This window comes from Hakea prostrata, chromosome 3 (assembly GCF_041222555.1).
Source record: "Hakea prostrata isolate BN-2017 chromosome 3, UWA_Hpros_2, whole genome shotgun sequence".
Lineage (NCBI taxonomy): Eukaryota > Viridiplantae > Streptophyta > Magnoliopsida > Proteales > Proteaceae > Hakea > Hakea prostrata.
Genome location: NC_142602.1, coordinates 19,228,069 through 19,338,973, shown reverse-complemented (window position 1 = coordinate 19,338,973; position 110,905 = coordinate 19,228,069). Strand labels below are relative to the sequence as shown.

Below are 110,905 nucleotides of genomic sequence, written 5' to 3'. Positions count from 1 at the left end.
CTAATTTCACTCGCTAAGTTTTAATCCAAAATACTAGCTCGATTAGAGTGTCATTTGTTGAGCAAATGATATACTTACCTTAACTAATAGTCCATTTATTAGACCCTCTCTAATCTTGCCAAAGGTGTCTAGGTGGTGGAAGATGATGAGAAGCTCTTCAAGGATTTTCTAGCATCTCTATCCGTCAATGCGCCTAAGGTGTTGAACTCTGTCGTTTACTTATTTTTTTTTGTAAGAAGTTAGAAATCTTCATTCATGAACTCCAAAGGAAATGCAGATACATCAAAGAAAAGAAATAAATACAAAAGATAAATGCATGAAAACACAAGCTTCGATCCGAATCATAGAGTAGAAATTGACCAAATGTCGTACATGCAATAGACAAGGTCATCCAAGCTAAGGAATGGGTTAAGTCTAATAAATCCTTAGAATAAAAGCTGTAACAACCACAATTACGCACAACTGATACGACAATCGTATTCACCAATACAAACGCCATTTTCGGGGACATGCCACAAAGGCAGAAATGGACACGCCACAAGGGCAAAAAGATAACACGTCACAAGGGCGAAAAGATAACAAGCCATAAGGGCGGAAAATCACGCCACGAGGGCGGAAAGATAACACATCACAAGGGTGGAAAGATAACACGCCACAAAGGCGAAAAGACCAATAGCAGGAGAGACTCGCAGCAGCACATTTTCCAGATCCACGGGTTGAACTCTGTCGTTTACACTCAAGCCCAAATTGCATTATCTGTGGCACTCTTTAGCTTCTTTCCTCTCTGTGGCTTAGTGATGCGTGTATTAATAAAGAAATGCTCAAACTAGACAATTATTAAAAATGATTATCGCATGAGATAGTTTAATAGTTACCTATTTTTTCATGGTAAATTAAAATTACTTTATTTATTAGCACATAATACATGATTAAGGACAACAATACGAAAATTCTTATGGACATTGGAATAGTCTTTGGCTATTGTCATTGTCTCTAATAATGAGTTTCTGTCCATCTTTCTTCAATAATTAAGCTCAAGATATTGGAGCAAATTGAAATATTACTATATTTGAGGAAAATTTTAGGTAAATTTTGTTGTACTGTAAGTGTGAAAACATAGAAATGCTCAAAGTGTGTGATATTTATTTAAAATGCTCATCACGTTTATAAATGCTTATCATGCAAGATATTTTGATATTGCTTTTTTATAATAAATTAAATTAAATTTCTTTATTAACCCATTATGCATGATTATAGACAATAAAATAACCATACAAAAATCCTTATGGACAACGGGATTATCTTGGACTATTTTCTCTCTGATTTTCAAAAATTAAGTTTGAGATATTGGAGCTAATTGACAGAAATGCTATTATCTTTGGAAAAAAAATTTAGGTAAATTTTATTTTATTGTTATAAAAATATTAATTAAGTTAGCCTATTTATTTTTCATGAACTAAAGGTTATTAGATCCTGTAATTACAAAATTTTATACATTTAGATACCTTCATTTGAACAGGTGCTTTGGGTGGAAGAAATTTGGTAAAATTCAGAAGAAGGTAATGACATCTTGCAAGATGATGGACGCGTCTTCTTCTTCTTCCACTTTTCTTTTTTACCAAAATTTCTATAACCAACATCCATTGGTTTTAATTATTTATGAAAATCTAACAATAAGGGAGGTCAAAAACTATGGGAAAAAGTAAGAAGAAGGATAGTCAAAAACTGTCGAAAAAAGCGTAGCGTGAAGAGAGAATAAAGAGCACAGTAAAGATGGAATTTAGCTTCTTGAGAGAGGAATACCTAACAGTTATACCTGTAAAATTCCTTATAGGACGAAGTTAGTTATATCTGTAAAATTCCCTAATGGGACGAAGTTAGATTTTTTGTTTCTCCTCTTTTTTAGTTACTATTGTCACTATGAAACTGCTTCATATACATAAAAATTACAGAATTTAAAATCCCTTCTCTTATGGGTCAGAGTTTGGATAAGATAATATTTTGTAGGAATTTAAACTTTTTCTTTTTTCATCATCAAACCAATATGTGGGGTTCACAATCTCGAGGAAAGGTATAGAGGATAGAGTTTCAAATCCATAATCTCCTTGGACTTACGAGCATATGCACAATCACTTAAGTTGTTAATGAAATATTCCCTTGGTTTCGGTTCTGTTCAAAATATCAATTATTCCTCTTGCTTTTTGGAGATATGTACTCGATCTTTACAATAAATGACCTTTGTTTTTTCTTGTTATCATTATCAAATAATGAAGGGCTTTGGATGCATTTCTTTATGCGTTGATGTATGCATTTATTCTCTTTACTTGATTGCAAAACAACGAAAATATATCAAGACACTTCAAGACCAAACAAATTGTCATTTTTGTGCAAGATCATGATATTAATAGTTGCCCATGATCTATGGAAGATATTAAGAGTTTGCAAAGACCCCAAATGCTGAATCTTTTGAGTATTCACATGGTTTACTGTGAAATATTGTTGCATACTAATACATACCAAACTGCTTTTGCAAATATGGCTAGAGATGCCACCCAAGTGTTTGTTACTATGTTCTATATAGGGATTGTTTCATAAAACACTTTATAAGCATAGTATTTCCAAGAATACTGACTCCGAAAGAATACCTAAAGTTTGAGAAATTTGAGGTATGTTATTGTTTATTTAATTTAAGTTTAATCGAAATGATTTGCTGAATTTTCTTTGATGTATTCTCTTTTGGGACTTAACAGGACATTGAGATCCTATTGGGTGAAAAGAGAAATTCAAGGAGACAGACAACTACAAATGCATGTAAAAAGAAGAATGGGTTTCACAAATGCATGTCATACAACTATTTTGTATGTTTGTTATTCAAGAAATCACTTTATTTGGTTGTTGTATCTTGAATAAGATATTGATTCAATTTTATTTTTTTTTTGGTACAAAACGGGGTCAAAACACCCAGAAAACATAGCCAAACAAAATCAAACTAAAGCACAAGTCTTTAAAAACCAGATGCTCTCTTCCATTAAGCCCCTTCTTAGACAACTAATCAGCAACCATGTTATTTTGATACCTTACATGATCGAATCTGATATGGACTCGAGAAGCATATAGGCTACGAATTTCAGCAATAAATCTTCCCATCGATCCTTGCTCGTTAACTCCTAGGTCCAATAGCCTTATGGCCTTCAGTGAATCTGATTCTATTTGGAATGACCATGCTCCCATATCCAACGCTACCTTCACCCCTTCTTTGATTGGGTGCATTTCCGCCTCTACTAAATGGCATACAAGAATCTTGATAGCAAATCCTCCTCTTAGCAGCCCTGCTTGATCCCGAATCACCCTAGATAATTGAGCGTAACACTCCTTCACATTCACAGTAGCATCTGTGTAACACTTAAATCATCCTCTTCTAGAACATGTCCACCCTTAAACTTCCAATTATTTACCTGGTTCAAGAATAGGGCTTCGATATGTTGCCCAAGCTTCCTTAATGGCACAATAAATTTCTTCGATAGTGAACACACCATTCCCTAGTCTGGGGATATCTACCTCATGGGTATCCCGATTTCACCATCCCCACAGAAATTGTAGGGTATCGTTCAGGCCAATCTCTGCTCCATTTGGCAGCAATCCCACAGATATTGGCATAGATCCATTCCTTCTTTTTGCACCCAAAAAACCATAGTTGATTATGTGGTTTACCCATATGTTCTCAAATGCTTCTCTCAAAGCAACAATCCCTAAACACATGTAAAACAGATTTCACCTTTGTCATGCAAAGATTGCATTTATCATTATCCTGAAGATGTAAGTGGCGCTTTCTAGCATCAATCATCAACCGATTCTTTACAACTAGCCAGAACCAGCTTCAAAATCGGTTTGGGAGATGAAGTTTCCAAGATGTATTTCATAATTTTTCATCGAAGATGCCCATATCTATAGCTGGTTCATTATTTTTCAATGTCTTATATGCATAGCGTATCGAAAAAAATACCTTCAGTGGATGGGATCCAAGACATGACATCTGATCCATTGTTACTATAGGGGAGGGGGAAATCCTTCAGTTTGTTGCATATTTCTGCAGGGAGGTATCCCTTAATTTTTGTTGTCCATTCCATGCCATTACCTTCCAAGTATTGATTAACGACTTCCCACTGCCACTGACTGGGTACTGGAGATATCGCATGGATTTCCAAATTACCTTCTATGTCTAACCACGTGTCCCTCTAGAAATGAGTGTTCTTACCATCTCCAATGGTTATTTTGCAATGCTCTTTCATTTTATTTTCAACTCTGTAGACAGCTCGCCACAATGGAGAATCAGTAGGAGCAGCTTTAAAGGGATGTTTAAGCCTTTTCGATCCATATTTATCTTGCAAAAATGCTGACACACTGAGTTCTGCTTCTTAACCACCCAAATGAGTTTCATAATAAAGGCTTCATTCATCACCCGAAGCTTTTTAAAACCTAATCTGCCTTCCATCATCGGTCTACAAATCTTGTTCCAACTCACAAGATGTGCCTTTTTCTACTAATTGGACTTGCGCCATATAAAGGCTCGAGTTAACTTTTCAACTTCACCAAGGACCCCTTTTGGAATCAAAGTTGTCTGCATCGAGTAGTAATGTATAGTCATTACAACTGATTTTGCCAGGACAATTTGTCTCACAAGGGAAAGTGAAGAAGCTTTCCAACTGGAAAGTCGATCTGATACCTTGTTAATAATATATTGATAACTACTTTTCCTGTCTCTTTTATAGTGGATAGGGACCCCTAGATATTTGTCCAAGTGATTTGTCATGGTGAAGCCTCTCTATGCAATCTCCTTTGCCTTCTGGCTCCCTACATTTTTGGAGAAAAAAATATGGGTTTTCTCTATGCTCACTTTGCTACTCAATGCATTACAAAATTTATCCAAGCATTCTTTCACAATGGTAATTTGCTCTAGGAAAACTTCTACAAAAAGAACTACATCATCAACAAACATAAGATGGGAGATTCTCATACCCCCTTTAAGAATATGAACAGGGATCCACTTCCTTGCAACCAGTGCATCTTGGATACAATGGGTCAATCTCTCCCTGCAAATGACAAATAAATAGGGCGACAAAGGATCCCCCTGTCAAATTCCTCTGGAAGGTTTAAATTATTCCGTAATTCCCCATTCCAGAGAATTCTAAAGGTTAGACCTGTAATGCACATCATAATCACGTCGACCAAATTGGATGGCCCTCCTACTTTCAAAAGTGAATCCACAATAAATTCTAAACTTTTATTGCTAGAGCCTTACATGAATTAATTAATTTATTTCTCTCTTTCATGCAATTCAATCCTCTACTCTTTGCTTTCTTTAATTTTGTTCTTAGTGTTTGAATGTCTAATCAACATTTATGAATTCCATCATATGTTTTCGTACATGTAACAATGGAGAATGCACACTAAACCTAAGGTTGAAGAATGATAAATTACACCTAATACGTAACAGGTTAGACGGTTTATTCAACATTGTTTAGGGATTCAGTGTTTCATACCATGCATTAAATTGATCCTCTAAACGTAACTAGTTGGGGGGGGGGTGTTTAATGTGTTAGGACCTTCAAGCATAACACGTGGGGTAATCTAATTTTGTAATCCTATCGGCAAGGATAGAGAGTAAATTGATTGAATGAAGGGGAGGGATTGATAATTTATTACATGTTTGGTGAATGAAATACTAGAGATTCAATTAATTGATTTGCTTAGTATTTTCTTTTGTGGTTTTATTAATATAATTAGTAGTTAATTCTCAGTTTTGATTACTAAATAATTATTAGTGTTTTTGAAATTGGTATGTATTTGATTCTTTTCAACCTTCATGGGAACGATATCCCTCTTACTTCTTTATTACTTGGGGGATCTCGTGCACTTGCAAGTACGGACGCAACACCCTTTTGCAGGCCTTTGCCGATCAAACAAATTCGACACACATGAGTCGTCAATATCTAATTATGCTAATAAAACATACATTGCAAACTATTTTCTTTCCTCAAACTTCTACGATAACTATATTGAATCCAGATCAGGTACTTCAAAGAATACAAGCTGGAAAGTGATATTCATCTTTCAGGAAAGCAATGGAAGCCACATTTGAGATGCCAAATTTAACCCTGATAGATGGTCTAGATTTGTCCCAATACCCATGTGGGTAGAATTTGAAATCAATTGAACTTCGAGGGGTTGCTCCATTGATAAAAGATCAAAGTCTCATAGTATGAGGTTAAGAGTTTGAATGCCATCGAGACCGCGTGGAAGCATCGCTATATATTTAAATTATATATAAAAAGCTACCCCATGAGGATATAGTCAAAATGCATGTAAGTCAACCCTAGATAACCTCATTTTTATTTTTTAAATAAAGGGGGGAAAATCTGAAATCAATTGCATCACCCTCAATAATATGTGAATAAGTAGGCTAATAAAGTTTCAAATCTCTTTGATAATATATGAACAAGAGCTCATAATTGGAGACAAGTGGGGTCAAAGTTGTATTAAGATATGAACAAGTGCTCATATAAGGGAGGTAACAGTCATTTAAAAAAGACAAGTTGGGGTCAAAGTTATATTTATGTATCTTTTTTGGTAAACAAAATTTATATTTAGGTAAGAGCTCCAGAATATACGAGGATATAAACCTACTCCCACTTATAAAATAAAATAAAGTCAATGCGGGATAAACGATGTCATAATCAAATGCATAGATCGAGCTGATTCAATAATTTACAATTCCATTCTTTAATCCATTTAAGCTCGTCAGGGTCTTATATACGAGGACTAATCAAAACTGTTGTTAGCCAGTTTCTTTCTCTCATTATCACTTCTCTTTGTTAGAAGCTTTGAAAAGAAAAGAGGAGAAAGGTAGAGAGGGAAAACTGAGAAGACATGGGAGAATATGTGTTGGTTGCTTTGGCCACAGCTTCCATATTTGTTGTTTCATGCGTTTGGAGATTGCTGCTTTGGGGATGGTGGAGACCAAAGAAGCTGGAGAAGTACCTACGGGAGCAAGGCATCAATGGTCATTCTTACAAGTTTCTTTACGGCACTCTCAAAGAGGAGATGAGATTGCTGAAGAATGTTCAATCCAAACCCATGAGTCTCTCTCATGATATTTTACCTCGTGTTGCCCCATTCGTTCATCAATCCATGAATAACTATGGTAATACTTCAGTTACTTTTTCTTGTTCTTTCTTTTCCATGTTTTTCATTTTCTGTTTACTAGTTTCATACTTTCTCTGAGAGAGAGAAGATAGAAGTTCCAAGAGCATGAAATTGCTTCAGTCCTGTGTAATTAATGGCTGGACCGTCCTGCAGCCGTTGGATGCGTGGTCCCCACATGGCCACTCGTTGCTTAAAAACTACTTAAGTGAGAAGAAATGCTAGGAGTGGTCGGGTTTAAAGATGCAACGAGTAATTGGGATTTAAATCTAACCACATGGTGACCATCCAACAGTAGTAGAACAACGGTAATGTGCATTAATTACTCAGAACCAAAGAAAACCTTAACAAATTCTTATATGTAGTATATCAAATTTTTTTTTTTTTTGGGGGGGGGGTGGTTGAATAACCTTAAGACTTAATTAAAAATAAAAGTTGAATAATTTTGCAATGGTTTCCTCTACCTAGATCCCATCGACCTTTATCTTATCAACCAAGGCATGTAGAATGGTGAACATAGGCTTGAGAGTGTTCACAAAAATATCTTATGGGCACCACAGCCTGATGCACATTTTAGATGTATTGACTTGAGAAGATAAAAATTTTACTTACATTTCTTGGCTTATGATTATATACCTACACCGTTTCCATTGGGTATCTGATTTGGAATATCCGCCAGCTAGTATTTATAAATGATAGTAGGTTGTACGGTTAATTGGACTTTTTGACAAGATCCATTACACTGTTGGACCAATCCCTAAGTTGAGTATAACACAAATACCTAAATAGATTTAACTTGATTTTCTTGAAAAAAAAGGAAAGCAAGAAAGTGTTTTATGAACCACTCAAATTTCAAGATAGATTCTTAATTATGAAAATAGCTAGAATTGACACTAATTAAAATATGCAGGGAAGATGTTTCTTTCATGGTTTGGACCCATCCCTAGAGTGTATATCATTGATCCAGTAATATTGAGGGATGTTATGTCAAACAAGAATGGATTCCAGAAGCCAAAGACCAACCCATATGGCAAGTTCTTTGCAAATGGGGTTGCAACTCGTGAAGGTGAGGACTGGGCTAAAAGCAGAAGGATCATTAACCCAGCCTTCCACATTGAAAAGCTGAAGGTTTGTTTAATTTCCATGTAATCTTGAAAGACAATGAAAGAATAGAAAATGGATAATAATATCTTTTCCTTTTGTTTACTGATAACTTTTACTTCTTTGGTGTCTATTTAAAGCATATGCTTCCTGCGTTTTATGAGAGTTGCTCTGACCTGCTAAACAACTGGGAGCGGTTGGTTACATTAAGAGGTCAGTGTGAATTAGATATGTGGACAGAAATGAAATTTTTTACCGGAGATGCAATTTCTCGAGCAGCATTCGGCAGCAACTATAAAGAAGGAATGAAGATATTTCAACTCCAAACAGAACAAGCTGCTCTTATGACTCAAGCTTCTAGGTCCCTTTACATCCCAGGTTCCCGGTACAGTAAAGTTCTCACTGGTTTAACCTAAATTTTATTTGAGATGCCCTAATAACCCATATTTTGTAATTAGTTGTTTCTGTGTAATCAATCTAAGAGGGGACATCATATATATATGCAGTTCTAGCAAACTTAATACAAGTAAATCTTTGTGTGTCCTGTGTTATTATAGTCCGTTAAGTTGATTAAGATAGTTCCAGTGCAGGTTCATACCTACACAAAGGAATAGAAGAATGAAGGAAATAGATTCAGAAGTACGTGGAGTACTTCGAAGAATCATCAGCAAGAGAATGAAGGAAAGAGAAACATTGGAAGAGAGTAGCAAAGATGATTTGCTGGGAATTCTACTGGAGTCCAATGCTAAAGAAATTAAAGAATGTGGGAAATCTAAAAATGCTGGATTAAGTATGGAAGAAGTAATAGAAGAGTGCAGGCTATTTTACTTTGTTGGGCAAGAGCCTAATGCAGCTTTTCTCACTTGGACAATGGTTGTATTGAGTATGCATCAAGACTGGCAATCAAGGGCGAGAGAAGAGGTTTTGCAAATGTTTGGGGAAAATAAACCAAATTTCGATGAACTAAACCAGCTTAAAATTGTAAGAAACTGCTTATTTATTTTAACAGACTTGCATATTCTTTCCATTAATGTTTGTTAATGCTGAAAACAAAATTTATTTTCAGGTGACCATGGTTCTATATGAGGTCCTCAGGTTATACCCACCAGCAACTATGTTTAATCGCGTTACTTGTAAGGAAATGAATCTTGGAGACTTCACTTTCCCTGATGGAGTTTGGCTGACAATGCCAGGAATTGTACTTCATCGCGATCCTGAACTCTGGGGAGAAGATGCTGATGAGTTCAACCCAGAAAGATTTTCAGAAGGAATTTTGAAGGCCAGCAAGAATCAAATAAATTCATTCTTCCCATTTGGTTGGGGACCTCGGATATGCATGGGACAAAACTTTTCATTGTTGGAAGGAAAAATGGCAATAGCAATGATTCTACAGAAGTTCTGGTTTGAGCTATCACCTTCATATGCACATGCTCCTCGTATTGTGGTCACTCTTCAGCCTCAATATGGAGCTCCCATCATCTTACATAAATTATAATGTGTCACCTTAAGTACTACTTTTAGTTCTATGTTTTAGTTTGAATGTGATAAACTATGGATTATTGAAAAGTGAAGTAATATTTCATAGAGTTTCTGGAGCATCATGCCATAGTTCACCAAATTCTCATCCTTTTAGTTCCCCTCAAATCCTTTCTAGGTGTGAGATTATTTACTTTTATATAAATTATTCATGTTAATTTTTGTTTATTGTTTTAATATAGAATGATTGTTTGTATGAAATGGAAGAATATTCTTCCTAACATCCCCTTGAACACCCTCACGGAGCAGTAAAAGGGGGAAAGGGGTGGTGTGAGTGCTGCATCCAGAACTTCTTGGCGCTACCAAAGTAGTAGGATTACCTCTTCAGAGCTTATCAAATGATACTGAAATAGAAGGATGACCTGCTCTAAAATTAGAGTAGTTACTTCATACCTCCGAATCCTATGTAGAGGTTACCTCTAGGCGGTTACTCCATGATTCTCATCCACTTAGTGAATAGTGACATGGGTTTCCTTTGGGAGCGTGTTCCAATTCTCGATAGCTCCCATACTTAACTCTAATTGACCCGTTGCTCTAAAAGTCATTCCCCCATATCTCGCTATGAGCAATACAGAGTGCTTACTTCCTTAATTGGCCCCTTTTACTTGGTCTCTCTTCAAAGGCTCTTTGAACATGGTTTTCCAAATTCAGAGTACTTGTTCTCCTGACTTGTGTTCTTTCCGACGGGGGTTCTTCACATCCATCCCGATAGGGGTTCTTCACATCTACCCTGACAGGGGTTCTTCATGTTTATCCCAACTTGGTTGTGGCCTAGTCAACTCGGTTTCATTTGACATGTCACAAAGGCGGAGGGGAAGCACGCCACAAAGGTGGAGAAAATACATCGTGAGCATCCACTGGAATGAGCTGAAGGACCGAAATGCCGTGGAGTGCTGTCGCTGGAGTTCCAGCGATGACTTTCCCTGCTCTAGATTTTCGGCTGAAAATTAGAAGGACTTTGGTGGTGACCGGCAACATCTGGACGCTAGTAACGTGCAACGGTCGAACTTTTCTGCACATCAAGGACTCTAGATCCAAAGGAGGAACTTTCACATCTTGTAGCATCAAAAAAGAAAGAAAGAAAAAAAACCATAGAGAGAAAGGACGGGTAAAGAGTGGAGGAAGTCGAGAGAGAGAGAGAACAAGTGGAGAAGAAGAAGAAAAAGGAGAGAGACAGAGAGAGTATGAAGGGGTGAGCGGAGGAAGGAGAGAAAAGAAGAAGAGTAGGCAGTGAAATCGCCAAAACCTCTTCCCCTCAAGCGTTGTTGTGTGAAGGGTTTACTCGGCCGTGTTTAGGGGTTTTTCGCCTCTATTGCGCTCCAAATTTATCTCTCTCGTTTATATAATACCATTACTATAATTAGACCAATGAACAATTGCCCTCATGGGTACAGTGAATCAGCTAATTAAACAAAACTATTTTAATAATATTAGCGTTTTACCCAAAAAAGAAAATTAAATAAATAAATAAATTGTCATTTGTAGAATGATAGAGCTAAAATAGACAAGCTAAAAGTAGAGTTTGATACCATTTTTGTTTTCTTTAAAAAATACATCATCCAGAAATTATTACAGAATAAATATTAAAAAAAGAAAGACAAATACATGGACGAGGAAAGCGAAAGGAAAACAACAAGACATGTAGAATTGAAATGATTGGTTCGATCAAGAGCGAACCGCGATGCCGTGCATCATGTCTTTAAATTCATAGAAGTCAACGCGGCCGTCGTGATTTCGGTCAACGGAAAAGATCATGCGCTCAACTCTACCCATATCTCGGCCTTCAGGCATCCCTAGTTTTCTCAGCACCACCTGCAACTCCATGGCGGAGATGAAACCATCGCCGTCCTCATCAAACACCTTGAAAGCCTCTGTCAAATCTTCCTCTTCCTGCGACGAAGAAGACTCAGAACTACTGGAACCGTCATCGTCGCCATCGCCATCGCAGCCGTTCTCGATGGCTTTCCCAAAGAAGGTTTCGTTGAGCAACGTGTGAAAGGCCTGGAAGTCTTCGTAGGCAAGACCAGCTTCGCCAGGTCTTATATAAGAGACTACCATGGATTCAATCTCGGTAGCTTCGGCTTCTAACCCTAGCATTTCTAGGGCTAGGTTCAGTTCTTCCACCGTTATCATGCCATCACCGTTCTTGTCGAACATATCGAAGATGCGACGTAAACGAATGCTGTTGAGGCTTGGTGAGTGAAGCCGGAACGACGACGACACCCGCTTCATCGCCGCTGCTTTGCTGCTCGCTGGCTTTGTCTCTGCCATCTCTCTCTCTCGCTGATCTCCTCGGTTTGCAGATTTCTCTTTCTGGTTTCTACTCGTTGCATATCCTCACAAATCGACCACCATTCTCAGCACGGGTTAGTGTATATATATAGTGTTATTATATTATCCGAAAAAGAAAAAAAAATCAAATAATACCAAGTCGTTAATCAAAGCAGCGTGCAAGAAACTCTCAAAGACGATAATCCTACGCCATCGACTGGAGAATTTTCTTCTTTTGTACCTCACGGCTTTTTTTTTTTTTTTTTCAATGGTAAACCGAATATTGTTCAACAAAACATCGCTGTTACGTGGGTTCCATGAAATGGAAAATGAGAAAAAAAAAATGAAAAGTGAAATGGAATCTTTTTCGTTTTTGATTTTTTTGGTTAAAGTGATATTGAATCTTAATGGGAGGCTAAATAATAGTAGACTTCATAAACATATAAATTAATTGAATATTTATTTAAAATCCGAGTTCTTCCAATGGTATTTATCTTAAATATTATATAAAAAAATTCAGACTGTATTTATAGGCTTTGCTTGGGTGCAGCGGCTGCACTTGCTGCCAACGGCTAGATGGGCAATTGTACATCCATATAGCATTTGAGCCGTTAAATTAAATGGTTTGGATTAAAATGAGAGTATAGTTGTCCATCCAGCAGTTGGCTACAAGTGCAGCCGCTGCAGCATTGAAATAAAAGCGGTATTTATATATGAACAAAAGAAAATATAATTATTTGATTTAAGCAGTTCATTCATTGAATTAGCAAGGGGAGAGAAATATCATATTCTCAACATAAAAAAATCGACAGTGGAAAAAAAAAAGTATTACTTATTTAACCAAGATAAATTGTTAATTGTTTAATTACGTTGCTGAAACTTTTTCTTTTTTTTAAGCCGTGATTGGCTTGTAAAAATCTATAGATTTATGAATCTAGAGATTCACTTTTTTACACTAAAACGTGAATCGTAGATTTATGGGTAGGGGTGAATCCGGGATTTAAAACTTCTTTGCCTTTCAAAATCCGCGTCAATGTTTTTGGGATCGTTTCATTCCATAACCAAACATCTTTTTATAATTATCTCCGGTTTGAAATCTATAGATTTGAAATCTCTAGATATTTGAAATCTCCAGACTCATGTAACCAAATAGGCCCTAAGTTAATTTTGACATTACATCAAGAACAAGTAAGCATTGAATACGACTTAGAACAAACCTACCAAGTAAGACTATAAAATTCTAAATAGCTATGAACATCACAACATATTTTAAATATCTAAACGCGCTAATATCCCTATTCCTCAGCTTAATAAAGTCTCTTTGTACCAAAAAATAAAAAATAAAAATCTATAACGCGCTAAACCAGAAGTTTGGATAAGAAAAAAGAACATGTCTATTTTAAGGTCTATTTTATAGCTTCTTTGACATTTGAAACCACACCCCTCATAAAAAACCTACGCGTTCACCTGTTCAAACTCAACCTTTAAGCTAAGTCAATATCTAAAAAGAAAAAGCCATCGAATGAAGTAGATTATCCTCTTTTTTGGGTCTGAATCTAGCAATCTTTTTAATCAAAAAAGATGGAAGGTGAAAACACCCCTGCAGCACATATCGATGGATTCGTGTGATGAGTTATGTTCTCATATTATTTTCTTCCACCCTGACGTGGTGTAAAATAATTTTATATTATTTCTTCAGGATCTAGTTTTCTTTCAAGGGTTTAAGATGGACATGCAAGATTTTAATTAGTGTATAGTGTTGGAGATATACGAATGCACAACCACTTAGAAGAACATAAGTAAAACATACACGAAGAATTTAATGTAGTTTGACAAACTCGCCTACATCTACCAGAGCGAAAAAAACGACTTTGCTTGGGTCATGCGCATTAAATGCGCATAACCATCAAGCCAAACATTTCACGCGGTTAGATCGGAATTTGGCAACGGTCGAGATCAAAATTTTGACTGAAATTTCGGCTTGATGGTTTATGCGCATGACCCAAGCAAAATTAGAAAAATATATTCCAATAAAACCTCACCACTCTCATGCCTCACAAATTACTACCCCTTTGCTTACCTCCTATCCCCTCCAGGGATATATCTCCAGGATGGATTCCCCAATCCCGCAATTAATAGATCTAGGTTATACTAATGAGACTATTTATAGATAAACCTAAAACCCTAATCTTCATATAGTTACAAATTTACCCATGTACAAGTAATTGATCAAAAACTTTGTTCCAATTAAAAATACAACCAAACTATAATTATATGGAACTGTAGAATATATGTCATCCAAACCCTACAATCTCTACATTTCCTTGAATTCTAAACCACATTGAAGAAACCGTTGTTGATGTCTCTCTATAATCACTCATCTCTGTGTATCCACCACACTTTACCGCATGGCTTACATTCCCTCAAGAGATGCCTTTCCTAAACACCATCACCGAAACCAAAATAGCGCACACCCCCACATGGAGTACTGTCTCATACGGCTCATTGTCGCCATATGATGTGACATGGCTCCATGTAATTATTCATCAAACCATCCATATTATTTGAAAAAAAAAAACCCAAAAGCTTTAAACACAAAATTAGCCGAACTAAACCATGCGGAGCTTTTACCATATTCTTTTCATTCTAACGTTCTTCATGGATTGTCTCTCTCACGCTCTTAAACCAAGATCGTTCCCCCCCCCCCTTTTCTGAGTTTTCGCTCGCCGGTGTTTAAACTCGGTTATGAACAATCACAAGAAAAAGAAAAGGAAAAAAAACTTCCCGATTTTTAAATTAAAGAATTCTACCTTCAATTTGTAGAAGCCTTATTTGTTCTCCTGCACTGTTCCTCCTCTTACTTGGATATTCGCACAACTCCGGCAACGATCCATTAAACTTTGCCCCAATACCACTTATTGGGGATACGGATACACAAACAAAATACATAACGATGAATTTGATGCGGTTCAGCAAAGCTGCCTACATCTACCGAAGGAAAAAAGAAATTCCAATAATCTTGAAAGCTTCACCACTTTCACCCCTCACAAAGTGTTGTACATTTGTTTCCCCCCCCCCCCCCCCAAATGCCCTCAAGGGATAGATCCTAGGGATGGATTCCCTAGTCCCCTAATCGATGTAGATTACCCCACGGAGATATTTATGGGAAAACATAATATTCTAATTTCCATAAAATTATAATTTTACCCTTGCACCGCTAAAACCTTGTTCAAATTACAAGGAAAACCAAACTATAATTACATAGACCCGCTGAATATCAGACACTCACACCCATCATATAAGTGTTCAAAAGGTCTACTTGGTATTGAATTGCATTTACATCTAGAAAGATAATGATCATAAAAATAGTATTTTCCCCATATCTTTGACTGTTTTGTTTGATTCATTCCATGTTTTGAGATTGAACAAGGATACCTATTCGACAACTATATTTGGTATGTTTTATTGTTTTATGATCCAACTTGAGATTGTTTTATTAAAATAATCAATAGATATTTTTTGGTGAAAAAAAAATATTTCTCGGTGAAATTTGAAATGGTTCCATGTCATGCCTAATAAGATGACAATTTCAGTTTTTTCTTCTTTTAGTATAATGAAAAATCCAGTTGGTGGTTCAATTTTTAAGTTTAAATAATTTATCTTATTTTTCCTTTGTCAAAAGTGGCATTGATGGCTGCAAGTAGCAACAATGGGGGTGGTGTCATGTTATTAAAATGATAAAATTAGTGATGGGTGTCCGAGGGTGACATAGCAGGAGGTGATTAAGAGTGGGTAAGGATGGCAATGGTGGTAGTGGTTGAATTTTTCTTTTCTTCTATTCTATTTGTTTATTTTTTCGTTGAATAGTGATGATAGAGCTGAGATCCTCTCTTTACAACAAAGAAGTTAGCTCTCTATTACTTTAAGGCCTATTTGGTTACATGAATCCAGAGATTTCAAACCTCTAGATTCATAAATTTGAGATTTATACCTGTTTAGTTGTGAAAAATCTCTAAATTCATGAAATCTAGAGATTCATCTTTGTACACTAAAAACATAAATTTGTAGATTTATGGGTATGGGGTGAAATCCAGAGATTTCATTGCCACTATAAAAATACTACACATTTGCATGTGCATTCACAAAAATAACGTCGACCAAATATTTTTTTAGGATGAATCCACAAATTTTATTCCACAACCAAACAATTAATTTATGAATTATGACTCCATAGATTTGAAATTTCTAGATATTTGAAATTGCTAGACTCATGTAACCAAACAGGCCCTTATGCAATGGTTAAGTGAAAAGTTTGCCACAAAATAGGAGTATATGTGTTTATGATAATATATGTCTTTTCTTTGGTACATGATTACGAGGGGAACCTAAATCCCCTTTTTCGCCTCCATATGTGCAACAAAGCAAAATAAACAAAACCATGCACGAGTTCGTGGTTGCCAAATTGCCTACATCCACGGAATAATACCCAACCTAGGGTTTCGTATATTACTCAATACACTCTTAGATATTTTGACTGCTACAACAGTCCAAGAACACCAATCCCTGTTATAGTCTAAATGCAATTCAGACAAGGGCACCAACCCCAACCCCCTAGACAAGCTCCAACTTGCTAGGTCACAATGTAAACCAATAATTCAAGTTCCCCAAATTACATTCATGAGCTAGATTCTTCATCACTAAACATAACCTAGAAAATAATAGACAATCACTTGTGAATACGGGTTACCTCAACTTGTGTAAGATGCATGGTAACAATACTTGTTTCTCTTTTTCTCCAACTCTTTTTTTTTTTTTCTTTCAATCTTTTCAGTTTTCTCTCTTTAAAAAAGCCATACAACCATGTTCCTTCTTTCTTCCGCTTCTTTTTCTTATCTTTCACTTTCTTTCTTGTTCAGCAAAACAAAAGACTTCTTATTCCCAAGCTTTCGATCTCCATAGCCAACCAACGTCTTCTGGTTCGACCTCCACGCTATTCCCAAGCTCCTCAAAACGTCATCCTCTTTTGCTCTCCTTTTATAGATTAATTTAACTCAAAGTTTGAATCAAACTCAGAGTTTCTATCTGACTTAAACAATTAGTGTTTTAACGTACAAATCGGACTAACTTCAAGATCTCCAATGAACAATCCCACCGTTGGATTTGAAGATCAAGAAGTCTTGAAGCTCTCCTCCAAAAATCAGCTCAATCAGACACTGGATGACCATCCGATGAAGAGGTTGATCAAAACTGGACTCAGAGTTTGAATCAAACTCAGAGTTCCTATCTGACTTAAACAAGAAGTGTTTTGACGTACCAATCGGACTAACTTAGAGATCTCCAATGAACAATCCCACCGTTGGATTTGAAGATCAATAAGTCATGAAGCTCTCCTCCAAAAATCGGTTCAATCGGACACTGTATGACCATCCGATGAAAGGGTTGATCAACGCTGGACAGAGACCCTCAAAAACGGGATTCTTGAGTTTTCTTTATTTGAATTGGATTCTTTCTCTCAAATCTAATTTCCATATCAAAGCCCACTTAAGTTGCCAACAATGACAACACCTTCATTTTAGGCCAATGGAACAAAAGTATATAATAGTATATACATATAAAAAATATGTTTGCAAAAATAAAAATTCATTTTGAAGCAGAGAAGGAGAACAATTGAAAAAAATGAGTTTAGATTATCAAAGCAAAGTTACTCGGTTGGTAATGACCAACTCCTCTTTGTAAAGAGGTTGCCTCTTTGTAAAGAGGTTGTGGGTTTGACTCTCGCTAATTGTATATGTGATATTCCATCCCCTATATATAACGAGTCCGGATCATCTCCCCGGATGGCTACTGATCACAAATTTTAGGGGACCCACAGGATTAGGGTAATGGAGAGATGATCGGATCCACACTCATATATAACAAGCACCCTTTGTACGAAAAAAAAGAAAGAAGAGAGAGCTTGGATTAAATATTTTGAACCCAACCTTGAGGGATTGATAAGTTGATAAAACTAGACATCTCCTTGTAGAGGTTGTCAAGGTGCATGCAAGTTCGTCAGGGCGAACCCAAACATAATTTTACTAAACGCTATGAGTTACATACCGGATTCACATCCTCTGTAATTCATTTCCCTACAATTCCCTGTAATTCCCTCATAGGATTGTATCATGTGGCATTTAAGTAATCCAAAGGTTACCTAACAAACTAGAGTTTAAATAAAACTCAAATTTATAGATGGGTTTAAATAAATTTCAAATTTAATTTAAATTGAATAACCATTTAATTACTTAAATGCCACATGGCACAATCCTATGAGAGAATTACAGGAAATTGTAGGGAAATGAATTACAGAGGATGTGGATCCGTTACATACCCAGAGGCCAGGGGTAAACTTCCCAAAAGCCAAAGGTCAGAAGATGGCCAAACCAAGCAGCACCAGCTACCTTTATCCCAACATCACCTCAATGCATATTATGACAATTGACAATAGTAGAACCATGAAACTCAATATGAAGATGTTGATACGGTGTGGTAGAATTTGCTACTGACATCACCTGAAGCGCTGGGCAACTAGAATTAATATTCTGAAACTCCATCGCTACTCGTTTTGAAAGTTGAATTATCTCCTTTGGCGACAACTTTTTCTTCCTAAAAGAAAGTTGCCGTGGGCAACCCTCCGGAACCAGAGTAAGAAGCAGACTCAGGTAATCACACAGCAAGTACCGATGCTATATTTTATCATGACCCTGAAGAAGCGACCAACTTATTCTCTCATATTTTTTTTTCTTATTTATTATCTCTCAAGTCTCTTCTTTTATTCTTTATTTCTCTCTCTTCTTTTCTTACATTTATTCCAAATGAATTATGCAGTTAGGAAAAATTAAGAAAAACTAGCAAAAGCTAGTTATTTCCTAAACCATTTCCAGAATTATCAGATATTCACTTTATCTTCATCAAATTTCTCTCTCTCTCTCTCGATTTTCTTGGAATTCTTTTTTGAAAACCTTAGAAAACACAAATGCATGAACAAATTAATTTTTTTTTTCAATGTAATTGCTGAATTAATTTTCTAACATTATATTGAACTAATTATTTAAGTAAGCAGTATTCTCTTTTTCTTTTTCAATTTCTCTCTCCCTATTTTTGTTCTATTATTCTTTTTAGAAAACAAATACCTTATTGAATTAATTGTTTTTTCTAACATTGTACATTTGTATAGTCATATTGAACTAATTATTGAAGAAATTGTTCTATTAAAAATAAAAGAATTATTGAAATAATTGAACTAAAATATGATAAAATAATCTAACAGTGGATCCCACATGAGCCCACACAATATGTGTGGTGGCGTTAAGGTTGACCTGAGGGGAGGTGATTTGGACTTATTATCGCCTCCCTAATGTTTAATCCTAGCTCCGCCCGGCCTGTTAGCATGCCATATTGGCAACAAAGATAGAATAGAATCTTATTATATTGAAACTAATATGAGAATAAAGATAGTAAAACCCCATTGTAATCATATCCCTCACCTGATGGTTTCCAATTGTAATTCTACCCTTCACTAATTACATTCATCTATATTTAAAAGGGAACAAACTCTCCCCTATAAGCAATGTACAATAGGGGATTCATCTCCATGGACATAGGTCTTAATTCCTCCTTGGTTGACCGAACCTAGGGGTGTCAATGGTGCAGTTTAGAGCGGTTTTGGGCCGGGCCTAATGGTTTCAGTCTGAAAAACCCCCAGCCCAAACCAGCCCATTTAAAAAATGACGGTTTCGGTGCGGTTTCGGTTTGGATTCGGGTTGAATAACGGTTTGACCTAATGGTTTGGATTCAGTTTGGACTAAATTAAAAATCAATATTGAAATTTATTTTTATTTTTTCCTCAACTCCAAATCTTAGTTTCTCACACACAAAACTACAAAAGATAAAAGATGAAGACTTCAAGTAGATCCAACGATAAGTGATGGCATTAGCTTGATCCAAACCACCCTCCACCCTCAAAAAATAAAAAATTTAGATTTTTCTATCATGTGTAGACCAACCTCACAATTTTCACCCAATAAAATTGAAATATTGAATTTGTAAGAGTTAAGAGTTATAAATTAAGACTTTTAAATTTTAAAATAATAAAACTAAATGAAATTTGAAAATTAAAAAGTTAACGATTAAGATTAAGACTTAAGAGTTAAGAGTTATCAATTAAGACTTTTAAATTTTAAAATAATAAAACTAAATGAAATTTGAAAATTAAAAAGTTAAAACTTAAAACTTAAACAGTTAAACGTGTTAACACTCAACTCTCAACTACTCAAACTCAAGTCTTAACGTCTCAAACACCGAAATTCGTTAATTACATTTAAACAATACCAACAAAAAATTATATTTAATATTTTAAATTTATTTATGTAAAAGACTAACGGGCTGATAGCCCAATTACGGCCCATTAAGGATCGGTCTGGGCCGGTTTGGGCTATAACAGACCGGTTCGATCCGGTTTTAACGGTTCGGGTTGAAAATTGACAACCCTAACCGAATCACTTTATATCTTGTGCTTTTTTCTTTCATCTTTTTTTTTGAGTCATTTTCATTATGATATCATAACAGTCAAGAACTACTGGCTTTTCTGAAACTACAGTGGTAGTTTCCTAAGTTCAGTGATTTGATCCATTGTGATCTGCAAATTATTTCTATGTTTTGGATAAAAAGTGCCTTAAGACAAATTTATCTTGGAAAACTTTTGAGTTCTATGTTTTGCTTGGTTAGTTTTTCTTAATAGAATAATATTTGCTGAGATGATGTTGGGATATTCCCATTTCTGTGAAATGTTATTTGATCATTGACAATTTGAAGTAGCACCCAAAAAAGGAAATGATCTTGGATTCTTGTTTTTGAGGAAAAATTTATGGGAAGGGGTACAGAATTTGAGACCTTTTTTTGTGGAGTCTTTCTTTGTTCACATCAGACTTTCCTTTTTGTAGGAAAAAAGAAAATAAAAAAAGGAAGAAAAGTCTTTGCTAATGGGTTTGAACTTGGTCTTCTGGTTCTGAAGTGTTTTAAGGGGAAAATTAAATATTAGTTGGTGGGTTTGAACTTTGATTTTTTTGGTTTTAAAGTCTTTCAATGAAAATGCATAGACCATCTTCCCTAGTGGCTTCGGATTGCATTTTTATTGGGTAGAACCTCTTTGGACCCAATCCAAATATATTATTCTTTTTTTTTTTTTGGTAAACAGTACTTCATTCAGATAGCTAAAAAAAGTACAAACACATATGCATGAGTACACAAGGTTCGGACCGAACCAAGGAGCGGCAAATGACCAAACTGTCGTACATGCAATAGACAGGGCCAGCCAGGGTAAGGGTTGGGTCAAGCCCAAAATGGATCACGTCCACAAAACCCTTAAAACAAACATACACCCACATAGGGGACTTACATACACCCACATAGGGGGACATACAAAACGCCGCAAGGGCGGACAAAAAACTCCTACAGTTGTGGCAATGGTAGCAACGAAAGTGCGGAGAAGGTTTGAACCTCCCATCCGGCTCTGCCGCATAGGCGTACTGTCAAGCTCGACCGGAAGAACTTGTACCCGGGGGGGAGTTGTTCTGTGTGTGTACCAAAGAAATGCTGCAACCAAAGGAGTTGTTATGTGAAGTACTGCAACGAAAACTACAAAAACAAACAAACAGAACTAAGGGGAAACCCTAGATCTGGTTATTGAAGCCAGACAGGAAAGATAGAAACAGCAAGCAAAAGAAAAAGAAAAAAAAAGTGAGTAGTGGAGGTAGGGAACCAGAAAAATAAAAAAAGAAAGGAAAACACCAGATCTGTGGAGACCGAATCTGGTGTGCGTCGGCAGATCTGGTGGAGAGACAAAGATTAACGGGAGAGGAGAAGCAGGAGAGATGGAGAGTTTTTTTTTTCACATATATTATTATTCTTTTCACATACCATATTTTTGGCATTGGTGTTATATTTCTTCAGATATTCTATTAAAGGTTGAATTATACTTAAAACATTGTATAGAATGGTTGAATCTACATTGGTACTTTCAATTTTTTTTTCTTCTTTCCCATAGCATGTGACGTGTAATTTGTGCCTGCTTTATTATCCAACTTGTTGTCTATTAGCAAACTTTTAAGAGACATTAATTGTACCGTTGTTTTTTTCACCATCAATAAGGTTGTGATTAAGGACATCCACACAAGAAAAACACTTGGTGAAGGATGGTTTCAGCATGGGCTTTACGTCATTGACTTTCCTTTGGATGCTTTTGTTGCAAAAGGATGCACAAATGCCATATCTCATTTGTAGCGCAATCGTACGAGTCATGCTTCAGGTATTGTTTTGCGAAATTTAGACTTTAAGTTTTATGGTCACTCTAGTCATTGTGAGATTTGTCATTTTTCGAAACAGTTTAGATTGCCTTTTCTTTCTAATACAAGTGTGTTGGCTGAATTATTTGAATTAGTGCATTCTGATATTTGAAAATAAATTGTGGATTCTCGTGATGGCTTCATGTACTTTGTTGCTTCATTGATGACAAGTTTTCTGCTACGTGGCTATATTTGTTACGTATGAAAAGTGAAGTGTTGATAGTGTTTCAAGATTTTGTCAATATAATTCAAACTCAATATAAGACCAGTATCAAAGTATTGCACATTGACAATGCAACAAAATATGCTAACAATCCATTTAAGACCTTCATTCGAAGTCAATGTATATTGCATTAGACTTCATGTATTAAACGAAAAAATCAGCATCTTCTCGAGGTGACTTGTGCTCTTCTGTTCCATGTACATACATGTCCCTAAAACTTATTGTTTTATGCCGTTTCAATCAGCTGCTACTTAATGAACCATCTTCCCATCAAAATTCAAAAGTATAAGCCTCCAATGGAAATTCTTCTTAGATGCCCTATTAGTAGTGGTCATCTTCGGGTTTTTGGGTGTGTGTGTTTCGTCTACTCATTTGGTAGCAAATTAAACCGTCGGGCTTGAAAATGTATTTTCTTGGGCTATTCATCCGGGAAGAAGGGCCACATGCCTTGATCCTTTAACCAATAAGTTTCATCTCTCATGATGTTGTGTTTGATGAATCTCTCTCTCTCTCTCTCTCTCTCTCTCTCTCTCTCTCTCTCTCTCTCTCTCATCGGATGCCAGTCTAGTTCAACCATCACAAGGATGATAGTAATAATGTGTTGTTCCATTGGCCTAAAATGAAGGTGTTGTCATTGTTGGCAACTTAAGTGGGCTTTGATATAGTACAGCAACACACAAAAAGGTTCCGAGAGAAAGAATCCAATTCAAATAAAGAAAACTCAAGAATCCCGTTTTTGAGGGTCTCTGTCCAGTTTTGATCAACCTCTTCATCGGATGGTCATCCAGTGTCCGATTGAGCCGATTTTTGGAGGAGAGCTTCACGACTTCTTGATCTTCAAATCCAACGGTGGGATTGTTCATTGGAGATCTCGAAGTAAGTCCTATTTGTAAGTTAAAACACTCCTTGTTTAAGTCGATGGCTCCGAGTTTGATTCAAACTCGGTTAAATTAATCTATAAAGGAGAGCAAACTCCAGCGAAGAGAAGGACGTTTTGAGGAGTTTGGGAAGAGCGTGGAGGTCGAACCAGAAGATGTTGGATGGCTTTAGAGATCTGAAGCTTGGGAAGAAAAGTTGTTGTTGAAGGAAGTCTTTTGTTTTCCTGAACAAGAAAGAAAGTGAAAGAGAAGGAAGAAGAAGCAACAGAAGAAAAGAAGGGAACATGATTGTAGTTATTTGCTTTCAATAATGATAAAGGGTTGTTGTTAGCCTGTCTGAAAAGTGCAGCGGAAGCATGGTGGGCCCATAACCCAAGAGAAACAAGTATTGTTACCATGCATCTTACACAAGTTGAGGTAACCCGTATTCACAAGTGATTGTCTATTATTTTATAGGTTATGTTTAATGATGAAGAATCTAGCTCATGAATGTAATTTGGGGAACTTGAATTATTGGTTTACATTGTGACCTAGCAAGTTGGAGCTTGTCTAGGGGGTTGGGGTTGGTGCCCTTGTCTGAATTGCATTTTAGACTATAGCAGGGATTGGTGTTCCTGGACTGTTGTAGCAGTCAAAATATTTAAGAGTGTATTGAGTAATATACGAAACCCTAGGTAGGGTATTATTCCATGGATGTAAGCAATTTGGCCGAACCACGCAAATTCTGGTGCATTGCGTTTTTTGTTTATTTTATTTGTTGCACATATTGGAGTGCCTTGATTGCAGAGTGGTGGTACACTGTCTGGTAGACTCAGCCACATTGTGGTGAATTTCTGAAGACACTGATTCACCCCCCTCTCAGTGTCAATCTGGGAATAACATAATGACAATGTTCCCATTCATCTAGTTGAAGTTTTTGAAGATCAAGTCGAAAATCAATCAGGTGCAATTCTAGATACGACCCCATAAGTTGTAATTTTGGATATAAACCCAGACATTATTGTTACTCCTATCCATGTTCGTAGGTCTACTCGGGTCTCACATCCTTCATCCAAATACAAGGATTTCACCATGCATCATTCTGCATATATACTATTAAAGAATATGTATGTTATGACAAGATATCTTCAAGATATCTGATAAATCATGGAACAATTATGACTTCAAGAGACCACAATCGGTAGGTAATCCCAAATATTTACATGGGCTTGAATTATAATGGCATGCGTAAGACTCTAGAGAACAAGCGTTTAATCCTGTTGGGAGTATTAGTGGAGAAAGTGATAGAGGATTTCTGAAATATATTGGCTGGTTGACCAGAGGCTGAATATTATAGATTCAGTAGATCTCTGAGTTGAAAAAATTTCTTCCAAATCCACATTCACAAACAAGGAGTCATCAACGAAAAGGAGATATAAAACAGGTGGACTTCTCTAGCTTCCAGAAACATCAATCAAACTTGAGTCTTAGGCATGTAAGGGTGAGAATAAGAAATGGTGAATAATGCTGGGGATAAAGGATCCCCTTGGTGAATCCCACAATCAAATTTCTATGGAAACCCAGTAGAAGATGTAGTCGCTCCAACAAAATCCAGTTAACGTGATCTTTCTATGCCTTCATCATGTTTGGTTTAATGGCCATGCATCTCTATTTAGATCTTTTTTACAGCTTCAAATGTAGTGAAAAATTTCATGCACAATGAAGATATTGTCAGAGATGCTACAACCTGGAACAAACACTAACTAAAAGGGACTAATAATCTCTTCCAGAATATCGCGGATGTAGTTCACAATCATTTTAGTGATAACCTTGCTGCTGACATTGTAGTGAGCAATTGGACAGAGTTCATGATTGGTATATTAGGGTTACGCAACTTTTGGGATTAAAGTGTCTGATTCAGAGATGAAGAGATGTAGCCAGTTGAGAAGACAGACCACAACGCACAAAGTGTAGATCATGATGAATAAGATTCCAATAACAGTGAAAAAAATGTAGGAGGGAAACTGTCTGGGCTCTCGATTACTTCTATCCTCCACTTATGCTTCTTGCAATTTCTTTCATGTTTGTCGGGATGCCAATGGTTTGGTAGATTCCCTAGCTATGGCAGATTCCCTAGCTAGGAAGGCTTTGTCTATTCCGAGTAAGACGGTTTGACCGTTATTCGATCCCTGGTTGTGTAGTGTGTTGCCAACTGGGTGGTTTCTTGGTAGTTCTTTTGTTTTCTAAATTTAGGTTGAGATTTCGATCTCGACCATTGAATTTTGACTGTTGAAATCGAAATTTCGACCGAAATTCCGATCCTACCACCAAAAGTGAATAACTTGATGGTCTTGCGCAATAATTGTGTAGGACCGACCCAAGCGAAGTCCGTTTTATTCATTCTATTGTCGTTTAGAAGTCGTAACGAATAAAAGATATCGGATTCGAAAAAGCAATGAAAATAGCATTTCCCGCCTCTCAAGTCCCAACTAAAAGTCTAAAGCACTTATTAACTTTATAGGCTCTTTAGCCACATCAAACTCCCACTGAGACTGTGGTTTCGATCTCCGAAGCTCCACCATTTCTGACTCCGATTTCAAAAATTTCTCATATTCTTGAACTTAATCGTATGTTCTAGCTTTTTGGAGCTGGGAGAAACATCTTTTCCCTTCCTTCTACTACTTACAGGGTTTCAATCTTTGAATCCCATTTTTTAGGTTTCGCTTCCTTGAACTGCTCCTCACTGTCACTGACTTCTGTGGCTTTGTGCTCTGGGGAAAAAGAAAGCATGTACATCAAAGAGGTTTGCTTGGAGGGGTTCAAATCATACGCCACGAGGACAGTGGTTCCAGGTTTTGATCCCTACTTCAATGCCATCACCGGGCTCAATGGTTCGGGGAAATCGAACATTCTTGACTCGATATGCTTTGTATTGGGAATCACGAACCTGCAGCAGGTCCGGGCTTCAAATCTTCAGGAACTTGTCTACAAGCAGGGGCAGGCTGGAATTACCAAAGCCACAGTCTCGATTGTGTTCGACAATTCTGATCGGAGCCGAAGCCCTCTTGGATATGAAGATTGCCAAGAGATCACCGTCACTCGACAGGTAATGCGGGTTCTTCTGTTTTGCCTTGCCTTGCCTTGCCTTGCCCTATTCTAGCATATTTAAATTTTTTAAAGTTCATTGTTGACAATGCGGAAGCAAATGCAAATTCTGGCACATAAACCATAGTTCAAAAACCTTCAAGCTGGTAAATTTAGCTGTTATGATATCCAATATATTGTGAAGAACTCAGTTTTTCTAAACATTTTGTAGATTGTAGTGGGTGGAAGGAACAAGTATCTCATCAACGGACACTTAGCACAGCCATCTCGCGTCCAAAATCTATTCCATTCAGTGCAGCTGAATGTTAATAATCCACACTTCCTTATAATGCAAGGGCGCATAACAAAAGTTTTGAATATGAAACCCCCGGAGATCTTATCCATGCTTGAAGAGGCTGCTGGGACGAGGATGTATGAGACAAAGAAGGAGGCTGCTCTGAAGACACTGGAGAAGAAGCAAAGCAAGGTTGATGAGATTGACAAGCTTCTTGACCAGGAAATACTTCCTGCTTTGGAGAAACTGAGGAAAGAAAGGATGCAGTACATGCAGTGGGCCAATGGGAATGCAGAGCTAGATCGACTTAGAAGGTTCTGTACTGCCTATGAATTTGTTAATGCGGAGAAAATAAGAGATAGTGCAGTCAATGGAGTGCAACAGATGAAAGATAGTATCGTTGAGATAGATGGCCACACACAACATATGCAGCAGGAGATAAAAGAAATGGAGACAAAAATATCACAATTGACTGCTGAAAAAGAAGCAGCAATGGGTGGAGAAGTTAAGGCATTAACGGAAAAGGTAGATGCCCTTTCAAATGTACTTGTGAGGGAAACATCTATCCTGCACAACCAAGAGGAATCCCTCAGGGCTGAGAGAAATAATGCTGAAAAGGTAATTTTAGTTTTTCACTGGGCAACTGATGGGTTTTCCCCCATGTTCACAAACCTCATCCCCTTGTAGCTACATTGCTAACAGATGCAGTGGTTGCTCCTTACATTGGCTTCTTCCATTTTGTATTCCCTTATATTGGTGTTTACTATTAATCTTCTGCATTCAAGTTCGTAGTTTTGTGTAGTCAGTGATGCTCTCTTGCTTTTGTGCCAGATAGCTAAAAGTATTGAAGAACTTAAAAGATCTGTTGAAGAGAGGGAATCAGCTGTAAAACAAGCTGAAGATGGAGCAGCAGATCTGAAAAAGAGAGTTGATGATCTTTCTAAGAATTTGGAAGTATATGAAGGAGATTATCAGGTACTAGTGACTATATCTTTGTCTCGTCTATGGTCTCCAGGGACCATATTGGGACTTGTTTTCATATCATTATGACTGCATTCTTATAGAGATCGCACCATTTCTGCTGATAGGGTATCCTTGCTGGTAAAAGCAGTGGGAGTGATGAGAAGTGCCTTGAGGATCAATTAGGTGATGCCAAAGCTGCCGTTGGAAGTGCTGAAACAGAACTTAAACAGCTGAAAACAAAAATAAGCCATTGTGAGAAGGAGTTGAAGGAGAAAAAGCAGCAGTTGACGTCAAAACGTGAAGAAGCTGTTGCCACAGAAAATGAGCTCAATGTTAGAAAGAAAGATGTTGAAAACGTTAGAATGGCACTGGAATCTGTTAATTATAAGGAGGGTGAGATGGAAGATTTACAAAAGGTTTTTCTCATTCATTCGGAATTTTCTTTGTTTCTGAATTTTGGGTTCTGCATTTCTACATCTCGAAAGTAATTGTTTGAAATATACCATAGAGTCGATTGGATGAGTTAGAGAAGGTGCAGAAGTTGAAGGATGAAGTTCGCATTCTTTCAGCACAACTAGCAAATGTTGAGTTCTCGTACCGTGATCCTGAGAAAAATTTTGACCGGTCAAAGGTGAAAGGTGTCATTGCTAAGCTCATAAAAGTGAAGGACAGCTCTACAATGACTGCGTTGGAGGTTGGCTTTTGTTATATCATATGATTCATTAAGTTTGTTGTGGACATGATACTGTTTCATTTTCATTTTCATATTAAAGGCCCTTGAATACTGTTAACTTGAATTATCAACAGGTTGCTGCTGGTGGCAAGTTGTTTAATGTTGTTGTTGACACAGAAACTACTGGAAAGCAACTGCTCCAAAATGGTCGCCTTCAAAGAAGAGTAACGATTATACCTTTGAACAAAATCCAAGGCCACCCTGTTCCTCCTAGAGTTCTGCATGCTGCTGCCAGATTGGTTAGTCCTTGAACTCTACTTCCATTGCATTCTTCACGTTCTTTCAATATGTCTATTGCTCTAATATATTTACTGTTTTCAGGTTGGTGAAGAAAATGCTGAGCTGGCTCTTTCATTGGTTGGATATGATGAAGAGGTGAAGGTAAGCTGCATTGACCCTTTTAAAGGGTGCCCCTTTCTGTCTCATCTTGTGTATGCTGGCTAGTTTCTGGTAAACAACGACGTGGATGAGCCATATTATTTACCATCCCAGGATTGCTATATTGGCTTTTGTTATTGCTAATCGGCAAAGGTTTCCTTGAGATCCATTAACGCTTCCACTGGGGCCCAAAATTGTTTGACCTACGGTCCTTGTCATTATCTAAGGGATCCATTGTTTCCAATCTAATTTAACAATGCTGGGATATGGCTTTGAGCATTGGCTTAAAATTGAAATCTGGCAACTTTCAATGATAATTCAGTCTGGACTTTGTAAATTTAGTGTTAAGACGTCATTACATGGTTATGCATCAGGTGGAGATGGGGTCCTAGATCCAATAGGTGGCTAATCAAATGTAAGACTCTCCCATCTAGAAGTTGGTTTGACCTTTCAAGACAGTTATACGTAATTATGGAGGTTTTTATCATTGTTGTCAAGGCGTCGCCTAGGCATCCTGGCCCTTTTTCTGGTCTAGGTGACCTAGTGTCTCCTAGGCAACATCTTGGCACCTTGCTTGGTATCACCTTGGTTTTTGTCGTCCTCTATCACTTCGCCTCGCCTTATTGCCTTGATAACCATATTTATATTATATTGCGTGACAACTCTCAAGTAAGGGTGTCAAAACCTAACCCCAACCATAAAACCTGACTGAAATGAGTGAAAAAACCTATATTGAGGTAAACTGAAACCTTAGCATGTGGGATTTGGGCTTAGGCATTGGTTTCAGGTTGGTCCGGGTTTACTTGATGGGCCCGAAAAAAGACTGACAGTTTGAGCCCGAGTTTTAATAAAAGTCTACTTCTCCCTACTGGGCTACTACCACATTACTTCCATGTTCCTATTTAGGATGATTTTTTATATACTCATATGTATTCATATTACAATATGTATACTATTTCTAACATCTTTAACCTTTTAACCTCCAATGGATCTAATAGACTGAGAGTCAAATACTAGCTACTAAGTAACTGTCTCTCAACTCTCAACAAGTAAGGTAACTGACTTGTGAAGGCTGTCATGCATGGATAATTTTCATATTTTATGGGTTCTGGTTGTAAGAATGATATTGAAACGTGATTGAATACATTTATTATGGTTCAACAACAACAACAACAAGAAGAAGCCTTGACCCAACCTAATGGGTTCAGCTAATTTGTCATAGGTTTAACGGCTAAAAATAAAAGCATACAAGACTATGGATATTCTAACTTTTTAATTTCTGCAGCTTTCAGTTCATGAGAATCAAAGTGCTTACTGCTTAATGCATTCAATGGTTGAACCATAACAAGGTTTCAATTTTTTTTTTGGGAAGGGTTTTTTTTTCCTTCTAATTTTAACTGATAATGCTATCTTGGATGTTTGTTAACGGTAAATGCAAATACTACTTGTTAATGCTAGTGAAGTAAGAAATAGGAATAACTCCTACTTAAAATCCTAGAGTAGTAGGGATTTTTGTAAATTGAGCCGATTTGACCCAATAGAAGCCCAATTAGTAAAAGACCCGAAATTAGCCGAAATCAAACCACACTGAAACTGAAACCAACCGAAAATTCCTAAATATGGGGGACTTGGACTAACTGATGCCTAAGCTGAAACTGAACCCAACTGACTGTTTGATACCCCCAACTCTCAAGTTAGTAAATGTAGTGTAGAGAAATCCATCTCTTGCCAAGTGTGTTTTTTTTTTTTTTGGGGTGGGCGGGTGCAGACCTTTCTGTCCCTCTTCTTGTTTCCTTCCACTTTTCCCTTCTCTTATTCTCTATTATTGTATTGAATTCACACCATTCATGTCAAAGATTAAAGTGGAGTGAGGAAGTACATTGCTTCTGGAGTATTATATGTTTAGCATATAAATTTATATTAAAAGGGTACATTTAATTAGATAAAAGATGAGCTGGTCATTTAATGGATTACCAACACATAGATAAATGAGTAATAACGGAGACATGGTTGCTAAAGGAAAGTCCAATGGGGTACTTCATTGGTGTGTATGAAATACTATGACACTTTTTGATTTGAGCATATAGCTGGACTTACATCAAGATGATTTATGATGTATCTTATTTTTTGCAGTAAAATTTGTCTCACTAGCCATTTCAACAGTTCTTTGGTATCATAATTATCATAGTATCAAGGAGACAATGGGTATGGAGAGGGTTGAAAACAAAGGCAAAAGCAAGGCAGCAATGTACCCGCCTAGATGCCCAAGGTGATCAAGGCATTTGGCCAACATGCCAATGCCTTGATATTGGTAGACTATTTTTTTTGGGGTTGAACTGTTTCCATCTTTTGGGCTATTCCCTTGGTAACTAAGTTTGGTACACTGCACACTGTTTTGTTGGGTAGAACCATTCTCACCTACTGGGGTTTTTCCCTTTCCATTCTCTTAGCCCTGGCTGTTGGGCTAAATAGTTCATTGTTGTTATCCATTATTATTAGGGAAACTTGCCTTTATGACTTTACATGGCCTTGTTGAGAAAAAAGTGCTTCCTAAATGGCCCGATACTTTGTTATTACAAGAACAGATTGTGGGTGTAAAAGGTCTAATTCAACCTATTGGATTGAGGGAAAATGATTTGGTTTAGCCAGCTGTCAATTTTGCAGCGTAGTTCTATCAAATAGCTTCACATGTATATACTTGTATTGTTATGTATCCTATGGACATCCATGGTATCTTAACCAACACTATGCAGTTTTAGCCTTGATTTTCAAAACCGTTGTCTTTCACATGGGAAACTCAAGTTGGCCGAAACTTGACATCTAACTAGGTGACCTGTATTCTATCCATCCACAAAATTGGGCCTCCGTTAGCTGGCAGATTTTCAAGGCTTTTTAGGTATACTTACTACGTGGACACTGGACAGTGAAGGAAACCTTAATAAAACTCTCGGTCATTCTCTGTTGGAAGCATAGTTTGGACTGGCATTGCATTTTGCTTTGAGTTACTAGAATAATAATATCAAGAAGTTGGACTTATTGCATATCTCTCAAAGAGTTGATGAATACTGCAGGCTGCGATGTTGTATGTTTTTGGCTCAACCTTCATTTGTAGAAGTCTTGATGCTGCAAAAGAGGTAAGTTTGGTTTTGGAAACTTCATTGGTAATTTGATTTTTAATGTATTTGGACAGTCTGCCATTTGTTTGAACAGTTTTTATAATTGTTGTATGGATGATGAATACGGACAGCCTCAGTTTCTGGAATTCTCTTGGCAATGCAACTTGTTGTAGGAAAAGTATAGTAATAATCGGCCATTCAGCTGTGCTTTCGAGAAATGAAATTCTACAGAAACTAATAGCAATATGTTGGTGCATTCTTCTAAATTTGTAGTTTTCACTTGGATTGTATCCTTTGGTTGCCTGTCCCCTGGTGGGATTTTATGCAGCTCCATCTACCCTAAGTCTTGGTCCTCAGTAGGTTTTAAGCTTCTCACCTCCTCAATGAGCTGTAATACTATCACATCAAAACTTTTTATATCCTTTGGATCACGAAACCAACCTTCTAATAGATAGTTGCTCATCATCCAATTCTGTGATGTCCTATGTCAAAATCGTAGATTGCCTATATCAAGCTAATTTGCATATTTTAACACGGGGAATGCTGGCATCCTTTATTTGAAAGTTATCATTGTTCTCTATTTATTTATTTTTTTAAATCGTCATATTTTTGTCATATTCAAAATTTTGCTAGCTTCTTTCATTGAAGATTTTGATCACAAGTCTATGCTATGGTCCAAGCCTTCTTGCTCCAAAGGGGATCTGTGCATGGATACAGTGGAACTTTCAAATAAGTATTGAGGCCTCCTTTAGGGAAAAGGGAAATAAAGCATCATCTCTGTTTGTAAGGAAGAACGACCTTGCACTTAATTTATTGTTCAAATAACTGAGTTTGCCTCTACGAAACAATTTCATTTGTAGATCTCAAAATTGGTAATATTTATTTGACTTGAAACCCTTCCAAATAGGCTAGTTGTCATTTTTTATACAGAGACTTCATAGTAAATAATTGTTATTAACCCCCTATTTGGGGGGGGGGGTTTGAGGGGGCAGGGGACCCCCTTTTCAACCTAAGAACACTAGATCATTAGAGAAATGTTGTTAGATGGAAACTAACTTCCTGATTTCTGTGAAGAGGAGGCAATGTTGCAGGGATGCTGTGGATTGCTATGTAGGTATTAGTTTGAGATAGAGGGAATGACTTATATTTTGTATCTTTGTAGTTTGCATATATAAAAAAGGTTGCATCCATTGTGTGAGTCTCCTGCTGCTGCAGGGTCTAGGGAGGTCTAGGGAGGGCCCTAATGTATGCAGTCTTACCCATGCTTTGGAGAGAGTTGAATCCTTGATCATTTGGTCGTAGTGGAACAACCTTAATTGTTGCACCAAAGCTTGTCGTCTCCCCTTTGATATATAGAAGATTAAGAGACAAAAGACAAAAGACAAATAATGAGGTCAATAAATTTTAGCACTGAAGATATCTGCTTACTGTTCCTCTTTGAACTTGCTACTTTAGCAATGCTGCTAATTAATGCACATACATGTATATCTGGGTGTCTTGGTAATACCATAGCTTGGTGGCTTGTTTTATAGGTAGCTTTTAATAGGGAAACCTCCACCCCAAGTGTAACTCTTGAAGGTGATATATTTCAGCCAAGTGGTCTTTTGACTGGTGGTAGTCGCAAGTAAGTTCTCAACCTACTGTTCTTCATCTGCCTTATTTATGCGATGCTCTTCCTTGTATTTTCCCTCTTAATGGTAGCTTAAATATCACAGATGATTGTCTTTTAATTTTATTTTGATGAAGTAGTTGAAATGATCTTGTTGCTGCAGTCTTCCCTAAATGTCTGATTTTGGTATGGACGAATGCTATACTTGGTCAACAGATGTTTTTTTTCTAATTGTTACTATCTTATTTAACTTTAAATCAACAACTTTGTAGAGGTGGAGGTGAATTGTTGAGGCAACTACATGCATTGGCAGAGACCAAATCAAAGCTTTCCTTTCATCAGAACAGATTAACAGAAATTGAAGCCAAGGTTAATCCTCATTGTTTTCCTCTGTTTTTACAGATAGTATTTACATTCATAGTCTTAGAAACACATTATGTTTATCCTTGTCTTCCAAATATTTGCAAATTTAGCGTTACCATTTGTGATCCTACTTGTCCTTTGTAAATGAATTGTATACAATGTGCACCATTATCTTGGTTATCTTTTTCTTCTAATTTTATTCTTTGCTTGTTTTGCAAGTTGTTATTTTTTCTTTTTCCAGTTTCAAATACTAAACCTTTATCTAAATCCACTTTGGAAGTGTTTGTATACTGATATCTTGTGGTTTAGTTCATGACTGAACTTTTTTGCTGTTTTGTTCAATCAATTAGAAATATTTCAAAGATTCATACCTGCTTATTCCTTCTGAGTTTTTGCAATCGGGAGGTTCGTCCATCAAATTGATGGCCACACCTTTTGGGCTTATAACCATGATCTCTATGCTATTCATCTTCCTATGATTGAAACTTTGACTAATGTTTGCATACTTCTTAAGCTTTAGCTGCAATCATGATCTTCGTTTATGTAGATTCTCTTTTACACAGGCAACAATGAAGACTCTATTGATAAATTAGAAGTATGGAAATCCTGTGGCATATATCAATCCCCCCCCCCCCCCCCCCCCCCCCCCCCCCCCCCCCCCCCCCCCCCCCCCCCCCCCCCCCCCCCCCCCCCCCCCCCCCCCCCCCCCCCCCCTCCCCCCCCCTCCCCCCCCCCCCCCCCCCCCCCCCCCCCCCCCCCCCCCCCCCCCCCCCCCCCCCCCCCCCCGCCCCGTTCTTTTATATTATATATACGGGCAAACCTTTTGTTAAGCGATCCATTTTGGCGGTCCCCTCTGGTCCCCTGGTGCCACGGGAATTCCATTTTCACCTGGGTACTTATTACATCTCGGTGTGGGCCCCGCATAAGATATTACAGCGGGCCCACAAGCCCATAACAAAGCCCATTAGTCTATAATTAATTATACTATATTTTTTTTTTTTTTTTGTTTGATTCCACTTGGACCACTACTTGGGGGTGGTTGTTCGTGGGGGCAGGAAGGTGGATCAACCATTGATTCGAGAATTAATTTTAGATTTCCGTGTGGTTGGTGAGCTGCTGTGGTGAGGTCTTGAAAGGTGATTGGGAGGGTGGTTTCGTGGGTGTTGAACGGGAGCGTGGAGGAGAGAGGAAACCTAGAAGGGGGGAGGGACGGACCTGGGGAGGGGTGGAATTTGGAATCTCCTTGTTCCTCGCTTATGCCGTGTTCTCCGGCGTTATCGCTGGGTCAATCACACATCTGGAACCGCGGTGTAATATTGCCACCTTGTATGTAGTGGGTGTTTTCCTTTAATGATATGTAGCATGCACATGATAACATAAAAGCTATTTTATGTATTCATTGATGCAATTTATGGAAAGTGCATGATATATGTTTATGTGTATTGTGCGAAATGCATGGATTGGATGCCTCAATGACTTGATTGACTGCTTGAAATGATGTTGATAGCATTCTTGAACTGTTAATTATGCATTTGAAGAATGATTATGCATGTTAAATGTAAATTATCATGCTCTCATATTTAAATGATGGAACTCATGAACGTGTTCAGTGTTGAATGATATCATGCTCTCATGTTTAAATGATTATTGTATGGATTGTGTCCCTTTACTCATATGAGACTGAATGATTTGATGATGTATATTGAAATTGGCGGTTGGTTGCAATCTGATTGAAGATGGGTGGTTGTATGGCTTCCGTAGTCCGGTACTTATGTACCCAAATGGGGCTGAGCAAGCTGTGATTGAGTCGTGCCTGGCATCCACGGTGTCGGCCTGTGCCGCCCTCGGTGGTGGGCGGCCCTCGGTGGTGGGCCCCCTGGTGCCCCTTCGGTGGTGGGCCCTTCGGTGGTGGGCGCCCTCGGTGGTGGGCGCCCTTCGGTGGTGCGCCCTTCGGTGGTGGGCCCCCTTCGTGGTGGCGGCCACTTCGGTGGTGGGCGGCCCTTCGGTGGTGAAGGTTGTGCTCCTCCGGTTTGCCTGGCTCAGACTATATGTCGATAACCTGATGCAAGTAAGGGGGGGGGTGGCGGGATATGGGGCGGGTTGGATGTATGATGTTATAGATTATTGATGCATGATGAACTGCCGACTTACTTACATGGTTGTCTATATTGCTTATTGGGCCGCAAAGCTCATTTTGAAAATGTTGACGGGTCCTCGGACACGCGATAAGGGCAAGGGTGCTGCTACTGACAGTACCTTTAAAGTTGAGATGGGAACATTTCTTTTGTTGCAACTAATGTTAGTTTGCATGAACTTTGAGTGTATATATTTCTTTGAGACTGTATGTCTTTACTAAACACTGTTGTAAGGTCAAATGTAAGTATAACAGACTTTAGACTGTGTACATATGTGTATGAGTCAAATTATCGGCGGTTGTTTGTTTGTTCTAGTGTTTGTCTGGTTTTAGTAGTTAACAACGGGTTTATTTTCCGGATGAACTGTCACGTGCCCTAGTTATGTCCATAATGCCCCCCCCCCCCCCGGGGTCGGGGGGGGGGGTGTTGTTGTGTGTTGTTTTTTTTTTTTTTTTTTTTTTTTTTTTTTTTTCCCCCCCCCCCCTTTTTTTTTTTTTTTTTTTTTTTTTTTTTTTTTTTTTTTTTTTTTCGGGCCCCCGCTGGGGTTACCTCCCGGGGGGTGCTCGCCCGGGGGCCCCCCCTGCTATTTTATATGTTGTCGACCAAGTGGTCTGTAGCTAGGGGGAATCCTATGTCCAGTTCTGAGTATATTGAGTGCTGGCTGTGAGTTGTCTTTGTTAGTCGTCTTATTTGTTTTGTTGTCTTTGGAATTTATGGCAGGTAGGGTTGCATAGATATGTCATTCACCAGATTTTAACATGACACTAGAAGTTGTGTGATCAAGTCTTTGGCCTTGCAAATTGCACATTATTGTATATATTTTTCAGCAAATGAGATATTAAATCTTATGGAACCAAGTTGGGTTCTCAGAAATAGTGCAGAATTTGTTTGCTAACTTTCCCCCCAAAAAAAAAAATTTTTTTTTTTTTTTTTAATTTAAATTTAATAACAAAAAAAAAAAACCCCCCCCCCAAAAAAAAAAACCCCCCGTAAAAAAAAATATTTTTTTATAGGGGGTTATAAATATTTGTGTTTTTGAAAATTTTTACCCTTATTGCCCCAAAAAACATAATATTTTTGTTTTTTTTTGTTAACCCCATTGCCCCGGGGCCCCCCCCGAAAACAATTTTTCATGGGCCCTTGCTGGAGGGTAATACCATATGATTGTCTTTTGGCCATCATCTTTTGGTCTCAAATAGAGGTGACAGGACCATAGGTGGATTCTTGAAGACACTCTGCCACAATTATTTTAGTTTTCCGACTTTCTTTGTCGCTTTTGGTCAACTTGAAGAAGAATTGGTATTGCTTGGTTATGCAGCTCTGAGATTCCGTTGATGTTTTTAAGCATTTCATTAAAAACCAATGGTGTTAGTGGGGTCACATTGTTGGTTTTATTTGGAATATGATGAGTAAGAGTGTTGTGGTGTAGATTACCTCTTCAATGGCGTTGTTGTATTCTGATGCCATACATCCTGTTAGGGTTTAGACACCCTTGAATAGAGTGATTGTCATTGTGCTTGTTGAGTCTGACACTTAGAGTTGAACGGTGCACCTGACATGAGTAGTTGATTGGGCAATGGTTTTAATAGAAGCCGAGGCAAAGAATTCAACATGAATTTTCGGAGGTAGGAGGGATGTCACAAACTTCTACTTGAATTTGGCGTCGATGTTATTACATTTGTAATGAGGGACAAGATAGAGAAGAAAGTAGTATAAACAAGATAGGGGGAAAAAGGGGAAATCTTAGAAGAATCAATCTTGAAGAAGGGGAAGAGGGAGAAGAACACTCATAATAATAAGAAGAGAAGAGGAGAGGAAGGGAGTGCAAACGCACATAGCTTAAGCCTTAGTTTATTTTTTTAATTCCAAAAGTCTGCTTTTCTATTGCAATGTAAGGACCTATTTTTAGCTTGACTAAAGCTTTGCAAGAAATAGAAACTTAATAGACTTAAAATGGAAATTAATATTCTAGTAGTAGTGAAATAGAATCTTATGGAAGTAGAAACTAAGTAAAATTAGAAAATACTAGGCTTTATATTTTGGCTACATGCATAAATAACTAAAATAGAAACTAAACTAAGGTCTTAAATCTCCCAAGAATAAAATCTTTAACAAGAAAGATTTAGGACCCTAGGGATGAGGCCATGTGGAATGAGGGTTAGTTAGGGTTAGTTGAGGTAATAAATTGAGGTAGAAGAGAGGGAGAGGGCATCAAATGTTTTATGAAAGCTCTTGGGCAGCCGTAGGCTGAGGGACACCACTGTGAGGTGTGGGGGTGACTGGCACCATAGAAACCAGAGTCTATCTTGTTAATTCTTGAAATTCTTGTGTTGATTTTTGGGAAGTATTAGTAGGGTTTTAACAATTGGCATCAGAGCTGTAACGATCCTGGGAGGTGAAATGGCTTTGTCATTGTTTTCTGGTGATGGAAAGGCGCATGAGTAGTTAATAGAAGTCGAGCAATTTTGTCAGCAACACCAAATTGAGCATGAATATTGGCTCGGAATAACTCTTGAGCATTTGGTTGGAGAAGAGTTAGAATGGGTTTACCGGAGAAATTGGCCGGTGTTTGATTGGAAGGGTTTCGGAGAAGCCCTGCTAACTGATTTCGTAAAGAACCAGGCGGTAGACCAAGGAGAAATTAACGATGCTAATGGAGTAATAGATTTGGAAGCCCAGGCCAAACCGATGGGAAAAGAACCAAGTGGAAACACCAGCAGAGATTGATGGCATGTTATGGAGGTCTCACGCCAAACTTGCAGTAAACGGCACAAGAAGGGCTTGCTTGCTTGAACCCACATCCCAAAGTTCATCACAAGGCTCGATGCACATCTAAGAGTCCGAAACCATGTTCTGTGGTTACTGTCGGCGATGGGGCAGGGTGCGATCGAAAAGCAAGCATCAACGAAGGTGCAGAGGACTGTGTTACTAGCAAAGAAAGGGGTGGCATCACTTAAGAGGCAGAGTTGATTGGGTGATGCGAGCACCAGAGAAACCCCCTTGGATGAGGGCAAACGCGAGGAAGAATGGCCGAAATTTGCAGACGGTGTCTAGGGTTGCTGCTCGCCACAAATGGAGAAGACGATGCTGGAGGAAGTTCCGGGCTGGTTTGGTTTACACTAAACCAGTTAATGGGTTTGGGTCCTACGCTACAGACCAAAGATTCCTTTATTTGGGCCCAACTCAGGACCGCAATGTCTCAATAGGGGCCAAGCGAACACCCCCTTGTTCCCAATCCATTCTATTAACCCGAGGCCTAGCCCATTTCGTTAACCCATTACCCATCCTATCTTTTTCTCTTTGGGGGATTAAGTGGGTAAACCCCACCAATTCAAAATACCGACTATGGGCTTGGCCCATTTCATCACAACAAAACCCAATATATTTCGGTTATAACTTGAACCCAATTATTTCAGTTGGACCAAAACCCAAGCAGGAGACCACTTTGAATCATGGAGTCACCAAACCAACGGTTCGACCAAGCCAACATGGTAAACCATCGTCTTCAACCTCACACAGTCAAGACGGTGCAAGAAGAGGCGAGGTTGTAGCATCGGTCGTTGAGCATAGTATTGTTCTTGTTGCCGGTGCCAAAAGTAAAGATATCACATGCATCGCTCCTGGATTTGATGCTATTTCCATAGACATTCCTTCGAATTCGTTCCGTCTCTAGTGCGAAAGAACGCATGCAAATTGTGTGCAGAAATAGCATAGGGATCTCTCACGGTCGAGGCAACGAAGGATTCGATGCCTCTCACTCAATCGATTCTTTTCTCAGCAGACCAACATGTTGTGAGTTTTCAAAATGATTTAGCACATTGCCCTGTGCAGGACAATCGTTCCACCCTTACAGTTCAGGCAGTGTATGCTTCAAGCCCAAGTACAACTAATTGGAGTGGATAGACACCATCATTTGAAGTTGAGGATGTTGATTCTGGGGATGATCTGCAATTTTTTTTCTTTTGTTGAAGCCTTCTCCTATTCTGGACCTCAGAATGTTTCTTTGAACACATATGAAGATCAAGTTTCAAATTTTCCATCACCTTGAGGACAAGGTGATTTTCGAGAGGTCGGTAGTTGTTAGGACTCTAGGGATGAGGCCATGTGGAATGAGGGTTAGTTAGGGTTAGTTGAGGTAATAAATAGAGGTAGAAGAGAGGGAGAGGGCATCGAATGTTTTATGAGAGTTCTTGGGCAGCCGTAGGCTGAGGGACACCACTGTGAGGTGTGGGGGTGACTGGCACCATAAAAACCAGAGTCTATCTTGTTAATTCTTGAAATTCTTGTATTGATTTTTGGGAAGTATTAGTAGGGTTTTATCATATTGCAATGTAAGGACCTATTTTTAGCTTGACTAAAGCTTTGCAAGAAATATAAACTTAATAAACTTAAAATGGAAACTAATATTCTAGTAGTAGTGAAATAGAATCTTATGGAAGTAGAAACTAACTAAAATTAGAAAATACTAGGCTTTATATTTCAGCTACCTGCATAAATAACTAAAATAGAAACTAAACTAAGGTCTTAAATCTCCCAAGAATAAAATCTTTATGCAATTTGATTTTGGGCCCCACAAATCCTCTATAAAATATTCCCAATAGGCCAAATAATGGGCCGTGACACTGTTCACGTGAACATCATTTTGGCCTCTCCAAAAAAAAAAAAAAACCCATCGTCCTCGACTTCTAGTGATTTAAAAATTGAACTCATATTGTATAGAAAATGCTTGTTCAAAGTATGCCTCTTTTTTTTTTCTTCCTTTTTTTCGGAAGGTGTGCAGAATGAAGATAGATAAGTTTTGCGAATAGTGATATTAATCATAACGGAGAACATAATGGGGAAGAAGACCACATAAAGAAGAAGAAATAGAGAAGACAAATCAGAGGAAGAAGAAAGATTAGTGAGGAAGACATATCATAAGAAGAAGGAAATTAACAATGATAAAGAAGATAGCAGGAAGAATTAGTTGTAAATAAAATTACCAGTTCAATAAGTTGGGAATGTCATTCCTTACCGAAGACCGTGTCTTTTCCCATGTTCTTGTTGACTCCTTTAAGTCCATGAAAAATAGGACTGGCTAGATTTTTGAAACGTGCGTTCTGTAATAGGGCATGTAAGTAGGCAAAGAGAGGTCACAAATGAATGTCGAGACACAATAGGAAACACCTTTCATTAGATGCCACAGTTGTTGTCATCAGTTTTACCAATGTCATGCTATTCTTGAGATTTGGTAAGACTGAGAATATTTGTAGCTCTTGTATTTTGCTGTCGTGCTATAAGTAAAATTCTGTTTTGAAATCCATTATTGGCTTGCTATGTAAAATACTGATATAGGACAACACTTCTAGCAATTCCCACAAAATTTGCGAAAAATAAAGATTAAAATACGCTTTTGGAAACCATTTGCTCTTCTATCTCGATTAAAACATGCTTTTGGATACCATTTATTTTTCAACATTGTATTTTTGCCAAAACAGTTGTGCTTTCTTATCTTCTGCTTAAGTATAAAGTCTCCGTTGAAATGCATTCCAAAAGGTAGCAAAATAAAGCATTAAAAATACTGTTGGATCACCTTAGAGGCAGCAACACTAGGGCTGCGAAGAGTGTGCATTATAATACACAGGAGATACATGGTTGAATTTGAAACTGAACTTTGACATTGACCCAATCCAGATCATTCTCTATTTATGCTCAGAATTGCCACTGCATCTCTGCATGCCTTGTAATGAGAAGTGCCATGCATATATTCCACTTGGGACGGCTGTCCATTCTACACTTTGCATCTTCCCCGTCTTTACATTTCATTTTTTATGCTAATAACAATAGTTAGAATTTTCTGATTTCCTTGTGTGGGAGGTTTTACAATGTTACGACACCAAAGGTACTGGTATTTAACGCATTCCTGTTGCTGCTACTGCTACTGTTAAAACTAACTATCACTTCATCCTTTGCTTCTTATTTTTGCAGATTGCACAGCTCCTGCCTCTTCAAAAGAAGTTCATGGATCTTAAATCTCAGTTAGAACTGAAATTATATGACCTTTCTCTGTTCCAGAGTAGAGTTGAGCAGAATGAGCATCATAAGGTCATGCTGGTTTCCTTTCTCTTTGATTCTGATGTATATTCAGCTTGAAGCTTTATTGCTGTCTTAGCTTAAAATCTGTTTGCATGTCTTCAATTTGTGCTCCTTTTGGTTGAAATAATTTTTATTTATCTTGAAAGAATTTTTGTTTGATGTAGCTTGCTGAACTAGTAAAAAAGATCGAACATGAGCTTGAAGAAGCGCATCTGGAAAAAGAAGAAAAACAAGTTTTGTATGAAAACTGTGTGTCTACTGTAAAATTGCTGGAGAGCACAATCAGAGAGAACTCTAGCAATAGGGATAGCTTGCTGAAAGATTTAGAGGTAAAAATCAAGGCAACAAAGGCTGAGATGCAGTCAGCTATGAAGGACCTCAAGGTATGTATTTGAAAATGCTTGAGTTTACTTGTTGACTGTGACAAAGTTCCTTCTCTTCTGCCTCTTCAGTTCATTTATCATGCCACACCTGTTTTCCTAATCAGGTGACTAGTGTTGTCTTAACCGTTGCATCTTGTGCCAATATCAATCAAGAAACATTATATGCCATTAGGCATAAGTTAATGGACTTAATTATTTGACTCATGAATTCCAAGTCCTTGTGGTAGCTATTATTCTGATGAGTTAAAAAGTGTTTATACTTTATACAAATGCCATGTTTTACAATTAAAAACCTTATCAAATTCAAAGGCTACATGATTTCTGTTGAATTTAAAATGGAAATGGTTGATCTCAGCTGAACCCAGTTTGGTATGGGTAAACTTTACATTCTAGTGGGTACAAAAATAAATTTTTTGGATTGAAATTCTAAGTCATCCTTCTAATTTATGCCTTTTTTTGGTAAAGGATTTTTGTATGAGAAAGAAATGATACAGAAATAGGCAGTCTCCCAAGAACCCGATTGAGGGAAGGAGACTCCTGCAAAAGAGGGCATCCCCTCCCATCCAGGGGCCCAATCTGGAAAGAATTCCCAATTACAATACATTCTTTAATATACTTCAGCTTTTGCATCCTTCTGAATAAGCTCCTTTAAATCTCTACTTACGTCATAGGTTCCTACTCCAGTTAGGCATGCCCCACCTGAATATTGGTTGGTTCTGTTCCCTCCACAGCTGAACAAATTTCTTATAATGAAAGAAGGCTGCAAGCTGCTGCATTTTCCACTACTTCATCCTATCTCCTGGACTGTCGAGTGCCGACCTAAGTCTGAAGGAGGCCTTGGGATCCGTCGTATCCTAGATGTTAACTTGGCTTGCCTCCTCTAGCTCATCTGGAAGATTGTCTCCAAGCATGATTCCATCTAGGTCTCTTGGGTTCACTCGTATATCCTCAAATCGGACTCCTTTTGGACCGCTCCAATCTGTCTTGGATTTGGAGGAAACTCTTGCTCCTTCGCCCGCGTGCCCTCACTACCATCTCTATCCAAATCTCCTTTGGATCATCCACATCATTTTGGCTGGACCCTTGGCATCTGATGGGTATTCTTTTCCCTATTCTTGGTCCCCACACTGTCTATGAGACTCATATATCTAAGGCTGCCCCCTCTCCTCCTTTATTACCAACGGTTCTTGGTCCCCTCTCCCCCACCCCAGTCTCACACAAGTTTGGAATGTGCTCCCTCCTATCTTAACCTCCGCTTGAGATACCATCATCTGGCTCCCCTCTTGATCGCCCTCGAAATCATTCACCACCTCCTCAACCTGAAATCTTCCTCGGTCCCTCTCAACCCCCGTCCCTTGGGAAAGGGTCTGGTTCAAAGGCCACATCCCTCGCTATTCCCTTACCCTTTGGAGAGCCCTTATCCTTGCCCTCCCCACCCAATCCTTCCTTATTAGCCACCATATCCCTGTTAACCCTAACTGCATCCTTTGTTGGAATGGTCCTGAGGATACTAAACACCTTTTCTTCTCTTTCTTCTTCTCTTGCTTCTTCTCTCGCTCCCTCTGGGAGAAAGCCCTTACAACCATTTGGCCTCGGTCAAGGCGTTCCTATGGACCATGGTTTCGCTCGAGAGTGGTCTTGGATTTTGAGGAATTTCTCTAGCACTTCCATTTGCGACTGTGTTGGCAAGCTTGTCTTTGGAGCCACCATCCACTACTTGTGGTGGGAGCGCAACCTCAGGAGATGGACCTTCAAATCTTGGTCTCTAGAATTGATTTGGATTGCCATTTGCTTTGATGTTACCTCTAGATTTCTTTCTTCTCCCCACTCTCGAGTTTCTGACAACCCCAGGAATAGGTTAATTGTTAGTTCCGGGGGTCTCAGCTCCTCTTTTCGGGCTTCCCACTGAAGCCTCATATCTCCTCCCCCCCTTTCCTCTCCCCCTCTTTGTATTTGTTGCCCCTTGGCTTAATTTAATTACTTATTCATAAAAAAAAACTTGCACTTTAGTCAAGCTTCTATTTATGTTTTAAATTTTTCTAGGGAGAAGAACTGTTGTTTCTTTTTCTTCCTTGATTTGTTATGCAACTGCTTTGAATCATATCTATTTTTTCAGAAATGTCATTGTTTAGCAGTCAAAAGTATTTGGAATGTCAGGAGTAATTTACCTACAACCTCCTCACCTCTGAGCTGTTATAACGGTATCTGCAGGGACATGAAAATGAAAGAGAAAGGCTTATTATGGAAAAAGAGGCCGCCGTTAAGGAACATGTATCCATGGAGAGTCAATTGGTTCAGTCGCAGGTGCAGATCAACAGTCTTGAATCAGAAGTCGAGAACCTTAGAGGAAGGGTATAAGTTGATATTAAAAATAAGAAATTTGGTCTATGCAAACAGGAGTTTTATTAGAAGTCATATCAGCAGTCTTTAAAGACAAGCACTTTCTCCATGTTCTTGTGCAGGTTGCATCAATAAAGGCTGATCATGATCAAGCTCAATCTGAGCTAAATTCTATTCGCTCAAAGTTGAAAGAATGTGATTCTGAAATTAGTTGCATTGCCAAAGAACAGGCGAAGCTTCAACAAAAAATTAGTGATGAAAAACTGGAGCGGAAGAAGATGGAAAATGAAGTACGTGCGTCCATTGATAACTTGGCCTATAGAATTATGCGGAGTTACTTTTTGTCCCTAGATACTGAACTTTCAACTCTTCTTTTCTAGGTGAAGCAAATGGAAATGGAGCAGAAAAATTGTTCTCTGAGGGTTGATAAACTACTTGAGAAGCACAGCTGGATTTTGGCAGAAAAGCAACTTTTTGGAAGAAGTGGCACTGATTATGATTTCTCTGCTCGTGACCCCCATAAAGCTCAGGAGGAACTGGGAAAGCTGGAAGCTGAGCAATCAGGGTGAGTGATTTGGTCCATTTTTGCCACTCTACAGTATTACTATCACTAGCATTTCCTTACTTTCTTGCTTTATCAAAATTTAAAGTTTAAAACATTTCATTCCGAGGTTGACACAAGATAAACTAATTTATACTTGTGCATGAAGTCTTGAGAAGAGAGTCAACAAGAAAGTCATGGCAATGTTTGAAAAAGCAGAAGATGACTACAATGAATTGATGTCCAAGAAAAACATCATCGAAGTGAGTGAGCCATGCCCCTCAAACTGTTGAATAGCTGGATTCATTATTGCCATTCTTTTATTTATTTATTTATTTTAAGTTTCCTTTACGTAGAATGACAAGTCTAAAATCAAGATGGTGATCGACGAGCTGGATGAGAAAAAGAAGGAAACTTTAAAGGTCACCTGGGTTAAAGTTAACAAGTGAGTTTCTGGACCTGATCCTCTGAGTACCTCTTTTCCTTTCCTTTTTTTTTTGGTGGTGGTGTTGTTGTTGTTGTTGGTAGAATCCTCTGAGTTACCTTATGTTGGTGGTTATTGATAATTTGGTGCATGGTCTGTAACCCAGCCTATGTAACTAGGATATTGGTACAATTATCGGTATCTTACAGCATCTGTTGCAAAAAAGTAAAAAGAAGGCTTTTATAGTTTTTGTTTCCAAGATAAACTGCAAAAAGATTTAGTGTTATTTTCTTTAAGATTCTCTGCCCACTACCTCTGTTTGAAATTGTGCACTCTCGCTAGATTTGATTTTATCTACTGCTCAGACATTGAAAATTTTCTTACAAAGGGACTTTGGATCTATCTTTTCAACCTTATTACCGGGTACAATGGCAAAGCTGGAACCTCCTGAAGGATGTAGTTTCTTAGATGGTCTGGAGGTTCGTGTTGCTTTTGGAAGTGTTTGGAAGCAGTCCTTGTCAGAGCTTAGCGGAGGACAACGGTCACTTCTGGCACTTTCTCTCATTTTGGCGCTTCTGCTCTTCAAACCAGCACCTCTTTACATACTGGATGAGGTAGAAACAAATATCAATTCTTGAATATTGTATATTTTTTGGTTATTTTATCTCTGTTTGTCACTTTATCTTAATTTTCTTTTGTCTCAAATTTTAAAATATGTTCTTTAATATCTCTAATAGCGTATGTAGTCTAAATTTGTGGAGGGTTTTATGCATCTGATGATGGGTGCTTAAGAGATATCACAAGGATAGAATATAGTTTAGTAGAGATGAGGACATTGAGATGAATGACTGGTGAAACAAGAAAGGGTAATAAAGAATGAGCACATTCAGGTTATTCTGGGTAAGATTCTGATGGGTTTACTATGGTGGCCCTTTAGATGCATTGGTGAGGAGTTATATAGTTCATATTAGAGGGGTTAAAAGGCACAAGGTTGAGGCCATGATTTGACATGAGAGTAGTATTTAGACTTTGGGTTAACAACTGAGTTTTGATTAGAGTTGACTGGTAAAAGGAATTGCATAACCAGCCTCTTTTTGGTTTTGATAAGCTTGGTTTAGTTGAGTCCTATTTGTTGATTGTATTTCCTATTTGATTTCATTATCTGTATAGTGGGTGTGCAATATGCCTCATATGTCCTTACATGTTTGTTCTTGATTATTCCTAGGTTGATGCGGCTCTTGATTTGAGTCACACACAGAACATTGGAAGGATGATCAAGGCCCACTTTCCACATTCTCAGGTTTGGATTTTTCCTTTTGGGTTGGGATGGGGTGGGTACTCTTTTGATATGTCAAGGTTGAATATTTTCTATTTCCTTCTGATTTTCTCACTTGGAAAACCATTAAAATAAATACCAAATTAATTATACCAATTTATAAAAAAAAGGAGACCAATTTTTTTGCTTCCCACCCTCCCCCTTGGTGGTGGGTTTTCTTGGGTTGATTCACCCCAAAATGGAGGCCTTTAATAGAACGCTACATCCCCACTTTATGTTAAGGTGAAAGAAGATGAAGAACTTATTCCCAAGATTCCCCCCCCCCCCCCGGGGGGGGGAAAAAAAGGGGGGGGGGGGGTGGGGGGGGAAAGGGGGGAAGATAAAAAAAAAAAGAAAAACCCCCGGACCAAAAAAAAGAGCAGGCGCCCCCGCCCCCCCAAAGGGGGCCCTTGGCCCCCCCCCCTTTTAAAACATGACACCCAAAATTGGATTTTCATTAGACACATTAGTCCAATTTGTCACTGAAAACCATTAAACAATTGTTTATTTTCGTTCAATTCCAAAATACCCCTATCAAAATATGAAGGAAAAAAAAGAGAGGGTGATTTAACAGCTTTCAGTGGCAAATTGGACTAATGTGTCCAATGAAAATCCAATTCTGGGGGTGTTTGTGTTTTTCAAACATAAAGTGGGGTGTCAGTGTTTTAATGCCTCCATTTTAGGGTTCTAGTGCAATTTGCTCTAAAAAAATTAACTTTCAAAATTCCAAATTAAACCAGTATAATGAGTTTTTTAGGACTTTGTTTGCATTGTCATAAAATGGACAAAAGAGAAAGGAAAAAAAATTACTTTTATGATGAATATTGGTTTATTTGAAGTAAATATATAAGGAGTGAGTTGTTATCCAGAGGTAGACAATTACGCCAATAAAAAATTGGAAAATATATACTCGTCTGTTTTACTTTTGGGCATTTTTTGCAAAACAAATAGAGCATCTATATAAGTTGTTGGTCAATGGAAAAATTAAATGTGCTGATACTTTTATTACTTGTGTTTGAGCTAATAATCTAAGTTGATCGTCAGGGATTTGGTACACCGTCTCCAAATCAGAATCTAAAATGGTTGAATCGGTTATGATGAATCCTGTTTCCAGCTGGTTCTTGGATAAAACCCTAGAATTACTACTTATTTCATACCTGAGGTCCTATTGGGAACAACTTCTCCAATTCTTATCTGGACCAATTCTATCCTGAATCCATGTTTTTCTTATCCCTGGTTTGGGATGATTTATTGTCAAATGGAGGGTTTGTCTCCATAAACTTTGTTGGATAAAAAATTAGAAATTTTCCTACTCAGGTGGCATGAATGTATTATCTGCTGTTTTATATGCTGGGTTTTGAAAAAGTTGAACAGTTTTTCACGTTTTAATTTTTTCGCAGTACTCTACTAAATTGATTTAAATGTAAAAGATGAAATGGTTTCACTTATGTTTTTAGAGGGGGGAAAATGCTATGTTTCTATCATTCATTTGTGTATGTATTGACGTGCCATGAAAATCCTATGTTTCTGTCATTCATTAATGGAACTCAGTTTATGCCCATGAGAAATTAGGTGCTTGATGCTTGATATATACGTGATAGCTGATAATGAAAGATAAGCAAAAAAAATTGAATAATCATTTATTTTGGTCTTATTTCAGTTATTTTTGGGTGGATAATAAATTCATTACCAAAGAAGAGGATAAAAGACATTACATAACTAAACAAACCTAACCTTCACAAAAAAGTGGGCCAGGGGGGGGGTCTTGGTTTTGCGAAATAGGAAGGTTTGTAAGGAAGGGCAGGATAGTGGAGAAGAAGACAATGGGGGAAGAGGAAAACCTGAGAAGAAACAGGGGGGGGGGGGGGGGGAGGAGAAGAGTGTGTAGACAGCACTCAGGCTTTAATTCATTCTATTCCATCATTCATCCTCTCTTGAAGAGGTTGCAGTAACCCTTTTAATGAGTCTACATAATTTGGGTGGTTATAAGTGTCCTCTACGCTCATGAAAATGAAACTTGAAATACAAGCAAAGAGAAAGATGCTGCTCCTATAAATTAACTGGAATAAAACCAACTTTAATGGAATGAACAACTAAATCAGGGATGGAAAGGCTTTGGCTGAAATGGTAACTCTTCTAACATGTAACTGGGCTAGGTATTAGCTAGTAGGAGTAGCCTCTATATATCCTGCAAAGTTAGGCCCCATGAATTTACAACAAACCTATTTCTGATGGAACCAGAATGTTGACTGAGGGACCTAGAAATCTTGGATTTGACTTCAAACTTTGTAGAGTTCCAAAATTGATGGAAGGACTTAGATTTAGGGGCCATCTTCACAGGTCGCACTTGAGGCAGAGGTATTGCTGCACAAAAAGATAATTTGCTCACCTTTTTAGTTTTCACAACATGATTTCCTACAAAAGAAATGTCGCCTCAGATCCATTCTTTTTCAAATGGAAGAATCATTATAACAAACAGCTAAGAAGAAGTGGCAGGGGAAGAAAATGTTATCCACACCCATAGGCAGTTCTATAAAAACAAAAGGTGGGCTGAATGGAGGTACTGGGATCTAACATGGACACGGTGAACTACTCAGGGAGGTACTAGGTAACAATCCCCAAGACAGTGAAATAGTGTGGGGGATTTGGCTCTTGAACCGGACCAAATTGCACAAGATTTTAATGCAGCTGCAAGCTGTGATGATATCCTAAGTAGACATGGTACTGTAAAGACCTGAATGAAACTGAGCAAGAGATTATGTCACCTCTACCTGAACTTCTCTTGGAAGTGCTCTGCAATTCATTCCTGTATAATAATGTCGGATACCAAATTTGATCTGCCGAAACTTGATCACTAAATAGCTCTATCTACCAAAACTTGATCACTAAATAGCTCTATCTACCACTGAATGAAGTGGAACTCTTGCAGGGTGCCAATGGTAAGGTTAAAATCTAGTAGATGATCTGATGCATATTTGAGATCCAATGATCCCATAAGCAAAGGATCTGAGCTTAATTAGTTTCTCCCAAATCCAAATGGCATCAGAAAACAATGGAGCAATCCAGATGGAGTTGTAGTTCAAGGCCTGGAAGAAGACCCAGTCTACCCAAATAATTTTCTGCTTTGCTGCAAACTAAAGGATCCAGTTTGAGAATATCAACTTGATTGACATCTTTGAATCTTCCCACGTTAAGCCCACCTTTTGTGCGACAAATTGATGCCCACCTGTTGGAGTGGAGAAACCTAGCTGAATCACACCCCTTCCATAAAAAGGCATGTGGGACTCCAAACTCGAAATAATAGATTGAGGAAGCACAAAGAAGTAAGACTGGAGGACATATCAACTCAAGGTGGCTGTCATAAGGGAGGAGCTTCTGTTTCCAGATTTGAGGCTTCCTTGGAGGTGATCTAAAATGGGGAAGAATGGTGGGATAACAATCTTGAACGTGTTATAGGAAGACTGATATACCTGATTGCAAGCTGATCCGATGGGAGACCCAGTCATCTATGAAAAGGATGTAGAGCCAATAGCACTAGCCTCAACGACGAGCACAAGAGTTTTAGAGCTATTGGCAAGAGCAGTCTGTCTTGTCTCTGGCATGTTAAAGTTTTAAAGTTTGTGAAGTCAATTTTCATGTAAACTGCAGCCCTGTTTCCTAAGTGTCCTGGTCCTTTTTTGGATCAAGGCAACCCAGTGTCCCATTGGTTTTTGTTGCCCTTTATCGTATCCCCTCACTTTGTCGCCTTGACAACCATGTCTGGAGGGTAGGATGTCCTAAGGCTTCTGTCAAAGCCTTTGGCAATCTCTACCAGGAATGAAGTCAATTTGTTGCACTAATTAGGGAGTACATCAGCAGGTTTAGGCAATTAGCAAGGATTGCGGCAATGAATTATAGACATTTGTAACAAGCAATGGGATGAAATTCAGAAGGGACAAAACACCTTCTGTCTTGGGGATGAGACAGAGGTTTTGTTGGTACCTTTAATCAGGCTAGAGTTGAAGAAGTGTATCAAGCCAGTGAGATGAACAAAAAGAGGTTTTCCTTAGTGGGGATGCTTGGTGGGTGAGAGGGATAGTTTTGTTGAGGAGTTCTTCTGGATGGCTAGTGAGATTTATTTATTCTTTTTTCTTTTGGGTTGGGGGGGGGGTGTTGGGGTCTGAAGATGGAGCTAAAGAAGTCGATTGTCTCAGCCTTTATGTCCTTAACAAAGGAGAGATAGGAGCCATCATTGGACAAGGAGGAGGAGATTGAGTTCCTATCTGTTTGGGCCTTGGGGGATTTGTGGAAGTAAGCAGCATTGAAGTTCCAACAAAGGTTTAAAGTATCAATGCTGGGTATCATGTATCAATTGGGTGATGTTAACAAATGTATCATACCATAGAAATATACTGAATGGTGCAGAAACAAAAAGGAGAGTCAAAAGACATAGAAATGCACTTTTGAACCAAAACACAATATATAACATGAATAGTGCACAAAAACTAAAATGGTGAAGAGCATATAATGAGACAAGAGACTTTCAACTATTCGAATATGAATCCTTGCAACTGATCAAGTTTGATGCACCAACAATATTTGTTTTACTTAAATGTATTGATTAAAAACGAGCAAAGGATTAAACGCCATGGTTTAAACACAAAGATCAAGTTTTTCTGAAACGCTTATTGACTGTTGTAGATTTTATAGGGTTGTATCTAACTGATACAGATAGATACATATTGACATGCGAGCAAAACCTTTAACACGAGTGTGGTATGTATTGTATCATGGCGGCATTCAACATGATACCCATCAAGACATTATTTTAGCTGTATCATATCTTATCAGTCGATACTTTAAACAATGGTTCCAATCATCTGAATCTATATTCTCTTGGCAGAGGAAACACTCCTCTTGGGAAATTAGGGAGAGGAGCTCCAAGGACACATTCTGCTTCTCCGTAATCAAACTGTATATGACCATGTTGAGAATTAAAACTTTGAAAAAAAGAGGATAAATTCCAGCTTTTTCTGGGGAACAGTTGGAGCATTGAGAATACAGGGTTTAACTGCCATTTTTCTTGGATGTTGAAAAAGTGGGGGGGGGGTGTTTGGTTGCTTAGATGATTGAGGACTGCTCTGAGAATGATGCGTGGAATATCTACTACCCATCCGACACTTCCTATTGGCCTTGTGAAAGCAATGGTATGCGTATAGGTCTTATCTCATTTTATGTGTGAATGCTGCCTTTTAGGGTTATCTAAGATATATATATGTCTATCTATTAATCTAAGCAAATTCTTATTCTTATAACTGTTTTTGACATCTATAATGTCCACAGTTTCTGAAGTAGTGAGTTGCTATTTATAGTAAGTGCACTTATCGAATGTTGTTAATCTGACTGTTTCAGGTCATAATAATTATAGTAAGAGCAATTTTACATTTAAAGTGCATGTTTTTTAGAAAATTGGTGGACCCGGTGCAGAAGGCTCCTACTGTGGTCTGGCCTGGGTTATAATCTACACATCCTTATCCTGCTTTCTTGAGGTGGCTGATTCCAGACTTGAACATGAGACCATTCAGTCACAACAGAGCAAACTTACCCTACATTGAAGTCCTATTTAATTCAGAATGAGTATAGCACGTACATATTTGGATGTTTTAGTTGAGTGCCTGTTTTAATTCATGAGAGTTACGGACATACCATCGGTTGAGAAGTTAATTATTGAATCTTAATGAGTTTTCTTGGAGGGAAATCTGTAGTAGTTTTTCGATGAGCCTAGGCAAATTTGTTTTACGACATATTCAAGATTTTATGGACTTTTTGGGAGCTGAAACTCTCTGCAGTGGATTTATTTTGCTGCTACAAGTCTGGCTTTTCTGCCATTTGGCTATCCAGCTGGCATTGAGAGTTTGCCCACCTACTTGGATTTACTTGTCCTGTTGTATGCTGATTTTCAGCCAAATTACATATGATCATGGTTGAGAACTAAAACTTTTGTTAGAGAGGTTGAATTCCAGCTTTTCTGAGGAACTGTTTGGACCTTTGAGAATACAAGAATTTAACCTGGTTATTTATGGGTGAGGTTTGGTCTGAGAAGCAATACATGACAAATCTAGTACTAATCAACTGTTGGCCTTGTAAAAACAATAGTATGTCGATAGGAGGTACATAGGCTGTTCAAAAACCTCTTATCTGTTGTGAAACCCATGTTGGGATTTTCTTGTTTCTACTTCTACTCTGCCCCCTTTTTTGGGTGAATAAATAGTACATTTAAAACGACCTCTGAGGTGGACAATGTAAAAGAGAGGGGGGAAGGGACCTGCGCCTCAGGGGGCTGAAGGATTATACAAAATTGAGGTGTCAAGACCCAAGTTACAACAGGAAAAAAAAAAAAAAATCCCAAAAGGTACCTTAGTTTTTCTTTGAATCCTTATCAGTTTTTGCTAGTCTTCACCATTTCTTATGCTTGAGCACTAGAAATCTCAAAATCCTTCAGTTTCTTAAACCCAAATTTTTTTCTTAAGACCTTTTAACTTTTAAGTGCTCTTAATTGAGTCATGGAATTTACTCACCTTTTTCTTCTCTTGTTTTTGCAGTTCATTGTGGTGTCTCTGAAAGAAGGTATGTTCAATAATGCCAATGTCCTTTTCCGTACTAAATTCGTAGAAGGTGTCTCCACTGTCCAGAGAACAGCCATGTCAAAACAGAGCAAGTAATTTCTGTGGTCTACTGGAGATTCTGTAGTGAACTGGTAAGATCTGAGTTAAAATTAATCCCAATCATGTGTTGAGATAGTTTCCTGGTAGTAATATGCTCTACTCCCATGAAAAAAAAGAAAGAAAAAAAAAAATCTCATGTAGGCATTACAGTTAACTGTAGCTGTTGATTTGGAGCCTTGGTAGTTAGTGAAAGATTGCCATCTCAGTGTTTTTATTTTATTTTTTGGTACTCATTATCATGACATTCAGCTCTTTTTCTATATCCATTAGCTCACATTTAGGTGATGTTTAGCTTACCAACTTTGGTAAGGCACATTAAGCATGTCGTTGACTCAGTAGTATGGTTAAATCTCATGATATAGCAGTTAACTCTGTTGTGCGTTTTCTGTAAATTGAAATTAACATTATAAAATACATTTATTTTACTTCCAGTGTGTAGAAGCACTCCTTTAAGTGATCATTATTTAATTTGATTTTGTAGAATCTTATCTATTCCTTGTGTTGATACATAGAACCTTTTATGGCAGTTCAAGATGTTCACTGTTCAACTATGTTTTGTTACCTTTTAATTTGTAAGGAGATTTTAGTGTTTGGGGTGTTCCTGAGTTGTTGACAGAACAATCTGTTAGGTCTGGATTGAAACCTTTTAAAATAGGAATAGAAATTTCTTGAGCTCTTTGACATATGACCGTTGGCCTTCGGCAGTTAGATCAACAGTTGGGGAGGAAAGTATAATCCTTTGAGTGAGCCTTTTCATCCGATATGGCCTGTTGGAATCTGGATACTCCAGATGGTCTCATTGCCAATTAAACATTTCATTCATTCAAAGTTAGTGCACAGAGATCTCACAAACTTCCAATATGGAAGCATTGAATAGAAAGTGGAGTTTATATCATGTTGATTCCCTGAAAATCAAATGTTTGTTTAGCTTTTCACTGAAGGAGTTTCAGAGAAACAACTGTCCAGGTTATCCCTGCGCTAAATTATCATTTCCACATCTTGTAAGTGACTCGATGGTAGATCAAATCCTTTTGTATGTAACAGTAATTCTTTTCTTGATCGATGGGGGAAAAAAAAAATAAAAATACATGGGCTACTTTTAATATAAACATTTAGATTCTAGATCTATGGTCTGGATCCACCGTAATAAAAAAAAAAAAAAAAAGAAGGAAAAAGCATGATTTTCGCTTTTTTATAAAACAATGTTTCTACAGAAAAGAGAAACTTTTAGGCTTGGGCTGTAGCTTCTTGGGTCAGTCCTGCAATTTCCTTGAGTGGCTTCCACATAAATTTTCTCCTGTGCAAAGAAGGTGATGCAAAGTTAGAAAATTCTATCTTGTAAATGTGGAGCGGACGTTTTTATCTTAAATGGTTTCTGTGGAGGTTTTCTACTTTGATTGCTGAAGGGGAAAAGCATACCAGTTTCCACATTCTGCAATAACCTTGACCTTGGGTCGGAGAGTTGGGAGCAAGGCAAGGAACTGCAATTCTGCTTTGGACAAAACCTGTGTCCAACGAATCGAATTAAAGCTGTAAACTGGTTATGTATAAGCATATGATCGAATAGCATTCTTGCTTCTTTGTTTAGTTCAAATGTAGGTACGTACGTACCTTGGCTTCAATGAGCCAAAGAACAAGACCTTCGGCATTTGGGGGCAGCAAAGAGAGCCTGTAGTCGATCTCAGGAGGGAAATACCATCTTGCAATGGGCTGCTTTCCCAAATGAGGCTGTGTAATCCATTTTCAATTCAACAATTTTAATGCAATACAGTTAATGAAATAATACAGAAGAAGAAGAAGAAGAAGAAAAAGAAAGAGTAAGATTTGCTCACAGGGCAGACAGGGTGGATCTTAGTGAGGGTGGTTTCAGGATCTCCAAGGCCACGAGCAGAGAGCTCCAGGAAATGGTAGCCTTTGTATCTCAATCTGGTGAGGTAGCGTCCCTCGTAGCCTCCTTCGTGGGGTGTGTAAATGGCCAACGCCTTGTGCTCCTCCACATCCGCCAACCAACGCCCCAAGTCCAGTTTCACCAGGTCTCCTCCTATGAAGTCTTCTATTCCACACCTCACCTTCATCTGCAACCCTCCCTTTCTTTCTCTGCTCATGCTTCTTCCCACCCTCACATAATCACAACTGCTTCTACTGTTCCACCACCAGCACCGGTGCTGCTGGTTCTTCCTTAAACAGAAAGGTGATGATGCACCACAAATTGACACTGCCCCTGCTGCCATTGATTATCGTTGTTAGTGTTCCCCATCCCATTTTTCTGTGCTTCTACTATATTCACCACCCATCTCTACACACCCCTTATCCATTTCTTATATACAGGTTTCGTGGACAAGGTTGAGCAGGTGTCAATTAGGCGTCCATCATCTCATCTGGTACGCAAGATACAGATGAAACCCTAACCCCACTTTCATTTTTTGAGACATGCAACTTGTTGGAACATCTTCAAGTCAATATATTTCCACCAAAGATGACTTACTACTCTCATGACAAAACTGTTATCTATAACTCGATTCACATTTCTTCCTGTCATATTTATTTTCGGATTCAGAAATTATTCTGATGGAGAATTTCTTAGAATATTCAATGATTTAATTTATCAGTTCCGTGAAAAAAAGGGCAAATTAAAATTCCTATTCGGGCTTTGTTTTTTTGAGCTTATGGTGGGGGGCGGTCGATCGATCCGATTCTGGGCGTCTTTGGTGGTCGGGCTTACGGGTGCCATGGTATGTGTGGATTGTGCCCTGATTAGGCTTTGTTGCTGCTCTTTGCATTGTCGTGCTCTGGCGACTTCGGTTGTTCCCTCCGTTCCCTCCCTGTCTCCCTGAATCTCTTTTCTATCTTATTAGGAATGATGCTAATGAGAAAAAAATTCTATCATTTGTAAACCTTTGTTTTTTTAATTCTCTAATATAAAGTCACATTTCTCCAAAAAAATTCGGATATATACTTGGATTTTTGTATGCAATTAAAGAAATTAATTCAAAAAGAATTAACTCTACAAAAGAAAAGGCTATTGTTACTAAACATTGTAGTAATTCACAATAGTTTATCAAAATCTAAAACTTACATTTACACCCAATTATTAATAGAAATATGCTTTTGGATTTTATAGATTCAAAAAGTAGGGAACATGCAAAGAACTCTGCCTCTTGGCTCCATCTGCCGTTTTCAAGTTGAGAATCTCAATTAATCTCATTGGAATGCGCAAAAATCATTTGTACAAAAAAGAATGAAAGAATCATAGTAATGTCAAACAAAAGGATTGCAGCCTAAGCCACCAAGACATCTGAAGCCCAATATAGTGCAAAAAATTATTTATAGAAGGATCATATGGAAAAAATTAGTAGAAGAACGAAGAAGAAGAAATATTAACCTTAGACGTGTTTATAGTGAAATATCAATAGGTTTTTATCTTTTTTTCATGCTATTATTAACCTAGTCGAGTTATTAGCATATAATTCGATTTGACCAAAATTAATTGCGAATTTTATCACAGATTCAAACGAATAAATCATATTATTCAAAATCACCGAATAATTCATGAATTGTTTGCAAAACTAAATAAAAATTTTGGTGACAAGATGAAATTATGCCAATCACCCTCATGGTCTTAAGAGTAGGCGGTTAGAGTTATCTCTTATTGTATTTTTAAATTTGGTTTTTTCAAATTGAAAACCGACAACAAACTTCTTATCTATTGGTTTTGAATTTGAAAAATCAAAATTCTCTCTCTAATACGTTGTTTCTAATTGAAATTGATAATAAACTTATCTATTTAGCCGTTATTTTCAATCTGATTTTCAAATTTAAATAGATAATAAATTTTCAAAATTAAAAAATTGTTCTAGAAGTTCAAAATATTGTGAACTCCTATTTTGCAGGTATAGAAGCACATCAAATCTCTGCGGTTGAGTCTTGATAGAGAGATCGCATTGAACTCAAATTGATAATGAACTGGTTTACCAATAAATAAAAAAAAAAAAGAAAAAGAAGAAATTGATAATGAACTGATTTGAATTTGAAAATCAGGCACTTGAATTTGGAATTCATATCCTAGAAATTTTCCAGAATTTATTTCTGATATATTATATAAGACGAATTACACTTACAATTATCATCCAAAATCTTTAATCAACCTTCTCAAATGGTATTACAAATGAAACAAAGCACAAAACCCAGCTCTATAGGGTTCTCAAATCTTGCATCCTTAATGCTATATGTTTGAGAAAACCCAGCTTAATTACCTTGAAAAATTTTGCATCGATATAATTAATTAAAAACAACATAGAAACTTTCTCTGCTAGTTAACTAGCTTTAAATCCAGCTCCTGAATTCTGGAATTGGTTTCAAACTGTGCTGGGCATTTTAATTGCTGGGGTTGCTTAACAAATGGGTAGATCATCTGGAGGTGGCTCTAAGGTCTCCAACTCTCCAATGCCATCTTCAACCAGAAAAGCCATAGCCAAACCCCAGTTGAGATGAACATCCAAGTGACAATGCATCAGCCAAACCCCTGTCATCACAGAAATCAAATAAATAAATAAATAAATAACCATTTGTATGCATGAGTAACTTTGATCTTAATTATTACCTGGATTATCAGCAATGAATCGAACCACAGCCCATCCCTTTACAGGTACTCCAACCGTGTTCCTGAGTGGTGGATCGACTAGGTTGAATTTTGAAGTATCAGTTTTTGGATTGAAATTCCCAAAACCCTGGCCAACGATGTAGAAATCATAGCCATGAAGATGAATTGGGTGGTTCTCTGCAGTGAAGATGCTTGTACCCTGTAACACTAATTGAACTCTGGAACCATACTTCAACCTGTACAATTTGGTTCCTCGAGCAGGTTGCCAGAGAGATCTGCTAACGTTACCGGTATAGTCGAATTGGGTCGGCGGAGCTACTGGGAAATCGGAAGTGAACACTCCTGAGATGCGTTGTTTGTGGGCTTGAAGAAGGGAATAAGTGGAAGGCAGAGCAAAAGAGACATTGTTCATACTAGCTATGAAACGGGTTCCATTTGGGGCTTGACAGTTACTAGCACTGGAACCAGGTGGGCAATTTTGGAGCCCTAAACCAACGGTGAAGAACAAGTTTTCGTCGATGTCGGTGGGAACATTGACCTTGGTGCGGCTTCTGAAATTGAGAGCGAAATTGGTGGCGGTGTTGGTGTCGTTGTAAGCAGGTAAGGAAGGCAAGAGTGGTGAAGTGGAGCAACATGGCGCAGATTTGTATTGAAGAATGGCGGTGGTGGTGGTGTTGTCGAATGGTGCACCTTGAGCACTGTTGTAAGCACGAGCGGCGATGTAGTAGCGGGCGGCGGGTTGATCGGCGGTGATGAGAACGTCTGTAGTTTGGCCTGGCCCAAGCATCAGCACGGTGGTGGTGAAGGGTTTCAGGTACGAAGCGTCGGCGCCCACCACCGTGAGCTTGTGGTTGGCGACTGAGAAGAAGAGCTGTTGGTTCAGCGCCGCATTGATCACCCTTAGGAGGTTCGTCTCGCCGGAATCCACCGGAATCACCACCGTGTCTGTACATATTCATGATTCAAACACATTTGAGGGTATTCTAGGAATTAAAAAAAAAACCATCCTTTGTGAATTTGTGCTTTTATAATAGTAGTATGATTTAGAGTCCGGATCCTCACCTCACCCGTCGAGAGTGCTCCCGATGAGAGTGCTCCCCGACGGCTTCCCAACCACACAAACATGTGGGGCCTTTAGGTGAAAATTTGAAGTTTTTAGTTTTTTAATTTTTTTTCAAAAAGTAATTTTCACCTGTTGGCTCCACATGTTTGTGTGGTCGGGAAGCCGTCGAGGAGCATAGAGTGCTCCCCCGACGGGTCAGGATCTAGACTCTATGATTTATAATAGCTTACCTTGGCTGGAGCACTTGTAAAGGTCGCCTGGTTGACCGTTGATGGTATAGGCATCGGAGACGTTTGGCGTGTTACCCGTTCGGGTTGCCTCTTTCAAAACATCGATGGGATTGGAATTCCACCATTCGCCTGATCGTTGGATAGATTCAGATCGATTTGTGTTAATATAAATATGTTAAAAGCTCTGAAGTTGATGGAACAGAAAAAAATAGATTATAAGTTGATGTACCAAGAAGAATGGGAGCTTCACGCTTAGGGATAGGGAAAGGATATGAAGAACCGTTCTGGGGGCGGATGATAAGAGCACCATAAACAGTAGCTCTGAGCCAAGAGCTGTGAGCGTGCCACCATAACGTGCCTTCCTGTCCTTGGATGGTGAATCGATATGTGTATGTCCCACCTGGCCTTATTGGGCACTGGGTCACAAATTCTGGTCCATCTGCCCAACCTGATCGTAATTGTCGAACACCATGCCTGCATCATCATCATCATCATCATCAACATCAATTATAGATCACTGAACAGGGAAAAAAAGCTTTGCATGCAACATACACTTTCAAGGATAAATTTTGAGTAAATTTTTACACATTGACATTATTAAAAATATAGATATTAATGTCTTAGTACAGTAACTTACCAATGGATAGTGACATTATATTGTGCTTTATTTGTGACTTTAACGACTAAAGTGTCACCATTTTTAATTTCCAAGTTTGGTCCTGGAAACATTCCATTAACTGTGATTCTTTTATAAGTATTGCACTGCCTCTTCACTGTTGTTTCTTGAACCTGATCACCAATCATCCAACCAAAAGCATGAGTGAGTTAAAACTCTAATCAACACTCTTCAAGGTATCAAACAATTAACCCACAAGTATGCCATAGTTTTTCTTCAATGATGTAGTTAATATTATCATATATACTCAAAAGATGCACATAAAATATAAATGATTGAATTTAAAAAAATAAATTCTTGGTAATCATCAAGTTCTAAATACACAAAAAAAGAGTCATCAAAGCACTTTCACATCTTTATATCATTGCAGGAAAGGATAACAAAACAATATACCACAAACTCGTGTTGCTGAACTTCTGCATCTATACAAGAAGCAAGAACAAGGACCAAGAGGCAAAGAAGTAGGGTGAAGCAAATTGGCTTGGGGTGGTTGGAAATCTCCATTGTCTTTCAACTCTTGCTCTACACAGAAGGCTCTCCTGCAGAGTTGAGATTGAAGTAGCTAGGCTTAATGCTGAGAATGGAGGAAATGTTGTTAATATATATAGAGATGAGTGAAGAAATGTGGTTTGGAGGTTGGCAGATTAGGTTTTGATTCATGGGCATGGTGAGATGCCATGCAACTTAGTTCAACACATAAGGAGTTGGTGCACCCACTAGTCCTATCAGAATTTTGGCCCTTTCAAGTAGGCTTGCTTCATAAGTCTACTAAGTGTGGAAATAAAACAAGAATATCATTATCATATTTTGTTTGTACTACTTTTTTTGTTATAAAGATGGATTCTAGGGTTCTTTTCTTGAAGCACAGTAGTCAAAAGCCATCTTATTTTATTAACTTTTCTTTTCCTTGATTTACACAAGTCAATCATCAAGCTAGGTGGTTCCTTTACCGATTGAAAATATTTTCTAAGGTTGTTATCAGTGGTGTTTGGTTAAGCTTGATTAAGGAGGAAGGAGATTAGATCTTAAACTACTGGTATAGTGACATTTGACCAATTCAAAGGTACTGAGGATATAAGGATATGAAGAGTAATTTTAATTTTCAAGATCTATGGAAAAAAAGAAGAAGAGATAATATAAGGTAATTATAAAGCATGCATGGTTAGCTTGTAGGTTACATGCGGGTGCATGCGTGATCTTATCTATTTTATTCATGTTTGTAATTACCACGTGTAACAATTAATTCTACTGAGTGACTAGGATAAAAGGAAGATATCTCACTAGAAGCCTTCTAAGACAATGATGTCAAACTAAATTTGGTGTCAAAAAGGATATGTTAAGTTTAACACTAAGATAACCATTGGCCAAAACCCTAGCCTTGAGATTGAAACCTTTGTTTTTTAATTTCATTTCCCTTTTTTGATAGGCTTTTGTTCCCCAAAGACAAATAACAAAGAATATTTTCTTGGCTCATGAAAATTTTCACTTTATGAACCGTATTAGAGGCAAGTGTGGTTTTATGGCTTTTAAGCTTGATATGTCAAAAGTCAATGATAGGGTAGAGTGGTAGGTTTTATCTAATCTTTTCTCTTTCCTAGGTTTCAATTAGGTCTGGTGTAACTTGGTTCACAAACTTGTTAGCTCTGTTTCATTCTCAATTAAACTCAATGGCTGTCCCTATGGGTGGTTCAATGAAAGTCATCGTCTTTGTCAAGTGTATTCCCTAAGTCCTTACATCTTTCTTCTTATATTGGAGATTCTATCAAGGCTTTTCAATGAATATAGGAGGCTTAATTTGTTCAAAGGGACAAAAATTGTTAATCAGGCTCCGGAGATTTCACACATTTTTTCCGCCGATGATACTTTTCTCTTTTGTAGGGCTGACAAGGATGATGTCCTTTCAATCAAAGTTGTTCTTGATTTTTTTTCTAACCTTACTAGCGAAACAGTGAATTTTGAAAAAAGTGGAGTGTTCTTTAGTCGTAATGCCAAATGACCAAAAATCCCAAATCTTGTCGATTTTGGGAATCTTAGAAATAAAAAAGATGCGGTCTATAAGGGAACCAATTTGATCTATGGAAAGGCCAAATCAAAGAACCTTAATTTTATTTTGCAAATAATTTCTTGCCGATTAGCCTCTTGGAAAGCTTCATCCCTCTCTTTTGCTGGGAGGGGAGTGTTAATCAAATCTATTATGCAACCTCTCTCCTTGTACCATATGCACTGTTTTCACTTTCCGAAACAAATTTGTCATCAAATTAACTCTATGTGCTAAAGGTTTTGGCTTGGAAATCCGGTGAAAAAAAAGCACCTCACCTTGATCTCGTGGGATAAATACTATTGACCTAAAAACTTGGGAGGACTGAGTTTTAAAAGAATGGAAGATATCGATAGTGTCCTTCTTCTTAAACAAGGTTGGAAGCTTTTGTCTAAACTCCACTCACTTTGGGTTTTCGGCTGTCAAAGCAAAATGCTTCCCTAAAACCAGTCTTTTCAATCCGAACGTTGGGAGAAAAGGTGGGTCCTGGCCTTGATGGAGAATCTACAGTATCATTCCCAATTTGCAAGGGATGATGTGTTGACAAGTAGGGAATGGGGTGGACACCTTTTTCTGGTTTGACACTTTGTGGAGAGAAGAGTCAACTATTCAAGAAATGTCACTTTTTGACACACTAAACTGGGAGTATCTCTTAAACTTAAATCTGCCAAATACCCTATTCTCCTCTATATCTCTCAGTCTTCTTCTGATAAGTGGATTTCAACTATTTCTTCTAATGGTGTGTTCTCTTCAAGCTGATGAGGCGCTCTTTGATGAAAAATAGGTTATCCTCCCCTGTCAATACTTTGACTCTGTGGTGAAAATTCTTCTTGAATCTACCACTGTATCCAAAGTTTAAATTCTTCTTTTGATGTCTTTCGCATGTAGGATTTCCAATTAAGTCTATGCTTGTCAAATGGACGAAGATGTATATTAAATGTCAATTGTGTGGAAATAAGACTAAGACTCTCTGGCATGTGAATGGACCAAGAGGATATGAGCTGCTAAGACCATTAGGAGAGCTGTAAGGCCATTAATAGGGCTGCGGATTGAACACCTATCCCAATAATCAATCCTAGACTTATCCCACTCTTTCTTTGGTGGGAGAATACCATCTCAGTAGGGATGAAGCCCGTTGGTTTTTTTCTCCCCTTGTATTTATAATCACTTGCTTTTCCTTATGGACAGAGAGAAAAGTGGTGCCCGTCCTTAAACAAAAACCTAATCCTTACAAACTATTGGCCAATATTTCAAAATAGATTTCCGATCTCACTAAATCTAAAATCGGCATCGAACAATGATTTACATACATATGGTAACATTGGTCATCCTAAAAATACATGTCTATGCCATTTGTTAAATTATGATGTACGATTCAACTCACACATACCATTTTGTGCAGGGGTATTTAACAAATTTCTAAACAGGGGCTGCATGGAGTGTGGGATTATTAGTAATCAAAGATTGTTTTCTCTTAAAGCAGGAGTCATTAAACATGGAAGTGAGCTGAAAGTTGTGCTCAAAGCAATCCAAGAAGGGCTCAACCACCCAGATTCTACCAAAACCAAAAGGCATAGCATGACCTCTTGATATACTCCCAGTTCTCTTTAAACATATCTGCTCAAACATCTACTATTTCTTTTTGCCACTTTAAATCCCACACTAGCTAAAATGGTGTATTAATATAACTAACCAAACCTTTAATGAGCCCATTTGTAACTGCTTTCTAGAATAGTTATGAAGTTGTGTTTTTATGATAAAAAAAAAGTTTAGCGATAAGATCTCTTATTCTGGATGACGTAATTAGTGATCTAAGATTCATCTTTTTGATTTTGCAACCTCTTTTACTTCATGACATTTTCCATGTAATTAATTTAGTTTTCTCTTTATTTGAAGTGAATGAAACATATTTGCTTAGTCCCTTTAGAAAGATTGGTCCTCTAGCCTATAAAAATCCTTTGATATTAAAAGATACATAATTAACTTTCACTTGCTTTCACTGTGATCACCCAGGTTTGGTTTCATAAGCAATAATGATAATTTCCTTATGAAGACTTGCTTTTGGCTCTGATGAGTTTCTTAATCAACCATTGTTTATGAGTCGTCGGCTCATTCTTCAACAAGAACGCGATCAGAGCCACTCTTCTTCCACTGCTTGAGAACTTTATGATTTCAAGTTCTATTTTACTCCCTAATGGGGTTCTTTTATTTAGCCTTGCAAGGTGGTGCTTGTTTCTCTTTATTTTTTGGGTAAACCATTTTGGGTGTTCACACATATAGAGTGATTTGGGTTTAGGTTGGAGGAAGTGTGAGTAGAAGGATGTTTACAGCCCAAGCTTTGCTTTACTACCTTCCCCTGCTTTAACCTGAACAACAAGTGAAAATTTTCATTTAGAAAAGACTTTACAAATTCTTTTATGGGGTCCCTTCTTCATGATGTTGATAGTTTTTGCTTGGTTCCAGTGCTCTGTTACTTAACTTCGAGCTGTTTAGAGATCTGTAGGTGCCTAAGCCAACGACCCTACTAAAGTTACAATAAAAAAAAGGGAATTTGCTCTGGCACTTTTCTTGTTAGGTAGTTAATCTGTCACAAACAACTGGTCATCATTTCCAGAAATTTTTTGAATTTATTTCTCTCTAAAAGGGAGAAGAACATGCAGGGATGTTTCTCAACTATTTCGTGATCACTTATTTTCAAAGTTTCATGAAGTGTTGCCACTTGCCACTGATACCCAACAAGCATACATATAAAAAAGCATGTCTGATTGAACCATGCAGGGTTTGACTTCTGAGCCTGAATAATCTGAGGCCCACCAAATCCATTCAGAAAATATTCTCTCAAGGTTGGTCACTAAACCTTTGGAAATTGAGAAGCAGAGAGGCAAAATTGTCAGAAGCTCATTCATTGTTCAAAAGGAAAGGAAAAAAAGGAGCATTTTCAGTCATATAACCATTTGAATTTTTTTACATAGCATTAAAGATAGTCATTTTCATATGTAATTTCAAAGGTGAAAGCCAAACTAACCGCATAGTCAAGTGAAGTCCATCTCTCAAAATAAAATCTTGGTATTGGGGCTGAGAAATTTTATGAACTGATGTCAATGTTATGGATCTGATGATATTAGAGTTCCTTAAATCACAAGAGAAAGATGAGTCTAAGTCAGGTTGTTATTTGAACATATCCATAATTAGAGTGCTGACCTTTATATCTCTTTCATTGAAAGAAACCTAAGTGTCAGGAAAGAGACCTAGAAAGGACAGGTGAACAAGAAGATGGTGAGAGCAGTAGGTGAGATCAATGGATGCTGAGTGGAATTTCGTTACTGACAGAGATGGATTTGCAAACTGGGGTTAAGCTAATCTACTGCTCCTTTCTGTTAAACATGATCAAGCTACTCAATCCTGTGGTCCAATAGTAAATGGGTAGGGAGCACCTAACAGAGGAAAAATTGTCTGCAATAATTAAAAACAAAATAATATGAATAAACAGAGCACCTAATATGGGGAAAAGTTGTCTGCAATAGTTAAAGAAAATTTTCATGAATAAATTGTTGGAAAATAGCTTCTATTGCATTATTGTACAAAAAAATATCAAGAAATCAGATTGAGAATGATAAGTTACCTATCCTTCATATGGGACACCACTTGCTACTGAATTGAATAGTGATACATGAAGTTCTGAATGCTTCTGTTGTTGGTAACCCAACTCCCCACCTGCTCAGATCTACCACCAGCCTTCCTCAACACAGTACTGAACATCACTCAAACACTTACTATCAACCTCTGGAGTCTGTATAATAGATGTTCTGTTTCATTTGTCTGTAACAAATGCTTCAGTTTTGATTCATATTCTAAGAAACCCAAAGAGAACATAAGCTTAGCTAGCCAGCTAGGTAATATTTTCCTCACAACATCTAGTGGACTCTATTGAGTGTAGTGCTTGTGAAATCTGACAATCGGTTTCCAAATCAGCTGGTTCAGGACAAGACCCATAGAATGTGCAGAACGTGCCCAGGCCTTCCATTAAGTCCTTTCCTCTGTAGAGGAGCTAGTAGAGTATCCAAGTTTCTATCTTTAGGCCTAATGATCTTTTCCCTAAGCAATTTAGAGATCTTCTCTGTTGCACCATGAATTGTATCTAAGAAACACGTACAGCCTGAGGCAAATTCCATGGATAGGCTTTCTATGGATTTGTTCTTGTGCCAGATTCTCTGGTTGGTTACCTTGATACTCTGACCTGAGTCTTCCTGTTGTCGGTTGGATTCATTTTGGATCTGACTGAGAAACTATTTGGTTCCCATGTTTCAGTCATTCATTACATTAAATTCTAGCCCAACATATGTAAGAAAAACATGTGAAATTTGCTAGAAACAAAACTAATCAGAAGTCTGTATCTACCATACATTTTCGAAACAACTACGTTATCAACATTGTTGTTTTCATTGGGCTGTTTCAATTTGATCACGAAGAGAACTTGCAGTTTTGACAATTTATCCTAGAACCACCTATAAATTCTTCAGAAGACAAATTCTTGATTGCGTTAAAAATTGAATCCACGCAGCTAAGAGCTACATGCATCTTAAATCCCAGGAAATCAAGGTTCTGAACAGATTCTCTTGATGTTATGATTCTCAGAGATGAAATAACTTCAAGAGGATGGGACACCCCTTCTTATTCCTTTCTCATCAATCTTGTCCGTGGCAATGCAATTTCATAGAGTACAGTCTTGCACCCTTTTCCCCACCTAAAAAAATGTAAATAATAATAATTATTACAAAACTTCAAAGAAAAAAGCTAAATGGTTTAGAAAGGATAACCGATTACACAAATATGGTTTGGAAACATTTCAATCTAGATGACTATTTTAACCAACTATGCCTTGAACAGTTCAATAAAAAAGGGTCTTAGTGGATTTGAACCACTATCTCTTGGAACATACTTACATTCCAAGTGCTCTACCAAGTTGAGCTAAAGACATATCAACTTTTTTAAGTGTTTGATGCATGTTAAGGAAAACATTTAATAGAATGAAGACGACCCAATTAAAATAGTGAGTCAATCATGTAACTAGTAGTACATTGCCGGGACTATCTAGCTGATAGTAAACTAATGAGTAATAAGAGCAGCCCAAAAAATATAAGGGAATTTCACTGAAGCGTATCTTCTGATACAAAGTGACTTGGCAAATTAAAAGACATAGAAGTGGATGAATACCTGTATCAACATCATAACTAAGTTAAGGGATGATTATCAATTTTTTAATACGTCCAACCATACGCATTTGCATGTTGAGGTCACAAGACCAACGACATGTGAAAAATCATCAAGCTATAACAGTCTAGTTGATAAAAAGTAGAAGTACCAAAAGATATATAACCCAACCACAGGCTTATTTCTAGTAAATAAGCCCACTTCAGTAATTTATCTGCATCACCAATAGATGGAGGATCCTCAATCTTAAGATTAGAAAGAAGTAGATCTGATATGTCCCTTCCTCTGGAGATTGGATAGACCAATGGAAGCAAGAACAAATCATCCTTTTAATGTTGTTAAGTTCCTTATTCAAGAGCCATCTCACTTTCCCAATATATACACATACACACACATATTTCATCTTCTACTATTATGCTAATATGCTATAACTATAGATTCAAATGCAGTTCCGTGCTTTTGGTCCACTCCATGTTTGGTTTTTGGGGACTTACGTTCAGCAAGATAGTAATAGAATATTGAAAAATTAAAGAAGTTAGATTGTTGTGTCCAATGCTATAAGAACTCAGCTTGAATTTATACAAGTAGAAGAAGGGAATGAAAAAGGGTTATGGAAGAGCTGCAAGAGCCTCTAATGACAGTCTTTGAAGAGCAAAACTTCTGATCATTTCTAGTGTCTTAGTGCCCTAGCTTTTCCAGTTGCCTAAGGTTTGGCACTTCTGTTATATGGATACTCTTCTGGCTGCCAAGAAGTCCTTTCCTAAGGAAGATCAAAAGTTAAAAAATAAATAAAGTAAGCAATAATAAGAGTCAATACGCAGCAGTTGCCAAAATTTTGACCACATCTATGGCCACCTTGATTCAGCAAGGTACAGCAAAATACTAACTCAGGTCATACAGGTGAAAAGAATGCCTTTCTCAAATGTGAGGAGTAGCTCCAAGTTTAATTTAAATCTTACACGTAGCTAAGTGAAAAGCACCCAGCCAGGTCCCTCTCTTGATAGTCTGAAAAAGGTTTATATTCAAAAATTGCACAATAACACCAGGAAATTTTCCCAACCATCTATGTCATCTGTGGAGACTTTTCCAGAAAATTCCTCAGTGATCGAGAACATTGAGCCTTGTAATCAAACAATATTGTTGAACTCAAATTTGAGGCATCTATCAAGTTGGGATTCCTTATCTCTTTGAACATCCTCAGTTTTTACTAAACGCTTCCATTCGTCCATCAAGCATTTGATGCGCAGTTTCTGTCATGCAGTTGTCCCTCTAATATTGCAGTAATCCGTTAGTTGATTCAACAAACCACTTGATGGGAGCTCTTTCTTGTTCAGGTAACTAATGCAAAGGCTTTTATTTTTCTGACTTTTATGCTTACTCAATTCCTAGTAAACCAGGAAGCACTTGGTCCAGATAATAAGGGTTCTACCTAAAGTGATCTTATTACTGTCATACACATATGATCTCCTTGATCTCAATTTTTCTTTATTGACCAGTCAATCACCAGTTAACCTACAAATATTGACGTAGCCTCAAGTGAATGAGGGCCAGTTCTTCCAAGATCTTTTAAAAGGACCAACTCATATGGGACCAAGAAAGGGTTCCTTGAAATTTTGGGGTTAAGGTGTATGGGTGGTTGTTCCCCAGTTGGTTCCTAACAATTGTGTTCTATACGGGCATAGGTATATGGATATTTAGGGTGTGAATGATACTTTAACGCATCCCATGGGAGATCCATAAATTTGTTGATATGGAGTAGATTTGAGATCGGATGAAAACTTAGGGCAATGGGATAAAACTCGAAAGGAATTTATATTTTGATCCTTATAATAATTTTTTAAAGTTTCAATGATTTTGGAGGGGTGGTTTTGAAGATATTGGGTTTCTTAGTATTGAAGGAAAAACGAGGTGATAATAACAAAGATGGTAAGTGTAGGGTTTGATTCGTCCAATGGGGCTGAAATTGGGATTAAAGGTCACTAGGGTTGGGGGGATGCGGTTGCTAAAGTTTGGGACAGATATAACGATTAGATTGGCGTAGATCTAACCTTGAATTTCGGGTCTTCAAAAAAGTTTGAAAAATCAAGAAAATAAAAAAGAGAGTGATATGAGAAGGGGAATGGACTTAAGTGCTGATTTGTTACTTATTGTAATACAAGCCTTTTAATGGGGTGTGATGGAGATGGAAAGAAGTGGAGGCAGGCTACAAGCACTACTGAGGGAGAATCCTGCAACTAGAAACCTTAGATTGCTTGCTCGATCACATGGAGGTCCCTTACCATCGTTGAGAAGCTCTATTAACTTGCTCTTAAGCAGCAACATACTCTTTTCATTTTTTATTTTTTTATGAATAACTAATTAAATTAAAACGGAAACGCAATAACAAAGGGGGAAAATGGGGGGGGGGGGAAGAAGCCTAGGCTTCAGGGGGAGCCCTAAATGAAGAGCTGAGATCCCAAGAACTAACAATTAACCTATTCTTGGGAGTGTCAGAAACTAAGGGGGTGGGGAGAAGAAAGAAGTCTAGGGGTAACATCAAAATAGATGGCATTCCAAATCACTTCTAGATATTGAAATTTGGAGGTCCATCTCCTGAGATTGCGCTCCCACCACAAGTGGTGGATGGTAGCTCCAAAGACAAGTTTGCCAACCCGATCGCAGATGGAAGAGCTAGTGAAATTCCTTAAGATCTAGGCCCACTCTCGAGCGAATCCATGGGTATGCCTTGACCTAGGCCAAATGGTAGTAAGGGCTTTCTCCTACAGGGAGCAGGAGAAGGGGCAAGAGAAGAAAAGGTGCTCGGTATCCTCAGGACCATTCCAACAAAGGATGCAGTTTGGGTTGGCGGGGATGTAGCAGCTAATGAGGAAGGATTCGATGGGGAGGGCAAGGTTGAGGGCTCTCCAAAGGGTAAGGGTATGGGGAGGAATATGGCCTTTGAACTAGACTAGGGGGGCCCAAGGGACCAGGAAAGAGAGGGACCAGAGAAGGTTCCAGGCAGAGGAGGTGGTAAATGACTTTGAGGGGGAGGGGGAGGGGAGCCAAATGATGGAATCACGGGTGGAGGATGAAATGAGAGGGAGCGCATTCCATAGTTCCATACTTGTGTGAGACTGGGGTGGGGGAGGGGAGACCAAGAACCATTGGTGATGAAGGAGGAGAGGGGATAGACTTAGGAATACGAGTTTCATAGATAGTGCGGGGACAAAGGATAGTGAAGGGATTAAGGGAATACCCATTGGATGCCAAGGGTCTAACCAAAAGGATGTGGATGACCCAGAGGAGATTTGGATAGAGATGGTCGTTGTTAGGGCATGACGTTGGAGGAGCCAGAGCTTCCTCTAGATCCAAGACAGATTTGAAGGCAAAGGGGTGGTCCAAAAGGAGTCCGATTTGAGGATATGCGAGTAACTAGAGACCCAAATGGAATTATGCTTGGTGGCAATCTTCCAGATAAGTTTGAGGAGGCAAGCCAAGTTAACATCCAAAATACGACGGATTCCAAGGCCTCTTTAGGACTTAGGACGATAGACGGCAGCCTAGGAGATAGGATGAAGGAAATGGGAGCAACATACTCTTTATTAATTATATTCTTCAATCTATGATCTGTTGCATGCTCAAGGCTTTATTTATAGCCTTACATAAGAAGACTTAGTGAAACTAGGACTTAGAAATTGACTTTGCTAGTTGTACTCAACATACTAGTCCAAATTCAAATAGGACTCTTATAACTAAACATAAAAGGACTCCTCTTTTCTTCTTCTTCTTCCCCCCCCCCCCCCTAGGTTGGAGTTAGGAATTCATTACCAAAGAACTCTTGGAAGGGAGAGAGAAAGTAGAAGAAGAGGGGGGGGGGGGCACTGCTCAATCCAACAAAAGGAAGATCCAAGACCCCAAGTAACAAAAATCAATCTGTTCCTTGGGGTATTCGGGACTGGGGGTGGGGGAGCATCTGAAGCCTAGCAGGGGTTGACAAGGAGGGAAAAAAGAAAGGGGGGGGGGAATACATCCAACTAGAAGGCAAAAAGGAAGATCCAATACCCTAGGTAACAAGAACCAATCTATTCCTTGGGGTACTAGGGACTAGGGGGTGGGGAAGCATCTGAAGCCTAGCAGAAACATCAAAATAGATGGGCATTCCAAATCGAGTCAAAAGATCTAGAGTTGGATGACCATCTCCTAAGGCTTGCTCCCGCCATAAGGGAGATCATACAACCAAACACCAACTTACCTACCAAATTACAAATAGCGATACTAGAGAAGGTTCTCAAAAATCAGGAACAATCTCTTTGAAGGCCAAAAAGTGTCTAGAGCGGAGCCAAATAGAGGTAATGACCTTCCTTAAATGGAGCTAGAGAAGGGGCAAGTAAAAAAAGGGTGGTTCATATCTTCAAGGCGACAAAGAATGCACTTGGAGCTAAAAGATAGGTGAGGCCGGATGAGGAAAGATTGGGTGGGAGGCATAGGGCGAAGGATCATTAAAAGAACTCCTTAATATCCTAGAATGACTTAGACTCTTATAACTAAAATAAAGCATAAGAAAAAGACTATTATGCTCTTATAACTTAAGTTGGCAGAATTTAGATAACCAATTAAACTAAAATAAAAACCTGCTTTCGTACTTGGCCTCAACACTAAACTTATGGGCCCATAGAATTGGCCCATGACTTTGGGCCCCAAAAAAAAGGAAAAAAGTATTGGCCCATGACCACATAAACCTGCCAAATAAAGGCCCAACACCCATATCTATCAACCCTAAGTTGATTTCAAAGGGAAGTTGGCCAATTTGGTGCTGAAACTGCACCACATATGATCTCCTTAACCTCCTTTATTCTTATTCTACCAGTCAATTAGTTAATCTAATTTGCGCTAGATTGTGCTCCACTGATACATTGCTGGGTTTCCTCACCTCTCCAAGGGACTAGATAATGACAATTCTACCTAAAAAGACCAGTCAATTGTTCAATTAAATTACCCTGACTTACACGTATGATCTCCTTGACCTCCTTTATTCTTACTTAATCAGTCAATCAGTAAATCTAATTTGTGCCAGATTGTGCTCAACTGATACATTAGTTGGGTTGCTTCACCTCTCCTACAGACTTCTGTTGACTTTTAAATATTGGATAAAAATTATGCCTCAAAACACTATGATTACCCTTTAAAGTAAAACTGTAATTTAAAGATCAAAACAATACCACAGAAAAAAAAATGGAATAGTTCAAACTTAAAAACTTAACTAAAACCAGATCAAATACATAAATGGGACTGAAATTTTAGTGACTAGAACTCAAATTGAGTTGATTAATCAGCTTATGGCATCCTTGCTTAAAGTTTCAGATATCAGAAAATATAAAGTTGCCTAGGAGTACTAGGAAAAGGTGCTTCTGTACGACCACAAATAAGACTAGAAATCAAACTATAGGACAGTGAAGAACAATCCATTAACATGTGGCAGAACAATCAGTAAAATCAGCGTTAATTAATCAATTATCTGTTCAGGTACACAGTATATGGTGAAAAAGTTGAAACCAGGTCAGCCATCTGGGTTGAACTCTGATTGAGTTCCTCTTTAGGCTTGAAGAACAACTGGTCGAAAACGTGACATTATTCTATTGGTCAGATTGCTTAGCCTGTTTGGATACCTGAATCCAGGGGATTTCAAATCCCTGGATTCATGAATCAGGGATTTGTACCCGTTTGGTTGCAAAACACCCCAGGATTCATGAAATTTGCATAAAAACACGAATTAGGAGATTCTTGGGGATTGGGAGTCCACCCAAATTATAAAATGAATGAAATTTGAGGACTCACGTGGATTAACTCAATGGAACTTCGAATGAAAGGCAGAAAGGGTGCTCTTGCTTCTTGTGAAGTAGGGTTTTCTTGACCGTCCGTGTTCCAAGAGCATTGAAGGCAGATCTTCTTGTACATTCTGCTTCTTCTTTTTGAATCTTCAGAATTTTAAGGTGGTTTCTTCAATCTGATCATAAGTTTCTCTCTACTTATTCTCCCCTGTCTCGGTGGATTTTGTTAAGGATAGAAGATTTTGTGTTTTAAATGTAGTAATACAAATGCAGTTTTATGGGTATCTGGGAAATTGGTTAATGAAATTTATGCATTACGAGTTCGTTTTAACTGCTTCAATTGATTTGATGTCTCCTATTAAATCTTTATTCACTCTGCATAAACATAGACATGGATTCAATCTGCAGAGTTGCTAGACAAAAGGGGTCGCAATGTTCTTCATTTTGCTGTGATGAGTAACGATTTAAAGAAAATTAGGTTTGCCTTACAACAAGTAGAGCTAGAAGATTACATAAACCAGCCGGATGATGAGGAAATCACTCCATTTCCTCTCGCTGTAAGACCAGGTTCCCTTGAGCTTATGGAACTATTTATTTCATATAGAAGAATACATGTAAAGGCTACAAACAACTAGGGCGAGACAGCTACTGATATTGCCTTTCTTCACCGTGAGTCCTTTTTTGTCTTTTAAAAGTCTGCACAAGTCCAATCTATGCCACCCAAGTCTGTTTTGTTAGGGTTTAAATTTGTCCATTTGGGTTTTAATTTAACCTAAATAGCATACATGTAACAGCTCCTATTGAAATTTCATACTCTTGTTGTTGAGTGGCTGGTGTCGCTTCATGACTTTCAACCCTAGGCAACGCTTTGCCATTAAAGGAAAAGAAAAATGGACAATAGGAGTGAATGAGGAGCAGATACACTTCAATCCAAACCACAATAGGAGTGAATGAAGATTTAATACGAGACATCAAATCGATTGAAGCCGTTACATAAACTTGCAATGCATAAATTTCATGAACCAATATCCTAGATACCCATAAAACTGCATTTGTATTACTACATTTAAAACCGAAATCTTCTTTCCTTACCAAATCCACCAAGAAAGTGGAGAATAAGTAGAGAGAAACTTACAATCAGATTGAAGCTACCACCTTAAAACTCTGAAGATTCAGAAAGACGAAGAAGAAGAAGAAGCATAATGTACAAGAAGAAGAAGAATCTACCTTTGATGCTCTTGGAACACGTACCCTTGAGAAAACTCTACTTCGCAAGAAGCAAGAGCACCTTTCTGCCTTTTGTTCGAAGTTCATAGAGTTCCGTCGAGTTAATCTAAATGAATCTGCAAATTTCATCCATTTTATACTTAGGGTGGATTCCACCCAATCCCCACGAATCTCCTAATTCACATTTTTAGGGGAAAAATTGAAATCCTTGGATCACATGAATCCAGGGATCTTTTACAACCAAATAGGTATAAATCCCCCAGAGGAATTTCAAATCCCTGGATTCAGGTAACCAAACAGGCCCTTTAGCTACAGACAAGCTTTCCTTCACTGGAATTCCTTAATTCTTTTGTAGATAAGATTGCCTTGTTGGGTTTCCTTGTTTTAATTCCTCGAATTTGTATACCTCAATCTAATGAGATGATTATCTTTCTCCAAACAAATCCAAGACGCTCTTTAACACTAGTTACAGAATTCCTAATTAACTTGTTAATGACACAATAATATAGAAGAAATAATCATCACAACCACTAGAACATCACCAGCATAAGAAGACGAACATAGACTGAAAAGAAATTTCCTTAAAGAAAATTTAAATCACCTGAACCATCAGGAAATTTCCTTTTCCGGCATAGCATTTCAAAATTCCTTCATCCGGATCTGTAAGTTCTTGAATATTCAACTAATAAGATACAGGGATAGGTAGCTAAGGAGAGAGAGAGAGGTGTGTAAAGAAAATTGAGACACTTGCCAAACAAAACTGTGAGAGCTTCCTCCCCTTACTTCCTTTGAATCAGCTTTGATGACTTGAAATGACGATAGCCGGTCTTACGGATGGAACTGAAGTCAATTCCGGAGATGGGAACCTAGAAGAAGAAATTGGTTCGGTTCCATTCAGGAAACTATTTATAGCGGTTCCAAGTTCCCTACAGCGAGCCGATCCCCCATTCAGGATTCCCGGGTTAGCAAATCGTGGTTCGACCACAAAATACAGTACAAGGAAATCCGTCAGAGTCAGACGACACCTTATCCACAAATTTGTCGTTGGAAATTAATGAACATGGTAATGGTTTACCGTGTACCTCATCTAACCCTTTGAAAACGAATCAAGACAGCCATCAGGATTCTATCTCATCGTTGACCAACATGTTTTCATTATCCACTCGGCTTTTCCCGGCTTCCAAACACAGTTTTAGTGTAGAAAATAGAGAAAAGAAAACATTCAGAGCTTGCTTTTCTCAATTCTAATGGCGGAAACCACGTGCTGCATCAACAGTTCTTCTATCCTTGCGTTGAATCCTTCAGTTCGTCCTCACAGTTGCCACTGAAGCAAATGAGTTAAGAGTCGCGCTAATTTTCTCAAGCCCTAAGAGAGGTTTGGGATTTCTTGCTTTCTCTTGTTTTTTATTTGCTCACTACCGAAGCAATCACAGATGCACAATAATGAGTCGAGTAAGATTTATCTGTCTCGTTCGCAGCTATCTGGATCGAAAACCTCTTTGATAATCTCGCTTGCTAGGTAGTCTTGTTTAATTTTTGTTTTTCAAACCGAATTAAGATGATGGGCTCTGAGGACCAAGGTTTTGAAGGATCGCATCTCTATGCATCTCGAGAAGAAATGGAGAGTCTAGTTCTCGACGAGCCATCGAACGGAAAATCCTCCTCCGACTACTACAGTGCTGAGACTTATCACCCTTTATCGCCCCCCACTGTTTTAGTCTCACCAGGCGATGATCCGTTGTCATCGCCTTCGCCGCGATTCAGAGACCATCCAAACCCTAATCTTTCTGATAATTCATATTTAGAACCTCCATCTTATGCAGATGTAGTCTTTAGTCCATTTGGCGACGAGAACGGTGATGAGAATGGCCACGAGAGTCCTTCCGGAGACTCGATTCCGTCAGGCAGTTTCTCGAGGTCTGCTTCGTCGAGTTCTGAGTACTTGAAGATCACGGTTACGAATCCTGTGAAAGAGCAGGAGATTTCGAATTCACTCGTTCCTGGTGGAAATACTTACATGACGTATCTGGTCACGACGAGAACCAACATGCCGGATTTCGATGGCTCGGAATTCAGTGTGAGGAGGAGATTCAGAGATGTGGTGACTTTGGCGGATCGGTTATCGGAGTCATTCCGAGGGTTCTTTATTCCGCCACGGCCGGATAAGAACGTAATGGAGAGCCAGGTTATGCAAAAACAGGAATTTGTTGAACAGAGGCGGCTGGCCTTGGAGAAGTACCTGTGTAGATTGGCTGCGCATCCGATGCTTAAGAAAAGCGATGAACTGAAGGCGTTCTTGCATGCCCAGGGAAAGCTTCCTTTGCCCACGACAACTGATGTGGCCTCCAGAATGCTGGATGGCGCTGTTAAGCTTCCAATGCAGTTGTTTGCGGAATCTGGAAATGTTGTCGCCCCCCATGAGGTAGTGCAGCCTGCAAAAGGAGGGAGGGATCTGCTCAGGATCTTTAAGGAATTGAAGCAGTCGGTCACGAATGACTGGGGTGGGTCGAAGCCTGCAGTAGTTGAGGAAGATAAGGAGTTCTTGGAGAAGAAAGACAAGTTGCAGGATCTGGAGCAGCAACTCAGTAATGTGTCACAGCATGTAAGTTAATTCTTTCCTTTCTTCTACTGTTGGTTAGTCTTGCATTTTCTCATTTAAGATCTTTTCCAGTTAGCTTCTTGCAGTTTATTTTCTGCTTCTACTGTTTGCAGGCTGAATCACTAGTCAAAGCTCAGCAAGACATCGGAGAAACAATGGGAGAATTAGGTTTAGCTTTCATCAAGCTAACTAAATTTGAAACAGAGGAGGCCGTGTATGACTCTCAAAGAGTACGAGCTGCTGATATGAAACAGGTGGCGACTGCTGCCGTCAAAGCTAGCCGATTCTATCGGGAATCAAATGCTCAAACAGTCAAACATTTGGTATATTACCAGTATTTTGTTAGTGGTTGGAGGGTACAACATTTTAGCTCATCTAATAATTACAATAGTTTTATAATAACACCAGACACTGCTAAACATGGGAGCGTTGTGACCTTCTAATAATGATGTAAACACAACGAAAAGGGGGAGGGGAATCTGTACATCATATATGTACACTAGTTCAAAATTTCTTTGGTTCAAATCCTTGTAGTAGCAAATGGAAATGAATCTCTAATAATCTAATTGGATCAAGTGAGGCTAGTTTTGGGTCATATGCAACTTTCTATTTTCAGCTGACACAAAAGGTAATTTTAGGCTTTTAGCTGAAGTATCCTATAGATTTTATATGGTGAACTTAGTCATTGCATCATAAAATTGCAGGACACACTACATGAATATCTTGGATTAATGTTGGCTGTCCACGGTGCATTCTCGGATCGTTCAAGCGCTCTACTGACAGTTCAGACGCTTCTATCAGAACTTTCATCCTTGCATTTGAAGGCTGAAAAACTTGAAGCTACATCCTCGAAAGTATTTGGTGCCGACAAATCTAGAATTCGCAAAGTAGATGAGTTGAAAGAAACCATAAAAGCTACGGAGGATGCTAAATGTATTGCTGTTAGAGAATATGAACGCATCAAGGTAAAAATGTTGTTTCTCATATTTTGATCAGGCATCACAGAGTTTTAAGTCTGAGGTTATTGGTGCCTGTTGTAGACAACTAGATATTGATAGTTGTAATCGGTAAAAAATCCCCTAGTGTTTTCACCATTATGTATTATTGTTGGACACATAGTATATTGCTGACAAAATAGTATATGCTCCTTCTGTGATTTGTGGGGAACAATTTGTAGAATATTGTTGAATTGGACAAGGCTTGAGTTGTATATGCTTTGGGCTGTACTTAGTTTTGGGTTGATAGTGATCATCAAATTAGCAAAATGGTAAATTCTAAGTCAAGTCCAGCACTATCGAAGTGGTTATTATCAGGGCTACTACCACATGGTGTATGTACTGACTTATAAGTGCAAACTGATTTTGAAATTCAAAATTCTGGTTGTAGTTAGCGTCTCATTACCCTACAAAGTATTGACCATCAAATAAGGTAATCTATAACTTTTTGATAGGGGATGCAATTATAGCTTTTGGAGAGTTACTATTTTATAAGGTAGTCTAATTAGTCATCATTTGTGTTAGAAGATGGTCTTTTTTCTCCTTTCTTTGTGGGTGAGGGATTGAGGGGGTGGGGGGCTAAAGGTCAGAAATTATTATTACAACAACAACAACAACAACAACAACAACAACAACAATAAGCCTTGTCCCAACTAAATGGGGTCGGCTACATGGATTCTTGCCCTCCAATCAGTTTTGTTCGAGGCCATGCTAGATACAAGGCCTAAGCTATACATATCCTTTCTCACCACTTCTCCTAAGGTTATCTTAGGTCTACCCTTAGCTCTTCTAGTTCCTTCAATATGGATTATATCACTTCTCCGCAGGGGCATTTATAGGTCTCCGTTGACGTGGCCGTGCCACCTCAAACGACTTTCTCTAAGCTTATCACTTATAGGAGCAACTCCCAGACCAACTCTAATATGATCATTTCTTATCTTATCTATCCTAGTTTTGCCACTCATCCATCGTAGCATCCTCATTTCTGCTACACTGAGTTTATCTATATGATTCTTTTTAACAACCCAACACTCTGCATCGTATATCATAGCTGGTCTAACAACGGTCCTATAAAATTTTCCTTTCAGCTTTAATGGAATATGCCGATCACATAAGACCCCGGACGCACCTCTCCACTTCATCCACCCTATTTTAATTCTTTGGGAAACATCATCCTCTAAATCACCTCTTTTACTTATGATTGAACCTAGGTACCTAAAACAATCACTCGAGGAATCTCTTTATCGTCAAGTATCACCACCTCATCATCCGCCCGATCATGACTAAAGTTACAAACTAGATATTCGTCTTGATCTACTAAGTTTAAAGCCTTTTGATTCCAAAGCTACTCTCCATGATTCTAATTTGGTATTAATCCCCACTTGAGTCTCATCAATCAACACAATATCATCCGCAAAAGCATACACCGGGGACCTCATCTTGAATGTCTTTGGTTAATTCATCCATTACCGGCAAATAGATATGGGCTTAAAGTTGACCCTTAATGTGCCCAACCGTTATCGGGAATTCATTACTTTGTCCCCCACCGTTCTAACACTAGTCACCGAACCATCATACATATCCTTAACTATACCTACATATTTACTTGCAACACATCTTTTCTCTAGTACTTGCCAAATTAACACTCTAGGGACTCTATCATAAGCTTTTTCTAGGTCAATAAATACCATATGAAGGTCTTTCCTACATTCTCTATACCTTTCTATAAGTCTCCTAATTAAGTAAATAGCCTCCGTTGTAGATCTTCCTGGCATAAACCCAAATTGGTTCTCCGTAACTGTAGTTAAGTGTCTCAAACGGGTTTCAATTATTCTCTCCCATAATTTCATCGTATGGCTCATCAATTTAATGCTTCTATAGTTATTACAACTTTGAATATCTCCTTTATTTTTGTAAATTGGAACCACAACACTTCTCCTCCAATCATCTGGCATTTTCCCTGTGCTCATAATCTTATTAAACAGCTTAGTCAACCAAACTAGTCCATGGATTCCTAAGCTCTTCCATACTTCAATTAGGATTTCATCAAGACCTTGTGTCTTGCCTAGTTTCATCCTCCTTAAAGCTTCTTTTACTTCGAACATCGAAATTCTACGTATATAAGTTCGGACACTGGTGCCTTGGTGAAAAGTGTAATCGTCCGAAACATAAGTGCTTGAAGAATGCTCATTTAGTAAACTACAGAAATAGGTTTCCCATCTTTTCTTAATGTCCTCACAAACTAATACTTTATCATCTCCATTTTTAATACATCTAACATGGTCAATATCTCTACTCTTCCTATCCCTCATCTTAGCTATCTTATAAATAGATTTTTCTCCTTCCTTTGTGCCCAAATTATTGTATAACTCTTCATACTTCCTTTCCCTTGCTTTTCCCGCAATTTTCTTAGCTTCATTTCTATCCAACCTATACCTTTGAAGATCCTCAACATCCTTAGTTCTTTGCCATGTCTTAAAACTAGCTTTTTTAATTCCTAATGGCAACTTGAACCTCACTATCCCACCACCACGTCTCTTTATAAGAATGGATCTTTCCTTTTGATTCACCTAGAACATCTTTAGCCACCTTTTTAATACACATAGCCATCTCATTCCACATTGCATTGGTATCCCCTTTAAAATCCCATTTTTCTTGTTTGACTACTTCATTAATGAAGGATTTAGAGTATTCTCCTTTCAAATTCCACCATCTTATTCTGGGATAGTTTACCTTGGACCTTTTATGTGTTCTTGGGACTAAGCACATATCCAAGACTACAAGTCTATGTTGTGCAGTTAAGCTTTCCCCCTGTATCACCTTGCAATCCTTGCACAATAATCTATCAATCCTTCTAGTTAGGAAGAAATCTATTTGGCTTCTATGCTGTCCACTTTTGAAAGTAACTAAATGTTTATCTCTCTTTTTGAAGTAAGTATTTATAATAGATAGATCAAAAGCAGTAGCAAAATCCAAAATTGAAATCCCCTCCTCATTCCTTTCTCCAAAACCATATCCTCCATGAACACTCTCATATCCTCTTTGATCTTTTCCAATATGTCCATTTAAATCACCTCCTATGATAATCTTTTCTCCTTGACGAATTCCTTGCATTAATCCATCCATATTTTCCCAAAATTCTAGCTTTAAACTTTCATCTAGTCCTACTTGAGGTGCATATGCACAAATTATATTTATGAACTCTTTATCCATTACAAGCTTGATAGCAATAATCCTATCACCCACTCTTTTAACATCCACCACATCATTTTTTAAATCTTTATCCACTATTATACCCACTCCATTTTTATTTGTTTTATCCCCAGATACCAAAGTTTAAAGTCATCCAACTCTTTGGCTTTTTACCCTCCATCTAGTCTCATGAATGCAAGCTACATTAATCCTTCTTCTCCTCATAACATCTATCAATTCTAAGCTCTTACCAGTTAGAGATCCTATGTTCCAAGATGCCAATCTAATCCTACACTTATGGACTAGCTTCTTTACCCGCACTCGTCCACGGTGCGGGAACCCTTGCCTACTTATCACCGCATCCGGGCTCCGATGCGACGCGTCGCTTACAGGGGACGCCCTAGCTAACCCTTGCCCACTTATCACTACACTCGGGCCATAGTGTAGCGCGTCACTTCTTTGGTCGGGACGCCCTAGCATAGCTTTTATCATATAAGGTCGAATCCATGAAAAAAGGTTTGGCTAGATTTTTTCCGGTGCCGGCTGCCGACTTGACGCACCAACCCTCCTCCTTTACCCGGGCTTGGGATCGGTAGCAAAACACTGGCGGAGATGTCAGAAATTATTATTATTGTATTAAAAATAATATTGACATACAGAGGAAAGCCGGGCATTCCTGCAATCAAAGATACAAAGAATCTTGAAACTCCACATTAAGCCATCATCAAATACACTAGCACACAAGGTTCTGATTTAAGAGTTCACCGTCAGCATGATCATCATTGGCACGTCTCAAGAGATAAAATAAAAATTTATTATAAAGTGTTGAAAAGTTGTATTTTTTTTTTTTTTTTTTTTTTTTTTTTTTTTTTTTTTTTTTAAAATTTTTAAAATTAAAAATTTTTTTTTTTTTGGGGTTGTTGCTACTGAATGATTCAGCAAAATGATCATTAATCAAGAAAGCTTGTTTTATCAGCTCCTTTAAAAAAACCCTCTAGTGTGAGGTCACAAGTTCGATGGTCCCTGTGGTATATGTAACAGTCCCCACCCCCTATTTATTAAAAAAACCCTCTAGTGTGTCACAGTAGTAGAAGCCTAACCTCCTTGTTAGCTTGAGTTCGTAGGTAGTGTCTATTTGCAGCTTCTTCTGTCAATTCCATACAGTAGGAATAATTTAATATTTTCTCTCTCTCTCTCTCTCTCTTTCTTTTGGTTGGTTGGGGGAGAGAGATGTGTGAGACTGATGCAGCTATCCTTTACACCCTCAAGCCTAGTAAAGTGTTGCAACATTCTTCATTGGCGGGTTTCTAGCAATTCTTTCCAATCTTGGGACTCTCCAGTGGAGAGCAGGGAACAAAACTTGTGAGACATATTCAACCCTTTTGCAGCAACAATGCTGATATAACTTTGTAAACAGTCAAAGTTGTGTGGGACAACTGGATCTAACTGAAAGATGAAGATATCTAGTGTAAAAAATAATCTACTTGTTGTAGATGCACAAGGACTGGACCAACACTTTACTTTGTTATAAAAAAATCGTAAGCAATCTGTATAATGCTCTATGTTTTGTTTACAGTTGAATATTGTTGTATCATGGTTTTTTTTTCTTCTTTTTTCCTGAGGCATGAAAATGACATATTTCCCGACATTCATTGTTAATAAATGCTGGCTTTCCAGCGTGCAACCTAGTCTTATTCATAACCAATTTCACGGCTTAGTTATTTGTATTACATGCTTATCTTAAAAAGATAACTTGTAATTTATTTAGGTGAATTTTCATGTATTTTGGGTTATTTGACTCATGTATTTAGATGGGTCTTCTTCTGCTGTGGGCATAGTTCAAAAGCATGTGAGAGCTTGGAAAACTCAAGAATCTCAACCATGTTGAGATGAGATGACATATGTGACACAAAAAATTCATAGTTTCAAATATCTTGAGAATCTTGGTGAATCCTGGTAAAATCTTGATTATTCTGAGAATCCTGTTCTCCTACGTAGGTTGTTACGTTATCAAGGTATTGAATTGTTGAATTTTTTTTTTTTTTTTTTTTTGGGGGGGGGGGGGGGGGGATGTGGAAGACTAGGGTAGTAAGATATCTATGACTTAAAGTATTTATTCACTGTGCTTGGGTTGGGTGTGTATGTAATATGCATTATGAACACTTCACCGTATCTTTAGTTTGCAGCAGAAATTTTGGGTCTTTATTTAGTTCTTAAGTATTGCATTATTATGTTCATAGTACTCAAACAAGTTTAGAATAGGAAATTTCAGGGTTTGACATTTACTAATAACCAAGAATGCAAAATGGAAACTGTAATGTGTGTGCGCGTCTGTCCTTTTTTATTTTTTTTTCTTTTGTAATTTGGATTTTAAATTAAGTTTATGAAGCCTAAAACAAGATTCCTCTAAAGTTTCTGAGCCAACTATGGCCGTTTGCCTATCGAAGCATCATTCCAGAATGCAGCCAGGAAGGGGGGGGGGGGGGAGGGATGCTCTAACTTGCTGTGATATTGAGATGCTCGACCTGGTTGAGATGGCTGTTGGATTGATAAGTTTTTTGAACCTTGGTTTCGGGTTATGTTGGATGTGAGCGAGGAATCTCAGAACTTTGACATGTCAATGTATTCCAACCAATATCTGAAAACCCCAAATCAGTTTGAGGCTCTTTTCATTCTTACTGATGTAAACCCAAGATTTGACTCTGTAGACTAATGTAAGTTCACTCAAGTGTGGAGCTGTTTTTTTCTTCTTAAAGATGTATACCCAAGATTTGGCTCGGTCATTGGGCAAGTCCATTCAACTCCCCACACCTAGTTCTAGGAAGCTTCTCGTTTGTTAATTGACCGTGGTAGAGGTCGAGGGTTCTAGTCCTCAATGGCCTCTCCGGCGCACAGAGCCTAGTAGGTCATCATTGTTGATCTCTCCAGCTGGATTTGAACTCCTCCCTCAGTTTCTCCTCTCTCCCTCTCTGCTTCTCCTCCTCTCCCCTCCTCTGTTCAAAATAAATAAATAAATAAAATATGGCTGTTTTTTGGAGTTCAGGTTTTTGTGTGTTTAGGATTCTGGCCCTTGATGGCTTATGCAGTGATGGCAATAGCAGAGAGCCAAGAGGGCCATCGTTGCTGATCTCTCTGAGCTAGATTTGAGCCTCGATCTGGATCTGAACTCCTCCCTCTGTTTCTCCTCCTTTCTCCCTCTCCTTTGTTTTCCCTGTACTTCCCCTTCTCTCCCTTTCTATGTCTGCTAAAGTGAACAGGCCGGTTTGGGGTTTATGTTTTGGCATGTTGAGGGTTCCAGTCCTTGATGGCCTCTCTGGCGACAGTAGAGAGCCATCGTTGCTGATATCTCCAAGTCATATTCGAATTCAAATCCAGACTCAAACTCCTCCCGCTATTTCTCCTTCTCTGGTTCTCCTCCTATCTCCTTCTCTATTGTCCGTTGCCTCCTTCCTCTCTTTGTCCCCTCTGGTTCTGCTTCTCTCCCTCTCTCCTCCCCCTCGCCTCTACTTCTCCTCCCTCATACTCCGCCTCTTCCAGATCTGACGACTTCTTCCTTCAAGTTTTTGTTTCTGTCTAAGGACGATGGGAGAAACTGTGGTCATGTGCTGGGCTTCGGTGGGATTGGCTGGTGATTCTTCCTCTCCTCTTCCCTTCTTTGTCGCTCTCTTTCTCCTCCTTTCTTCCTTCTCTTTCTCAACTTCTTCTGCCTCATCTCTTTCTCTTCCCTCTGCCTTTGCCTCCGTTGGAATTGGGGGAATCCGCTGACCTGCTTGTCGCTTGCATTGTCTTCCCTGCTGTTGTTGCAACAATAGGCAATCCTGCGATGCTATCAACCCTAATGCCCTCTATGATGCTACATCATTCCCTGCTGCACCCAAAGCTCCCCTTCATCGAATAGGAAACTGCTTTAGTGGCCTTGGTTTTGGTCCATTTTTGGATAGTATTGTGCAAGTGTTGTGCTTTTCTATTTGTTGTGCTAATGTTGTGCTTTTTCGCTTTGTTAAGCCCTGTTTGTGCCTTTGTATTATTTCCCCTCCCATCTTCTCCCATTTGGTAAATGAATTTATTTATTCATCCAAAAAGAAATTGACTGAGGTTGGTTGGGTAATTAATTAGTGGATTTAGGGTTTAATTTGGTAACTTACTATGTTTTATTTCTATGTATATTTCAACACATTCTAGAGACCATTATATCCTTCCAATCAAAGCATTTTACAGATTCCATTTAACCCGTCACAGCTGTTAGCATCTAGAGTGTGCGAAAAGTTTAGTCAGTCTTTTCACCCCTGAAAACCTTATTAAGTTAAAATGGAAACACCAGCTTTGCCACCTTGTGCACCATTTAATCAATTAATGATGTCTATATAACACTCATTGCATCCTTTTAAACTTGCCTTTAAATGTCTCTTGTTTTTTGAAAGCCTTAACTGTGAACTTTGAATTTTCTGCTGTGAGATCCTGATTACATTTCTCTCTTTATTCAACAACCATGGTAAGGCTTACGGGATCCATGCCCAGCATAATCTTGGTTCAACATGTCAATCTCGAGGCTTATCTTGCCAATTTAAAAATGTGAGCCGGCTTGAGATCTTGGGGAGATCTCATTGAGCTGGTGGAATTCTTTTCCCCCAACTTGATGCTCCACCTCGAGGGTATTGGGGTTCACTTGAGGCTGAAACTGTCTGTCCAGCCTATTTCAGCCCTTCTGAACAAATTGGTAACCTCAGATTTATTGGAAAGTTAATGTAAACATGAATTTTAGTTTGGACTCTGAGTTGGAAACCATTAGGCTGAAGTGAAACCTTAAAGTGACCTATTGTAAACATCATATATTCATATATTAATGCTCATAAGTTCAAAATTCAAACTAGTCTAAACCGGTTTATACTTTCTGTCCAGCCTATTTTTGTACCTCTGAACAAATTGATAACGTCAGATTTATAAAAAAAAAAAATAGGGTAAATGTGAGGTCCATTTTGAAGCCCAAGTTACAAACTACTATGCTAAATGATACCTTAAAATGACCTATTATATGCGTCATATATTCATCCATTAATGCTCAAAGTTCAAAATTCAAACAAGTCTAACACACTACACATGTTCATAGTTCAAATTACAAAATTCAAATGATGATCCATTCATCAAAGTTACAACTTGAGAATTTAGACTCAAGACCCTGTGTTTATCATCTTGTCTCATTAAGTGGAAAAAACAAGATATCTTGTGAGATCTTGTGAGTTCTCCTTCCCAGAGCATACTTGCACAAACACTAAGCCCTACCTTTAAAAGATACAACTTGGAGAACGCAGGGTCACATATTCTGATGCTAACCTTGCAAGTTTGCATTTATATGGTTAGGTTGTTGTTTGTTTACCTTTCTTAGGCAAAGATGAGCCGAATGGCATGGGCCTTGCCAAGCATTTGAAAAGGCATTTCAGATCTAATTTGAATTCAATAGAGAGAATTGTCAAATATCAGTTTTTTTTTGGTCAAAATGTGTGGATATTTCATATAATCCAGGTTTCTGGTCACTTAATTCTTTTTATGTGAATTATTTTGATGATTTGGACTAAATCTTTTGACATTAAGCAGCTTGATTCAATTTCAGGCCTTTGTTTTTTCCTGGGACAGATCTGTGAGACCTTATACGTGCCTCTTACATCAGGGAACTCCATATAGGAAAATTTTCTTCCTTTTTTATTCTGGCTACTTACTGTGAAACTTGCTTCTGTTTTATGAAACAAATTATCGTTTTGTTGCAATGAGGATGGGGAAGAAGGTTAGGGGAACCACTTTGACATAAGATGTTACTTAAAACCATGAGGGATGTACTGATTCTTGGGCGAGACCATGAACACCTTGGATGTGATAATTCTTTCTTTCATGCTATTGTGACACTAAAACTTGCTTGGTCCTGCAAATATTCAGCCCATGGTTATGAAAATTGGCATGAATATCAGGTGTTTCGTTTGGAGTGCTTCAATTGGATAAAATTACAAAATACCAAAGTACTTGGATAACATCCTTCCAGTGGAGGTCTCCAAATTGGTAGATACGCCAACCCTTGTCAAAGAAAATTAAAAGGACACAGTCAAATCAGGGGGAATTGCTGACGATACTTTTCAGTTGACTTTCAATTATGTGCTTGCCAGTTGGCATCATATGAATCATTTCATTTGCCAGGGTAGGGTCACTAACGTAAAGTGACATTCAGCTACAAAATGTGAATTCCAACATTTGATAAGATGTGTATAATCTCATCATCTCAAATTGGTTATACTGGATGGACTTGGCAGAATTGTGGCTCAAATGTTGTTGGGAGTTACCCTTGTCCTACTCCAGAGGATGACTGTCTCTTGCTTTGGTAGGGTTTGCTTGTAGAGTAGATTTTGATCCATTTGATTGGCTAGTTACAGCCACTACTGTGCTGTTACTTGGTTGGCACAGTTTCTTGTTGAATCTAATTCTTCTTCATGTCTATGATACATATATGTTGCCTTTATACATTTTGAATGATGGAATATGAGAAAATTATATTTTCCAAACCCATCCTTGTTTGTATTATTCACATTAAAACTTGGAAATATGACTTTAATGATGGTATGAAGTGTAAATTTTATATTACCGAACCCATCCTCAGTTTGAATTATTCTCATTTATTCACATTAGAACTTGGAAATATGACTTTAATGATGATATAAATGCAGGAAAACAACAGGATTGAGCTTGAAAGGTTGGACAGAGAAAGGCATGCTGACTTCCTGTCCATGCTGAAAGGGTTTGTAGTCAATCAGGTAAATCTTTGTCTTCTCCCCTTCATGGGTTCTGGTGGTTAACAAGTTTGGAGAATATCTTTATCTTATCAAAAAATCATGTAATCTCTCTTAAAAGGGAACAATTGTTATGTCAATGTTAGGGCAAAGCTAGGTATATAACTAGCAGAGCCTTGATGAAAATATGAAAATACCGAAGAAAAAATTTGCTAGTCATTGGAGGATGTTTTCTTGGATTTGTTCAATAACATTTGTATTGAGATATGATCAAAGCTGAAACTAATGTAAAGCTAGGTCACTTCAAACCTTTAATCCACCATAGGATTACTCATGTTGATCCAGTACCTGACTCGGATCTCTTATGTGCTCACCATAAATGCTGTGTTGTTATCAATTAAAAGGGAAGGTAATCTCTCTTAATTATTGGTGACATAAATGACAATAAGTAGTTACTAAGGGAAAAGTCAGCATGCTAAAGAGGGAAATCTTGGAACAAAACTGAGACCAGAGATAGTGGTGTAATGTGCAATAAAAGCTAGAGGAATGGATATCTTTAGGTGTTATTAAAGAATTTGTATATGATTTGATGGGGAAGTGGTCCAACAAGCTGACTTCATCATATTCATGATTGTTGAAAAGTTTAATGATCTGAGGTCCTATATGATGGGTTAAATATCATTCGGTGCCTTAAAGAATGCAGCAGATAATACACATTAGTGTGCAGCTCGTTGGTGGTAATGGCTGCAAATTTCATGCTATGACTGGCCTAACTACTGCCATTTACTGCAAGCTTTAGAGCTGCATATGTTGGTGAATCTCAAGTTTGGCTGCTCAACATGGCTAAGAATTCCTGAAAGCTGATAGCACTGATCATTTGATGCAATTTGTTTCAGCTACCTATTCTGAAACATGTGAAGTTTAACTGCTGGATAGGTTGAGGAACTGAACATGATATGCAGTTGCTTGACAGATTATCAAGCAGGACTAGATTTAGATTTGGTATACTTATGGAGTTTTCTAGGAACAAAAGACTAAAATTGAAGCAAAAATCAGACACGAAGCAACAATAGTTAAATGACATGCAACAGATAATGATATCTGATTTCAAAACAGTTATACTTGAATGGAATACCTGGATGTTCAGAACTCGTCGGTTTGTTCGACGTGTACCATGGCAATTCTTGGTGGACCATTTTAAATGGCTGATGAGAACTCAATACTGTTCTGTATTACTGTTGCTTTGAGCACATGATCTTCATATGGTTCACAATTTCTGTCAAAATTTATCCCTGTAGAATTCCATTAAGATACCTTGTTTATAGGTATGAGGACACCAATATTGTGTTTTGCAGGTTGGTTATGCAGAAAAGATAGCAAATGTGTGGCTAAAGGTCGCTGAAGATACAAACGCGTATGCTAAAGACAGGATTGAAGAATGACTGTAAATTTAGAGTTTTAGTTTACTTCTTTTCTTTTTTTCTTCTCTGTGTTTAGTAGCTGCCCCTTTATTCCCAAAGGGCGGCAGGTTATTTCATTGATGTGTATACTGGTAGCAAATTAACGGCATATCCATGGTAATAACGAGATCAGTTTTTAGGGTTTTCTGAAATCCATTTTTTGTGTGGTTATATACGTTTGAAGAAGAACAAGGGTAGCTCTTCCCAACATTTTCTTCTTGTAATGGTTGCTTGTTGAACATTTGCAATTCCTAACCATGATATCCAAAATGTGATGCAGTAACATTGTAGATGACTGGAAAAGATGCAATGCTTTTTCTCACAATGAGTTTTTTTCTGGTGATTATTAGTGGATACTGATTATTGAATACTAGAGCTACCTTTCCTGTAAATGTGCAGGGAATCCCAGAGACACTGCCTCCATGGATTGGAATTCATGAATCAGAGAGTTTCAAGTAAAGAAGTCAATGCAATTTGTTTTTCCATTTTCTAGCCCTGCTGTGGGTTGGTGGCGGTGTGTGGGCCAGAGTGTGTCCCAAGGGTTTGTTTTGGTTGGTTTAATCAATCAGATTCCATTTCCACCCTGGAAGAAAAAACCAGTTGAGTTCCAGGATAAAAAAATAATGCTTACAACCTAAAGCAAAGATACTTGTGAAACACATGCGACATGTGTATCCTTACCCTTCTAATGCTGGAAAAAAAACTACAATAAATTCATCTTGTGCTGCAAAAAAATGGAGTTCATTTGAAGTGTTATGTTCTGGAAGATCCTTGTTGAAAGGAAAAAAAAAAGAAAAGACGACGACAAACAAGAAGAATAAGATAATTAATGATTTTGTACTCTTCGCAAAATCAAAACCAAACAGCAAATTTGGAACGCAATCCTGAAAACGTAAGGTGATCTTTCTACCAAAAGGAAAAAATTAAAAAAAAATGTACGGTGATCTCTAAAGAGTATCTTTCTCAATACAATTTATTTTAAAATACTCTTAAAGCATTCTTAACACAATCTTTAAATTAAAAAAAAAAATCAGAAAATAATTTCTTCATTAAGAGGAGATCCCAATTTATAGTAGAGGTCAACATATCATATTGTCATTTACAACCAATCTTGGAAACAAAGAGTCTCAGTTCTTAATAACTCAAGTTAAGAAAATGAGAAATTCATTGGAAAATGAAAGTCCTATAACCTTCCATTCATGAACAATGCTTGAAAATTAAAAGCCTAAATATTTATTAACTTCCATGCATGAACCATCCTTAGGATTTGAAAAAAAACCCAAGCAATTATAATTATTTCATGCATTTATTTCCACAAAACTCCTCTTTTTCATCACTTATACTCATTTTTTCAACACTTTCACCAGAGCTTCTCTTGATGCTACGTGCAGAGACGATTTCCTTGGTGATTTCGAGATGAGATAATGCATGAAGCGCCCAAATTAAAGGACCGTTGTCAATTTTCTTTATTCATGGTGAACGATTAAACACACGCTACACGCCTCTCTAAATAGCTGATCAGCAGCCCAATTAAAGAAAGTCTTTGGACAGAAATCATATGGGAACTTAGAAAATTTTGGTCTTCCCATACCATCCAGATGATGAAAACCATGAAGGATCACTGCAATTCAGAGAAGAAGATTTGATCCTCTCCATGGCCCACGCATGCTCATCTTGGTTTTCCTTCCATTCAATCACACGGGCTACTGTTGTTAAATTTAAACATACCTGAAGAGCTTTCTTTATTGGAACTGCAAAAAGAATGTGAATAGCCTCTATGAATTTATTATTATTATTATTATTATTATTTAACAGATTCATTATATATATATATATATATAATTAGGGATGAGAATATTACATATGCTGCCAGCAAAAGTTGAACCCACAACTTCTCCACTATAGGGTCTTGAAGGCTGAAGCAACCGACTGGTCCGACCATTCAATTATACAAATGACCGAAAATATCCATTTGAATTCCTCCTCCTATCCGTCTTACCAAAGAATTCTATCTTGACCGTGGCCAATGGATATATCATATCATACTATTATATAAAAGCATGTACTCCTCTTTCACCGCAAATCTTTTCTTTGACTATTATATCCCTCATTTTTATTCAAATGTCATATTTTGTTTATTAGTTTTCTTATCTTTTTTATTTTTCCTTACAAATTTTTGGTATAGAAAGTGAAAGATTGAGATTGAGAGAGGTCGTCACAGAGAGTGGTGATTTAGAGAGAGATTCAAAGAGAGTTTGAGAGGGAGAAGGATATAGAGAGTAACAGACTTTGAGAGAAATTGAAATAGGTCGATGCTTTTATTATAGTAGTATGATAATATATATATATATATATATATATATATATATATATATATATATATATATATATATATATATATATATATATATATATATATATATATTTTTATTTATTTATTTATTTTTTTTGTTTATTTATTTATTTTCTTGGTAAACGTGGCCTGTGGTTGAAAGAAAACTAGGTTTATTTCTGCATGTCAAAATGGCTTCAAAAAGACATTTGATGTTCCAAAATCTGCATTAGGCTATTTCATTTGCTTAATTGCTTTTTCAGTTAAGAAGATATATGAAGCAATTGAGGATATTTCACCGGGTTTTAAAATTTTTGCCATGGCTAAATAAATAAAAGAAGAAAAACCGCAATTTGCAATCAATTTGATCTCTCCTGTATTATTTTTGACTTCCCCTCAGGTATTATTTGTTGGATGAATGAAAACTTGAAAATTTGAAAACTTGAAATGACTGAGTCAAGCTTCAAAATCTCAAATGATTCGGTACTCCTCTCTGACCATGCTATGTTCCCATACAATTGTCTGCTCTCTGACCATACTGTGTTCCCATAGAATTGTCTGTCATTGGTTGTTCTATTGTTCGCATCAATATTCCAATCTATCTCATGTAAAGGGTTGGATGGGGTTCAGATCATTCAAGCTGAATACCAAGCACTTCAAGCCTTCAAATATGATCTTATAGATACTAGTCGGATCTTGCTGAGTTGGAATGACAGTGGTAATGAATCAAGTGCTTCAAAGGACAGGTTATCTCAATCGAGCTCCCCGGGGAAAGATTAGGTGGATGAATCTCTGAGAAGATTGGTCAATTCAACGCACTTAGAAAGTTAAGCCTCCATGATGATAGCATTGCTGGAGCAATTCTTCTTTCCCTCGGATTCCTTCATAATTTTAGTGGGGTGTTTCTCTTCAACAATTAACTATCAGATTCAATACCTTCATCACTTGGTACCTGTCATTTGCTTACGACTCTTGATGTTTCCAAAAATTTTCCCCTATATTAAGTGTTGTATTCAACAACGTTTTTACTGGAATAAAAGATTCACATTTGATCCATAAGAAAATCATATATACCTACTCAAAATTTTGAGATCTCTTCTTTTCAATGAGAATAAAGCCTCATATCAAAAAAAAAATTTCTTGGTAAACCCTAACTTTTAGATTGGTAATGTATGAAACTTAATCCACAAGCGAGCAGGGAGTGTGAGTAGAAAATTTTTAACTTCACTGCTTAACAAGCATTTCATCTTCATAATGTTTTTCTGTCCAACCAGCTTCTACTTTAGCAAATGATGCATTTCATCTGATGAAAGTCATGCAGAAGCTTTAATTGGAAAGCTTGGATGACAGCTTCAATGTAATCAAATTTGGCCTTAACCTCAAAATCAAATGAAGATGAAACAGTGGTTCGGAAACTGACCTCTTGAACTGGTGTGTCATGGTCTCAAGGGTTCACAAACTCAGTAAATCCTGCTCACCAACAGGTAATTGCTAATGATTATTAATCCATGAAACAGACTTAACAGCACTTTGAATCATCTTGTCAATGAAACCAATGGTAAGAGACTCTCTATCTTGGTAGTGAGCCAATTGAAAGATGAGATCTGTACCAAAGTAGTTACAAATCTGCAAGTATTAAATGCAAAGGCTTTACATTAATCAATTTATCTAGGAATGCTATTAGTAGAAGAATTAAAGAAAAAAGCATCACATTGGGAATTGGCCATTGAAATTGCTGAGATGGTTAAAGATGCAATTATGGTTTCTAACCATTCGTATCATTAGCCATTCATTTTGAACTTTTTAGGGAAATATGACTATCCCACCACAAAGGATGTGATTTTCTTCTTTCTGCCCTCTTCAAACTCTTGCTCATTTTTATCTGAAGTATACAAACACACACACCATGACCACAAAGCTAAGAAAACAATGCTGATTTTAAACTAAAAGCAAATTAATGATATTAACAAGTACTAGAAGACATAAATCATGGTTTAAAAAAAAAAAGATCTATAACCAAAGTGAACCAAATGTTAGCCTTTAGCAATTAAATATTCCTGGGAAAAAAACAAGCAATGAAAACAAAACAATGGAATGATTAAAATATTGGGTATGCATTCTGATCACAAGATTAAAAAGCAGGGGTGTCTCATGCATAATCATCTATCCCTAAACTGTAAACAAAGACCAACTGAAGAACCTAATAATCTTCCTGAGAAAAATCTCCAGGAAGTACCATAGGATTTCTAATAGAGGAAATTAATGATCACAAAGGCTTCTCATGTGTGGGCTTGTCCACTTTTCTCACATCTCCATTTCAATTTTCTTCTCCGTCTAAGAATTCGTACTGTCATGATCAGAAAACCCATTTTGATGACTCCATGAACCACAGTTGCAGTACAAAAAATTACAGGGGGGAGAATTTCAGAATTTCCGAACCTTCAAACTCATTTCAAGACAGAGAATAGAATGCAACTCTTTCACTTTCAAGAATTTATGAAGGAATCTCATAGGATACTTTTGTCAAGCAACATGATCTACATGGTACTATAAACAAGCTAAAATGTACATCTGCAATTTCATCCTCCTCCTCTCCTCATCATCATGCACTTCAGATCCTGACATCTCAAGCTCCTCATCACCATCGTCGACCATACTTTCCTGAAACAGACATAAGTGAGGAAGGTCCAGCTAGAATCTAACACACACAGGACAACCGCCAAGATTTTTAACCTGTTTCTTGTTGTACACCAACCTACTCTTTTCATATTCTTACCTTTTTGCAGATTTGGCTTCACAGGTAGCTTTCTCTTGCCAAAGAAAAGAGTATTTGAGTTAAATCACAAAAAAGAAAGAGATTGAGTCATGCTTATTAAGTCTTAATGTAAGGGGGGGAAAATGTGAAACAAAAAAAATCTCACCAATATGCTGTCATTCCATCCTGGCTTGTAATAGCAAAACCCATTCCTTGGTTTTTCCAATCTCAAGATTAAATTTCATTTGAACCAAAATTATTAGTATTGGAATAATAAGGATAAAAAATAATTGTAACAGTAATCCTTTGGATCAAAAGATTTGTTCAACATAGATATCCCCCCCCCCCCCCCCCAAAAAAAAAAAAACTCTAGGTCAACCACATGAACAACATAAGATGAAGCAGAGTATCCAAACTTCCATTGGGCATCAATTCTTAAACAAGAAGATTAAATTGATTCTCCCCATTGAAAAAGGTAAGCTTACCTTCTAATACTGAATTCATCTGAATAATCTTTCAGACCTACTACTTCTAAACCCATTAATTACACCATTACAGAATACTAAAAATAATTTATAATGGACTGGGTGCTGTCCAACTCATTCAGTTCATTCATTCCTCCTTAATCCCTCCCTGTAAGTGGCTTCAACATAATTCCGGTTTTATCTCTTTCAGTTGTTGGAGCACTAGTTGAACTTTTGGCCTTTCATTTGGTGAACTGTCAACACAATTGCGAGCCAATCTTAAGGTGTTGAACAACTCATGACGGGTTATTGATGCATCCCTCATGAGCTCTTGATCAAAGACATTCTCAGTCCAATCCTCCTTAACTATAATTGTCACCCACCGAGGTAAGTCTACACCATCTGGTCGTCTCCCTGTAAGGAGCTCCAACATGATAACCCCAAGACTGTAGATGTCTGTCATTGTATTGGCCATGTTGAGCTCTGAGAGCTCAGGTGCATGATAGCCTTGCACATTGGAATTGGCATCAGTAGTGATAAGCTGAGAGAGGCCATAGTCTGCAATCTTGGAATTGTTGTTATCATCCAGCAATATGTTGCTTGATGTTAGGTTCCCATGCACTATATTCTTCTCTATGTGGAGGTACCTTAAGCCTCTTGTTATATCCTTGGTTATGTTCATCCTAGTTTGCCAATCAATTGGTGTGTCTGGTCTTCGGGCTGTTCAAAAATTTAAAAATGATTAGATAGGGGATTATATAACAACTGTGAACAAGTAGAAAAAATTGTTACTAGTAAAAAGGAGTATACCATGGAAGAATGACGTGAGACTCCTAGGCATGAAGTCAAACACAAGAAGCTTCTCTCCTCTGGATCCCAAGTAATAAGCCCTAAGAGCCAAAAGATTCGGATGTCGAATCTTCCCCAGTCCGGTTACTTCCACTGCAAATTCCCTTTTATTTTTTGCAATCTTCTCCAAGCTAATTACTGTAACTTCACTCCCATCCTCTAATGTCACCTTATACGTAGTCCCATAGGTACATTGCCTTACCCCATCAGTTTTTTTATGTAAATCATCAGATGTGAAAATCAATTGTCCATCAAAGTGAACTAATTCTCCTCTTACTTCACCCCTAGTTCCAGTATCAACTGCACTCCCAATCGTGATAACAGTTTCCCCTCCTACTTCACCCCCAATACCAGTATCAGCTGTACTCATGTTGCCATTAGTGACAGAAGCCCTTTTCCTGACCCAGGAGATACATAAGAATAATAGCAAAACTACTGGGAAGATTGCCATAACTATGATCAATATATCTTTCTTATCTAATTTGGGTCTGGGGTTTCTCATAGTAACTTGTGATGGAGGTAGAGCAGGTGAGGCAGAAGGACAAGGGGTTGAAACATTATATCCACAGAGCTGAAGATTCCCAAAGAAAGAGGTTGAATTGAATTTGTTAGACAAGAGAAAGGGAACAGGACCAGACAGTTCATTATAGGACACATTGAAAGAAATTAGGCTAGTCAGATTAGTAAGAGAAGCTGGAATGCCTCCTGTGAGGCTATTTTGTGATAAATCTAGTATTTTGAGTTCAGAAAGACTTCCGATTTCAATGGGTATGGTTCCATTTATCTGATTATGACTAAGAGAAATTTCTTCTAGTTGAGTCAACTTGCTCAAAGACATCGGTATCGAATTTGAGAAAGAATTATGGTCAAGAGTTAAGTTCTTAAGCTTATTAGATTGACTAATACCTCCCCAATTATCAGGAATAGAACCAGAGAGTTTGTTATATTGGAGAGCCAGTAAAATCAGAGAGGAGGAATTAGAAATAGCAGGAGGTAGGTAACCTGTAAGCAAATTGTTTCTAACATCAAGAATCTTAAGCAAAGGACACGTACCAAGTGATGGAGGTATTGAACCTGATAGTTTATTGTTGAAGAGAAACACCTGTCTAAGATTATGAAGGAATCCGAGAGAAATAGGAATTACTCCACCAATGTTGTTATCATGAAGGCTTAACCTTGCAAGTGCTTTGAATTGACCAATATTCTCAGTGATTTGTCCACCCAATCCTTTTCCTGGAAGTTGGATCGATATAACATGTCCTCTGAAGCACTTGATTCCTATCCACCCTCCTGAACAAGGATCACCATTACTGTCATTCCAGCTCTGCAAGATTCCACCATGATCAATAAGATTATCTTTGAAGACTTGAAGTGCTAGGTATTCAGCTTGAGTGATCCGAAACCCGTCCCATACTTCGTCATGTAAGATAGCTTGGAAGATTGATGCTAACAATAGAACAACCAACAAGAAGTTGTTATAACATGATCTACTCATCTTCTTCTTCTTGTGTTCTTCTTTCTTACCAAAAAATCTACGATAAACTTGGTTACTTTGGGAAGCACAATCTGAAAATTATAGAAGAGGAACAGAGTTAAAGACAGAATAGAAAACTAGAGAGATGCGGATTGAATGTTGAATTCATGGAAGGAAAGAGTACCTAACAGGTGTTTTGCTTAAACACAGCTTGGAGCAACGTGTGGTGAGAGATGAAACCACATCATTCTGCAAAATCTCAAGTGTCCGAAAAAATGCACTAACTAGCCGTTTTTTAAAATACCTGAACAGAATTCAAAATTTTAAAAATTCAAAAATTCAAAATAATACAGAAGAGATCAAATTGATTGCAAACGGTAACTCTTTCTACTAAAAATAAAAAAAATTAAAACCTACTTGCAAAAAAAAGAAGAACAAAAAATACTTAACGCTAACAACCAATCACTTAAAACTTGTTCACGGAAGCATTGAGATTAATCTAACAAGAAAGCAAGCTTAAGAAGCTCATGGCAGAAATTTTAAAACCCAGTGAGATATCTTCAATTGCTTTATATATCTTCTTAACAGAAAAAACAATTAAGCAAATGGAATAACCTGTCGTGCAGATTTTGTTTGGATCTGTGAATTGCAGTGATCCATCATGGTTTTCATCATCCGGAGAGTAAGGGAAGACCAAAGTTTTCTAAGTTGCGACATGGGTTTCGTCCAAAGACTTTCCTTAATTGGGCTGGTGATCAGGGATTAGCAGAGGTTTTATTACCTGAGAAGTGAGTCCAAGAGCGGTAGATTACACGCAGATGATCAGGTTCAATCCAGGACTTACCTTGGGGATTGTTACTTTCTTCCTTTAGAATGCTCATCTCGAAATCACCATGAGGAAATCGTCTCTGAAAGTGCATAATCAAGAGATGGAAGAGAGCTGAAAAAACTCGTCCCACCTGTTGTTGATGCTATGTTGGATTTTGTTTTAAAAAATATATAATATAATATAATATACTATTTAGATAAGTTTCAAAATCATTAAAACTCTATCTCCCTAGTTTTGTTTTAGGACTCTTGTTTCTATAGGACTCTTCTGGATGTATATTAGGTGATTTAAATTACCATATGCGTTTAGTCCCACATCGGATGGAGCTAATGATTATATGAATATATAATCATATATAGCTACCTAAGTGGGGTGTATGCTGGTAGAGAGCTATGTGTGGATACGCGCATGCAACGGGCTGGACCAAGTCGGGCGTGGTTGCAGTAGTGGTCCGTAGACCCTAGACCCTAGTCTGACCAAGCCATGGGGCACTGTAATATTATATAAATAATATTAAGTTGTCTATGATGGGACTTGAGTCGTGGGTCGTGGGTCGTGGATCTAGAAAACCCGGTTTTGGGTTTTGCAGTAGGGAGGTGACTGATCATACAGCCACAACTCTCTGCAGGTAACCTTACTTATGTACATATGCAGCCCTCTGAAGGTGTCCATACGAGTCAGTAAATAGAAGTTAAGCTCTGAACAAGAATCTATTCCGTTTTTTTTTGTGAAAAACAGAATTTCGAAAATCTAGTGTTAGAAAATTCCTTCTTTTGTTCTCTTCATTCGGTACTGTGTGTTACCTTCGGATCTCCTTTGCAAGTAGACTCCGTTGGAGTGCTGCCTTCGGATCTAAGAGTTGTTGTATCTTGGAGGTAAGAACGTCAAGGTCAAACCCAACTCAAGCATAAAGGGGGCATTCAAATACCTTAAGGAAAAGCAGTGAAAGTTCGTGTTTTTTCCTTTCGCTCATTCTACTATATTCGGTAAGTGATTCTGACATAAAGAATATTTTAGGGATAATTACTATTGCCCCCTTGTACTTTGATTTTATTTCTACTTTATCCCCTGTACTTTTTAAAATTACTATTCCAACCTTTAACTTTGTCTACAATTACTAATGCCCCCTACCGTTAAGCTCCGTTAGTTTACTGATGATGTGGCATCTATATATTTTTTCAAAATCCCAAAAATAGCCATGCAATTATCTTTTTACTAATTGCTCTTTTTTCAAGTTATAATACTACTCTTAATAAGAAAAAATTAACTTTAATTTCACTTTTTTTAAAAAGAAACCACCAAATAAAGGAAATATGTGATTTTTTTTCTCTAAAAATAAATTACCAAATAAAGGAAAGATGTAATTAAATAAAACTTAAAATGTTAAGAAATATCAAATTTAATTCAAAGCTGCAAATTGAAAATCACCTAATATATGCTGACCATTATGTATGTTAACAAATTTTCTATCAATTAGATCTTATATGCTAATTTGTTTGTAAAACTTCCATAATGGTGATTATGAAAAATTTAAGTGGAATGTGAAAGTTTCAACAATCATAAGTATGTGGTCCCACCAAATCCAAAACTAATTCTAAAATATAAGATTTTAAAGATATAATTGACATGCAATATAGTTTCTACAAATGAGGGTAATGCCATATTTTTGACTTCTTAATTATAAGGGCAAAATAGACATTTCATATTTGATGTTAACAAAACTTAACACCGTTAGAAGTGAGGGGGCAATAGTAATTTCACAAAGAATGGGGTTTGATTAGTAATAAAACCAAAGTATAAGGGGGCAATAGTAATTATCCCAATATTTTATATATTTGTTTCTTCTTGATTCTGTAATTGGTCTGTCTGTACTGTGCCTCTGGTCTATTATTCTAACATGCTAGTGCTGGCCAGCTCGTGTGTGGCCCGCTAGCCTGGAACCGTTTGGCCCAAAACCAGCTAAACCTGAACAACCTGTTAAACCCGTTATAAATAAACAAGGTTTAAAGTGTCGGATTCACAGTATCATATTCGTTAGGTGATTTTAAGAGACATATCGTCCTGTATCGAGTATTGTATCACTCTGGCTAATGTATTTTAATGTAATTCAATGGAGAGACGTATTGAGATGTATCATATCTGTTGGGTCAAATATGGATAAGTATCGGCTAGTATCGTATGGTATAGTGGGATACTTTAAACCTTGTAAATAAATAAAATAAAATAAATTTAAATGTAAAAGACAAGCAAACGCCTAAGTATCCATTTGTTTTCCTTAATTGTTTTGCTTTGGAATATGCAAACAACAAGCCTGTCAAATCCTTGTCATTTGAAAGATGGGCTTAGTAAATATTTAGTAAATGTTTATCATTTGAAAATCTTTTAATGTTTTATTTTGATCCATTTTTACAAGTGTCAAGAAGGGGGAGGAGAATAAACAAAGACAACCCACTAAAATTCATCAAGATGCCAGCTTTCTTTTGTATATTAGTTCTATAATTTTTACTTCTTTGTAGAAAAAAGATTTTGATTTTGAACACCCAACACAAGAGACTTGGAGAGAACTTAATGCTTATATGTGTCCACATGCTCTTGATAAATTCCACACATCAACAAGGTACTCAAAACATACCACTAGTAAACCCGAACCCAAACTGTTAGTAAACCCAATTTTGAACCGTTAGCCCAAACTGCATCTGCTCAAAACCATTATTTTCTGAATGGGTTATGTTTGGACTGATTGTTTTTTAGCCTGAAACCTTTAGGCACAACCTGAAACCGGCCCAACCCGAGTTGTTGACACCCCTAGGCAAGAATGAACTTAGATTAGAGAATATAGGGTTAGGCTACGCTTGGGATTGCAAAAGCCCGGCCCTGTTGCAACCCTACATGCAAACAAGTTGCCAATCTAAAATGGCATAAGAGACTTGTTGCAAGATTTATTCATTTACTTGTTACTTGACCCGATATTTCATATAATTTTAATGTGATTAACCAATTTTTATGCAGTTAATAATGAATTACTGCCAACGCAGAGTTGCTCTAGCAGTAAGATCCACACCTAGTGAAGAGATTGGATTCAACTATCACCAAGGTGTCTCCCCTGAGGATGTAGTCAATGCGCAAACTGACCTGGATGAACCTTAGTTTCCAAAAATAATGAATTACTAGCATTTAAATGGATCTTGCTGTTCGTAAATTCAATGAAGTTGCAAGTTACTTAGAACTCTGGTCATGCACTTAGCCAGAGATTTGATATTCTTTCCAAATCCTCCTGACAAGCTAGGAACCATTCTAATCTTTCTTTCTTTTTTGTTAACAAAACCATTTTAATCTCGAGTGTAGCATCGACAAATGTTCCCCCCACCCCTTAATAAGACTTCCATTTTCATCCAAATATATTTTCAAATAGAGAGAAGAGAAAAGACTCATAGGAATGTTCACTCCCCGAGTTCATCCAATCTTGTTGATCAATAATTACCAGGTTTGAAGTCACTCCAGTTCCTTTTAATTTCACTCGCAACTAATAAAATGTAGCAAAGATTGAGAAATCTTAAAAGAGAAACAACATTAATAAACAAGCTTACAAACAAGCAACCATTAATAGCAATTAGCAGAACAACCAAAAGCCTAAATCTTCCCTTGGAGGAACTTTCCAAATGAGTGCTCAATGGGTTAATAAGATTCACCCATGTATAATATTTTAATTTAACAACATTCATTAAATCAATTCTTAACCCTAAAATTACAATTTTACACATGACTGAATTCTATAACTCATTTAAGAGAGACCCTCCTAGGGAAGTATACAAACTTCCTGATTCGTTTTGCTATTAATAATCGCACATGTGTAAGCTTTTCTATTGAATTTTTTTGGGTCCGTTCCTTTACTCCTCTGTTAGAACTTTCATCTACTAGGGAATACATCGGAGAGATTGAACACAATCCAACATCAAGTCAACTTTCACCCTTTCATGGATTCATCAATTTCGGAAACTGCTCCATAGTCTAATCCAATTCTGCATCCTCAGTCTCATCTTCATTATTCTTAGTTTCCAAAATTTTCTGCTGCATAAAGCAACATATGACCATGTCCATTTGAAACTTCAATGCCATCAGATAGCTTCACCAAAGAGAAACATTTTCCTGATCCCCCCAAAAATAGAGAACTTGCTACAGATCTGGCAGTGTTTCACCAATTTACATAACCTTGGGAGGATATATCTTCTTCAATGATCCCCAAATCCTATGGGCAGGCACAGTAACCTTATCATCCCCAGATCCTAGGGGCAGGCACAGTAACCTTATCATCCCCCCCCCCCAGATCATATGGATAGTCACATTAACCTTACCTTCTTAGAATATCTTGGATACATCTCTTGTGTCACAAGGTGACTTTGAAATCTCCATGTCAATAGCATATTCCAAGAGACCAGGCCCAAAAGGAAGAAGTTACAAAATAAATCATTCAAGTGAGAAACAATCAGAGCCAAATGCACATCCAGGTCTCTTTTGTTCATTCATCAATCCTTTCAAAATAAAGGTCTGCCCCTTTGGGATGCCAAAAAGTCTGCTGCAATCAACAATATATCATTGTCTCTTCCAGCTATTACTGATAGTTTTTACTTGTAATGATTCACATATCTCACAAAAAACAACACAGTATTAGGAAAGTTGAGAATTCGCATAATTTCTTTAGACTCAGTGATGCTCCCATCGGCTTTGAGAAACATCTCCACCGGAGACAAGATGTAACTGCTACTCTATCCATATCTATGAACAAAATAGGTGTTTTTCTGCTGAGCAAGCACTGGGACTTGAAAACTTAGGAATCCATGCTAAGGTTGGATACCCAAATATGTAATCTGAGAACACAAATGTGAAACTCAGACATAGGCAGGCTCAATGATCAAATACGTAATCAGGACTTAGTTAAGGACACAGGTGGGGATTTAATCAATGAAAAGGAACATATGTGATTTTCTTTAAATCAAAAAGAGAGAAGGAAAAAAAGAATAAGCCAAGTTGTCTGGGAGCAAAAGAATCAACAGAGGATAGACAAGACAATAAATCAACTTTGGGAAACCAACCCAGCATGTATTGCTCAGCAAACCGAATTTATAGATAGTCTCAGACTCTTTACTCAAATCATGTATATTACATATACAGTTCTTAAAACTAAGGACATTATAATGAACACCAAACACCTTCCCACGCTCACACTAGGAAAGAAAGGTTCAAGCCCATTATAATTGCAGGAACATCTGATTCATGTACCTATGAGATATTAAAGTGCTTTTTTAAGCAACATCACCAGTCATAACCCGAAGTACAAAATAATAATCAAAGGAGAAAGTTTCAGAAATCAGAGAAGCAAAAGAATTAAACCACACTTTTCCTACGCAGAAATAGACCAGAAACAAATTCTTCGACATCTGGGAGACAAGGAACCATGGCTAGAGGAATGATCTCAACATTCAATTACGAAATAACTTCAACCATATATAAGAGAATAAAGATCCTAACAACCCAAGATAGAACACCACGGTCCAAAGTTCTTTTCATTTTCTTTATAAGAGTGTAGTGGGGCAGTCTTAATTCTTTAAGTCAAAATGTTAAGAAAACTGCCCATTCACTGCATTCCATCGAACAAAAATTTGAGAACGACATAGATGATGGTCCACAACTTTCATTAGACGAGAACGATGAATCGTGAATAAAACAGAGAAAACCAAATTAAAGATTCAAATTCAGAAATTATACAAGTTTCTATCTGATGTAAATAGAAAACCAGAACAGATCTACAAATGTGGATCCAAATCCAGTCTATATAGAGAGAGACTACAGAAAAGACGGGGGACCCAAAAAAAAAAAACAGACTAACGCAAGAATTGCGATCTTTCTTTCTACAAAATTAATCAAGGCTAACCTCGTCATCGTCATTGTCACCGTCATTGCCACCCCAGATGAGATGCTCATACACGTGAGGCAACAGCAGGTGCTGCGGCAGCGGCGGCAGATGATGCGGCACCTCCTAAAAATGAGAGGAATCCAACGTTAACAGGTTCTTGTTCATCGAGGAACAGATCTTCTGGAACCCTAAATGCACCGTGGGTACAAACAATCCCTAATCCGACCATAAGAGCAGAGATGAGAACCGAGCCAACGCTGGTGAGAAAGACGACGACAATCGTAAGTACGACAAGCACACCAAGAGTCTCCCGATCTGAAAAAGTCCGGCCATAAATCACCAGAGGGGAATCAGAGGGGCGGAAGAGGTAGAGAAAGAGCCAGGAACCGAGAAGGCAAAGGAGGACAAAGAGTGAAAAGGGGTGAGAAAGCAAAGAGAGGGCAAGAACAGAGGCCAAGAGGGTCAAGTAGTTAACCCTAAAATAAGAATAGTTTTTGCGAACACGAGATGCGGCTTCAGTAAGAGAATCGGGGCGAGCAAAGGAGTTACGATCCAGAAGCTCCAGCCATGGACGGCGTTGTGAGAAACCTAGCCGGACGTATTCTGAGAAGCGGCTGAGGAAGGCACGGAACGCCGGAGTTCCAATGGCAGGTTGAGATTGCCCGCCCAAAGGCACGTTCACGTTCGAATGGGGACTCGAAATCGGCAGAGGAGGAGACGACATTGCGTTCGATCGGTTGATTCGATTGGATTCGAATCCAAATTTACCGGAGATAATATAGATTTAGGCAGATGAAATCGAGCAGCTTTGGCTGAAATTAGCAGGTGATTATGAGGAGATTTCTGAGTTCTGTACAGCGTAGGAAAGAAATCCAGAGATTTCCTGTAAACAAGAATATAGCAGCGAGACCAATGGGAGACGAGCCTTTTAATGCAATAAGACCACTGGTGGGCGGTGGCTCTTTTATATATAGGGCTTTTTTTTTTTTTTGGTTAAAATATTTATAGGGCTTTTAATGTATGAGGGAGGGTGCTTTAATTAAAGCGAATTTAGGGCTGATATCAACTCAGGTAACATGGTTTCCAAATTGAGAATAATGGGGTCGATTTGGTATTAAAATTGGTGCTGCTGATCTGGCTAATTCTTCAAATTGGTGTTGCTGATCTGGCGATTTCTTAAGCATATGCCTAAGAAAAAACTATGTTCAATATCACATGATCCACCTCTGAGTAGGGGTGTAAACAGATCGGATAGTGGTAATACCATATCCGTATCTTATTATATTCAGTAAGGATGTCAATACGCTACCGAAACCGTTTAACCATATCGTACCTTTTAAAACCGCACATCACCGTACCGAATCAAATTCGGTACGGTATGTATCGAAACCATTTTGAAATTGATGTACCGTGAATCGTTTTCAGCAAATTCGGTCATGTATGCCGAATTACCAAATACCGTTTTTCATACCATTTTTAAGGTTAGTTTTGTAATTTTAATTTAACTTTTAAACCCTAATTGGTGAATAACCAAGGTGTATTTCTATTGTTTGTTTCCCCACCAAACAGGTTGCCTACATAACCATTAACCTCCCAGCAACAAGAGCCAAGAAAGCATAGCGTTTCATTTGTATTTGCAATTTTCCAAGCATTTCAAGTATGAAATTTATATGGGTGTTTTCGTTATATTGGAAGTCTAAAAAATGTTGTCTTGTATAGGAGAGAACAAACAAACATGTATGCAAGTTTGAATTCTAGAATAGATAATGTTGTCTCCATTTTTTGTCTCATCCATGTCCTTCAAACTGTCTTAAGGGTATGTTTCCCCTGTTGTTATTTGGCTTAATCAATCTCTTCTCTTTCTCATCTATAATTCTTACTTGTGTTATTCTCATGTGCTCTCAACTGGGTGAACAGGTCGTGTTTGAGTATTCCAATGAGAGGCCAATTATCTTCTCAAGCTTCCAACCCGATGCAGCAATGTTCATTAGCAAAGTGATATGATTTTATACCGAATTCATACCGTACCATATACCAAACCGTTCCATTTTTGTCATACTGATTTCATACCGAAACCATACCGAACCGTTTTTAAAATACCGTTTTCATACCGTACCGAAGTATTGTATGGTTTTGGTTGGACGGTTTGAAATGCGGTACGGTACCGTGCCGAATTACCGATACCGTACCGTATTGACACCCTTAATATTCAGACGGATTCGGATAATATCCTATCGATTTTCGGATGGATTCAATTGGATTCAAATGATAATTGGATAGTTATTTTCTTAAGTAGATTCCTCTAAATGGACATGAATACAAATTAAAACGGAAATAATAAATTATAAATAAGAAAAAAAATCCAAATATGTTACTTAATCGAATAATTTAATCGGATGAAAATAATCGGTAAAAAATGGGTATACCATATCCGCATCCTATTAGTAATTGGACGGATTCGGATACTGCTAAACGGATGCGAATGCGAATTCGGAAGCGGATTTCAATTATTCATTTACAACCCTAACCTTAGAGGGGTTGGTCAGTTGGTAAAGACCAACATCTCATAATATCTCTTATTTCATCAAATATAAAATCAAGAGATCAAATTTCCTTCCTTACCTTATATTTAAATTATATGTAAAAGTTACCCCTTGAGAATGTAGTAGGGAGTATAGATCATCTCCCACGGCTCCTCTCCCTAAGGCTTTATAACCACAAATTACTTGGGGCCTACAAGTGAAGAATAATTTTTTTTTTAAAGAGTGGGACCAACCACCAGTACTCGTGGCCCCCTGTAGTCTGTGTTCGACAAGCAATGGCGCCAGGTGAGAAGCTCAAGACTAGTCAAGGTGCCAATGACCATAGAAATTTCAGTAGCAAGCACATGGACCCATCCTCAAGGATAACTTTATACATAAGAGGGATAACTTTTAAAGCACTTCATCAATCCAAGGAGATCCAAACTCTTGATCTCTTAATGAGATGGGCTGGTCTTTTAACTAAGCAAAAGGTTTTCTTGTCTTCTTTAATGTCTATAGTCAGCCATGCATTGTAGATTCTAAAGTCAGATTTTGCTAATAATACAAATATGTATGCTTGGATTCTTTTCCTCTGATAATTTTTTCTTTGAGTATAGAGGGGATGTATGGTCGTATTACTAATGTTTCGAACATCTTAAGATTGATGGAAATATCATATGGTCCCTCTTCACTAAATTGTGAGGGTCCTCTACAATTTATCATTTACATGCCAAGAATTCATAATCGAGCATAGAAGCATCAAACAATTTTGATAGCAGTTCATGTTTCGAAAATTTTAAATGAGTATATAAAAATAAGCCCCTCAAAGTTTCCATCTTCTCAGGCAAAGATCGGATCTATTCTATTTTATACACTTAGAATAAGAACCGATGTCTTCTACCTTAAAGAATTTGTTTTAAGATTATTGGCCAAATTGTAGATATAAAAGGGAGAATAAAGAATTAACAAGAAAATTTTAGAAAGACATGTAAATAGAACATGAGCCAATAGGAGAGAAATTAAGGAAAATTGTCGAAGCAATAGGAAAATCAGGAAGAATCGTCAAGGCACATTAGATGTTTTCCTTAAAACAAATTCTTTCCCTCCAAAGTGTGTGTGAGAATTCAAAGGACGCTTGTCTCCCAAGATACAACAACAAACAACGTATACTAACACAAAGGAGACCGCTATGGCGAATTTGAATTGTGCCTTTCTTCTATCATCGGAATACCAAAATGACAATACTCTCAAAATACTAATAAGACTCTCAACAAGAATTTACCAGGACTCTAGAACTGAAAGAGAGAATAGTCTCAAAACATTCTATTCATTAAGGGGGAAACTTCAATAAAACATTAACAAGACCCACAAAACATTATAAAGATTCTCAAGGCAATCTTAACACGACTCTTAAAATACAAGAAAGAAAAATCCCAAAAAGACTTATCTTCATCAAGGTGGGATCCATTTATAGTGGAGAGCTTTAGTAAGTACAATGAATGTACAATATCACCATCAATGTTTTATTAACAAGTTTGGAAAAGCGAAAAACTTTTTTCGTTTACAACCAAGCTTGGAAAACGAAGAGCTTCGGTTATTAATGAATCAAGTTTGAAAAACGAAATACTTCAATTATTTAACCAAGTTAAGGAAATGAGAAGCTCATTGAAAAATAAAAGTCCCATAACCCTCCATTCATGAACAATGCTTGAAAAATCAAAAGTCCAAACGTTCATTAACATTTTATGCATGAACTATCATTGGGATTTAAAACACTCAATTGTCCATAATTATTTCGTACACTTAATTCCCATAAAATCTCCTCTTAATAAGCAATTTTCATTCACATATGCTCATTTTCCAACAGGCGTATGGTTGTATTGCTTGAATAGACCAAGTAATGTCATATATGCAATTGCAGTTGCTGCCCAGCGTCCTGCCTCAATTATAATGCATGCCTGCATAGATCACTCTAGGAGGTTCGAAGCACATCCACCAAGCTACACCTTTGTTTGTTTGTATTTTTTTTCCTCAAAATTTATTCAGGAGCAGGAAGGCAGTCAAGTATGGCTCTACCAGCCGCGAAGTAGAATACGACCAATTCATCGGGCTCGAAAGCAATAGGGCCTTCCTTGCTAGTGAATCTGCTATATTATTGGATTTCTAAACTTGCCTGCTTTCTAAACTTCAACAATTCGTATGGAACGCAGAAGTGAAGTTTTCAGCAACCATCCAAAGCGTGTCTTCAGTGCACAGCATCAAAGGGATTACGGCATCGATTTGATATCAATGGGTATCAACAGCATCAACTAGGTTTTGTTAAATAATCGGTGTTTGAATTTTATTACTCCTGGCCTAGTGGCCTGTACGGTGGCACTGTAAGATATGTATCAGTATTACCAAGGTAACAAAACAGATACAGGCGATACGATGCCAATACCTAAAGCCATGATCCAAACATAAAGCACACACCCACCATTGCTGCGAGATGAGCAGCATGCTCCACCACAATCAAGGCAAGCTACCCTTATCTTTCAAAATGATGTACCTCAACTCTGTCGGTATTGTGCTGACAGAAATAGCCCATAAGGGCATACTGCCATAGAGCCAAAAACAGGCAAGGAACTAGGATGAAACACAGAGAGAGCGAGAGGGTCCCATATTTCTCTTAGCAACTGAAGCAATTCTTGTAGTCACACAAGACACAATCCACAATCCAGGTTCGTTAAGGGGTAGGGATATTTGAACTGATAGGTCCAAGAAAGTACAGGTGGATATGAAGCCTTCTCGTCGAAGCCCTTCCAAGCTTGCACAGGTTCTGCCCAAGGGCTAAAGAATCTGTATTCCAAAGCAAATTGATCCTCCATCAAGGAGGGAAAATGATTCTTTGCAGCAGATGAATGACAACGAAAACTGAATAAAGGAACAATACAAAGACCATGGATAGCCAACATGTTGACCTAATAATCTCAACAGAAAAGACTAGAATACCAAAATTTAGAGTTATCCGCAACCACAGCTTGTACAGTGAAAAAAAACTCTAAATACCTCTGGCTTTTTAAAGTGAACTCTACGGAGCCTTCTTATAAGAAGACAACTAACCCTACCCAAAAAAATGACTGCAATGCTTTTCCAGATCTCACTGGGAAAGCATTGTCATTCACACTTCCCCTCCCAAAACAACAAAAACAAACAAAAAATAGGAAAAAGAAAAGAGGACATCTTCAACATGTTATCTGCTGACGAACAAATAGTTAGAAATGGAATTTGAGGCAGCTCGATGAGGCACACAGGAAGCCAATCATGTTTATGCAAGAAACTGTCGCACTCATGCTCAAAGCTAAACAAGAAGAATAACTAGGGGAGTGCATAATCACAAAGCGACAACACAAGCTCAAAATAACAACAATTAGAAATGTCCACAGCCCGCCTATCCTCTATAAACACAGTTATACCTAGAACATAAAAATTAGCGCCAACTTCCTCTTTTATCCCCATCAGACTCGCTTCAGATATTCCTAGTCGTCCATTTACATGACGCCACCCTCCGCTTGTCTCTTTCACACCCGAACGCATGGATCAGATGCGCGAGCTACAGCACTATGGTTTAATGTATAGGGTTTATAATATAATACGAGCGCAAGAGGCCCCACACCCAATCGGGCCTTTGGGTCAACAAAAAATAGGACCTGCCCAATTCTACTGCATCAATTTTGAGTTAAATTTGATGTAGTAATTCAATGTTGTGTGTTGCAACTTGCTGATGCATTATGTGATGACAATCCACTGTTCAGAAATCCTATTCAAAATAACAATCGCAAAACAGTAAATGATAATAACTGCCAAGGCACTAAATAAGGAGTATCCTACAAA

At 37.9% G+C, this 110,905-nt stretch overlaps 5 protein-coding genes and 3 pseudogenes across 6 annotated transcripts; 3 read left to right on the top strand and 5 right to left on the bottom strand.

Moving 5' to 3' along the window:
* The first annotated feature begins 6,844 nt into the window (after nt 1-6,844).
* Nucleotides 6,845-9,956, top strand: LOC149021408 (cytochrome P450 CYP72A219-like). Its single transcript, XM_089147114.1, has 5 exons — nt 6,845-7,201; nt 8,111-8,328; nt 8,442-8,686; nt 8,892-9,282; nt 9,368-9,956. The coding sequence occupies exons 1-5, from the start codon at nt 6,928-6,930 to the stop codon at nt 9,794-9,796; spliced, it is 1,557 nt and encodes a 518-aa protein (XP_089003240.1). The 5' UTR covers nt 6,845-6,927; the 3' UTR covers nt 9,797-9,956.
* A 1,156-nt stretch (nt 9,957-11,112) lies between these two features.
* LOC149021407 (calcium-binding protein CML42 pseudogene) lies at nt 11,113-12,205 on the bottom strand (annotated as a pseudogene).
* Nucleotides 12,206-26,095: 13,890 nt separating this feature from the next.
* LOC149021406 (structural maintenance of chromosomes protein 2-1-like) lies at nt 26,096-54,562 on the top strand. The gene is made up of 20 exons (XM_089149640.1): nt 26,096-26,676; nt 26,887-27,567; nt 27,781-27,924; nt 28,038-28,328; nt 28,421-28,606; nt 28,720-28,884; nt 28,967-29,026; nt 32,095-32,157; nt 33,672-33,763; nt 34,021-34,117; nt 42,214-42,330; nt 42,486-42,704; nt 44,916-45,056; nt 45,167-45,334; nt 45,425-45,609; nt 45,755-45,848; nt 45,942-46,030; nt 46,398-46,623; nt 47,235-47,309; nt 53,906-54,562. The coding sequence occupies exons 1-20, from the start codon at nt 26,359-26,361 to the stop codon at nt 54,023-54,025; spliced, it is 3,531 nt and encodes a 1,176-aa protein (XP_089005766.1). The 5' UTR covers nt 26,096-26,358; the 3' UTR covers nt 54,026-54,562.
* A 287-nt stretch (nt 54,563-54,849) lies between these two features.
* Nucleotides 54,850-56,329, bottom strand: NDHN (NADH dehydrogenase-like complex N). The gene is made up of 4 exons (XM_089149641.1): nt 55,861-56,329; nt 55,640-55,756; nt 55,448-55,533; nt 54,850-55,325 (listed from the first exon to the last, which is right to left on the bottom strand). The coding sequence occupies exons 1-4, from the start codon at nt 56,257-56,259 to the stop codon at nt 55,256-55,258; spliced, it is 672 nt and encodes a 223-aa protein (XP_089005767.1). The 5' UTR covers nt 56,260-56,329; the 3' UTR covers nt 54,850-55,255.
* Nucleotides 56,330-58,322: 1,993 nt separating this feature from the next.
* On the bottom strand, nt 58,323-61,183 carry LOC149021404 (laccase-12-like). Its single transcript, XM_089149639.1, has 6 exons — nt 60,991-61,183; nt 60,559-60,710; nt 60,151-60,395; nt 59,922-60,050; nt 58,629-59,573; nt 58,323-58,550 (listed from the first exon to the last, which is right to left on the bottom strand). Exons 1-6 carry the CDS (start codon nt 61,099-61,101, stop codon nt 58,420-58,422), a joined length of 1,713 nt encoding a protein of 570 aa, XP_089005765.1. The 5' UTR covers nt 61,102-61,183; the 3' UTR covers nt 58,323-58,419.
* A 14,845-nt stretch (nt 61,184-76,028) lies between these two features.
* Nucleotides 76,029-90,798, top strand: LOC149021403 (sorting nexin 2B-like). Of its 2 annotated transcripts, XM_089149638.1 has the most exons (6): nt 76,029-76,255; nt 76,359-77,482; nt 77,593-77,802; nt 78,184-78,444; nt 88,374-88,460; nt 89,792-90,798. In XM_089149638.1, the coding sequence occupies exons 2-6, from the start codon at nt 76,439-76,441 to the stop codon at nt 89,876-89,878; spliced, it is 1,689 nt and encodes a 562-aa protein (XP_089005764.1). In that variant the 5' UTR covers nt 76,029-76,255; nt 76,359-76,438; the 3' UTR covers nt 89,879-90,798. The 2 variants fall into 2 exon arrangements, with proteins under 2 accessions (XP_089005764.1, XP_089005763.1); XM_089149637.1 differs by having other exon boundaries at nt 76,029-77,482.
* A 4,830-nt stretch (nt 90,799-95,628) lies between these two features.
* Nucleotides 95,629-98,690, bottom strand: LOC149021402 (putative leucine-rich repeat receptor-like protein kinase IMK3 pseudogene; annotated as a pseudogene).
* Nucleotides 98,691-104,325: 5,635 nt separating this feature from the next.
* LOC149021401 (PRA1 family protein B3 pseudogene) lies at nt 104,326-105,489 on the bottom strand (annotated as a pseudogene).
* Nucleotides 105,490-110,905: the final 5,416 nt, after the last annotated feature.

Coding starts and splice junctions, on each gene's coding strand:
- LOC149021408 (XM_089147114.1), top strand. CDS start 6,928: ATGGGAGAATATGTGTTGGTTGCTTTGGCCACAGCTTCCATATTTGTT. Junction 7,202..8,110: donor TCAATCCATGAATAACTATG/GTAATACTTCAG, acceptor TAAAATATGCAG/GGAAGATGTTTCTTTCATGG. Junction 8,687..8,891: donor CTTTACATCCCAGGTTCCCG/GTACAGTAAAGT, acceptor GTTCCAGTGCAG/GTTCATACCTACACAAAGGA.
- LOC149021406 (XM_089149640.1), top strand. CDS start 26,359: ATGTACATCAAAGAGGTTTGCTTGGAGGGGTTCAAATCATACGCCACG. Junction 42,331..42,485: donor AGCAGAATGAGCATCATAAG/GTCATGCTGGTT, acceptor TGTTTGATGTAG/CTTGCTGAACTAGTAAAAAA. Junction 45,057..45,166: donor TCGAGAACCTTAGAGGAAGG/GTATAAGTTGAT, acceptor GTTCTTGTGCAG/GTTGCATCAATAAAGGCTGA.
- NDHN (XM_089149641.1), bottom strand. CDS start 56,259: ATGGCAGCAGGGGCAGTGTCAATTTGTGGTGCATCATCACCTTTCTGT. Junction 55,757..55,860: donor AGATCCACCCTGTCTGCCCT/GTGAGCAAATCT, acceptor TGGATTACACAG/CCTCATTTGGGAAAGCAGCC. Junction 55,534..55,639: donor TTTGGCTCATTGAAGCCAAG/GTACGTACGTAC, acceptor CGTTGGACACAG/GTTTTGTCCAAAGCAGAATT.
- LOC149021404 (XM_089149639.1), bottom strand. CDS start 61,101: ATGGAGATTTCCAACCACCCCAAGCCAATTTGCTTCACCCTACTTCTT. Junction 60,711..60,990: donor TTCAGCAACACGAGTTTGTG/GTATATTGTTTT, acceptor ATTGGTGATCAG/GTTCAAGAAACAACAGTGAA. Junction 59,574..59,921: donor TTACAAGTGCTCCAGCCAAG/GTAAGCTATTAT, acceptor GAATATGTACAG/ACACGGTGGTGATTCCGGTG.
- LOC149021403 (XM_089149638.1), top strand. CDS start 76,439: ATGATGGGCTCTGAGGACCAAGGTTTTGAAGGATCGCATCTCTATGCA. Junction 77,803..78,183: donor CTCAAACAGTCAAACATTTG/GTATATTACCAG, acceptor ATAAAATTGCAG/GACACACTACATGAATATCT. Junction 88,461..89,791: donor AAGGGTTTGTAGTCAATCAG/GTAAATCTTTGT, acceptor TGTGTTTTGCAG/GTTGGTTATGCAGAAAAGAT.